Below are 134,645 nucleotides of genomic sequence, written 5' to 3' on the forward strand. Positions count from 1 at the left end.
GGGAGGAAGAGATGAACTCCAGATAGGGGAGAGGAGTGGGAAGGGAAGGTAGGGGGCAGGCGGTTAGAAATGATGGTGGAAGGTGATGGACATCGTTATCCAAAGTACACGTATGAAAACATAAGTTGGTGTGAATATACTTCATCTACAACCAGAGTTGTGAAAAATTGTGCATTCTGCTGTCATATATAAAAAATTTAGTAATTAAAATAAAATAAAATTGATAGAATACAGAGAATAGTGGTTACCAGAGCCCAGGAAGGGCATAGGGGAGGGACCATGGCAAGATGATGGTTAATAGGTATGAGGGGTGCACTTGGATAAGAGAAATGACTTACTTTTAGTATTCCACAGCATGATAGGATCGCTGTGACTGACAACAATATGAAATATCTCAAAATACCTGATTGGGGGTGTATCTCAGTGGTAGAATAATTGCTGAGTATGTACAATGCCCTGGGTGCAATCCTCAGTACTGGAAGGGGGAAACCTGATAGGGTTTTGAATGTTCCCAAAACGAAGGAGTGATACATGTATGAGTGACATATATGCCAATCACCCTGATCTGATCATTACGCTTGGAACACAGGTATTAAGATGCCACACTGAAAACTACCCAATAAGATCAATGAACCCATTCACCCTACGGGGCAAATGGCAAAGTACCCCTTAATGTGTTCTGATGAAAGAGAAACTAAAATAGACTTTGAAAGGAAAGACCTGGGTTCTTGTACAGTAATCCTTTTTTTCTGTTTTTTTTTTTTTTTTTTTTTTTTTTGGTACAGGGAATTGAACACAGGGGCACTCAACCACTAAGTCACATCCCCAGCCATATTTTGTATTTTATATATATATATTTTATTTTGAGACAGGGTCTCACAGAGTTGCTTAGTGCCTCTCTAAGTTGCTGAGGCAGGCTTTGAACTCATGATCCTCCTGTCTCAGCCTCCAGAGCCGCTGGGCTGTCATCCTCTTTTTTATTTTAGTAGTCATTTTACCTACAGAGGCCTCAAGCCCATATTAGCAAACTTAGGTTAATTTTATCTGCTCCCTGTATTTCACAGTAACGTTGGGGAACTCACGATTGTAGGAGTACAGAAACACTGAAGACCATTAGTTATATTTGTCTTTACACTTTTTTTTTTCCTTTTTCAAGTCTTTGCTATGTATACAGCACAATTCTGAGAAAATAGGAAACACAGGGCACGGTCCTGTCCCCTGGAACTTAAGGAATCTGGGTAAAGAAACCATGGAACTACTGGAAGGTAATCCACTGTAAAGGTCCCCCAGAGGCAATAAGCTGGAATACAAAGGGAAGATTTTACTGAAGTTGCAACAGGGGTTCACTGGATGCTTTGTCTACATCCCTTGTGGCTTTGAAACTGACATGTTTGTTTCTCTTTTCCCCCACCTTCTCCTCCCTGATCTTGTTTGCCCTAACCTTCTCCTCCTGGTTTTCTTTCCCCTACCCTTCTCCTCCCTGATCTTCTGTTTTTCTCTTCCCTAAACTTCTCCTCCCTGTTCTCTTCCCCCTCCCTGGTCTCCTCCTCTGGGTTCTTCTTTTCCCTAATCTTTTCCTTCCTGATCTCTCCTCCCTGATCTCACTTTCTCTGAATCACCTCTATAAAAACCCCCTACTCCTGCTGAGGTGAGAACCATCGTTTCTCCTTCGCTGGCCAAGCAATAAACCATCCTTTCTCCTTCTCAAGAACGTTTTTTCTCTCTCGCTGGATTGGCATCAAGGCAAGGACAGCTTTCTACGCCAGGGACAGCTTTCTAGACCAAGAACAGCATTCCACCACAAGGACCGGAGTACAAAATCATGGAGCCAGAGAAGGAGAAGACCGGGAGGCTGAACAGCCAGAGGAGACGGGTCCCCGACTGGCTCATGGGGAAGCCCGAGGCCAGGATACCGCGTTGGGATCTCGTGGACAGGCAGCCCGAGACCAAGAGAGCCCGGTTTTCTGGCATCGTAATGGCCGAAAACTGTGAAATAACCCACGAACAGCTATGTGAGCTGCTCAAGTATGCAGTTCTGGCTGCGCCCGTCATTGAGAGACCCAGGTGGTGCCAGCTTCTGTACGGAAAGCGACTGAGCAGAACAGTGGTTGTCATCCTTCAGGGGATGAGTCAACTCCACTTCTACAGGTTCTATTCGGAGTTTGGATTTCTTCGAAAAGCCTTCAGGCACAAATTCCGCTTGCCTCCTCCATCACCGACTTTTCTAGCTGATGTTATGGGGCTACCAAATCAAAGGGCTGGATATCTACCCAAGACCACGGGAGGATCTGTACCATGTGCCGGTCCAAAACCCAAGGTCGACCTGCAGAAGGACCCGGTCATTCAAAAGTATGGCTCTCAGAAGGTGGGCTTGCTGCGATGCCTTCTGACAGAGGAGGAAATGAGGACCTTTGACTTTCCCTTACAAGGTTCTCCCGACTGTGAGAACTTTGTAACGACCAGATGTGATGGGTCTGTCACAGAGAACAGCCCTCTCTTCGGGCTGGACGGAGAAATGTGCATCACGTCCAAGGGGAGAGAACTAACCCGCATCTCACTGGTGGCCGAAGGAGGCTCGTGTCTCCTGGATGAGTTGGTGAAGCCCGATGAGGAGATTGTGGACTACGCCACCTGCTATTCGGGGATCACGGAGGAGATGCTTAAGCCGGTGACGACGAAACTGAAAGACGTTCAGAGGCGGTTAAAAGCACTGCTTCCTCCTGATGCGGTCTTGGTAGGCCATTCCCTAGACGTGGATCTCCGGGCACTGAACATGATCCACCCACATGTCATCGACACCTCGTTGCTTTATGCCAGAGAGCGGGGCAGAAGATTCAAGCTCAAATTCTTGGCCAAAGCTGTATTGGGGAAGGACATTCAACGTTCGGAGAGGGACGGTCATGACCCCACAGAGGACGCTGCCGCGACCCTTGAACTGGCTCAATATTTTCTCCGGTATGGCCCAAAGAAGATTGCAGAACTCAATCTGGAGGCGCTGTGGAGAGCCCAAGACCCAAGAAATGTCAGAGAAAAGGTCCACTACACCTACAGAGGTGCTTTAGGATCTTTCGATCCGGGGCGTCACAAGCTCCTTTTTGTATCCCAAGAGACAGACGATATTGAACTCCCGTCTCCTGAAGATTGTGAGACTATTAAGTGCCTTTCCAACAGAGAGGTCTTTGAGCAGGCCAGAAGGCAAGTGCGCCTGTACCCCTTCAGCATTATTCGGTTCTCTTTGGAGCCTTTTTCACCTCTCCTCACTGAGGAAGTGAACCAAAGGATGAGGATCAAGTGGACAGAGATGTCCACTGTGTATGCTGGGCCACTGAGCAAAGATTGGAACCTAAGTGCTCTGAAGAGGCTGTTTAGGAGCTTTGGCCCAGTTCGTACAATGACTGCCGTTCTGGAAACGCATCAGCCTCATCTCTCCATAGAGTATGAAGTCCTGGAAGCTGCCCAGCTGGCCATCGAGTGCCTGAATGGCGTTCCCGTGGAAGGTGTATACATAAAGGTACAGAGACCAGTGACAGAACTCACTCTCGATGGTGACACACTGGTTAAGGAGCTGGAAGGAGATCCTGAGAACCGAGAAACCATTTATCTGTCTGGAGTAGGTAAAGATTTCTTAGGACATGTTCAGGAACTACCAAGGCTCTTTGGTGGCCTGGAAGCTGTGATCGTGCCACCAGATGCTCAAAGCAGGAGACAGGAAAAATACTGTTTCCTGAAGTTCAAAACTTTTGGCAATGCCCAGAGGGCCCTCCATGTCCTCACAGGCAAGGACTGGAAGCTGAAAGGCAGGCAGGCCCTAACCCCCAGGCACCTGCACGCGTGGCTTAGGAGCTCACCACCTGAATCAAGAAGGCCCGCAGGTCTGCGAGTGAGACCTCCTCCCTCGGAGCGGGAGACCTTGCAGAATTTACATGCGGAAAAGGCAAAGAGTGCAGCCTGGCGTTGGAGCCGCAAGATTGGAAGGCTCTACCAAAGCCTGAGCCCGGGTACCCTTTGCGTCATCCTCCTGCCAGGAACCACTAGCCCTCATGGATCCCTCTCTGGCCTGGGACTCATGGGAATAAAAGATGAAGAAGAGGAAAGCACCGGCCCAAGCATGGGTTTGTGAGTCGGCTCGCCACTTGCCTTTTCTCATGCTTCCTGGGCGATGGTGGAGAAGACGGTCAGGCTGCAGCTTCTGCAAAGACTGCCGGGCCTCTTGGTTCAGTGGACGGCTTTGTGTGGGACGTTGGTGTGCCGGCTAACGGGTCTAATCCACTTACATGGCATGCGCAAGTTTTCAATAAATGCCTAGAATTCAAGCCTTTCCTCATCTTAAGACAGGGTGGGTGGGGGAGCGGGAATGTAAAATGTAAAAAAAAAAAAATGTAAAATGGAAACAAAATAAATAAGACTTATACAATTAAACCAAAATAAATGTAAACGTGTTTGATATCTTCGGACGTTTAACATCCTATTCGTGCTATGTGACATTATTTTAAAAGTGGGATGGGATCTGAGTGGAGCGAATGAGCCCAGTGGTTATGTGGTTGAGTCTCGGAAACTGGTAAGCCTTGCAGCGTGGCTGACCATCTAGCTGAAGGGCAGATTGCAGAATTCAAAGAAGCTTTCCCACTATTTGACAGGAACGGGGATGGAACTATAGTATACTAACACAAAGGAATTGGGAAGTGTAATGAGATGGTCTCTTGGGTGGAATCCCACAGAAGTCCGAGTTACAGGACAGGATGAAGGGAGTAGCTGATGTGGTAATGGCAAAATTGACTTCCCTGAATTTCTGACAATGATGGCAAGAAAAAGGAAACACAGAGGCAGGGCACGATGTAACACGTGGGGCATGTTGCATCAGAAAGGAGGAAAAACTGAACTTGCTGTCTGCTTCTGGGTGGGTCCTGGGGCCACCTGTGGCTAAGAAAGCGCCTGGGGATCAGCCAGAAGGTGTTGCCTGGGCTGGGAGGAAAAACCAGATGATCTCTAGGATAGGCTCAGAACCCTTCCGCCCTCTGGACAGCTCGGGGTCTCCCATTATGGCCTGTGAGATGGGTGTACACGTGAACTCTCCCCACCCTGCCGACCTTTATCCTGATTGGCTCCTGTGCCTTGTATTAGCTCTGTGTGTTTTCTCAATAAACTGAGATCCTGCTTTGACTGGTCTCCCTGGCTTGTCTGATTGTCCTCCGATGGGGGAGGGCTGGATTAGGGAGGGGGGGGTCAGTTGGCCCTTCCTTTCTTGGTTCCTCATGGTCGGGGCGTGCTCTCCCAATCTCTCCCGCAGGCCAGGAGGGAAGCGGGTTGGGTGGGGTGGGGCTAAAAACCCTGACATCTGGCGCCCAACGTGGGGCATTAAGAAGTCTGTTCACCCAAAGTGAGAGTATCGCCAAGCCAAGCCAAGAGAGTTTCGAGGTAGGGGTCTCCCCGAAACGATGGGGCAATCTCACACTAAGTATGAGACCAGTATTGGGAAGCCATTGGTGAGGAGCAACTTTGGTCATAAGGAGTCAGTCCTCTCACTGCCCAGGAGGAGAAAGGCTTAAAGCCTCACGCTGACAATGGCCTCCTAGACCCTTTTGATGCCTGGCCTGGTCCTCTGGGTCCCGCACCAAGTGCTCCTGTCCTGGAACACTCGGTAGACAAGTCGGGAAGGGGAGCGGCCTATGCCATATTGTCACCCCTCCCCCCCAAGGAAATTCTCCACCTTCTTGTGAGAACCTAGAAAAGCTGGTTCAGCTGCCTTCTTGCAACACCAGTGATGACTCACCCCCATTGTGTATGGCCCTGTCTTGTTAAGACCAGCAATGAGATGACTCATCCCCATTGTGTATAGATTTCTTGGTAAATGCTAACCCTGGGTGCAATAGAGCAGCCGGCCTTATGGTATTCCTGGGAGGCCCAAGATTTGAAAGAACTAAAAAAGGCCATTTCTAAGGATGGACCTAATTTGGCCTAGGCTGAAACCATTCTCTGGGGTCTAGCCCACCAACAGTGTCCCACCCAAGACTGGAAAAACTTAACCAAGAGTGTCCTATTTGGTCCCCTGTACCTAAAATAGTGTGCCTTTTTTAATGAGGAGTGCCATGCTCAGGCTTAGAAGAATCAGGCTTTTTATCCCCTGGTTCCTGTAACTTATGGGATGCTGAAGGTGTTCAGTGATTAATTTTTCACAGGCTTTATGCAGGCTGCTATCCCTGCCTTCTACCTGGAGCAGGTAAGGGCTTTGGGGCTGGCAACATGGAAAAAGTTGGAGGAAGGCCCCTCAGAGTCCCTGGTAGCAGGAATTACTCAGAGGGCTACTGAGGATCTTGCTATCTTTATGGAGAGGGTGGAAAAGTGCCTCCAAAGATCAGATGTCCCACAGGGACATCCCTCAGGCCAGACTAAAGGTCAAACTCCACCTGAGATTCCTTGTGGGTTGAACAGTGGCGGCTTCTCCAATAGGCCTTCCCCAGCCCTTGGAATAGTCCTATATTTGTCATCCAAAAAGCCACTGGGAAAAGGAGAATGTTACTGGACCTAAGTAAGATTAATGAGCAGATGATACCCTCCATCCCTAGGGATTTGACTCTCATTGTGATTGATATCAATGATCGCTTCTTTTCTATTCCCCTTGATCCCCAGGACTGCAAGTTTGCCTTCTCTGTTCCCTGGGTTAACTTCCAGGGGCCAGACCAAAGATATGAGTGTGAGGTGTTTTTTGTCTTAGGCCATGCTGGCCATCTGGGGAATCTTTCCTGCCCCCACCCTGTTCCTCCCAGCGGGCCCCTCCACTCGTCCATCCTCTCCGCCTTGCCCCATCGCTGTCTCCACTCCCTGGAGTTGAGTTTTTTGCATCGTGAGAGATAGGGGCTTAATTTCATTTTGTTGCATATGGGTTTCCAGGTTTGCCAGCATCAATTTTTAAGGAGGCTATCTTTTCTTCAATATATGTTTTTGGCACCTATGTCTAATATAAAATAACTGTAATTATGTGGGGTTTTCTCTGTATTAAAATGTATCATAATTTAACCAGTGTACTACTAACAATTTGATTAGTGCAATCTTTTTTTGCTGCTAAAGTGATGCTAAAATACATTTTAGCTCCAATCAGAGATGATTTTACAATAAAGCTAATGAATCTCAAACATAAGAGTCCCTCACTTGCACTGAATTTCAAAATCAAGTCTGTAATCCAGGTTAATGGAAACCCTAGCTCCTTAGAATTTCATGGCCTTCAATTGATACTCCTGGCAGAATACACATCTTTATGTTTTTAATATTAGTTATTCAGGTGCCTGTCCTGCCTTCCTCCCAGAGTTATAAACACCTTGAAAACAGCATGTGAGGCTGTTCCATATTCTACCCAGTGCCAAGCAAAGAGGCTTTCATATAGCAGACATTCAAATATTTGTTGAATTTATTTTTGATATGATGAATATATAATCAAAATCAGTTATTGCATATATAAATAAACCACTTCTATATCCCCTTAAGTACAACTTAAATTTGGATTCTACCCATAAGATACCATCACTGACAACTTTGCAGGTTTAATGATTGTTCATTAAATCCTGTAAAAATAGTACACTAACTAGCCTAAGTAATAGTATACTATAATAGTAATAGTAAACTAGCCTAAGGTCAAAGTCCTATTTACTCTCTTCCCATCTTCACCAGTTAATATTAAGCCACTGATATTACAATATATATATAACTTTGCAAAGAAACTGAATTCACAAATATTAAACATTTTATTGAAGCCTAAATATATGCTGGCTATGGCTTTCTCATTATCTTTAATAAGAGATCTATTACTCTGTCAAATTTCACTTATCAGACATAGTTGGATCCTTCCAAAAGCAGTATGAGGTACTAGAAAAATCCTCAACTTGTGTGTAGTATTTGCCAGTTAATTCAGAAGAACTCAGGTTAAGATGGCCAGAATGCATAGGTGTTAAATTAAATGAGTACATAATTTTTCATTTAAACAATACAAAGTTTAGCAGTGTTGTCATCAGTAATAAATTAGGCATCATTTTTCCTTGAGGTAAATAAAATCCTGTTAAGAGCTTATGTAGGAGATCCCAGAACTCCTAATAAGTACTCTGAAATGCATCACCTGGTACATCTGTTAAAAATAGTTCCCAAGTCCCATTCTTACAGTGATTTCTCCAGATCGTGCAACTAAAAAGTGATTCCTGTAACATAGCTTTGGCATCACCTGGGAAAATGTCAAACTCAGTTTCTCCTCAGCCCTACTGAATTAGAATATGCATATTGAACAACATCCCTAAGAGAATCATATGCACAATCAAGTTGGAGACTGCACTAAACTATGTCCTTTTTCCTTCCATCTCCTTTCAGTTTGTGTCCTTGATTCTGTGCCTTTGTGTCTACTTTGTCAAATTTCACTTATCAGATTAATTTAATCAATTTTCCTCTAATTACCTCCTTTTGGCTTATATTTTTGCTGTGCACTGTACTTGAAATATACAAAGGCCTGAGTCAAACAAAGTTGCTACCGCCATGGAGTTTATGTTGTCTTCCGAAAAACAAGACAACTAGTAAAATCAACCGATGAAATGAAATAGGTAATGACTGGAATAAGTTAAAAAAGAAAGAAAATAAGAATGAGGCAGATATTATTATTATCCTTATTTCTAAGCATTTCCAGTGAGGGAATCTTGCTGTGTACTAGAGGTACAGAGGTTGAAGTAGACTGGCCAAGGGCCATTGCTTGGAAGCAGGGAAAGATCCCTAATTGTGAGTTTGTTTCTAGATACCACTCTTACCCTATGAAGGAAAAACCACATGTAGGAGATACTGGTGTCCTCAATGGTGCAGCAAGCCTTTATAGGAAATATCCATCTCGTAGCACTCCTGAAGACAAGCATGAAAATTCCCCATTTACAGATGAGGAAACCAAGGTTCAGAAATTATATGCCCAGATCTGCCAGAGGTCAGACTTGAGCTGAAATCTTTCTGACTCTCTGCTTTTTCTCTACAACCTAGAATAACTACTGACTTTTTCTGATACAGAGAGCACACCCTAATATGATAAAACCATTTTTAAAGTTTCATCCTGGCCACAGTTACACAGGAATGTAGAAAGTTCACAGAACAGTGAGAATGTCAATTTATTTCCCTGCCAAAATTTTTAAAGAAGTAAAATAAAAAACAACTAATCCAACACAAAGTCAGCAGTCAGATGTCCAGACTCAGAGGAGCTCAGCAAAGGAGGCCTTGCTGAATTAAGTGTAGCTTTAATGGGTGTTTGGGTTGAATGTCCTTTTGCAACAAACCCATCCACAATTGCTGCCATTAACAAGGAGTTCATTTTCCAATGGAGTGGACAGAATTGGGTGAGGTTGTAAAGTTTGGTTGTTCCATTCTCCATGTTGCTTGCATTGTGTGAAGTTAAGGGGTCAGAAGTAATCTATGTGGACAGACCAAAATATTTCCAGCAACAAAGTCCAGAAATATTTTGGATGGCCAAAGCAAACACAACCTGGGATGAGTTTAAATCATGAGCTGCCTTTCTCTCCAATTTTCTCACCCCAGTATTCAGGCATAAAAGTGCCACCCTTAGCACCAATCACATGTTTTAATTGTGTTTTGACACACACTGAGTGGATTGTGAGCCCATGCAAAATAATAATTTAATGATATACAACAACTCTTCCCTTTGCCCCACATTTCTCAATTTTTTTCTGGATAATGAACTAATAATATTGAAAGTCATGTTTTACTTCAATAATCTATAGCTAAGATCTGTTGAATATTTATTTTACTGGGCTGATCACTTCATATAATTATACTAATTAATTCTCAAATACTCCATTTTTAGAAAGAAAGAATGAAGCATCAAAAAATTAAGTTATTTCATCAAGATTTCATCAGTAAGTAGGAGAGTTAAAATTTTTTTTACATCATTCTTTTTTATTTTTATTTTTTATTGGTTATTCAAAACATTACAAAGATTGCAGAATCACCTCGGTTACACATCCACATTTTTACATAATGCCATAATTGTAACTGTTGTATTCTGCTACCTTTCCTAACCTCTACTATCCCCCCTCCCCTCCCTTCTCATCTTCTCTCTCTACCCCATCTACTGTAATTCATTTCTCTCCTTATTTTTTTTCCCATTCCCCTCACAACCTCTTATATGTAATTTTGTATAACAATGAGGGTCTCCTTCCATTTCCATGCAATTTCCCTTTTCTCTCCCTTTCCCTCCCACCTCATGACTCTATTTAAAGTTAATCTTTTCCTCCTGCTCTTCCTCCCTGCTCTGTTCTTGGTTGCTCTCATTATATAAAAGAAGACATTTGGCATTTGTTTTTTAGGGATTGGCTAGCTTCACTTAGCATAATCTGCTCTAATGCCATCCATTTCCCTGCAAATTCCATGATTTTGTCATTTTTTAGTGCTGTGTAGTACTCCATTGTGTATAAATGCCACATTTTTTTATCCATTCATCTATTGAGGGGCATCTGGGTTGATTCCACAGTCTAGCTATTGTGAATTGTGCTGCCATGAACATCAATGTGGCAGTATCCCTGTAGTATGCTCTTTTAAGGTCTTCAGGGAATAGTCCAAGAAGGGCAATAGCTGGGTCAAATGGTGGTTCCATTCCCAGCTTTCCCAGGAATCTCCAAACTGCTTTCCATATTGGCCGCACCAATTGGCAGTCCCACCAGCAATGTACAAGAGTACCCTTTTCCCCATATTCTCACCAGCACTTGTTGTTTGACTTCATAATGGCTGCCAATCTTACTGGAGTGAGATGGTATCTTAGGGTGGTTTTGATTTGCATTTCTCTGACTGCTAGAGATGGTGAGCATTTTTTCATGTACTTGTTGATTGATTGTATGTCCTCCTCTGAGAAGTGTCTGTTCAGGTCTTTGGCCCATTTGTTGATTGGGTTATTTGTTTTCTTATTGTCTAATTTTTTGAGTTCTTTGTATACTCTGGATATTAGGGCTCTATCTGAAGTGTGAGGAGTAAAAATTTGTTCCCATGATGTAGGCTCCCTGTTTACCTCTCTTATTGTTTCTCTTGCTGAGAAAAAAACTTTTTAGTTTAAGTAAGTCCCATTGTTGATTCTAGTTATTAACTCTTGTGCTATGGGTGTCCTATTAAGGAATTTGGAGCCCGACCCCACAATATGTAGACCGGAGCCAACATTTTCTTCTATCAGACGCATAGTCTCTGATTTCATATCAAGCTCCTTGATCCATTTTGAGTTAACTTTTGTGCATGGTGAGAGAAAGGGATTCAGTTTCATTTTGTTGCATATGGATTTCCAGTTTTCCCAGCACCATTTGTTGAAGATGCTATCCTTCCTCCATTGCATACTTTTAGCCCCTTTATCGAATATAAGATAGTTGTAATTTTGTGGATTGGTCTCTGTGTCCTCTATTCTATACCATTGGTCCACCCGCCTGTTTTGGTACCAGTACCATGCTGTTTTTGTTACTATTGCTCTGTAGTACAGTTTGAAATCTGGTATTTCTACACCTCCTGATTCACACTTCCTGCTTAGAATTGCTTTTGCTATTCTGGGTCTTTTATTTTTCCATATGAATTTCATGATTGCTTTATCTATCTCTACAAGAAATGCCATTGGGATTTTGATTGGCATTGCATTGTACCTATATAGAACTTTTGGTAATATCACCATTTTGATGATGTTAGTTCTGCCTATCCATGAACAGGGTATATTTTTCCATCTTCTAAGATCTTCCTCTATTTCTCTCTTTAGGGTTCTGTAGTTTTCATTGTATAAATCTTTCACCTCTTTTGTTAGGTTGATTACCAAGTATTTTTTTTTTGAGGATATTGTGAATGGGGTGGTTTTCCTCATTTCCAGTTCAGAAGATTTGTCGCTGATATACAGGAATGCCTTTGATTTATGCATGTTGATTTTATATCCTGCCACTTTGCTGAATTTATTTATTAGCTCTAGTAGTTTCTTTGTAGACCCTTTTGGGTCTTCTAGGTATAAAATCATATCATCCGCAAATAGTGATAATTTAAGTTCTTCTTTTCCTATCTTAATGCCTTTAATTTCTTTTGTCTGTCTAATTGCTCTGGCCAGTATTTTGAGAACTATATTGAATAGAAGTGGTGAGAGAAGGCATCCCTGTCTTGTTCCAGATTTTAGAGGGAATGCCTTCAGTTTTTCTCCATTTAGAATGATGCTAGCCTGAGGCTTAGCATAGATAGCTTTTAGAATGTTGAGGTATGTTACTGTTATCCCTAGTTTTTCTAATGTTTTGAACATAAAGGGATGCTGTACTTTGTCCAATGCTTTTTCTGCGTCTATCGAGATGATCATATGGTTCTTATCTTTAAGTCTATCGATGTGGTGAATAACGTTTATTGATTTCCAGGGATGAATCCTACTTGATCATGGTGCACGATCTTTTTGATATGTTTTTGTATACGATTTGCCAGAATTTTATTGAGGATTTTTGCATCTAAATTCATTAGGGATATTGGTCTGTAGTTTTCTTTCTTTGAGGTGTCTTTATCTGGTTTGGGAATCAGGGTGATATTGGCCTCATAGAATGAATTTGGAAGTTCTCCCTCTTTTTCTATCTTCTGAAATAAATTGTGGAGTATTGGTATTAGTTCTTCTTTAAAGTTCTTGTAAAACTCTGCTGTATATCCATCTGGTCCTGGGCTTTCCTTGGTTGGTAGTCTATTGATGGCTTCTTCTATTTCCTCACTTGATATTGGTCTATTTAGGTTGTTTATATCTTCCTGACTCAATCTGGGTAGTTCATATGTCTTAAAGAATTTATCGATGCCTTTACTATCTTCTATTTTATTAGAGTATAGGGTTTCAAAATAATTTCTAATTATCTTCTGTATTTCTGAATTGTCTGTTGTGATGTTGCCTTTTTCATCTCGTAAGCTAGTAATTTGGGTTCTCTCTCTTCTTCTCTTTGTTAGCGTGGCTAGTGGTCTATCAATATTATTCATTTTTTCAAAAAAACAACTTTTAGTTTTGTCATTTTTTCCCATTGTTTCTTTTGTTTCGATTTCATTGATTTCAGCTCTAATTTTAATTATTTCTTGCCTTCTACTGTACTTGCTGCTGATTTGTACTTCTTTTTCTAAGGCTTCAAGGTGTAGTGTGAGGTCATTTATTTGTTGGCTTTTCTTTCTTTTAAGGAATGAACTCCATGAAATGAATTTTCCTCTTAGTACTGCTTTCATAGTGTCCCAGAGATTTCGATATATTGTGTCTGAGTTTTCGTTTACCTCTAAGAATTTTTTAATTTCCTCTTTGATGTCTTCTGTAACCCTTTGTTCATTCAGTAGCATATTGTTTAATCTCCATGTGATGTAGGATTTTTCCTTTCTCATTTTATTATTGATTTCCAATTTCATTCCATTATGATCAGATAAAATGCATGGTAGTATCTCAACTCCTTTGTAATGCTAAGATTTGCCCTGTGACATAATATATGGTCTATTTTTGAGAAGGATCCATGTGCTGCTGAGAAGAAAGTGTATCTGCTTGATGTTGGGTGGTATATTCTGTATATATCAATGAAGTCTAAATTATTAATTGTATTATTGAGCTCTATGGTTTCTTTATTCAACTTTTGTTTGGAAGATCTGTCCATTGGTGAGAGAGGTGTGTTAAAATCTCCCATGATTATTGTATGGTGGTCTATTAGACTCTTGAACTTGAGAAGATTTTGTTTGATGAACGTAGCTGCACCATTGTTTGGGGCATATATATTAATGATCGTCAAGTCTTGTTGGTGTATGGTTCCCTTGAGCAGTATGTAGTGTCCTTGTTTATCCCTTTTGATTAACTTTGGCTTTAAGTCTATTTTATTTGATACAAGTATGGACACCCCTGCTTGCTTCCGGGGTCCATATGAGTGATATGATTTTTCCCAACCTTTCACCTGCAGTCTGTGTATGTCTTTTCCTATCAGATGAGTCTCCTATAGGCAGCATATTGTTGGATCTTTTTTTTTTAATCCATTCTACTAGCCTATGTCTTTTGATTGGTGTATTTAAGCCATTAACATTTAGGGTTACTATTGAGATATGGTTTGTATTTCCAGCCATATTTGGTTATGTATGATACTTAACATGATTTGTTTCTCCTCTATGCTTAGTTTTTCCTTTACTGTACTACCTCTCACTGTTGGTTTTCATTGTTATTTTTCATTTCCTCTTCCTGTAATGTTTTGCCAAGGATGTTTTGAAGAGCTGGCTAATTCTTTTAACTTTTGTTTATCGTGGAAGATTTTTATTTCATCTTCAATCCTGAAGCTTAATTTTGCTGGATACATGATTCTTGGTTGGAACCCTTTTTCTTTCAGTGTTTGAAATATGTTGTTCCAGGATCTTCTAGCTTTCAGAGTCTGTGTTGAAAGATCAGCAGTTATCCTGATCAGTTTACCCCTAAATGTAATCTGCTTCCTCTCTCTTGTGGCTTTTAAGATTCTCTCCTTATTCTGTATGTTGGGCATCTTCATTATTATGTGTCTTGGTGTGGATCTCTTATGATTTTTTACATTCTGTGTCCTGTAGGCTTCTAGTATTTGGATTTCTTTTTCATTCTTTAAGTCTGGGAAGTTTTCTAGTATTATTTCATTGAATAGATTGCTCATTCCCTTGGTTTGGACCTCTGTACCCTCTTGTATCCCAATAACTCTTAGGTTTGGTTTCTTGATGTTATCCCATAATTCTTGGATGTTCTGCTCATGATTTCTTAACATTCTTGCTGAGCTGTCTATGTTCTTTTCACGTTGAAAAACTTTGTCTTCGTTGTCTGAAGTTCTATCTTCTAAGTGTTCTACTGTGCTGGTAATACTTTCATTTGAGTTTTTAATTTAGTTTATTGTTTCCTGCATTTCCAGGATTTCTTTTTGTTTTTTATATCCTCTATCTCCCTATAGAGTTGATCTTTTGCTTCTTGGATTTGTTTATGTAATTCATTGTCAAAGTGATTCATTGTCAAAGTGAATTTGCTGTATGTCTTCCTTGAGACTCCAGATCATCTGAAGCATTCCATCAGCTGCAGATATTACCTCATCTAATGTTGAATTGACCTGTATTGTTTGTAATCCTTTCTTTCCTTGTCTTTTCATACTGTTACGATTCTTTCTAGCTTTGTAAAACTGTTGTGCTAATGTTTTTCCCCTTATATATTTGTATTGTTCTTGTATAGCTCCAAAAGCCCTCTTTTTCAGAGAAAGACAATGTTAACAGATCCCAATATCAACAGTACATTATCTAAGCACAAGTTTTTATTATTAATACATTTATAGTTAGAGTCTAAGACTATAGATATTGGTTTTAATTATTACTTAAGAATATATTCATTAGTTTCATAAAAGGCATACCATATCTGGTGGCATATAGAAAACTTAATTTCAGACAAAGGATGTTATACTTAGAGGGAAAGGAGTGAGGGTTTGAGGTTAAACTAACTTAGCACCTTTGGAGAACTCTAACCACTAGACTGGTAGTTTATGGAAGAATGTATAGACTCAACCTCCTATCTATTTAGATAGTTACCCTATGTATAGATAGCAAAAGTTAGGAGGTTGAAAGTGGGATAGAGAGAATACGAATTTAAAAAAAAAGAAAAAAATAACAAGGAAGAAAAGAGAAATAAGAGAAGGAAAAGGGAAGTAAGATAGAAATAAAGAAAAAAAATGAGGGGAAGGTGGGGTATATGCAATTCCTCTATATTATATTACTTTGGTAATTCGGTTGTTCATGAACAGTTCTTGGTTTCACATATGCTGAAGTTGTGGAAGAGAGAGAAGAAAAGAGAAAGAGAGTGAGAGAGAAAAAGTCTCTCAGAACACTGTTTTCCTTGCTTCCAATAGGTGGTGTTGTCTATTCCTAGCTTGAGCCTCTGTATTCAGGGTGGTGGGTATAGCCAGTATGAACGGAAATGAGCTTCCACCTGTATCTTCCCTACTCTAGTCTCTGAGGTGCCTGTACAGTTGTTGTTTTGCATTGATAGCTACAACCCCCCCAAAGCTTTTGGGAAATATTTTGAGTTATGGCAGCTAAGGGTGGGGGAGTTGGAAACCGGGTACCTGGATCAGCCGCAGAACCGTGCTGGTAGCCTCACCCCCTTTGATGGGTTTTAAGGGTTGATGGGCTTCCTCCGGGCTAGCACGCGGGGTGGGGCCAGACTTCCTCCTCCTGTCTGGCTGGGCACCTGGCGCGTCTTCCTCCTCCCGAGAGTTAAAATTTAAATGAGCAACCTACAAAGAGTGTCTTTTCTACTCACATTAATGAAGATTTTCATATTGAACACTTTGAGCGTCTACTTCAGCACCATCTTTGTTTCCTCTATAAAACTTTATCACACTTATATTGGTCGTTTTCTTTTATTTTTTGTCAGTTTTGTTTATTGGAATGGAAGTTTCCAAAGAGCAGGTTTTATGACTTATGTTTATAATTGCATTCTCAGCAAATATCATACCAATCAGTGTTTCTAGTATGAAAAAAAAAGAATTTAAATGAGTAAGAAGTCAAGCTTGAGAATCCAAGTCTAAGAGTCATTGCAACTTCCTACCAAGTACTGGACATAAGTACCAGCTACATCATCCCAGTGTGACCTAGTGCCAACCTCCCATTTGAAACCTAGAACCCAGCCAGTTCTAAGATTGGAATCCACGTTTTAGGGTTGCTTACCTCATTCCTCCAAACTGAATCTTTGCCAACTCTGCTCAGGTCACTTCTTATGAGAGGGTCGGACTAAAGACTTTCACAAGTCTCACATTCATTCATTCATAGCCTTCTATTCCATACCTCCCAATTATGTAGATAAGCGCTTTTGATTCTCTAGTGATCCACAGGAAACTTGCTCTGAGCTTCCTGCTCACAGAGAATTTTAAGCCTACCAAGTACACTAGCTCTCTAGAAGCTCATATATCACAAAGAACTGGTAGTGCCACCACCCTGGAATGAAAGAACCACAGTGTTTTTCTTTTCTTTTTCTCTTTTTTTTTTTAACCACTGGAAGGGAAGTTAATGGTGAAAGGATACCTATGATCACCCAGGTGGTGATGAGCAACAAGGAAGCAGAGGCCAACAACTCCTGACACCCTTTTTTTGTTTGTTTGTTTGTTTGTTTTTTACTAAAGCCAGAATGAACTTGGCTGTACACCAAGACATTGTCCCAAGCTGTGTTTCTTTCTGTGCTTATTTTAGTGGAACAAAATATAAGGAAGAGATTGATGAACACTATGTAAAGATCAGAAAACTATGGAAAAAGAAGAAAAAGGGAGAGACAAGCACAACCACCACCTCTCCATTGGTAGGAAATGGGGAAGTAAAACATCTTTGTCTACTCCTGCAAACCAGCTTTCCACACTGTAAAAAAATTTTTTCCCCATGCAGCCACTTTTATCCTGTAACTGCTATATACCTAGCCCAGGAATAAATCATGCGCAGTGAGCCCTCCCACCCAGCCTTCTCTTTGCTAGGCTCAACTCTGTTCCAGCTCATCAAATTGAGTTTTATTAAGCAGCTCTTTACCAACAAATTTATTTAGTAATCTCATTATCCATATTAGTATATAGATTTGTTCTGGGATGATTGATATTCCAAGTCATAATTGTTCAAATTCAAATAATATTGAAGTGAATATTTTTAGTTGCCCAAGATATCTTTTTTTTTTTTAATAGGAACCTGATTTATTGTTTTGTTTTGTTTCATTTTGTTTGTGAATGTTGGTTCCTATAACATATCTCTGGGGATAATAATTCTTGGCAAGTTTACCTTTCTAATTTGTGGCTTCTGATTTGTCTTTGCTCAAATGTTATTGATCTTAATTATCGATTCACCTCATAACGCCTCATCTCTTTTTGGTTACAGTCAAGTTTCTAATGTGAGTTCTATGGCAGCCTGCCTCAGGGCAGGGAGGGAGGCAGGGATGGGGTATGAAGAGAAGATGTCTGAGTACCAGTGGAGCTTGGTTCTCTGGATGCTGGGGTTCCTCACCCTCTAGTCATTGCCTACCCAGGCCAAGTCCCCACTTTTCTAGTGCCATATTCCTCTTGGTGAGGCTTTAGAGAGCAGTTGCACAGCTTTGTCACTTAAAATTAATTTCCCACATCCATAAATCAATACCAATGATTTCTAGACCTCCTTTCAGTTTGAATATTCTTTGATTAAAACAACTAAATTACTCAGGGTTCTCCAGAGAAACATAACCAACAGAGGATGTGTTTGTATTTTACACATGTGTATGTAGTGTGTATGTATGTTGTGCGTGTGTGTGTGTGTCTGTGTGTGTAGCTGCCGAAGTCTGGCTTGGCACAAATCAGGAGCCACTTGTCAAAAAAAAACTAACTTTATTTTTAGAACTACAAACGCCAAACAAAACAGCTCCAGGGAAAAACCCTCAGAGCCCAACTGCCACCACCGGCTTCCACAAGCCTCTCTCCCCCACACCAGCCTCTCAACCTCCCACAATCCTCCTGCTCCTGAGGCCGATTGGCTGGGTTGCGTGGGCAGAGCCAAAGAAGTCACCCAATGAGCAGCTCCGTGGAGGAGCCAATCAGCTAGATGTTGCTGGGGCCGCTGTGAGCCAATCATCAGCTGGCAGTCTGAAGGGCAGGGAAACAGCCCAATGAACATCACCGCAGAGGAGCCAATCAGCTAGATGTTGCTGGGGCCACTGTGAGCCAATCATCAGCCGGCAACTGGAAGTTTGCTGGCAGCTGGATCATCAGCCGGCAGCTGGATCATCAGCCGGCAGCTGGAAGTTTGCTGGGGCCCCTTTGGCTGTGGCTCTCAACATGTAGCAGCTCATTGTAATCCTAAAAAATGTTGTCACAGTGTTTATCAATGTCACTTTAAAAATGAGAAAACTGATGTCCCAAGACATCTGTTTAACAGAAATCTTCCAAGGGTTCTCAGTGAGGAAACAGCAAAAGTCTGCACTCTTTTCCTTAACCTTTTCCTAGTGCAAGATTACTTTGTACAAAATATTCAACCTCATTATCTCATCTTCCTCTTCTTTAAAACAGAGGAAATTGCAACTTAACAAGTCCCTAAGTAACTTGGTGAGACCCTGTCTCAAAATAAAATAAAATTGGGCTAGGGGTATGGCTTAGTGGTTAAGCACTCCTGGGTTCAATCCCTGGTAGGAGAGGAAGGAAGGAAGGGAGGGAGGGAGAGGGAGGGAGGGAGAAAGGAAGGCAGGGAGGGAGGGAGGGAGAGAAGTATGTCTTGAGATCACACAGGATTACGGTTTTCATTTCTGTTTGCTGGGATAATGGAAGAAATTCAAGACTCTTTTAAAAACTGGTTAATATAAAATTAACATAGGCAAATGTTTACCACAAATCTGGCATTGGGCTAAGCTCTTCCCATGCCTTCTCTCCTGGAAGTCTCAGATACTTAAAATATAGGAGACACCAAGAGAGAGGTCAAGGTAGGATTTCAGTCCAAGCCACTGGAATGAAAACCTGTGCTTTCCAATATTATCCTTTACCAACTCCTAGGCCTGATATGGTTGTTAGGACCTGATGAAGTTATTATGGAACTTCAAGGCACATATGAAAGGTAAAACTCCATTTTATATAAACCATAATGAACATAAATTAAGAATTAGGTTCCTCAAGCGGTAGCTTTAGTTTTGTTCAAAAGGTTAATAATATTGTCTTCACAAAAGTCTTGCCATTAATTTTAGCTTTCATTTTTTTTCACTTAAAATGTATACGTGCATTTAATTAACATTTTGTTATTCTACCTTTGATATTCCTAAACATCAGGCTATTCTAGTATTTATTAAGAAAATCAGAAAAAAAATACCCTTTTTATTTCATTGACAAATGTTTTTTTACTTGGATACAGAAAGTCTGGATTTAATAAATTATTCTTGGTTTGAATTCAGGCAGTGATGAAGGCCAGATGTAGTTTTCATTGGGAAAAAAAATGAAAGAAGCTGCCTAACTTGCCATATCTAACTTCCCAGAATATTTGTTATCCTGAAGAATCCAAACATCAGATGGAAAAGTGTTGCATTTGTGTGAGGGAGGAGAAAAAGATGATATTTATCTGACAATCTTGTATAATGTTTTATATCATATTTTTACTGTCCTTTGTGTATTTAGATAGGTTTAGATATGTGAGGATTGCCCAGAAATGCATGTGTACATGGTCATGCATCAATTTACAATAGGGATACATTCTGAGAAATGCTTCATTAGGTGATTTCGTTTTTATTTTGCAAATATCTTGACCCAAGCCTCCAAGGTAGAGCCTTCTGCACCCTGGGGCTACATGGCAGGGCCTATCGCCCTAGGCAACAAACCCACGGTGCTGTTATACTAAATTGCAACACAATGGTAAGTATTCTGTATCTAAACACAGAAAAGACACAGTAAAAAATGGTGCACCTGTGGAGATCACTGACCATGAGTGGAGCTTGCAGGACTGGAAGTTTCCCTAGGAGAGCCGTGAAGGCCTGGGACATTACTATGCCACTCCTGCAGACTTTATAAACATGGTCTACACTCAATTTATTTTTTAAATATTTTTCAATATAGGTCTACCTTAACCTACCATAACGTTCTTACTTGATGAACTTTTTAAAACTTTATGACTCCTTGATAACATTTATCTTAAAACACAAACACACTATATGGCAATGTTGCCTTTCTTTAAATCCTTATTTTATGAGCTTTTTTTTTATTTAAATAAAAAGGTTTTTTGCTTTTTTTTCATTTTAGTTAAAAACTAAGACAAATACATACACATCACCCTCGACCTGTTCAGGGTCAGGATTATCAGTACCTTCTACCTGCTCATCTTGTCCCACTAGAAGGTCTTCAGGATGCTAGAGTTTGTAGCTGGAATGTTCCTCAAATGTCCCCCAAAGGTGTTGAAGGCTTGGCCCCCAGCCTATGGTGGCATTAGGAGATGGTAGAACCCATAGAAGGTGGGGCCTAAAGGGAAGTAATTAGGTCATGGTGGGAGGCGGGGCATGACTTCAAAGGAGGTATTGGAACCATGACCCCTTTCTCACTCTTTGCTTCCCAGCCACGGTAAGTGAACAGGCCTTCTCTGCCACCCACTCCTACTGCAATGTACTATTCTTCCTCAGGCCCAAATGACCATGGACTAAAATCACTGAAAGTTGGGGTCCAAATGAACCTGTTTCTTTAGTAAGATGATTATCTCAAGATTTTGTCATGGAGATGGAAAGCTGATTAACGTGAGGGGCGATCAGGTGTATGGGGCTGTCAACTCCGATGATAATGATGCTTTCCTCTGTACTACCTCCTGGAGGACCCATCTGAGACTGTTTTACACTTAACTTTTCTCACTAAGTAGAAGGAGTACACTCTGAAATAATAATAGAATCTATAGTACAGTAAATACATAAGCAAATTACATAGTCATGTATTACCATCATCAAGAATCATGTGCTGTGCATGATTGTATGTGCTATGTTTTTTTTTTATGGCTGGCAGTGAAGTTTATTCACATCGGCATCACCTCAAGCATTTAATACATCACACTACAATGTTACAACAGCTATGACTTCACTAGGCGGCAGGAATTTTTCAGCTCCCTTATGATTTCACAGGATCACTGTCATACATGCAGTTTGTTTTTCACTGACCAAAACGTGGCTCCATGCTGCATGACTATGTATTTCAACTGTCTTTTATCTGGAGTGTCTTGAGAAAAACGTATTTTTTTCTTCAAAATTTAATAAAACTAATACAAATAAATAGGTGATAACATGATTATTAAAAGGAAGAATATGCGATAACTCCTTCTCAATAAATTCTCTAAAAGCTAGTGGAGATTTTCCTGTGGGAATAATTTTCTCTATAAGAAACAGAATAGAACACAGCACAGTTTAAAGTCTCAACAATCTACCTTTTCTAATATTACTAGAGGAAAACATCAAATTTTTGGTAACTATATTTTCTAAAATTGCTTTTACAAAAATCAGTGTTTGCTTTGGGTTTGTTGAGCTAAATAATATTGTTTTTTTTTAAAAAAAAAAAAACAAAACAGGACAAGCAGGGTGTGGTGGTGCATGCCTGTAATCCCAGCAGCTCAGGAGGCTGAGACAAGAGGATCAACAGTTCAAAGCCAGCCTCAGCAACAGGGAGGTGCTAAGCAACTCAGTGAGACCCTATCTGTAAATAAAATGCAAAATAGGGCTGGGGATGTGGCTCAGTGGTTGAATAACCCTCAGTTCAATCCTGGTACCCCCACCCCCCTCCCCCACAAAAACGAAAAAAAACCCAGGACAATATTTAAAATTCAAAATTTGAACATATTCATTAAATATAGGAGTATGAAAAGGAATAAGGATTCAGAGGTGAGAGATTTATAATTCAGATTTAAAGGAAAGGGCAGTGTAATATCTCCCTTGCTGCCATGTCTTTTAGATATAGCCTGGACTTTGCATAAGCTCTCAAATTCTCACTTACTCCTACAATTATATAACATTAAACTGATATTCAATGTGCAAGGAAAAACATGTAATTGGGCGTATGTGGGGGGTGAGGAGTGGGGGTGTGTTTAATCAACTCAACACTAGATGGCTCTAGTTACAAAACCAATGCATTTTTGAAAGCCTAAAACCCTGGACCCTTGTCATTCTGAAAACAGATGGATTCTAACCCACTCATTCAAATTCTGCTATCTTCCAAAGTCTTGCAGGCATTCAGAATAGTATGGAGCATTTATGTTTGTAATGTTATGAATTGCTAAAAGAGCAGGCATAAATCCTAGAAGTCCTTACGGATAAAAACAAGAAATTGTACTGGCATAGCCTTGAAGGATGTATATTTAATTTGCTCTGTAAATATTCCACTTTATACTTGTATAGTACTCTATTATTTTTTAGTTACTTTCACATATATAAATACATTTTATCCTCTCTGTAATCAAGGAGGGAGGTAAGGGAGGTAGATGTTTTCTTCATTCCAGGGCACTGAGACACAGGCAAAGGTAGAGGCTTACTCAAGTTTACACAGTTCCTAAGTGGCAATGTTGGGATTTGAACCCCAAGGTCCTGACTCCTGAGTCAGTGTTATTTTCTACACAACAAGCATGGAAAGGAACTGGGCTTTTGCCCTCCATTGTATTTCTGAAATAACACTTTTCATCCTTTAGCACGCATCCCTCTATTTAATTACATATTTCCACCTACCTAACAAAGTTCAAAAACTAAATGTTGAATTCCTAGAAAAATTAAAACCAATGAAGAAATATTTTATTGAGGTGGGAGAAAAAGAATGACCAACTTCATATCCTTAGTAATCTTTGGTTTGGGAATTATATTTATGGTCTCTGTTTGGCATCCTGTACTTCTCCTTCATAGTATGTATCACACCTATTCTGAGTTCATCATGAAAGTATTTGCTTCATGTACCCTCTATCTGCTCAGTTAACCACTGAATCACTAAAGACTACTGCAGTATTTGGCAAGCTTTTAAAATTGTGATCAATGATAAAAAAATAAAATTACAATATAACAAATATACACAGACAGACAGGTACTTGAAAAAAATCTCATGAACAATCCTTGCCCTTTCTAGGTGCAATTCACTTTGGTATTTTCTATTCTATTTTTAATACATTGGATATAACCTACTTTATTGATTATACAGCTTACCAATAGACTCAACACTCATTTTAAATAATTATCCACCTAACAAAACTCTTTGTAGAGAGTAGTTCTTCAGTAGTTGTTTAGAGAATAAACAAATACCAGGCACTAACTGGGTTTATTTTTACAAAGTTAAAAAAAAAAAAAGACTTGGGCTGAGGATACGGCTCAATGGTAGAAGATTTGCCTGATATGCATGAGGTACTGGGTTCAATTCCCAGTGATGCAAAACAAAAAACAAAACAAAAAATCTTGCCATCCTAAGTACACTGAACTCCCTGTTTCTTGTCCCAGGAACACAGACTTTCACCTGCATAGCCCTGAGTGTCGTCAGCTGGCCAGGCTTGCGAGATGAGCTGGGTTTAAAGGAGCTGGCTGTATCAATAACTAAGAAAACATCGAAGAAACCACGCAGCACACAAACAAGAGTTTCTAACAAACACGGCAGGATGGTTTGGTGCCCACACTGGGCAGTTCTGTAAAGAGCAAGAGAGCAAGCACACCTGAAACCCCCCTATTTATTGGGGAGAATACATTTGATGGAGTATTCCACCCAAAGAAGACAAGGGGTAGGGTTTTGAAGGGTGGAGTCTTGCTTGGTGATGTCTTATGATCAGCAGATTGACATCTTGGCAAGTCACACCCATCTCAAGTGCTGTGTGGGATCACAGGCAGAGAGAGAGGAAAGGCACATTTGTGTCCGCACAGCCCAATCAGAAGACAACGCCAGACCAGTCCCCTCATATGCTCAAATGTGCGTGGTTCGAGACACCTGAGAAAAAGAAAGGCTGGTCTATCATTTTCCACCTTATTTCCAACCACCACATCCCTGTTGCTGTAAAAAAATGCTTTAGAAAATCAATAGCTATAACCTAACAATGCCATCAAATTCATTAGGATCATAGGCTCCTATGAGCAATGCATGAATTGTGTTTTCCACATGACTGTAGTCCTGCCCCATTGACAGTCAGAACTTATAAATAAGGAACTGTTGTTGTGTTTTTGTATCTAGTTTTTATGCCCTAAATTTTTACATCCCCAGTAAAATTCATATTTTGAATCTCTAACCCTCATTGCAAAATGTTAGATGAGTTCATGAATGGGGGACCCTGGTTAGGACTATTCCCATTATTGAGAAATGAGACTCAGGATTTCTTTTCCTGCATGCATTCACCTAGGCAGGCCATATGAGGATACACCCAAGAACGTGGCCCTACTGGTAATTTTGGACTTCTAGCCTCCAGAACTATGAGAAACAGATGCCTGAAGTTGAGTCCACCAGTGTGTGGTATTCATTTATAGCAACCTGAACTGAGACACTAATTAAAACTAATAGCCCTGACTGAAAACGGTTCAAATTAGATTTCTCAGCTTAATGAAGTAAAAATGATACACATTCAGTAGAAACTGTACTTCAAATTTTCAATCTTGATCTTTTCCTGAGCTAATGATTTGCCATAGCATACTCTCTTGTAATGCTGGCAGTGGTAGGTAGTAAGCTACAGCTCCCAGTCAGCCATGCAGTCAGAAGGGGACAGACCACCACTCCACACTGCATCATGTCACTAGTCTATGATGTTTTGTAGGTTAAGTATATTAAATACAAAATGAACTTAAGGTATTTTCAACTGATAGTGGGTTTATTGGGAAGTAATCCAGTGTAAGTCAAGAAGCCTCTGTAGAGCTCACTATTTTACCTGTTACATTTTGCTGTTTCTATCAGAAACCTAAAAGTCCCAACTTTCCTTTTTTTTTTTTCCTCTCCACTTATCACTATCCAGGCAACAACCAAATAAAGCAATTAAGGAAACCCTTCCAGGAATGTCACTCTGACTTATGAATCTGTCAGACCAAACTCAAAATAATTCCCCATTCATTTGGGAATCATTCAAACCTAGGCTGAACTTTCCCTGGAAAAAACAATAAGATTGCTTGGTGAAGGGATCTACTCTGAGGAAGTAGAAGGATATGACTCTCACATAACTGGCTGGATGGGACATGAATGCTTCCCTACCTCTCACTCCAAGAACACAATTATAAGGCAAAACAATTAAAGGGTGCTTTTGTTAGGCCCTGATATGCATTGCATTGGGAAAACATCAGGTAAATCAAAAAAAATCTTTCTCATATTTGAGAACTGAAAAATGTGGGCAGAACTAGCATTCTTTTATCTCTACTTTGTGTAATCATAGATATGCTTAACTAGTACATCTTCCTCTGTCTATATTATAGAAGAATTGCTGGTTCTGTATTTTTCTATAAACAAAATGTTCTCTTAAGAGTTTGCTCCTAGAAAATTAAACTCCAAGTGAGATGATCTTCTAATTCTACTTTTGGAGCCCGTGGTTCACAACTTTTAAACCAATATTTATTCAAAATTAGGAAGGTTTCAGTTTTTCTTATTATTATTTTTTTTCTTTTAAGTGGCCTTTTACCTTTCAAGATTTCCTCTACAGACTGAAGCCTTTACTAGAGAATTTAGTAGGTAGAGTATATCTTTAAAAATTCCATTTCTCTACTCCTTAAGAAACACAGTTACCACTGAGATTTCACCAGTGAACAATAGCATCACCCATAACCCCAGTGTGCAGTTGATTGTTATGCTTTCTCAGAGATGGAGCCCTCTCAAAATCTGAATGAGCAGCTTGCATAAAAGGAAGAACATTTTCCTCAACCCCATCTGGCCTTTACCTGTCCACCTGGTTATGTAAATGCTTTGTGTATTTTCAGTTTGTAAGCCAACATCTATCCACATACTTGACCTAAAACACTGCACTTCACTCATGTAATACAGTGATAGAAAAACCATAAAACAAAGGAATATTCTCCTAAATTGCCTTAGCCTTAATATCACTTTGGCATAGTAAAAAAAAAAAAAAAGGAAACTCAGATGAAGTAAAGCTTAGTTACCCAAATTGCAGTGAGTTCTACTTTTTAAATATTTAAGTCAATAAAATCCCTTCAAAGACTGTTTACCCCAATGTTTTTTAATGCAAAATACATTTCAGTTTTGCAAACAAGAAAGAAGAGTAGTTTTGTAGATTCCGTTTGGGTTGTAGTGACCCAATTATCTGGTCAAAGGGCTGCATGGATGCAAGAGACAGGGCGAGTTAAAGTTTAACTCCCAGGAATTGTAAACCAAACCTAAAGCCACTGAACCTTTGGAGTTTGATATGACGATTAGAACATAACCGGAGTGACACGTTGAATTCGCCATAATCAAGGAAACTTTTCCAGGTGGGGATCTCTGAAATTACTCAGGTATGGTCCACTCGTTTTGTTTTCTCTATTTCAATTTGGAAACTGTGCATTATGGTACTAGTGAGGATGCATGAAAACCTCTTTTGCTCTCTTCTATTCCTAAACCTAATCTATGCTGCTATGTTTTGCTCCTTGATCTAAAACAAAAGTAGCTCAGGACTGTGGGGTCAAGAATGTGAGAATGCTCTGAGAAGTTTATTTAGCTCTAGCCAGACATCATGGAGAGCTGTGGTGGACTTCCTGTCCTGGTCCAAGGACCCTGGAAACAGAAATGTAATTAACAGGAAAAATAATAGTAACATCCCTGGCAGATTCGGAGTTCTCTGAACAGGTCATAATTCCTATCATATTTTAGACTTAATGCATTCAATTATCTCCTTCACTATCACTACTATAAAAAAAAAAAACCTTGTGGTGAATTCTTGCTATTTCCTCTGCCATTACCCTGCTAACCAAAAGAATGCCCTAAACTATTTGCTTTAGATTCTAGCAAAAAAGAAAACAAAAACAGTTATGGAAAATTACTGACATTTGTGTGTTAAAACTCAACCTTGGAGTGGCTAATTATTAGATAGTTGCCACAGTTTGGACAACTATACTGTGGTGGATGTATTTTTATGTTATCATTTTGTTCACCCCCCAAAAAGATGATTCATGTTCTTTCTTCAGAACATAATGTGCTCTGAAGGAAGAAACCCATCAGGGCATTTAACAGGATTATTCCATTCCTACCAGAAATCTCCTCAACTCTTTAATCGGAACACTTTTGTCTTATGATTACCCAAGTTAAGTTCCAAAATAGTTAAATAGACAAGTTTCTTTATTAAAAGAATTTTCAGATGAACATTGTGTATCTTCGAGAATATGAAGAATGCAATATTATATGTATATTATACTTTGCAAAATATACACTCTTAAGTCCTACTCCATTTATAACTTAGGAGCATCAAAAGTGTGTTGCATTGGCCTGAAGCATTCTTTATAATATGATGGAAGCCCAGTGGGAAGATAGATCTGCAAAAAGAAGTGAAATCACTTACTTGTCAAAGTAGTAAGACTTTCTCCAGTTAAATACAGAGCAATAAACAAATGACTTACAGGGGTCATTCTTAAGGATGTTTTCTGGAATAACATTGATACTACCCATTTTAGACATTTTGTACATTTCACTGCTCCAATTTATTATTTATCAAGTGTAAGGGAAGTGAAAGGATAGTTGGCAAGAAAAAGAAATAAGTTGTTACGGGCAGACATTATGACACAATAGATCTAAAAATCACTGACTACTTTGTCATTTCCAGCAGGGCTAATACCAAGTTAGTTTTGCAGTACTTCAAATATCAACATATCCTACACTGTACTGAATGGTTAATAAGTGTAGCACAAAAAAGCAACTCCATAGTCAAATAAGTTGAGGATATGGTGTTAAAGTGTCCTTCTTACTATTTGATATGAGTCTTTTGAGTAATAACATTGATTAAACACCATATTGGTTAAATGCAGTTCCAAGCACTCTCCATACATTTATCTCATGTTATTCTCAGAACAACCAGATGAGGTAGACAATATCATGACAAAACTGAGGTACAATTTACCTAAGGCTCACTGTCACCACTTAGCAAGTGACAGCTCCCCCAGCCAGGTGGTCTTACTCCAGAACACTGATAGGGAGCCATTTACATAAGTGCAGGGGATTTGCTATGTGTGTAAATAGGTCCATTCATTGTGCATAATCAAGAGAGTAGGAAGTGTTTTGTTTCTTAAGTTGAACAACAGAGTATCTTCTTCCAGGAATATTTATTGATGCTTCTCAGAACTGCTATTCCTTGGAACAGAGATTAAGGAAGAATAAATCATTTTTATAGCTCATGCCTGGCATTCATAGCAGCCAGAATCAATTGAATTCATCACTTTTGAAGTTATGGCAGTCAAACATGTCTAAGGTCCTTACATTCTCCGTTTTCCATCAGCTATGCCTAGCTGAGAAGCTTTTCATAAAGAACACTGGACTTTTCTCCAGACAAAGCTGGTCAGAATGCTAGTTCCCAAATTCTCTTAGGCATATAAATTTGTGCATATTATTTGACTTTCTTGAGTCTCGGATTCCTCAAATGTGGAATGGGTATAAAATCTACTCCACAGAATTTTGTGACAATGAAATAAAATGATAAAGCAAAATAGTTAAGCACAGTCCCTGGAGCTTAGGAATTCAGTAAAACTCTCTTCCCTTTCTATTTCCCTATTTGTACCAATCTCCAGAATAACTTCCTAAAACTTATCATAGGTTTTTACTAACGTTTGAACTTACCCAATAGTTCTTTTTTGTCAAAACAATTCTATTAAAATAGAAAACTATGTAAATGATGAAGTTTTAAATGATTACAGATCCTATTCCATTTATTCAGAGAAACAACCTTAATTTTTTTTAATATTAGCACACACAGTGTATATTTTTATTTTAGAGAATGTTGCTCAAAACTCCCAAAGCCCAGCATACTTTTTTGTTCAAACCCACAGGACACTCTGGTAAAAGTGTATACTCATTTCATCACACAGTCAGTTGATGTTAAAATTCTGTCTTAGTAGCTATCTTTTAAAATACTGTCATTTCAGGGCTGGAGTTGTAACTCAGTGGTAGAGCACTTGCCTAGCAAGAGTGAGGCACTGGCTTTGATCCTCAGAACCCCATAAAAATAATAATAAATAAATAAAATAAAGATTTTTTAAAAAATACTGTCATCTCTTAGAAAGCAGGGTAGTACTTTGGGTACTATTGCACAATGGCTTTCATTACCTTATGTGTGTCTAAATGACTCAATAAGTTCAAACAAGACAGTATTGATCGACAGAGGATAAACACCATTTTATCTTATTCATGGAAACAGTAACCAGGCTCCTGTAAAGTGCAGTTCTAACAGTCCAAACTCCCCCAGGAAAAGTGGCTGGAAAAGGAGCCCCATTCTCACTGTGACAGCCTTGTATTAGAAATCTAATTCCATCTGCTACTCGGCCTGAAACTATGAATCTAGGCAGTTATTATTAACAAATATTTACTACCAATTGGATCAGGAAAGTTAGTTTATAATTTTATGCCATCAAACTCATTCCAACCAGTTTATCAGCCTTAAACACAATTTAGAATTTTTACCGTAATAAATTAAAATTTTGCATTGCATGTATTTGGTTAATGCAAATCAAAAATTAAAATATAATGCCCCTCTTAACCCAAGGGATTGATTCCAGGACCCCTGAATGGCACCAAAAATCTTCAGATGCTCCAGTATCTTATATAAAATGGCATAATGTTTGCATAGAGTCTACACATATCCCCCTTGCACTTAAATCATTTCCACTTGTTACACTTAATGCAATGTAGATGCTATTAAATAGTTGTTATATTGTATTGTTTGGGGAATATTGTTCAAGATAGAAGTCTGTATATTTTCAGTACAGGTGCAACTTTTTTTCCAAATATTTTCAACCCACAGGGTAATTTGTAGGTGGGGAAGCTACAGATTTATAGAGACAACTGCATTTTCTTTTGTAAAAAATAGTTTTCTCTAAAATATCCTGATATCTTCAGCTTTTCAGTTGATTTTTAAAGGCATATAAGCTAAGCTTCTCCTTTGTGATTTCCATATATATATATATATATATATGGGTGAAATTTTGTGTCTACATGTATTAGAAATCATTTGGAAAACATCTTCCAGGTTTGCTTGTTTTAACAGGGATCAGTCTCTGGTAAAGTTAGGAGGAAAGTAGTGATGAGGATGGAAGATAACTCCCTCTACTTTGCACAATTGTGTACAGTGTTCTGCTCCAGTAAATGATACGACTAAAGAGAATTATCACATGACAATTTGGCCAGACTGAATGTCTAAGTGAGCAAATTGGCTTGTAATTCTATAAAATTCCCTTTTCAATGATGTAGTAATGTCTGCCCTTCCTCCAACAATTAAAAACTAATCATTGTTTTGGGATGCCCAATTGATTTAAAGAACATTTGATCTAAGTAGTAGAATTAACTACTTGAGTAGCTTATTTCCACAGAATATTCTAGTTTATTAAAGAATTTCATACAGAAGAATCCATATGGACTTTTTAACGTCAAGTTTCTTTCTAAACTTAGTATGCCTTTACTTTAACTTACCTGAGTCCATTTTTTCATCATCCCACGTGCACAAAACTAGTGAACTGGAAGATACCCTTGCCTCCTCTGTGTATGCAGCATAGTGCTGATGATGTGATGGGCCTTCAACTACTCTACTGAACACTAACTCATCTCTGGCTCAATCAAGATGCTAAATGAAACAATGAAGAGAGTACATAGTGTCCATAGTGATGTAAGAGAAAAAAAGAGTCCATGGAGAAAATACCCCTGAAAAGACGAAAGCCAGTCCAGATACTATAATACCCAGCGAAAGAAGTGAAGGAGTGATCATAAACAGGCTGTCAGGGGACTGGTGAAGCATTATGTACACATGTAATTGTGTTTCCTTTCCAGTATCTTTAATGTTCTACTATTTATCTCTTTTATTGGGATTCTGTTTAGTGCTTATCTTTTCTGCTAGAAACTCACCATGAAGTAAAATGGCTTATTAGATATACTTAGATCCTGATGCCTTTCATTATTTGCAGTAGAAGTTAGAAATCAGAATCTGATTCCACGGCAGAGGAGCAGGGGGAAATGTGCTGGCACACAGAGATGTCCATCCCAGACTTAATAGGACCAACCAGCCCTTGGTGATCTGGGCATTTATTCCCAACCAATTAATTAACCTTATAGTACTGATAATGATATTGATAATAACTTGAACATTCTCATCTAGCTTTGGCCAGGTGCCAGGGCACAATAGTGAACTCATTTATTCCTCCTATAAACTAGATTCTACTGTTATGTCATTTTTCCAACCAAGAAGCTAAGGCTTGGGGATATGGTTAACCTTCTCAAACTAACAAGCTAATAAGTAGTGGAGGCAGGAGTGAATCACAGCACCACCCTGCAAACCAAGGACAAATGGTATACTGAAAAGCATTGAGGCTGGGTAACAGAAAGAAACTGTGAGATCTTCTGCCAGAGTGAAGAGCTAAGTGAATTTCCCAAGAATAGAAGACACTTTTGATTAGGATAAGAAATCAAATGCAAAACTTCAACCCTCATGTGGGGCCTAGCCATTACAGCACCTCCCACTACACTTTTTTTGGTACTAGGAATGAACAGAGGGGTGCTTTACCATTGAGCTAAACCCCCCAGACTTTTCAATTTTATTTTATTTTATCTAATTTTTTGTGGGGGGGGAATAGGGTCTTGCTAAGTTGCTTGGTGCTCCACTGAGTTACTAAGTTATTCTAACTTTGGATCCTCCTACCTCAGCCTCTCAAGTTGCTAGGATTACAGGCATACACTACTGCACCCAGCAGCATTTGTAAATCAACCTGATTATCTAAATAAATTATAGGACACAGTATTAGTAGGACCTCCATGATTAAGAGGAAATCTACCTTAAATCCCTCCCTCCTTTCTATACCCACACCACAGACTGACACAGACATTCTATTAAAATATTCTTTTTTTATTTAATTGATTTTATTTTTTAAAATACATGACAGTGGGATGCATTACAATTCTTATTACACATATAGAGCATTAAAAGATTCTATTAATTCTATTGAAGCCCATTTTGTGACTTGGGAGACAGGTTCAAATCACAGAGGAGACATGTGCAGGCAGGGGTGTTGTGGATATAGTATAGGATCTGCCCTGGAGATATTGCTGAACATACAAATAATTGTCTTGAAGGGCTTGGCTTCCTCATCTAAACTCTCTTAGTGTCTAAAGAGGACCTAGCACCTCCCAACTAGAGGACACACCTTCTCCTCAGGGGAAAAATATCTGGGCTGCTAGGTCCAAGTTTGCTAGCAAAGTCCCCTATTAGACTGACCTAATTTGGAGCTTTAAATTAAGACTCAGGTGCTCCCAAAAATCAGTTCTACCAGCCAGAATAATAGGCTGAGGATAATAATAAGTTAATTTCCAGAAGTTTCTTGTTATAAGACAAGATGGTATTTCATTGTTAAAATATAGATTAGGTGGGATGCAGGATGTAGGTGATGGGAACACTTCAGCCTAAAATCACTGAGCAGATGAACCAAGTTGGCAAAGCATTATGGGATTGATGCTCAGAAGTTCAGTTCTAATGACAGGGAAGGGAAAAAGTGGAACACAGGTCACCCAGGGTGACCAGAGAGGGATACAAGGGTCTGGAATGGCAGGTATTTGTTTGACCTTTGAGGCAGAATATACTTATTAAATGATTTTGATTTTGTTATTAAAGTCATTTGAGCACCATACCAGATTCTAATTCCTCTGGGTCGCCTCCTTATTGTAACAGGTACTTAACACGAGTGCACTGGTGAGCTGGAATTACCCATTATATGGCCCCTGAAGATAGTCTAAGGGGAAAAGCTATAACACCTAGAAACTCATTTTATTTGCCTTTTCAGAAACAAGCCATAAAAATCAAATATTTTCTATAATAATAATTCAGTAACCCAGAATTGTAAAGTCTTCTCTAAAGCCCAATGATGGTTAGTGCTGGAATGGCAGACAGAAACAGAATGTATGTTAAAGGAGGAGATTCTAGACCCAAAATGCCTAGGTTCAAATTCTGTCCCCACCGTTTGCTACTGTGTGACCCTAAACAAGTTACTTACCTTGTCTGTGCTTGTTTTCTCTTATGTTAAAGTTGGGAGTGTTTCAAGAAGTAGATCAGATATTATATATGAAGTTCTTAGAATAATACCAAGCAAGTGTGCATAACTCTTAGCTATTGTAGCTATTATTCCCATCACATTTCTGTTTGATAACAAAATGCTGTAATAGAAGAAAATGGTTATTAGAGATGCTGTGAGATGAAACTGTAGAAGATAGTTTTTAGATTGGAATAAGGTGGCTGAGAAATTAATTAGAACCTCACCATTGATATGTGGTGCATGCTTGGAAACCAAGAATGAATGAAAAATGCACTCATTAATACATCAAGTCTCTGTAATGTGCTACATAAATAACTGGTACCAGGATTATCGACAAAACACAGCAAACACCTGCTTCTACATTGGCATTTCATGATTACCACTTCAGCTGTTTATATATTCATTTAAATATTAAATATATGCAAAGAAATCCTACTCTTCTTATTAAGCTATACCATTTTAGAATTCTAAATTCAATGCAGAGTGCCCCTGAGTTCAATTCCTGGTACCCCTCACCCCGAAAAGATTCCTTTTTATACTCACTCCTGTGTTAATGAATATTTTCAAAATTTGAGTTTTAAATGGGAGTTTTTAGGGGTCTTTTTGTGGGGGTACCAGAGATTGAACTCAGCAGCACTCAATCACTGAGCCACATCCCCAGCCCTGTCTTGTGTTTTATTTAGAGAAAGGGTCCCACTGAATTGCTTAGCACCTCGCTTTTGCTAAGACTTACTTTGAACCCGCAATCCTCCTGCCTCAGCCTCCCAAGCAGCAGGGATATTCCCGGCACTTGAATAATTACAAGAAGATAGAAATCGGATTAATCAGTGTTCTCCAGAGAAAGACAAGTAATAGGGTGTTTGTGTGTGTGTGTGTGTGTGTGTGTGTGTGTGTGTGTACACACGTATATTTATTATATCTATAGATTTATTATATGAAATTGGCTCATAAGATTATGGAAGCAGAAACCCCAAGACTTGCATTCAGAAAACAGAGGAAACCTGGGGAGCCAGTGAGGGGGCAGTCCAAGTCCAAGGCCTGAGAGTCAGGGCAGCCAGTGGTATAAGTTCCCATCTTGAAGCTGACAAGCTGGAGACTCAAGAAGTCAAATTTTCATCTTGAGCAACCCACTGGGAGTTTCCTTTAAGTGTTGTTTGTTCTACAGAGGTCCTCAGTTGATCGATGAGGCCACCCACATGAGAATGGCTCATCCCTTAACTCAGTTTACTAATTCAGACTTTAATCTCATCCAGAAACGTTCTTACAGACACTCTAAGAATAACATTTGACCAAATGTCTGGGCCCTCAGAGGCCGAGTCCAACTGACATATATGATTAACCCTCCCCGTGTCATCTTGAGGGGAGTTGCAGCTGCTCATGTTGTCTGCTCAGTGTCTGTCCATTGTGTCCCCGCTACACGCCCCTTTCCCCAATGCATGAACAGTTCCCCTATGCTGTTAAATTTTCCCAAGATCATTTTTGGATTTAAAAAAAAAATAACAACAAAAAACATCATTCACCTCTCAGTCTTCGTGGTTGACAAGTACAAGTCATCTATGAGTATCCCAGTCTCAAAGTTTCTAACCTTCTGGTCTAAGTTCTGTAGCAAACTATTGGTGATACAACTGGTTATACAAGAGATGTACAGAGGGGCTTTATGTGGTATTCTGCTGCCAGGAGTTCATTCACCCCTCTGTATATAGGTGTGATCAGGACCACATGACTGCTAGTGTGTTCATACATGCATACATACAAAACCACACACACACACACACACACACACACACACATATACCCACACCTTATGGAGCAGGGAGAAAGGGCATAGAAAGGGAGAGCACTGAGTAGGAATACATGTGTACAGAAAGTAGGAAAATGAGATCCAGGCTTGCCAAGCCTCCTGCATTGGAGATGGATTCAGATGTAGGAATTCCTAGAACTGGTCAGGTGCTTCACCAACAACCTGACTCAACTTCTTCCTCCATCTGCTCCTCCCTCTGCTACAAACCTTCCTTATCTCTTTCCTCTGCCTTTGCTTTTCCTCCACTCACAGAGCCAAAAGAAATAGTTTTATGCATATGGTGTTAATATAAATATCTTCTTAGCCAGGCATGGTGGCAGCACACCTGTAATCCCAGTGACTCGGGAGGCTGAGATATGAGGATCACAATCCTAGGTACAAAAAAAAAAAAAAGAAAAAGAAAAAGAAAAGAAAGAAAATAAATATATAACATATATATTACACATATATAACACATAAATATGTATGTTATATGTGTGTGTGTATATATGTGTGTGACATATATGTGTGTATGTGTGTGTATATATATAAAGATATATATATGTATATATGTATATAAAGATATGTATATATATTAAAGATATATATCATATATATATATACACACAAAAGATATATAATATAGATATCTTTTTTTTTCTTGGTTGGTCCTCAATGAAACTGAGTTGAAAACAAGTCAGTGGAGCCAGAATATAGTTAAGAATGGGGTTTTTAATTTTTGTGAGGTAGTTCCAGGTCCTTATTTCTAAATGCCAGCAATTTGGTAAACACTTACTTATTAAAAATTATGAAAATGTAGACAAAATGAAATAGAGACAATATGGAATCATTCTTTCTTTTCTCCTGTAGTCCAGTCTCCACCTTTCTTTTATATATATATATATATTTTTTTCCTTCTTTTTAATTAAAAATTTTTGTGTGAGTATCCATTCTATTTGGCAGGTAGGAAAAATTCAATTACTCTGGGTTGTTTTGACGTTTAACACGTATAGATTAGAGCTTTGGTGAGCTGTTCTGAACTCAGCTGCATATTATCATCACCCAGGGAGCTTTAAAATATACCATTTCCTGGGCCTCAGGCCAGATCAGTTGAATCAGAACCCTGCAGAGTGGAGAGGACAGCCTGAGCACCGGTGACTGTGACAGGAAGCCAGGCAGGAGATCTGTTCCTGGGGCATTGCTCCTGCATCTCACTCCTGTTGTCAGCTCGCTCTCATTCTTTGGTGATCATTTTGTGCCAGTACGGAGTATGTGCTAATAGGGGTACAAAGATAGGGCCTTAAAGCAAGTTATTGAAGTCACAGTTAAAGAATTTACTCAAACTGGACGTTGCCTCTGAGCAGATTACAGTGAGCCTTTTGTTGTTTGGTTTTGTTTGTGGGATGGAACCCTGGGGCACTCTACCACAGGACTACATCCTCATCCCTTTTTTAATTTTTAATATTTTATTTTTTAGTTATAGTTGGACACAATACCTTTATTTATTTTTGTGTGGTGCTCAGGATGAAACCCAGGGCCTTTCACATGCTAGGCAAGTGCTCTACTGCTGAGCTACAACCCCAGTACCCCCCATCCCTTTTTACAAATTTTAAAACTGGGTCTCTTTAAGTTGCCCAGCTGAGTCTCAAATTTGCAATCCTCCTGCCTCAGGCTCCCAAGTAGCTGGGATTCAGGTGCATGCTACAGTGCTCAGCTAGTGAAGTTGTTTTTGAGATTATGAAAAAACAAAGGAAGCCTAGAGTTAATGGACTGAATGTGACTTGCTAAAATTGAAAAACACTTGTAGTTAAATCTCAAAATCCTATTTTGACAAAATGTGCAAAAATAATGCCTCCTCTGCTTGTCTTTCCCTGTATGATTTCCAGTTTCAAGCAAAACCACAGGGATTTGAAGGGCTTCTCATTGATATCTAAAGGGCATTTTAAACAAATGAGTAATATAATACCTTTTGAAGCAGATAAAATATACCTCTACCATATACACCTAATGAGAATATGCAGAAGTATTTGTATTGGACCATAAATCACATAATTTTAAGCAGATTTCTAAATGAAAACAAATAGTTCTATTTGAAATTTTTCTTCAAACAAACAAAAAAAGGATTTCTAGATGTCAAAAAAAAAAATTGTTTTTCAAGAAGCTTGATCTGTGGACCAGAAAATTATGCTTAACTTTCCCAAGAGTTCTGGGAACTTTTTTTTTTAATAAATGTGTATCTCACTCCTGATTTTGACATAGTAAAAAAAAAAATAGGGAAACATATCTTCCATCCCATTTGCATGCTTTAATGCCCTGATTTAGGCCCCTGTGTATCCACATATATACTCAAACATATGTGTAAATATACACAGGCAAAATTGCAACACAATAATCATTTGTCTGTTATACATCTGCTTGTTCTTTTTCTCTGATAAAAAAGTTAGTAGCTCCAATGATATCTTTCCCCTGATACAGTTTTATTTTTCTCTATAGATATTCTTACTGCAATACAAGTTCCCCAGTATCTTGGGTTTTGCTATTTTAAGTTACTCTAGTTAGGATTTGGAATGATTCCAAATAGGTAGATATATGGATTGTAAACATCAACAAACAGTAATGGAGTATCACTTGCCCTATACATTTCTGCAAAAAAAAAAATAATTATGTATTTCAAAAGTTGTGTCTATCAGTGCTGCTTTCAACAACAGTTAATATCTTGTCTTAAAAATACAGATATAGAGGGCTGGGATTGTGGCTCAGCGGTAGAGCGCTCGCCTGGCACAGGCAGGACCCAGGTTCTATCCTCAGCACCACATAAAAATAAAGGCATTGTGTTGTGTCCATCTATATCTAAAAAATACATATTTTTTAAAAAATACAGGTATAGGACTGGGTATTGGCTCAGTGGCAGAGTGCTTGCCTAGCATGTGTGAAGTCTGGGTTTGATTCTCAGCACCACATATAAATAAAAAAATAAAATAAAGGTCCATCAATAACGACAACAACAAAAACAAAAATAATGTATCTTCTAAAAAAAATACAGTATACATTTCAGATATAATCAGCCACTTCTTTGCCATGAGTGTCACCAAAGGAACAAAGGGAAAATAAGGAATTAAAGAATGAAAAAGAGTGAGAAGTAGGAGGCGAAAAAGGAATATATGGACATTTGAAGGGGGAGAGTGTAAGACTCCGCTGCCAAAGTAGCTGTGCTGGGCTGTGAGAGGCAATTGTGGTTTTGGCTGGCCATCACCCACCAACCCATCAGATATTTGATCCATAATGGACTTCTTTCTCTGGCTATCATCTATAATCTAGAACTGAAGATCGATAGCAAAAACAAAAAGCAAAACAAACAAACAAACAAAAAACCCCCAATACTTTAATTAAAATAAAAGAATAAAAATAATAGGTCAGATCCTGACAAGTGACCTATTACATGGCAAACCATGTAGAAACTACTCTCTGCAGGGGGTGAGATACATGTAGCTCAGTGCATAGGAGATAGCTGTTCAACAACACATGTCTATTTTTTACTACGTCTGAAAGGGGTCAAATGCCTGGTCCAAGTGAATCATCAGACAAACCATCCCCAACCAATTAGTCAAAGGAGTTATTATAAAAACTCATTTTCAGTTCAGTCAAGAACTAAATTACATAGTGCTTCAAATGGCCAAGACTCTGTGTCCCCATGGAACAGAATGCAGACTCACAGTTCATCCTCATCAACTTCTTTATGGTACCCTGTGTCTTCATAGCAACACTTTAAGGGAAGCAGGAAATATAATCTACTCTCTGATCACATATTTTAAGGTGAAAAAACTAGAAATAAGTAAAATTTAGTAATTAAGAGCACAGATGGGACTGGGGTTGTGGCTCAGTGGCAGAGTGCTTGCCTCATATATGTGAGGCACTGGGTTCAATTCTCAGCATGGCATATAAATATGAACAAAATAAAGGTCCATCAATAACTAAAAAAATATTTTAAAAGAGTATAGATGCTGCCCCCAGAATACCTAGATTCAGATCATTTGCCTGTAACTTGTTACCTGGGTGATCTTGAGCACAATAACTCACCTTTCTCTACCTTGGCTTCTACCTATAGCATGGAAATAATAAGACCCATTTCACTGAGTTCTTATGAGATTAAATGGATTATGTTTTACATTTAAAAAATATTCCATATAGTATGTGTTCAGTAAATATGAACAGTGCTTATTATTATATTTAAAATCTTTTAAAATTTTGCCAAATAAGCAAAACATGATATCTTGTTTTTTTTTCTTTTAATTAGTTCTTTTCTTATCACTAAAGATCACCATAAATAAATCATAAGTTTATAGGTTATTATTATTTCTTTTTTCTGTGGATTGACTCTTCATGCCCTCTGCTCTTTGTCCACTGGTGGGCGAGTCTTTTTGTTATTCCTTGAAAAGCACTCTTTTCAAATTACAGATATCATTCTCCTTTTATTTAAATAGCAATCATTTTCTTGTAGTTTGTGACCTCTTTTTAACTCATCTTGCCCTTACAGAATTTTGTGATTTCAGTGTAGTTAAGTCGATTAGTCTTTTCATAATGACTCTTTACATGCTTAGTTTTTAAAGGTTATTTCTTTAATCCACTTAGAATTTTGTCATAGGTCATATACCAACTTTCTCTCTTTCTCAAATTGTTTATGATTTCCCTATGATTTGAAATAGAATCTGTTGGCAAATTCCAATATAAACAGAACCGTGGGTCTGGGCTTTTTATTCCATTGCACTAATTTGCCTATTGTTATGCTTGCTTTATTTTTTTCTGTTGAGCTGAATAGGCTGGTTCAAAATCATTCTATTCTTTTAATATACCTCCTAGCATTTATTGCACATTTTTTCCTGCCGGATGAAATGTAGAATCAATTGATAATATTGGAAACTAATTGTATTTGGATTTAAATTGGAATTGCATTAAACTAATAATTTTTTAAAAAACCAATAATTTATAAGCCTTTCATTTAACCAGGCCTTTAGATCTTTCAGTAGAATTTTATCATTTTCTTCATAAAGGTTTTGACATTTTTACTTTTATCTTTGATACTGTTTGATCCATTTTTCTTTTCCTAATTCCTTTAGTTGAATGTTTAGTTATCTTCAGTGAAGTTTTCTTTTTGTTTGTTTTCTAATAAATGTTAAATACTTTCCCCAGAATAAAATCTTGACCAGATTTCATAATGAAAAATGTCACATGCTTTCCTTAATATTCATTTATTAATATAATTTTGTTTTTATTTTTTAATTGTAGGAACTATATGTCATAGAAAGCTTAAAATAATTAAATAAGCAAAGATAAAGAAAATAAAAATAATTCATTAAGAACTACTATCTGTGATGAATATCATTGGCATTTTGATAAGGTTTACATTGAATTTGTGTAACACTTCTGGTAGTATGGCCAGTTTGATAATGATAATACCTATCCAAGAACATAGAAGTTCTTTCTATCTTCTACAGTCTTCAATTTCTTCCTTCAGTGTTACATAATTTTCATTATAGAGGTCTTTCACCTCCTTGTTAAAGTTATTCCAAAATTATTGGGTTTAGTTTGCATGGTTTTCTTTTTTTGAAGTTATTGTGAATGGGATGGTTTTTTTTTCTTTTTTCAGCCAATTCATTAATGAAGTATACAGGAAAGTGATTGATTTATATATGTTAACCTTGTATTCTATTACTTTGCTAAAGTTGTTTGTCAGCTCTATAAGTCTTCTGGAGTTTTGTGGACCTTCTAAATATGAGATCATTTCATCAGCAAATAGATAATTTGACTTTGTTTTGTATCCCTTTAATTTCACATAACTTCAAGTTAGGCAAGTTCTTTTTTAAAAATAGGAAACCAGGTTTCAGAAAAATGAAAAATCACTGTGGCAGAACTGAAATTTAATTGCAAGCTTATCTTCTCCAAAAATGTGGACACTGTTACAGAGGAGAGTTGTCAATAATTTCAAGTAAAAGTAATATATTCATTACAAACAACTTCCTTTTCTCTATTTTAAAGCTTGTTCAGGTCCAAACTGACACAGTCCAAATTGATGCATGATTTTTTACTAATGCTTTAATAACATAGAGGAGATTCTGGTCAATTTTCTTCTGAAATCTATTACATTAACAAAAAAGTTGCCGCATAATTGAGATTTTTGTGTGATGTCATTATGATTACATTTTGGAATTCTATGTATGCATATTCTATATTACTTTTGCTATGCTTCATAATGTGTGTCCAAATGAAGAGCTAACACATTCACTTCCAAAATACACCTAAGACCCATTTGTAAACATTTTTCCAAATTGAATATTACAGCTAATTTATATTTCTTTGTATCAAGCAACAGAAAGTTCTATTTACTTAGCATCATCAAGCAAACACATGAACTTTGGTCACAAATCCTTCACAAACTGCTTTGGTACAATCTGGAATGTACTGAAAAATTCCCAGGAGATATTAAAAGGCTAAAATTCATGCTAAACCACTTATACCATATTCGTGTTGCATAAGGGTTATGTCCAACTACAATCATGAAATATTACAGCATAAAACATTAGGGAAAGAGTGGATTTAGAAAAGTCCCAATAGTTAGTAAACCCATCAACAACTTTAAATGCACATGGGGCATAATGTTACCTTCAGCCCTAAGAAACACCCCTTAGTTACAAAAGAACATCACTCCACTATGGACCAAGACAGAAGGAGTCTTTCTTCCCAGTTTCTTTGTCCAATTTCTTCCAAAAAATCAAATCAAAATAAGTAATATAGTAAATACAATAGTAATAATAGAACTCCTTCACTTGCTAATACTAATTTATCTACCGCAGGTATATAGCAAATATTAAATTAAGATTTATTAATATTTTTGTTAAAGTTGAGGGTATTTATTTTATTTTATGTTCAACCAAGATGTCCCCACACTTTAATTCCCCAACTTTATCTCCTTTTTGTTCTCTGCCTTTCACAACTGTCATTTCTGCCTTCGCCTCTGAAGCCTATCCTTCTTTGACTCTTTATGTACTTTCCGGGCATGTATTTCTCTTACTTGTATCTCATATCTTGACCAATTTACCATTTTGAGAGATTTTTTAAAAATAAAACAAAAATTGTCCCCCACTTTCTCTGTTTCCCTAGTTGCCCATGAATGTTCCACTGAGGTAAAACATTCTTTCATTGCCATAACTTATGAGAAGTCTAGGTAACAAACCTCATTTAAAATTCTCTCCTGGTTTTCCTTCATAACTTGTTCTCCATGTGGCACCAATTTTTAAGTACAAGATAAATGTATTTCCTCTTTCTAGACAAGGGTTATAATTATGGAACAAAATATAATATCCATCTTAAAGATGTGAATTTAGAAAATTTAGAATTTTCTACCCCACACCTAGTCCTCTCTTCTAACTTCCTTCTCCTCTCTGCCTCCCTGACACTTTCCTGAACCAGATCCCATTGGCACCTAAGGCCATCAGGGTCAGGAACAGCAGCTCTGACCTTGCCCAACATTGAACTCTGGAAATTTCTATTGAGCAATTTAGTAAAGTGATGAAGTGAGCTGTTCATTGTAATCCTCCCCTAACTTTCAAAAAAGCAGAAATCTTAGACTCTAACTTCTCAGTCTTTCTTTTCTTAATCAAATGGGCACTGACATTACACAAATAGAATCAGAACGTCTAAAGAAGAAAAGTGTATCCAAATACCAACTTGAATTTCAATCACCTTGCACTTGAAAATGCTTACTTTTCCTTTTTTTTCTCTCATAAATACAGTGATAGAAGAATAAATGCAGAGAAACCATGAAAACCAATTTCTCACATAAATCAAGTTTGTTCCAGGATGAAACTTTCAGGAATAGACTGGTAAAAAGAGAAACAATAAGTCTTAGGACATTAGATTCAAGTTAATTTTATTTCTGAGTGAACACAAGTCACTGTAATTTATAAAGTTACTGATTCAAAGTCTTTCATGTGTCCTGCAAGTGTCTGTGGAGTACTTAGTGGAACATCCATCTTAACCTTTTGGGTAAACAACAATGAGTACAAGATAGATACCACATTTAGCAAGTTCACAGTTCAGTGAGAAAGATAGACATGGAAGCAAATAATTATAGCACTGTGTGCAACCAGAGAGGGCTGTACAGGCTTTCTTGAGAGCATTGAGGAACTGACAATGTTATCCACAGAGGCTGTCAGAGACAGCATCACAGAGCAAACATCAAATTTAAAAGGATGAATAAGGCCAAGCAGTGAAATTGGGAGACTTGGGAAGCAAAGAGTATTTCAAACAGAGAGGCTGAAGGTACAAGAAGGAACGGAACACTGAATGAGGGGCATGTGAATGACTGGAAGGGGACTCTAGAATCTAATGCTGGAGGGACAGTGTTCATGATAAGAACTTGGGTTTTTATCCTCCCCATAAATGAATAGATAGTGTTATAGTGTTATCATAAAGGTAAATAATTATGATAACAGCATGACACAATAGCTAACATCAGTTATTAAATGCTAAAACCATTGTTATTTTATGTGTAAATATTTAGTCTTCAAAAGAGCTATAAAGTAGGAACTATAGTTATCTTAGTTTTATATATAACGAGATTGAGGCTCAGAGAGCTTTACCTGGGATGGAAGCAGAAGAATAAAAGAGATCGTGTTCATCTCGTAGGTTTGGTGATGAGCATACTCTGAAACCAAGAATTCAATCTCTAAGAAAAGAGGAATGGGAAGATCCTGACCACAGATGACCAAAAGTTGGCAGTAACAGAGGGGACCTCTGGCTTTTCACATGACTGGTTCCTCCTTTGCCCCATTTTTAGAATGAAAATAACAATGGAGAAGGGAAAAGGAAGGAAATGATGCCAGGAAATGATGATCTCTCCAGGAGGCCCCTTCTAGACTCAGCTCCATTCTGCCTCTGTCCTCCAAAATGAGTTAGTAGCAGGAAGTCACATGGCCATGAGTTATGCAGTCCTGCTGGAGGACTTGCTGTATGCTAGACCTAAACTGAATGCTTCACAGGTGTTTTCTCCTTTGTCTCCACGGCAGTATCATCCACAGCTTGTTATCCCATTTCACAGATGAAGATGCTGATGCCCAGGGAGGATGTATGAATGTAAGATTCTTTCCTGGAATGCTGACTAAAACTCTCCTCCATCCAACTTCCATTTTTCTGGATGTTTGTTCTCTTCTCATCTAGATAACAGTGCTCTTCCTCAAATCCACACAACTTCTTATTGCAGAGTCTCTGGATTTAGAGTTGAGGTGCTCCTTGTATAGTTGGGGACTAGATTGCCTCTCTCTTTCTCCTCTTTCTGGTGTCATATGTTTTTGCCTAACACTAATCAGTCATGTCCCATCTGCCAGGGGCGCTTACAAAACCCCTTCAATTCATTACTCATGTAATATCCAAAGAAACCCTGAGAGAGGTACTATGATTACCTCAGTTGAGGATACTGAGACAGAGAGGTTAAGAAATCTGCCTGGAGAATTCAGTAAGGAACACAATAAGGATGCAAACCCTGAAAATCTAGTTCCTGGGTCTGGATTCCTATTCAGACCTTTTCTCCTTGACTTAGTAGAACTTGTGCAGCTGGCCAATCACTTGTTCTCAAAATTACTTGGCTTTCAGACCATCTCACTCAATTGGTTCTTATCCTATCTTTTTTTTTTTTTTGCCATTTCACTCAATTGTCTTTGATAGTTCCTTATTACATGCCAACTTCTACAAATTGGACTCCAGAGATCAGTCTTTCATCTATTCTCTACACTCAGTCCTTAGATGATCTCATCTAGTTTTACAGCTTAAATATCACCTCTACATGGATAACCTCACAGTCAGCCTCACCTTCCTGGGACTCTCCCAGAAATGCAGACTCATATCCACCTGCCATCAACTTATCCACATGTACCTCTCCAAGGAACTAAAATGAGCACGCCCAAACTGGAGCCCCTGCTTTTCTTCCTTCCAAACTGAATGTCATTCTGGATTCTCATTTCCTCCCACACAACACATCCAATCAGTCCGTAAAATATATCCAAAATGTGTCCACTTTTCACAGTCACCACTCTCTCCACACCAGTGCAAGCCCTTCTCATCTTTTTCCTAGATGTAGCAATGGCTTCTGGTATATCTCTTGCTTCTCTCTCCCATCTCCACCAGCTAGAGTGAGGTAAGTGAGGCAAATAAGATGTTTATCTCCAGAATGAAATTTAAAGGAACACCCAAAAACTCAGTAATATAGACAAATGATATATTAAGGCAATACTTTTCAATTAAACCAATGCAAAAGCAATTCATAATGAATGAAACAGTGAAATTTTAAATAAAATCAGGACTAGACTCTGTATTTGCATTACTTGCCTCTCTGTAATATAGAACTGTTCCCAGCCCAGTTCTACTCCCTTCCATGTATTCACAACAGTCACAGTGATCCTTGTCTAAGAGCCAAAGCCAAAGTCCTTATTGGGACTGATAGGATCTACCATGAGCTGGTCTGATTTTCTCTCTAACCTATACTCCTACTTCTCTCCCTTTTACTGAGCCTCATCCTCTATCACACTGGCCTCTGTTATTCCATCAACATGTTCCCACCCCTGTCCTTACTCTGACTAGGCTCTTTCTCTGCCTAGAATGTTCTATCCAATAAGTCTCTTTCTTCACCCAGATCTCTTCCCAAATTCACTTTATTAGGACAAACTTTCTAAATGTTCCCCACCTACAAACACATTGTAAATATTCCTTTTCTACACTTTATTTTGTTTCTCCTCAGAAAATATCATACCACCACTCTATTTTACTTATTGATCTTATCACTTATTGTTTCTCCCACCTGTTATAAAACTCCCAGAGAAGTTTGGGGGAGGGATCCGTTTCATTCTCTGCTACATCTTCAGTGTCTCCAAAATTCCTGGAAGATGGTAGGCACTTAGCAATTTTTTGATTAATAAGTAATAGATACACGTTAATGCTCTCTTCTAGCTCCAGTGCCTCATATGGATAGGTTTTGTTTGGATGCTGTTACCTCAATAAATTACATTGGGAACTACTATTTCAAAATAGTCTCAGATCTTAAAAATTTACAGCTAGCACTGAATTAGAAAATGTATTGCAAAACCTTCATTTCAAATTGACCAAGATTTTTCACAAAAGTTTGACTTGCTTAAAAAAATATTTATCTGTGATTCAAGTTTACCCCTTAGATTTGGTCAACATTGGGAGAGGGAGTTATTTTGGAGGAATACAAACTGAATATCCAGTGTTTTCTTGTTTTATTTTGTGGTTGTTGTTACAGTGCTGGGGAGTGAATCCAAGGCCTCATTCATGCTAGGCAAGCACTCTACCACTGAGCTACACCCCTAGCCCTTCAAGTGCCTCTTTAGCAGATTCTGAACTTTATTTCCATGTCCTGATTTCCAATGACTTGAGACAAAATTCAAATGTTACACAATTTGTCTCAATAACTTCAGAGTGAACTCATATGTAATCAAAAGACCTTTCTGATATCAAAATAACTTTAATCACCTTTAGTAATTATTAACAAAAACGAAAGGTAGGTTTTGCAAAAGCAAATTTGTTGTGTCACCATGAACTGTTATCTTTTGATGGAAAAGATGAAGTTCAGCAAAGTGTAAATCTGTAACCTGGCATAAGACTGTAGACTTTGCCTTCAAAGGGCTGTAAGACATACACTCATCCACCACCTCCTTCTCTTGCAAGTTAAATCAGCACAGCCGGAGAGTTTGAGAATGTCCAATGAAAAAACAATTTAGTAATATTTGGAAACAGTGTAAGAATTAGAATTTGTCTTAAAGGTAGTTTTATTTATAAATGTTCAAAAAATTTTCATAGTTTTATTTATCTGTTTTAAGGTTTATATTGTCTCCTAGAAATCCTTATGCCTGTATTCACCAGCATTTTAGGATTATAAACTGAATGCAGGTCTCAATTTACACTATATTTTAGAATCCATAGAAAAAGTACTTATACTCTAAATGTATCAATAAAGGTACTTTTCCCAACCCAAGTTGTTACATTTATATCAAATCACTACTATTACAAAGAAATTCTAATCTGTCCTTTGCAAGATTCAAAACCGATATGATTCTGCAATCTGTATACGGGGTAAAAATGGGAGTTCATAATCCACTTGAATCAAATGTATGAAATATGACATGTCAAGAGCTATGTAATGTTTTGAACAACTAATAAAAATTTTTTAAAAAAGAAAAAAAAAACTTGCAAAGTGTAGACACTGAACCTGGTATGTTAACTTATTGAGTTAACAGGCTGCCCATGAAACACAATGCCCTAAAGCTGGGTAGGGAGTGGAGCCAGCATACAGACAGAACTAACTAAATACTTCTTAAAAGAATGGGTGAGTTGACCTGGGGCAAGAGTAAGCAACAGTATCACAAAGGTCACAGGCAAGAAATGGTCATACTCATCTGCAGAGGATGACATTGTTCTGTCCCTATAAAGATAATGAGTATTCTTCCTCTGGAATTTTGTATGTTTCCCTTTGGTTTCCTAAAGTATGTTGAAAATATTATGTTCTAAATAATTCCTGTGAATTAGTTTGTAGGCTTTTTTGTTCAGTCACCTTAGTAATAGAATATCTATTGCTATTATTATTAGCAATAGCATTATTGCTACTATTGATAATCTTAATACTAGTGATATTACTATTCTATTACTTAAGTGATAATAATTTTAGTAACAATTCCTTGAAGCTTCACTTTTTTCTTCTGTCACTCAAATTTTGACCCAGTTTCCTATATTATTAATGGTTTATATATTGTTTTATAAATGATGATAATATAGGAAATCTCAGTGTGTTTGATAAAAATTTTTCAAAAGAACCTATAGTCAAATACATTAGGGTTCCATTTGGTTCAAATAATTGTAAAACACATCTCCTCTATGCTGGGCCGTAGAGCACATTAAGCAGAGTAAAAGCCCAGCATAAAACCTTCATTGAGCTGCTACACTCTAGCCCACCTTATGTACATAGGAACCTCTAGAGCCTCACTCCATTACAGCTTGAAACCTTCAGAATAGCCATTATTCTTGTCCTGGAAACCTGTGAATTTGAGTAACAACTATGAAGTTTGGAATAGGGTTCAAAACGGACTATAGAAAACAAAATCTGAAATTGCACACAGACATGACCTATATAAACTTTCATCATTTCCTAGATTATACAAAGGGTTGAGTTGTGTATGTTGTAATGATCCAGGTGTTGGTACACTCTTCCAACACACCCTCCAAAAAATCCATTATTCTTGTTTTGTTAAAATCTATTCCACATTTTCATTCTGTGGCATGTACCATATGTGGCTTCTGTACATCTATCTGTCACCAGCACACTTTCCTCTAAAAGTTTACCTTTGGAAAATAAGTAGACAAGTGTCTTAGGAAACATGTGCAATAGATAAATGAAGCTCAATCTCAGAATTTTGATGTCCTGTCTTTGCTGATTTGATGTAGACACAATGCCCTCTTCCCCCCATCTATAAGAACCAAACTTCATATTCTTCTTTTTCTCCTTTTTTTTTTTTTTTTTTGGTACTGAGGATTGAACCCAGGGTCACTTTACCACTGAGCCATATCCCCAGCCTTCTTTATTTCTGTCTTTGAGATAAGGTCTTGCAAAGTTGCTGAGGCTGGCCTCAAAGTTTCCATCCTCCTGTCTTAGCCATCTAAGTTGCTGGGATTACAATATACAACACCATGCCCAGATTTTCATATTCTTCTAATTGATGTGAACTCATTTGTATTTGACCATTTGGTGACATCCTAAGGTAACTGGATTGAGAATTAGTGACCTGCATACTAACAGGAGAAGGGGTACCACACATTTTCACCTTCTAAGTTTCAACTATACTGAACCTTTTAAAGCACCCTATTCTTTTATTTAATATTTATTTATTTTTAGTTGTAAGTTGGACACAATACATTTATTTTATTTATTTCTTTTTATGTGGTGCTGAGGATGGAACCCAGGGCCTTGCATGTGCTAGGCAAACGCGCTGAGCTACTACCCCAGCCCCTAAAGCACTCTATTCTTAATGAGTCCAATTTAGTCACCTACTTTGTTTGTGTATGGCTGTTAGTTGCTTTGACTTCAATGACTTATTTGTAGAGAATGTTTCCTAAAGATGTTCTTCATCAGAAGGACAAGTTTGGACTTGGCAACAGTAATTTACTTAATTTATCTTAAATTTGATTTCAGTGAGCTACCCTAATTAACCTGATTTTTTGCTGATAATCACTCTCAATGGAATCAAATCACAAATCCGGGGATGGATTGAGCGGCACCCAGAAGGAAGCAGCCCTCCGCGCCCTGGTCCAGCGCACAGGATATAGCTTGGTCCAGGTAGGAACTTCTTTTGACATCTGCTGAGACTCGCCACTGAATTTGCACAGTGGTGGGAACATTAGAAGTCCTCAGATGCAAACTGTAAACTCATGTGACTCTTCACATGGGTGTCCTTTACTGAAAGCCAAGAAAAGTGCATCCTTTCAGTTCTGTGGTGACTGGTAGGTGACAGGCCTTCTATTCTGGGTTATCCACTCAACCTTATCTTGTCACTGAAACACAGAGTCAGTATCCACAGTCAAACAGACTATCACAGTTTTGAAAAAAAAAAACAATTTAGAATATGAAAAGGCCAGGGGAATTTCCCATTCTTGGCAAAGTAGAACTAAACTAGTATTTCAGGAATCAGCAAAAGAGAACTTCATGGGAACTAGCCTTAGTTTCCAGAGAGATCCCTGAAGATATAGGAGGACTTCTGGATATGGGTTCAAGAAATGAACTTTTGGCAGCCTACCTATTCCAGTTTTTTTTTTCTCAGAATACCTCCCCATCCAGCCTAGAATATATAACACTAAATTTTGCCTGTGCCCTGACCAAACTATCCTAGGTACATAAGGAATATGCCACAGTGAATTTCACCTTAATGAATACCTATAATGCAATAATTTAAAAAATATAAATAAATAGAAGGACTAGCAGAGTAGAGGAAAGCAACCAGAGGAGGGATAAGAGAAGAGAAAGTGGAAAGTCCTAGGGACTGAATTGGAGAAAATTATATTCTATTGCATGCATCATTGTGTCCAAATGAAGCCCAATATTAGATACAACTATAATGCACTAATAACAATTTTTAACTAAAATAAAAAATGTCAATCTTAAGACAGTATTTATAGACATTGGTTATGAAGAATTGTCTGTATATTATCATTGCTATTATAAATTCCTCTAGAGAACTTATGCTGCACTGAAAAGCAAACCTGTTAGATACATATATTATTTAGTTGAATAAATAATGTTCTTTTTAAAGTAAGACAAAGTATTTTAAGTCAGCTTTTGTCTTTCATCCACACACTTTTCCTACTTAACAAATCTAGGTACTATCATGAATATAAATATCATCCATGCCTAACCATAAAATATGCAACAGTATCCTTTTATTAGATGTTCTTTCCTCAGATAGTTGCAAAATATACAATTTGTTTTGACCAATTCTATAAATCATGACATGCTTCATTATATGTATTACAATGCTCAAAGTTATTTACATTCTTCATCTGAATGATCTTAACACCATTTCTCTTTCCCACATATATCAGGATGGAGGGTGATTTTTCCATTTTCCTGCTTTATGCTTTACGCTCCCAATGCCAATTTGCTGAGTTTTCTGGCTTGGAGTTGAACAGAAGGGAGAGAGAAAAGCAACAGGAGAAGAAAGGAGAGACCCTGAAAGATATTGAAAGTTGTGGGCTGCTTTGTAGGATTGTCAGAGATGCCCTCCATCCCACAGTCACAGTCTTTCACCTGGCCATACTTTTCCCAGGTCAGCCTCTTTGTGTTGAACTCCTTTTGACGCCAGGCAGTACTCTTGGAGAGGAACAACAGAGGGGTTCCACAGGTAGTCATACTCCACTTCCCTAAAAACATTCACTCATTTTTGACCCAGGAAACTGCAAACTAAAGCAGCCAGCTCCCCTGGCCAATGTCAGGGCACTAGGCCACCTGACAGCTCACCTTTAGATATCTCAGGAGTGTGTGTGTTCCCACACAACCTGGTGTGTTCCCCAGATGCAAAGGCAAATATCCAGTGCTTTTCTTAACACTTTTTCCCTAGTATAGGCAAAGGGAGGGACACCCTTCCCCACCAACCTCTACTGTGCAGGGAAAGTGAGACTCAACATTAACAGCAGTTGCTTCCAAACATCTTTGTGTAGACTCAAAAAAATCCTGTTTGTACAAGGCAGAAGCAACCCTCTTTTCAACTAATTATACCTGAGCAGAGGTTTTTAAAAGTTAAAAAAAAAAAAAAGTTATAGACTATAAAAATCTACAGAGCTTCCCCTATCACTTATAAAGTTTCCTTTTAGGAAAGCTGAATAAATATTTTAATCATTCATTATATGGAAGCACATTAACTTTAGAAATAAAAATATTTAAAGTTTACCAATGATTTAAAAATAACATGACTTTTATGGTTTGGGAACAAGAAACATCAGCTTCTCCTTTGACTTAAATAAAGTCAGCCATGGAAAAAAAATTTTTTTAATCTTTTTAACAAATCCTAAGTAACACTCCTTAACTTTGTAGCGTGATTTACTTTTAGGTAATATTCGTTAACAGAATGACTATTGGATCAGAAGTTCTCCAGTAACATGAAAGCCTAAAATTCTAAATCCTCATTATTTAGACTTACAACCTCTAATCAAAATGTAAATACAAATGCAATTAGTTTCAAGTGAATTGAAAAATACCTCCTGATATTAGCTGCAAAATGTGGAAAATCACTCAAATTTTCAAATCAGAAGGCCTATAATCTAATGTGTTCCCTACTGTATACAAGTTGTATGACCTTGAGCAAGGGATTTAACTACTTTAGGCCTTAATTTCCCCAAAGTCCTCCACACCTCCACTGGGCATAAATCTGTGGTTCTAATATCTTCTGAATCTGGTTATTAGTCAGCAGAGTCAGCAGACTGAACTATTTGGTTGAAGAAGTGAACCAGACATGTGTAAAGACATAGCCTTAAACTGGGTGACTTAGGAAAAATCTTTTAGTGTTCTTCCTACTCTGGATTATGGCAAAGACTATTATGATTATCAAATAAAGACAGCAACAGCAACATCAGGTTTTCCTTTTTTTTTTTTTTTTTTTTGAGAACCAGATTTACTTTTTAAAACAATTCCATACAAAAATGAAGAAATATCTTAATACAATTCAAGGAGCATACCCCGAAGGTAATGGTTTTAGAATTTTGTGGTATTTGCTAAGTGACGGCATGGTAGATTTACTTGGGCTGTATCTTCACAGTCTCTGATACTAAATGTTAGATTCTTCCAACACAAGAATTCAAAAACAGGGTGACAACGTTGTCTTCTCATCACTAGCAGGACAAATATAGCTATCAAAAATAGATTTTTCAAGTTACTTAATAATATGAGATAACCCTTTACATGGCAACTGATATAATAATATGTGCTTTTGAGGATTTAAAAGCATGTTTTGTGATTTTTTAAATAATTGAATATCTTTGAATATTGATAGCTGAGAATTTTTATCAAAGTAATTTATAAAATAAAAGAAACTTAAAACAGAACCCTGTATATAGTAGGCATTGATGATAAATAGTATTGATAAAAATCATATAAAATTGACAAGTGCAAGTGTAAACTTTATAGTTGCAGTATGCCATATAGAAATACTTGGGTATTGCGCTATACAACATTAACACATAAACAGCTTTTGTCTCTGGGTATGGATTATTTGTATGGGTTTATTTTTTTCCTAATTTTTAACTCCCAATTACACTTTCTAGTCTTTCTAAAGCTAGTATATGTTTCTTTGAGAATCAAAGAAAAAAATCACATTATGATGGTCCTTGTCACAAGAATGAATTAATGGAGTGGGTCATAAACTCAGGTATGTGATGCTTCCTCTGCCTGAGATTTTCTCCTTAGACCCAAGAAAGTACATACTCACCAATGAGCACATTCAGAAAACTTTGGACCCAATGTGGGGTCAGTTTACATTAATTTTAGTTCTACTACTAGTAAATTCATGTCTAATAAATATCACCCTCAAGTAGTTTGAGTACTTTTTAAAAGTAGACTCAGGATTATCATCATATATAATTTACATGATTTAAAATACAGTGTATATTAGCATTACTTGTTCAAGTATGCTATTTTATAATCTATTTTCTAAAAATTATTGTAACCCAGTCAATGTTTATGAACTATGAGAATTGCATTCTTCTATTTATTTATTTTTGTTCTGGGGATTAAACCCAGGGGCACTTTACCACTGATCTACAACCCCAGCCCTTTTTATTTTGAGACAGAGTCTCTCTAAGTTGCTTAGGGTCTTGTTGCTGAGTTGCTGAGGCTGTCCTTAAACTTCTGATCTTCCAGCCTCAGCCTCTCAAATCACTGGGCTTACAGGTATGTATGTGCCATGACATCCTGCTCCTATTGCATTATTGCACCAAGGGTTGCCCTAAATGAACATCAAGGGTTGTTTTTTTTTTAACTTTGTTTTTCTGCTTGTTTCCTTATTCTATATTATTGAAACCAATGTGTTAGTGCTAGTTCTTGGGAGTACAGAAGTATAAAACACATCGCCTGGCCCAAAGGGGACAGAGTCGATGAGATGAAAATTAACTTATCTAAAATTTAAAATGGCAACATAAGTCAGCCTCAAATGAGCAATGTAGAAAAGTAACACAAAATATGAGTATACTTTTCTGTATAAGGCTCTATAAAAGTTTTTAAGCTTCCTTCAAAGAAGTAAGTGTATCCCTCCTGTCCTATACATCCACACCAACTAGTGAACCAGCCCTCAATCATTCATTTATTAACTCATTTATTGACTCTCCAAAGAAAAACATGGTTTCTGCCTTCGTGGAGATTATTCTCATATGGAAGACAGAAAGTAAACAAATAAATAAAATAATTGTAGGTAATAAATACTGGAACATCATCAACCAGGTTGTGTGACAGCACATGTCAGGTGACCTTCTTCAGAAAAGATGGCATTGAAGCTGAGATTTACAGAACAAAAGCAAACCTTGCAGTCAAGAAGATAGTATGCATCAGAGGGGACCACTCCTTCACCAAAGTATTTGTAAAATGCTTGATCTTGGTGAAGTAAAGATTTTTATGAATCTTAATTTCAAAGACCTAGAGAGATTACAACAGATAAAGAAGAGACTTTAAGTGGGCTTCGTCTACTCTTGGGATCAGTCCCCTCAAGCTAAGAACAAAATACATTCTTTAATTTCCATCCCTCAAACTTTGCTTCAGAGGCACTCTCTCTTATACAGAGTTTCAGTGCAACTGTGTTTTGATTCTAATTTGTTCAACTCTTTAACAAATACCTACAAGCCATAAGGTACAGAGGATAGCCTTACATCAACATAGGTCTGGTTAGAATACCAATCCCCTTCTGATGGTAAAGGTAATCCCACCTAAATTAACTACCCTTCTCTAGTCTGGTATAATATACACTAGTAATTTTAATTGGGCCTATCAAACTGTCAAAGGTCAAAGACAAAGAGAGGTTCCTGGAAAGTAGCTACAGGAAAAAAAGCAAATAAAATATAAGGGAGTTTCAGTATGCCTCGCTGCAGACTTCACAGCAGACACCTTACAAACCAGGAGGGAATGAGATAATATATTCAAAATTCTGAAGGAAAAAAAACAACCCACCTATAATGAATACGATATCCAGCAAAACTATCCTTCAGAAATGAAAAGGAAAAAGCAAAACTTGGGGAATTCTTCGCCACCTTGTTAAAGGGAATTCTGAAAAGACAAAAGAAAAGAACACTAATGAGTAAAGGGATAAAACTTCACTGGTAAAATAAGGATCCAGACAAATTCAGAATACTCTAATACTATAATCATGATATGTAAACCACTAATATCTTTAGTATGAAGAGTAAAAGACAAAACTATTAAAATAATAACAAATATAATAATTTGTGACATTGAAAATTCAAAATGGGGGTAAGGGTTAAAGAATAGAAGTTTCAACTGGGCCTGGTGGAGCACATCTGTAATTCCAGTCACTTGGGAAACTAAGGCAAAAGGGTCATAAATTCAAGTTCAGCAATAAGCCTGAGAACAGGACGGGACCAGTAGATCATCAACTAAGTGAGATGCCATAGCATAAAATTTAAAAGGCTGGGGGCATGGTCCAGGGTATAGCCCTTTCCTAGCATGTGCCAGACTCTGGGCTCAATCCCCAGTATCTTTCACACAAACAAAAAAAAGTAGTTTTTTTTCTTTCTTCTTTCTCCCTTTCTCCCTTTTTACATAATCAGAGTTAACTTCTTATCAGTTTAAAATAACCTGTCATAACTACAAGATGTTGTTTGTAAGCCTCATGGTAACCATGAAGCAAAAAACTGTAATATCCTTTTTTAAAGCAAAGAAATCAAAACATACTGTGAGAGAAAATAACGTAACCAAAAAGGAGACAGTGAAAGAGGAAAAAGGGAATAATGGATCTACAAAATAACCAGAAAAAAAACCCTGACAAAATGGCAGTAGTATATCTTTACCCATCCATAATGGCCTTCGAGGTAGATGAATTAGGTTCTCCAATTAAAAGATACAGCATGGATGAGTGGATAAGAGAAAACATAACCCAGCCATATGCTGCCTACAACAGACTCTCTTCATGTGTAAGGATACACGTGAACTCAAAGTGAAGGGATGGCAAAAGATATTCCATGCAAATACACAGGGAGTAGCTATACATTTATCAGACAAAATACACTTTAAATTAAAAAAAAAAACTATAAAAAAGACAATATCATTAAATAGTCATAAATAAATCAATTCAACAAGAGTCCATAACTAATACAATGAAACCAATAAGTAACTTTAGGACCCCGAGTTTACTAACTGGTTTCATCTGAACTCATCCAGAGAAAAGCTGATGGAAAAACACTGTGACACTGACAGTTTTTTCTAACCACTGCACACACACAAAAAATTTAGGAACAGAAATAGGAATTTGACTTCATGGCAAAATATAGCTTCTGGGTCCTTTTTCTTCTACGGCTTGTTCTCACCACATGATCACATCCCTGCTATCCAAAGACTTAGGTCATTCACCAAGTACATGGATACCAGTTCTTTAAATAGGTGGCAATAAGCCTGAGAACAGGATGGGACCAGTACATCATCACAGACTCATGCTTCCCTAAGCTTATCACTCTGGCTACCCGTAGGCCAACTTTATTTTAAAGCTCAGAAGAAACCTAGCTTTTTTTCTAGCCAGAGTGTAGTGTAGAAGACCCCCAATGAAGGATGCCATTAAGGAGAATGTCTGTGCCTAATATTTTTGTGTATTTCATCATCCCTAGAAGTATGTATTAGAAGCTATTTTCAAATAGACAGCCTAATAGAGCGTTGGTATATAAAATCTTCAGTGTACAATTCAAAATCTTTGCAAACTGTCCCTTAAACTTCTAGCATAAAGATTTCCCATTTATCAGATCAGAAACTAATATAAACCTCATGACCCAAATATGAAGAAGCATGGACAGGAGGTTCAGACTGTACTCTCAGGCAACTTCAAGATGTTTCTAAGTGATATCTATTTGTTATTTCTGATCAGCAACCAAAAATAAGTGACTTCATCTTTGGAACCATGATAAGATGCAAAGACAGCTTTCAAACATAGCTAGACAGAAATTATTGAGATCATGAGCTGTGTCATCCTGTTTATAGGACTTCAGTGTCTGTAATCCTTTATAACATTATTTCAGATGTGCTGCACAGAGAACTGAGATGATGTTAAGTGGTATACTGTCAAGCATTAAGCCACCCTGAAGCATATATTAAGGAATTATTCCACTCTAAATCCTCCTTCAGGCTTTCTGATGAGAAAAGTTAGCTGATGGAGTCATGTCTTGAACACTCCCCCAACCTCTGCTGATCTTTTTAAACAAACAGTGTAGGACAAGGACTCAGATCTTTTAGTAGATGACAGTGCCTAGCTAGAAGCTGATCATGATTTTCCTCTTTCATAACTGTATCTGTAAGAAAATAATGGAATCTTCAGCTGCTTTAATAGAATTAGTTAATCCAAACAAGCAAACTGTATCAGTAAGTAAATAAAAAGTTAGATGGGCCTATTTGATAAATAATAATTACCTTTTAAATAAAAATTACCTTTCATTTGTGATAAATGATAATGATATAGATATTCTCTATCTATATAATGTATATATATCCTATAATATGTATTAATCCTATAGTGTACTCACATATGTCATTATATACGTATACATACACATATATACATATATAAAATGTAGTATAAGTTTCTTCAATAGTGAATCAATGCAAAGGAAGTTGTTAAGTAATTAATAGAATAGATGTCAAGTACTTATGTATTTTCAACCAGAGATATACTAATTTTTTAAATTCCAATACATTACCTTTAAGGCTTCCATGGATTAACTCATAAAACATCCTATGAACATTTTTCTGCATTTAAATATGGCATCAAAGTCAGCCTCAATTTCATGAGCATCCTAGCACCCCACAGAACTCTTGCAACTGCCTAGTAAACACCACTTTTATTTATAGATGAAGAAATGAAAGAAAGGATTGAGTGCCTTGCCAAGTCCCTCAGCTTGTGAAAAATTAAAATTCACGGGTGTATGATAAAGAGAATAATGACTATATGAAATTCCTTGCATGCCCAAATCCAAGTGCAGTGGATGAGCTTACCCTTGGCAGATGTTGAAGTGGGAAAAGACAGGACAGCAATCATCTAAACCAGATGTTCCTTCTTATGTCTTTATCCACATGTGGACACTTTTACATAACCTAGTGGGATCTTCAGCTGCTTTAATAGTATTAGTTAATCCAAAAAGACAAGCTGTATCTGTAAGTAAATAAAAAGTTAGATGGGCCTATTTGATAAATAATACATTTCCAAACCCCCAAAGAATGAACACATCACTAAAGCTATCACTGAGTGATTTCTTAAGTGCACATTAGAGGCTCCTGTACACAGAACACTGTGTCAAAACACATGTGCAGAGCCAGAGGTGAGCATGAGCACAGCAACTCCTGGCCTCTGGAAGAAAATGTGTTCCATGGTCCATCATCATGCAAACCTCACTGCAAAACATAAGTAGGGAGTCATATATATATTTAATTGTAAATGAACACAATACCTTATTTTATTGATTTATTTTTATGTGATGCTGAGGATCAAATCCAGTGCCTCACATGTACTAGAAAAGTGCTCTACTACTGAGCTACAGCCCCAGCCCCAGAAGAGAGTCTTAGTAGTGAGCTGGTATTTTATTTTCCCTCCATTTAACCAATAAAATTTAAAAAAAAAGAAAGAAATTCATTCATGAGGCTCAAAAAAAAAAACTAATATACATGTCATTGTTTTCTGACTTCAATTTCATGTATTCTTGAATTTAATATCCCATATGAATGGCAAAAACTTACATTATAAAAAGCTTCATAAAACACAAGTCATTTTAAAAAGCCTGCTTGTTTGTGAATGCTTCAAATATTGATGTACAGAATCTCTAAGGGGTGGTTTGTAATACATAATCTTTAAAGGTACAACAAAATCATTAAAATATGCTATTATTAAATGTGTCAATTTGACCAAAAAAAAAAAAAACCTGATTTTTCACTTTCATGAAACAACTAAAAGGATGAAATTAGGACTGTTTACCTAGGCAACAGAACTTAAATTGTCTATTCTTAGGATAATATCTGGCATTCATATTGCGTATGCCTTGTAAGGATTATAGAAAATAGCTATTAAGAGTAACACCAACTTCCTGAACATATAAAAATGTAAGTCACATAAATTATGCCCACTAAAAGTTCCCAGTCTAAAAATAGATTTTGCCACCATGATGTCACCATTCTTAACGAGATATGAAAATGAACAAATGGCACAAAACAGAGAATTATCCTTTATATAGAATCAATGAAATGAATATTCCCTTTGGCACTGTCTGTTCTTTCCAGGCAACAAAAACTCCATAAGACTCAATGTAAAAATCACATCTAGAGGGTCTTTTCAGTAGATTTTATGTAAGGCCCATTAGACTTGTTTTAGACCCCATCATATCATGAGGGATCTGGATATAAATGGAATGTAATTGAAATCATGTCTTATAAAAGTTTTAGTCAATCTCACAAATTAACAAGTGGAAACCCCTAGTATAAACTCAGGAACCACAATAGACACAATCTGGACAGATGTTCTTAATGTATTGGTCTCAACTCTGAGAACTACCCATAGCAATTTTACACAAAACCACTGTCTTGAGGATGACAAGCAGAGAAATCTAGAAATGCCACCCAGTGTGGATAAATTGGCCAGGAACAGCAGCAAATACAAACCCAGTCAATTGGAAAATGGATAGAAGAACATCTGAAAGCAGTTTAGTTAGGAAAAATATGCAAATACTTCCCTCTTGGAGAGAAAGAAAAATATAAAGAACCAAAGAGAACCACTAAGATGATTACAGATTTATAATATCAAATCTGCAAAGATCCATTAAAAGAATCAAAATTATTAGTCAGAAAACAGATTGAATGAGGGTTCATCAATTAATAGCCTTCCAGTTTGTGAATGAAATCATGTATGAGGAAGCTACTCTCTGGTCTCCATAACTGGTGAAGCCGGCAATAACACACAGCATGTAGAATCATGAGGCTGGAAAGCCTAAGAAGAAAAGTCTTCACAACTTTTGAATACTAAATACACTATGAAGTTCACCCGAGAATCATGGAACCCTTATTCTAGTGTTTTCTGCAATAAATTAAACCACTTTGTCTTTGGACAATTCATGTAATGTCTCTGAGTTTCCTCATCTATAAAATGAGTATATGGGCTTAATCGAGAACCGAAAAGCAGAAATATCTTGATGACAAACATGGTCCTAGGATTCAGATTTTGTCTCTGCTGCTTACTGCTTGTATTAATTTGGATGAATTCTATGCCTTCAGTTCCTTATCCTCCTGGGTTTGTTGAGAAAATTATTTAAGTTAATATATATAGAACACTTAGCACAGTGCCTGATTAACCAGGTTTAGCTGTTGTTTTGCTGCTGTTAATTTTAAGTGCAAATAACAAAATATAGTCTTGGCTAAGTAAGGAGAAACAGTTTATTAAAAGGATATTGGATTATAGCAATTTTGAACTTAGAAAACAAGATTCATGAGTGAGCTTTTAGGAATGAAACCTCCAAACACATCACAAATTTTTATAAGAAAATGTATCCACCATTGCAGAATGCTCAACACTGAAGTTTCCACCACTGTGATTTCGGAACCAGAATTTAATTTAATTTTACTGTAAATCCAGGGTCATCCCAGTTTTTTCAAGAGAAGTTGGAAAAGCAAGTATCTGTCAATTCAAAATTCTGCAGGAGAAAGAGGTTTTGCACAGATTCCCCAAATATATATATATATATATATATAAATTCACATGATTGGTGGCCAAATGAATTCAGCATTTTCAATTTTCATTCTAAGGCTTATTGCCCAGAATGATCTATTGAAGAAGGCTGTCTGCTTTTACTGAAGGTCAAGAAGATGGTAGCCATAATATCTTTAAGACTCCATGACTCTGTTAAGAAGGATTTGAAATATCTGTGACAGGAAGGATTTCCAAATACTCTTGACATGCAAACTGAGTTACCGGGTAGTCTCAACACCCAATGTTTAAAATAAAGCCACTGGATTTATAGTTAGAATTGGGTCCTCAATTTTTAATTTACACAGTTGAATTATGTATATGTGATTAACGAGAAAAACAAATTTCTAAGTCTTTGATTGGAAAAGTAAAAGTTCCCAGAGTTTAATAAACATCTTTTCATTTAAAAAAAATTCTATATTTTCCTTTGAACTATTAATACATTCAGGCTGCTTGGGAGATCACATCCCATAAGAATGATATCAGCCGGGAGGGAAAAGAGCAGTTATAATTGGGCTTTATCTATTTTAAACTCTTCAACTATAAAAATAGGGCCTGCAATACCAGCAAACCAGAACCCGAACTGTCCTTTCTGAGTAACGGACAGCTATTCTAACCCCATGACTAAATCCCAAGGCCTGTCTTAAATAGTTCTGAACTTCTAACTACTGGCGCATTCCAACCCACTGGTTGGCTCAGCAAGCACATCTCCTCCACTTCATGAACTTAGAGCATCTCTGGGACAGTCAGACTGTTTGCAATACCAAAGACTATTCTTGGAGAATTTTTTTCAAGTGTGTGTAGAAACCACAGAAACACAATTAATAAACTTTCTTAACCATCTTAGCTCATAAACAAATGAATCCTCTTACATCCATAATATGTACAAAATAGGGCTAGGGATATAGTTCAGTTGGTATAGTGCTTGCATGCACTAAGCCCTGGGTTCAATCTCAAGCCCCCCCACCAAAAAAAATATATATATATACACATACATACAAAATACTATATATATATATATATATATATATATATATGTGTATGTGTGTATGTATGTATACACACACACATACACATACAGAGAGAGAAAATAGCTTGGTGACAATTTTAGCAATTATAACAAGAAAGTTGAAGGCAAAATTAGAAATGTCTATCTGTTGGTTGCCTGTTTTCAAACTATCAGATAAAGCGTATCAAATCAGAAATTCTGAAAGAGCCACTCTACTCTCATGGGACGAGGGGTTGATTTCTTCAACTTAACAGGTAGAAATACTGCCAAATTTATATTAAATTTATTACAATGATCTCTTGAATGTTATAGACATCTAAGATATACAGAAATGAACACAAAAGGCATTATCATTAGTCAAGTGGAAAGACATGGCCCAGGCAGAACTGTGATTGGCAATAAACAGGCCTCTCTGGAAGATGTTCTCCCCAAAATTTGGTGTTTTAAGATGATTGAAAATTGGAAAGGATTTTAAATGCAGCAGAGAGTTTGCTATTTAATAACATGACAAACTTTTTCATAAATAAGGATTACTTTAATGTATGCATGTGTGGTAAGGCTCAGGCTTCCCTATGTCAAGGCAGCAACATTAAGTTAATAAACCCAGGCTTACTTCCCAGGTCCAAATCCTGGCTTTTCTACCTCATAACCATGTTAGCTCAGCAAGTTGCTCTATGGAATTCATGCTTTCTGTAAATTAGGGTGAAAAAACATCACTAACCCATGACATTGTTCTGAGAATTAGATCACCATCTAGCATATAATATGTACTATGTAGGTATTTGTTAGAGAATAAGAAAATCAATGACTAAAACCTTCAATATCTCTACCAATGTCATATTTCTATTGAGAGCACTAAATGCTTAAGTGCATGAAATACTAAAAGCATGAAATACTTCTTAAATTCTTAGATTTGTCAGTGACACCACAGTTTCACTTTCTTACAAGGAGTACTGGGTACTCCTGTAAGAATATAGGGTCAGGAAAAAATTACAAGAATTCTATAGTCAAATTTTTAAGTATTCAGTAAAATGAAAAGTATCCAATTGCCTGAAACAAGAAATATCAAGGCAAGATGGAACATTCATCTATCAACCTTTCATATTATTTAAAGCAAGATGGTTATATTATCAAGAATCTAAAAAGGGTCTTGACCACAGACATCATGTAAATTCTGTGATCCAAACAGCCTTTGTGCAAACTTTACAAAATAATTAAGAAAGCCAGGTGTGGTGGCTCAGCCTGTAATGCCAGTGTCTAGAGAGGTCGAGGCAGGAGGATTGCTAATTCAAAGTCAGCCTGAGCAACTTAGTGAAGCCCTAAGCAATTTAGAGACCCTGTCTCAAAATTTAAAAAAAAAAATTTTTTTTAAAGGGTTGGGATGTGGCTCAGTGTTTAAGTTTCCCTGGGTTCAATTCCTAGTACTTATTAATAATTAAGAAAGAGTCAAGTTGGTGTAAATGTTTAACAGAGATACTAAAATCTGTTTTATACTAATTTTTTTAATTCAATAGATATTTATTCAGTGAATAAGATCATAATTCAGGGGTCTTGTCACAATTAATAGTTTATCTAATAGGTACTTACAGTAGATTGTTATGTTTAATCCCTACAGCAACCCTCTGAAAAATCCCTTTTCCAAATTTCTTAAGGTTTGATATATTTGGAATTTCAGAAATTTTTTTGTGTTTTTAGAAAGGCAATGTGTTGCAATCTCAGAGTGACTTGGGGACACAACAGCTATCACAAAAAACAATGTCTTTAAAAAACTAACATAATTTAAAATTATAGATAGAAAAATATTTGGAAGAGCAGACTGAAGTTTTTAATAGTAACTATTTCTCATGAGGAATAAAATGATACATTGGGGCATTTTTCTTTTTCTTTTATACATTACTATTTTTTCTCTAACAACATGTATCATCTTATAGTATAAAACATCCTAAAATATTAATTGTGAAGTTCGTAGAATGTTGACATTTGGTCCCTTATATTTTCCTTTTTCCAAAAATCACAATAAAATGTAATGACCTGAGCTCTAACTGTGCCAAAGTGCAAAGTAATTTGTTTATCTTTCCCCAGCAAATGAACTATTACAGATCAATAGCAGTGGATTAGGCCCATACTTTCCTTTGGTCTTTAACCTCTAGAAAAACAAAGATAGCACTGCAGAAAAACACCACATTACTCCTCCCCAAAATAATTTTTAAAAGAAGAAGTAGTAGTAGTTAATTCAGTTTGAGCTGAGAATATCATTATTCACCACATAAAGAGCCAACATTAGTAAAAACTTCTTAGAATGTTATCAGCTTTGAAAGCAGATTCAAATCCCTCACTAGCTACCCTCCAAATTAGTCAATGCACCTCTCCAAATGTAAATCTTAAGTTAGGAAGCGACCCAAATCCAAGAAGGCAAAAAAGAATTAATAACTGTTAAGCACATATCACAGTCATATCATGCATATTGATGAATTGTCTCCTCCAACCAAAAGCTGATATTACCTCCATCTTACCTGTAAGAAAACTGAGGTCTAGAGGAGTTAAGTCATTTGTGAAGGTACCACACCCAGTGAGCAGTGGAGCCAAGAAGTAATTCCAGGACCTTTGCTACCACCCTACATAGCCATTAACGTTAAATCAGAGTCCTGAATATAGTCAGCTCATTTGGTAATCAGATTTTTGGTGAGTACATAACAATAGGAAAAATAATAATTCCTTAAGTTGTTAAGATATCAATGCTAGATATTCTTGCCATAATAATTTTTTAAAATATATTTTTCCAGCACTTTACAACTTTTAACAATGCTTATCTCAAGCAAATCTCTGAAGCACAAACCATGGTATTATAATTCACATAATTCACTTCAGGGGCTAGGTTTGTGGCTCAGCAGTAGAGTGCTGGCCTCGCATGCACGGGACCCTGGGTTCAATTCTCAGCACCACATAAAAATAAATAAATGAAATAGAAGTAAAGTGTCCAACTGCAACTAAAAAAAATTAAATATTTTTTTAGAAAAGAGAGAAACTTTACCTTTGGCCCTCCAACTAGTCAAATATTATTACCTGAGAATGATAAATATGTTCCTTATTGTGAATGATTTTTTTAAATGAAATTAAGGAAATGAAACTAAAGATTTTATTGTTTTCTTCTCTCCTTCATATACATCCCCCTGAATTTGCAGGAAAATGGACAAAGAAAATATGGTGGCCCTCCACCTGGTTGGGATGCTGCACCCCCAGAAAGAGGCTGTGAAATCTTTATTGGAAAACTTCCCCGAGACCTTTTTGAGGATGAACTTATCCCATTATGTGAAAAAGTGAGTCCAAATATAATATTTACCTCTTCTTATCTTTCAAAGGGAAAATACTACTTACTTTGCATTGCTTTTGCTCATATCCTTCCTGGTCAGTGAAGGCTTCTTTTATTTTTTTGTACTGGGATTGAACTCACGGATACCCACCACTGAGCCACATCCCCAGCCTTATTTTGCATTTTATTTAGAGACAGGGTCTCACTGAGCTGCATAGCACCTTAGTTTTGCTGAGGCTGGCTTTGAACTTATGATCCTCCTGTCTCAGCCTCCCAAGCTGCTGGGATTACAAGTGTGCACTACCACACCCAGCTTGGTTTCTCCTCTAATTGCCATTCTTTGACAAAGTTAAAGCCTTTCTAGCCATTAGTGACTATCCCTCCTTGACTCAGCTCTTTGTCCTGTTACTTATAGAAACTATCATTGCTGATGGCTCTCAGATTTTTATCTTGTCCCCAATCCATCCACGATATGACTATCTGACATCAATGTGTCTATCAAACCAGAAAACTACTACAACAGTCTATCTAAAATGTTATTGCTCCAACTTGACATTTTAATATATTTTATAAGTGTAGCATTTTCACATAACAACATTGTATATGTTTTTCATAGCTCAAACATACCTGTACATATTAACTCAGAATAAAAGTTTCTTTCTAAAAGTCTGAATTTCTTATTAATGAAATGAATATCAATAAGATAAAAATAGGGTTTCTCCATGTCATTATGTAACTACTAAGACATAAATTTTTCTCAGTTTTGATTCCAAATTATATTTTGTTGGTAAACTCAAGATTAAAGGGAAAATACAAAATTAAAATTTATTTTAATAATTTACCAAGCAGCTTTTAGCAGCAACTATATTTCAGGAAAATTTAGTAAATATGAGAATTTAATTTTTCCTATGAATGCCAAAATCAATTGTGTGTGTGTGTACAACATACATGTATGTGTAATTCAACCTCAGATTCAAAATCACACTTAATTTTATGTATACAATCCCAGTTGGCATATAGACAAATTATGAGCACCTAACCCTGTAAGAATTTTATATTCTTAAACTGAAAATGAGCATCTCAAAAGATCTGAAACACAGATGAAACATGCTCATGTTTTTCTCTAGAAAGAACAGAAGGAAAAAATATATGTTCATCACTGAGTACTTTAGTGGGGCAGCGTGAGACTAAGCAGAGGAGCCACCAACCACTAATGTGATGGTCTGTGCTCTTCATAACACTTCTCTACACACATGCCCACATCTATTTGGATCACCCTTGTTAGAGCAGCCCATGAGAATGAACTTCTGAGTCTGGGTGGCTAGAGAACACTTGGGGTGCAGGAAGGAGTAGAACATGGGCAAGCAGAAGAGCTGTAGCCAGGGGCAGAGTGAATACTCTTCTGGTATGGAGGTACTAGTCTGATGTCAGCTATATTGAGATTAGCATTTGCTTTCAGCCCACACACTGAGAAAATCACAGCACTGGCCAGACCATCCTCTGAAACTCACCTGTGTTTATACTGATGTCATGGCAGGAGGAAATACTGTAGCCATATAGTTTAGCAAGATCCCAAATGAGTGTTCCTAGTCTTTGTTTTAAATATCAATGATAGAGTATGATCAAATAAAGGTCAAACTATGAAGACCTCAGGAGCTAAATTAGAAGCCATGTACAAATCTTTTAAGAAATTGTACTTCTGATGACAAATGAGATTTTAGATTCCTAAAACATTGCATAAATCTCCAGATAATAGTGTGATCTAAGGTCATTTGCTCTGTCAAAACATATTTGGTTAACTCAGGCTGAAATGCCACTTGTATATATTTTCTTTATTTAACTTGACTTTTCCCATGAGTCACATAATTAATCTCAACAAAGCATAAAAATATGTAAACCATTCCACATGAGATGCAAATACCAAACACTGGCAGGAGGCGGAATTCAGAAAATATTAAGTGGGTGTGTATGCGCGCGTGCACACATGTGCACATGTTTATTTAGAAGTACAAGTATATCAATGTGAATTTTCTGTTTCTATCACTTATAGATTGGTAAAATTTATGAAATGAGAATGATGATGGATTTTAATGGCAACAATAGAGGATATGCATTTGTAACATTCTCAAATAAATTGGAAGCCAAGAATGCAATCAAGCAACTTAATAATTATGAAATTAGGTAAGACTGACATCTTCTAAATTAAAATTGCATCAGACAATGCATTTGTATCTATTTTTCTATCAACTTTGTCCAATAGGGCATATGCACAATATAGTCAAGGCAGAAATTAAATGTTAGATCTGTTCTTTGGTGAAAATAAATCTGGTTAAATATTTATTTAACATTAATGCTTCATGATAGGCCCAACCAAGTTCTGTGATATGTTCAAAGAAATGAAATGTACTAATTTATCAATTCCATAAGTATGTACTGGGCACTGTTCCAAATACTGGAAATACATAAAGGTACAATTCCTTGTCTTTATAGTAAATAAATATATAAGATTATGTAAAATAGTATGAAAAAAATCAACCAGGGATGTGATATGGTTATGTATGTAGTTGGTTAATTTCATTTGGTGCATTTAAGAAAATATTATCTAGGAAAGCAAATTTTGATCTGAGATTTTCATGAAAAGCTGCAGCCCTGACAGTCAGGCCCAGAAGCAGATTATTACAGAAAAGAACAGCAAGTGCAACCTTCCCAAAATGAGAAACTTGATATGTTTGAAGGACAGGAAGAAAGTCCACGCCTCCAGAAAAGAGAGAAAGGACGTTGTGAGCAACACAGTTGGAGAACCTTGTTCTCTGTTGACGAAGATTTGAATAATATCTAAATAGGAAGCAGAAGTCATAGGAGGATTTTAATGAGATGGATGGTTTTAAAATATTACTCGGGCTGTTGGTTGAAGAACAGATTACAGCAAAGTGAAAACTAAAAGAGAGAAGCGATGCAGAAGGCTCCTATGTAGCCTAGATCTAGACAAGAGATGACCATGAGTGGACAAGGGGTCATTGGTGGAAGTGACCAAAGAGGGTCACATCTGGAATACACTGTGGAGGCTGAGGAGACAGGCCTGCTAGATATTTGATTTAAAGGGAGAGAGCATTCAGAACTCAGTGGAGTCAGGAGAGAGGTAATAGTTGGAGTGTAAATTGGGAATCAGCCAAATATAGATAGGAACTACAGGAGAGTTCCAGGATATAATTGATCCTGTGCAACCAGTCACCTGTTTTTTTAATAAAATGGAAGCAGCTAACTTTATATAATTGAATAAGTTCTAAAAACTTTACTTGAAGGAAAAACTGTCATAAATTCCTTCTTAAAAAAGGCCTCCACCCTGGGAGGCAGATTAGTATAGCAGTGAAACAGCAACAGCTTTGGGGTCATGCAGGCTTCACTGGACAGTGCCAACAAGTAACTTTATCTCTCTGTGCCTCAACTTCCTCACCTATAAAATGGGGATAATATGTGATTCATAGGTTTTATTGTGAGTATATTATACATGTTTTGCAATGTCTAATCCAGTATTTGGGACTCAGTAATAAGTCAACAAATGATAAAAAAATTAGCACAGGTCATCAACTGTTAAGTGCAATTTTTCATATCTATTTCCTTTTTGAAATTCAGATGCACATTAAGATTGATAGACTATTAACTCTGATGAAGGCAGAAAGATTTCCCACGTGTATTTTTCTCCCACTTTCAACAAACCAAAATAAGTCATACATTATCTTTATAATTCTCTAAGTCAATCAACTACTCAGTCATTTTTCTTAAACTCTTTAGCCACAGGAAAAGCAGAAGGATTTGACACTACTATTGTCGTAGCTATTTCAATCTCAAGGTTGGATCTTGGAGCAGAGTTGTTTTCTCTGTTGGAGAAAACAGAAAGGGGGCTTTCTTCCCACACATGCCTTCTTGAACTCAGAAGAGCTTAGTGCAATGTGTAAGGGATTGTTTGAAATAAGAATCAGAAGACCTTAGGTCTAGCTAAGGTTCCTTTGGACAAGTCCTTTGATTTCTTTGAATATCACTTCTATCATTAACATCTGATCTTGCAACACAGAGAATAGTACACACTAAAGTGCTTTGGAAAGAGCTACACAAAATATATTAAGATATACCCTAATATTATATAGTGATGCATATGTATATTATACATACATACAGTATAATACTACATAGCAATTGCAAATTTTGACAGTTAGACCCAGAAGATTATTGCAGAAAAGAAAAGCAAGTGCTTTGCTATGTAGTTAGTATTAGAGTTTATGTATAGTTTATTTATAGTATTATAATACTACATAGTATTATAATACTACATAACCATTGCTATGTAGTATTATATTTTTGTGTAGCTCTTTCCAAAGCACTTTAGTGTATGCTATTCTCTGTGTTGCAAGATCAGGTGTTAATGATAGAAGTGATGTTCAAAGAAATCAAAGGACTTGTCCAAAGGAACTTTAGCTAGAATAAGTACATATAGCATACATATGTATTGCCATATAGTATTATAGTCTACGTATGTATAATATACATACGCATTGCTAAATAGTTATTATATAGTATATATAGTATTATAAACATATGTATACTATATATATATATCAATATGGTATTATAGTATATTTTTATATAGTATATAACTTAATACTAGAGTTATGTGATGTCAGAGATTAAAGATTCCCCACATCCTTGTTTTTTCATGAAACCTGGACTTACTAATAGTAAGACTTATTCCCAAAAGGGCTTTTGAGTTGAGATACAAGTGTATTTGGCCAGGTAGGGAATCAATAGAATTTGTTGTATCTACTTAAAACACTGTTACTCACTGGGGCATGTCAATACTTTTGAAAATAGGATACAAAAATGAATATGATCACTCGACCATGGTCACCATTAATTAGCAGTATCCTCTGAATTTCAGTGTCTTGCTTGTGAAACGAAGATAAAAATATACCTACCTCATGGAGTATTATGAAAAATAGATGAGATAATACACATAAATCTCAGCACCTGCCACACTTTGGCTGCTCTATAAAAGTCTGCTGATAATTATGATGGTGATGAGAGAGGAAGAGGGAGAAAAAGGGGAAATGTGACAAAGAATTTGGAAAGACAATTAGTACCCAATGTTGCAGTCAAAATTTCAGGTGGATGCCAGAAGCAAGGCAAAGGCACAGAAATACTTTACAAATTTGGGAATGAGATCAATAGAATATAAAATAGCTGAAGAGATCGCAGAGCCACCCTCACGACTCCCACTCTGCCTTGGATCTGTCCTGCTAGAAAGAGGACCTTGTATAGCTCTTACCCACATTGTCATACCATCTTCCTCCTCATAAAATATTGACTGAACAGCATCTAGATGCCAGGCTTTTGGAGACATTAAAGTCGTGCCCTCAGCTTTTGAAAGAGGACTCTGTCTCCAAGCAATTCTGGGAAGGTTCCTAATAAACCACATACATTTAAAATTAGGAAACAGAAACTCTAGGCTCCCCCTGCTGGTAACTGATAGCCAGTTTAGCCCTCCAAGTATTAAAAACATTTTTATTTCTAATTAAATGTCTTAGAAGAGAAGGGGGTTTTATCTTTTTTTAAAGTTCATTTTTTTAAAAAAATTAACAATTGGAAGATTACTTTATCAACCTTCCCTCCACCAAGACACCATATTCCTTGGACAAAGCTCAACTTTCTGAGATGAATTTGTCATGGATCTGATATGTGGTCCCTGGTTTTTCAGCAAAGCATGGGAAGCAACTAGGACTGTGGCCCAAACCTGGTCAGAATCCCTGCCACACACCTTAGAGCCACTAGTTCACAGAAAATTAGACCGATCTCCCACTTACCTGGTTGAGAGCTTTTATTCATGGCTAATGAATAGTTTCTGTTAAGGATACTATATCCATTTTTAATAACTTAAAAATTATGTGGCCCAATACACAACACATGTAAACATTAAAAAGTACAAAGTTAAAATAATTCTTCCATAACAGAAGTGCTTAATATAACCCCTATGTTGACACAATATTGCCTTTCCGGATTTTTAATCAAAATGGACTTCTCATGAACTTATCTTACAGACTTTTTTTAACTGAGAAGAATATAGTAAACTGACTATTTTAAATCAATAAATGTTCTTCTATGTTACTACTTTCGATGATTGCAGAGCATTTTTGGTAAAAAATGTCCATCTCTTTTTTACTGGTGATTCCCAGCCAGGAGAGGTGCTGTCACCCTCATGACATTTACAAAGGGGGAAGGCATTTTTGTATGACCTGATGGTTGGCTACTGGCATTTTGTGGGCAAGAACCAGGAATGATAAACTACCACAATATACAAAGAAGAAATATCTAGTCACCAAGTCAATGATATCTCAATCAAAATGCATTAAATCAGTTTCTTACTATAAAGTGTTGCTTACTTCCAATATGGTGGCTACTCTAAATGACAATGAATACCTATGTATAAAAGCTTAGTGTTCCTCTCTATTTACTAAGGGCACACTCCCAGAAGGGGCATTATTTGGTCTAATAATATACACACTTAAGACTTTCAAACCATTTTCCCAAATGTGCTCTGGAATAGTTGAACCCATCTCTCCTCTGATCATAAATGTAATCTTCACTTTGCTAACAAACAATTTTTCACAGCAAAAGAAACAGGATCTGAGGGCCTAGAGGCCAGTTTCATTCTTTCAAATCTATAATAGCTTCATCAAATCACTTAATTTCTTGGAGTCTCAAGTTCTTCATCTGTGAAATAGAAATAACACCTACTCTGCCCTTTTCATAGGCTCCTTTTTATGAGCCAAATAAGCTAATATGCAAAAGATGTTACAGCCAAGGGACCAATTTTTATAGCTATTGTGTTGGAATAGTTTCTCCCTTTGACTGGAAAAGAAATGGAACATGAAGAGTTGCACCCCCAAACACCTGCAGGACAAGCAGGGGACATGAGGAATGTGGGCAGGTGTAGCAGCCTCAGCCTTAAGGGCCAATCAGAGAATGTCATGGATACCACTCATCGATCCACTTCTGGACTAAGAAGAACAGATGCTACTCAGTTTCACATCATTTTTAAAAATTACTGACACATCTCCTGATCTCCCAAAAGAAGCCAAAAACTTCATAAATGGTTTAAACACTATGAAGACCAAATACCTCTCTGGCCCAGGGCCATACATTTACAACCTCCACAGTAAACCTTAACCATCATGTTAAAACAGTGACCTTTGTCAATCACAATGCCTGTTCTTTTGCAGAAATGGTCGTCTCTTAGGGGTCTGTGCCAGTGTGGACAACTGCCGATTGTTTGTTGGGGGAATCCCGAAAACCAAAAAAAGAGAAGAAATCTTATCGGAGATGAAAAAAGTCACCGAGGGAGTCATTGATGTCATCGTCTACCCAAGTGCTGCCGATAAAACCAAAAACCGGGGCTTTGCCTTTGTGGAATATGAAAGTCATCGGGCAGCTGCCATGGCCAGGAGGAAACTGTTACCAGGTTAGCAAACCCCTCCTCAAACACAGGCTTCTCCTCTCCAACTGGCGGGCCTCAGGCTGCTGCCCTGCCCTCTGAGCAAAGAAAGCAGTGATTGCTCTTTCTTGTTTTCTTTTACATCCTTATGTTGTATCTTCAACTTTTCATCTTTCTTATTTATTGCATACTTGACTCAGTTCCCTGAAGTTTGCACAGATGGAGTTTGAAAACATTCATTCTGTGCCTTAGGTCTAATTTGCATGCACTGGAGAAATCTAAAACTTTAAGCTATAGCAATCCTATTAATGAATCTTTAAAGTGAAGAATCTTCTAAAAATTAAATATAACAATCAGTTATTTTTGCATATAAATTATGTTTCAGGCTTATTAAAAATAGAATATATTATCCATTATAAAGTAGACATAATAAAACTGCAAGTAATCTCAATGACAATTAAGTGATGTACTTTTATTAGGACTCCCTGATGTCTAATAATTTCCGTCTAAATGAGAAAAAAGAAGCCCTTCTTAAAAGGGCACCTTTGTTGGGTATTCCAGTCACAGGGCAGGTCCCCTTCTGGCAAAAACAACAAGTTCCTGAATTTAAGACTCCACCAAGACCCTATTTTAGTCAGATCAACTTAGGGAAAAGTGTTTTAAGATCCTGAGCTCTTCCCACTATTATGTATAATTATAATGCACCAATAAAAAAATGAACCTCAGCTTATTTGAAAATGGAGGGGGATTGGAGTGGGTAATAATATGGGTAAATTAAAATATGTTATATGCATGCATGAAAATATCACAAAGAAGGTCCTCATTTTATACAATATACACAATTAAAAATTATCAAAATCGAATTAAATTTTAAAATAAAATGTTCACTAAAAATCATTACACTGTCAAGTATTAAAGAGAATTTCAAGAGTGACAGAATGGACATGTAAGAATCAACTTTTCTTATGAAAATTATGGGAGAGGATAAAAAACATAACAACAAAAGCATGTAGATTTATACTGCCCTGGTACACATTCTCAAAAACAGAACACACCAATTGATTGTAGGATTAGCCTTATAGAAATTTTCAAAATTGGAAGAAAGCTTCTGAGCTAAGAAAAGATGTTTTAATAATATTTTCACAAAGACAAAGTAAACAAAAAATTAACTCCCAAAACTGCTGAATCTGATGGCAAGGTGGACATCTTTAGTGTTGAGGTTTTTCTTCACCACTTCATTTCTCATTACTTAAACATCAAGTCATTGGATCAAGGGTCCATAGCTGTGGGATCCAAGTGTCTTAGTGACCTGGGCTTATAATTTTGCTATCCTCTTCAGTTTTTCTCTTTTCAACACTGACCTTCCTATTATTCAAAAGTCCCTTGTATTCATCCTGTTATCAGGCCACCAATGTAGTCTAAATACATACATTCCCCACCTTAGATTATTTTTTCAAAGCCTCCCAATTCTTTTCTCTCTTTGACACAACCACGCTCTGCCTACTCCATTCTGAATATTACCACTAGACTAGCGCTATCCTATCATTGTTTAAACAAGTTCTTGCAAAAAGTGAAAATTTAGTCTCTATGAAGAAGCTGACTGAATGGTGTCACTAACCTGCCAGTTCATGAATGTTCCCCAACGAGTTGCTGCATATGAGAGAAGGAGTAAATTCTGGCCCTGGTATTCAAGGCCCTTCATTCATGTCACCAGTTCTTTACCATCATATTTTTATTTTCCAAAAAAACCTCTCCTTTCTATGAGGACTGATTTTTTCCAACACCACTATGTTCATTTCTGCCTCCTTCAACTCAGCCAACATCCTGATGAACACACTGTCACTTTTCCTGCCCATGTTAATCAATTTCACATTCGGGCAGCCATTCATTATCGGTAAAGTCAGATATGCAGAATGAGTTTGGGAGCTTAGGGTCCTCAGTGGGTGAAAGACAGTTTTCAAGGTCCAGACAACCAATGCTCCTGGAAAGTCTGAGCCTCCAGAGAACTTCCATGTCTCTTCAAAGAAAACAGCACATTGACCCCAAAAGCAGCTTCTATATACATAAGGGAGGGAAACAAGACTGAGTAGCTGGGCTTCAAAATTCTCAAGCACCTGGTTAAGGCTTCCAGCCAAGACCTTGCCTTTCCCTTATGGATTCCCTACCCAGAATCCAACAGTAGAGAGGCTATCTTCTTCTCCCCCTCTACTTCTTATATTAATCACAACAGAAGGTGACCCCCTGAACTACAGCCCTTTGAGATGACCTCAGTTTGGCTTCACTCCACTGGATTTCAGTTGGGCTGCCTTACCAGCAAACCAACAAGATGAGGCCCATTAGGGTATAAGCCAGCCAGAGCAAACAGTTTTACTTCTAGGAAGACCTAAGAACAAAATTGTTACCCAATTCAGAGCCCTCTCCCTGTTACTCCACTGTAGATTCTTCAGCAACAAAAGAATTTGGTAATTAGCAACCGTATGGGAAGTCTACTGTTAAACAAAAGAGAGGTATTTAAGAAAAAATTCTGAGCACAGATCACATGAATTTTTTTCTTTCTTAATTGTGCAGTCAAATTTATGATCCACTGATAAATTTACCAGCTAATGACATTGGGCACTCACCATCATGGGATGTAAATAGGAACACTCAACCCACAAATGTCTATTAAGCATCCACAGCACAGAATGCTCTCTTCTAAATGATATGGGAGATTCTGATAATAAAACAAAACATATAACTGTTGTACTCAAAGACTAGATATACTGAGAAAATTATACCTATAAGAAAAATAGGGGAAAAAAAAGAATTTTAAAGGACTATATATTGTTGAATTATTTAAAAGTGATAAACTGAGTCCTTTACCTGCATCATTTTCTCTTGTCTTCACAATAGTAGTTACCTTTGCTATACAGATGATGAAAATTATGCTTAGAAAGTAGGTTTTCTAGCCGAGATCATTGCTCCAATTTTGAACTTACCTGACTTCAAAGCCCGTGTTCTCAAATCACTCTGGCACCCTGCCTTCCACCACAGCCCTTCATGGATGTTTGTTGAAATCATTGCTTCCTGTGTCTGCTCTCATTTCTGTTCCCTTCAGCTTTATGCAGCTCTGTAAGCCCAGGCATGGTTTACATTGGTCTCAGGCTCGGAAGGTGAAAGCAAGAGCAGTGGTACTCAACCTTGGCTGCATGTTAATTAATTGAGGACTGTTTTAAAATCCCGAGGCCCAGACCATGTACAGTAACCTCCTGGGACATCCGAGGGTCATCCAGGGACATCCAGGAGTCAGTAATGAGCTGGTATATCTTGAATAGCTACTCTCAGGAGAAAAACAAGAGCCCTGATTGGTAGCATTTTCCTATTTTCATGCTGTGAACACTCCGATTGTGGCTAATTTCAAGCTACCAGTATGATGTCAACTGACTCACAAAATTCTAAAATTTTCCTTATCCATTTATCCATCAATAGACACTTAGGTTGATTCCATATCTTGGCTACCGAGAATGATTCTGCAATGAACGTGGGAGTGCATAAGTCTCTTTGACATACTGATTTCATTTCCTTTGGATATCTATCCTGTAGTAGGATTGCAGGATCACATGGATCACATGAAGTTTCTATTTTATTTTTTCCAGGAACTGCCATACTTTTTTCTATAACTGCTGTACCAGTTTACACTCACACCAACATTGTACAAGGATTCTCCTTTTTTCCTATAGCCTTGCCAACATTATCTTTTTTTTTTTTTTGAAGAATAATTCTTATCTTTATTCTATTGGACATTGAGGTCTATTGCAGAACTATAATAAATAAGACTATGTTAGAGAAATAGATCAATGAAATATAAGCTTTCCTACAATTAATAATGTGCTTCTAATATGTACACATTCTAATTCCTCTAAGTGATACTATATATAACAAAAAAGAACTGTGCCAATAAGATTAGGGCAAAACATCAAATGACAAACATTTTCTTTTTTTATTTTTTCTTTATTGTTGGTTGTTCAAAACATTACATAGTTTTTGATATATCATATTTCACACTTTGATTCAAGTGGGTTATAAACTCCTATTTTTACCCCGTATACGGATTGCAGAATCACATCAGTTTACCGTCCATTGATTTACATATATTGCCATACTAGTGTCTGTTGTATTCTGCTGCCTTTCCTATTATCTTTTGTTTTTGATAATTGCCATTCTACCCAAAGTGAAGTGATATTTCATTGTTTTAGTTTGCATTTTCCTGATGACTAGTGATATTGAGCATATCATATGACTAGTGATATTAAGCCTGTTGCCATTTGTGTTTCTTCTTTTCAGAATGTCTATTTAAGTCTTCTGTCCATTGTTAATTGGGTCATTTGTTTTCTTGCAATTGAGTTATCCCTTAAATATTTTGGATACTAACCCCTTATCAAATGTATTGTTTACAAATATTTTCCCTTTCTTTGCATTATCTGTTGATTATTTTCTTGCTGTGCAGAGCTTTCTAGTTAGATGCAATTCTATTTGTCTCTTTTTGCTTTGTTGACTGTACTTTTGTGGGTCATGTTAAAAAAAATTATTGTACAGACCAGTGTCAAGAAACTTTTCACCCACTGTTTTCTTCTAATAGTGTCATAGTTTCAGGTCTTACATTTGAGCCTTTTATTTGTTTTATTTGTTTGAGTCAATTCTTTTATATGGTCTGAGATGAGGGTTAACTCCATTGTTCTGCATGTGGATATTCAGGTTTCCCAGTAGCATTTATTGAAGAGACTGCCTTTTCAGTACTCACTGTGAATTCTTGGAATCTTTGTCAAAGATCACAAGTGCTTTCCAAGGAATAAAACAATGAATCTGGGTTGAAAATACTTGCCTCCTATGCATCATATTTAAATAAATAAATAAATCCTTACTATTACTAAGGACTCCTGACTTTCTTCTCTCTAACTTTGTATTATTCACAGGATGGAGCTTATTCCCAAAGAATGAATAAAAACAAAGTAGGTAATTTGCCCCAGGCTCCAGAAGCATCCATTCCTTCCAGGGGAGCAGTGAGCACCTGCTTTGAGGGCTAACTCTGGGGTTGCTGTATTTTGAGGGTGATAAAACAGAATAAACTTTAAAAAGCGAAAGAAAGAACGAACAAATGAACGAACTAAGTTTAGCATCAAATTCAGAACTGAGTCTCACCTTCTTACCATTGTGACAAGAATCTGAAACTCACAGACGTAAAAGAAATGAACCACAAAAACCAAAGGAGAGAGGTGGTGAGGGGAAATAGGTTTGGGCAGGTTACCAACCCTAAAGCTCCTTTCCTTTTCTGTAAAACTGGGATTCATCCTCTTCCCCACAAGGCTATGGTAAGAAAGAACTGAGAAAGCACATAGAGAAAAATACTTAATAAATGATTACTATAGAAATAAAAAAATATATGTAATCCTGGACAGCAACTACACTTTAAGGAGAGTCAGATTTCTTGTCGTAACTGAGCTGACCCTCAGTGAAATTATGACTTAATCCCACTCTAAGCTAGAGATGTACCTCAGTGGTAGAACAGTTGTCCAACATGTACATGACTTGCGGCTAAATCCCTAGTAACTGTATTTTTTTAAGAGCAATTTTCTAACACAGTTTTTGATTTTTTGCTAGAATAAATATCTTTGTGAATCTGAATTACAGATAGCAATTATACTGAATACCTGTAGTTCTTTCCATTTTTGTGAATCCTGAGATGCTGACAGATGGGAAGTTATTGGAAAGTTTATTCAGACTGAGTAATGAAAGAGCTTTGTCTCTATAGTTAACAAAAACTTTGGTAACTCTGAAAACCATTCACTGAATTATAGCTTTCAAAACTATTGATACTCTGGGTTAGTATTCAGTCAGAATTTTTAGTGTTTTAGAATTATTTCCTTGAATTTTCAGGAACAGATCTTAACAGTTTTATGGTGCTGATGCTTAGCTATCTCACATCACTAAATTGTAAAAGTGAGTTAACACAATATATGTGAATTTTTGCTGTAATGCAAATACTTAAGTTTTAAATTTATAAAATTATACTGTGAAAACTATTTTAAAATAATCTATTAGTTTAATGTTTTTTAACATAATTCTTATCATACACTTTTTCATTGATTGCTCTTCATCTCTCTTCTTAATTAGGATTTTTTAAAAAATTATTTTTCTCCAGATTCCCAAGTTACCCATGTTCTAAAAGAAAATTGGCAGGAAACACAGTAGCTTGGAGCCTTGACCAAGTATAAGGAGTAGAGAACAAACTAGGGGTGAGTGGGTCCCTGGGTCCCACCCACTCTTGCCCAAGTACCATTTGTTAGACATCTCAAATGGTGCCTGGGCCAGATAACAACACAGATTCCAATAGCAGCAGACACATATTCTATTGACCTTTTTAATGTTTCAGGAAGCCAAATTCTGTGTCTGAGTTCTCAATCCACTCTTGGCCTTTCTCTCCTTTTTCTTTGTTCCTTTAAACAGCTACCTTTACCCTGTAAGATCTATCTTAAGACCCAAACATGTCTACTGTTTCTATTTCAAACCACAACCTATTTCCTTTTATACGCAATCATTATAATAAACCACTAGTCACACAGAACTCACTTCTAACCAACTTTTACATTTTTTGAATGTCTTAAAATCAACAATAACCTCTTTAAATGGTCTTGCTCATTCAAGACCTCAAGGGTCAGTTCAATTTAAAAGAACATCAGCATGAACTGTGAGATAATGTTGCCCTTATATCTAAATAATGTACCGTACATCTGATCATTTTCCACAGGAAGAATTCAGTTATGGGGACATCCTATTGCAGTAGACTGGGCAGAGCCGGAAGTAGAAGTTGATGAAGACACCATGTCTTCTGTGAAAATCCTATATGTAAGAAATCTTATGCTGTCCACCTCTGAAGAGATGATTGAAAAGGAATTCAACAATATTAGACCAGGTGGGACGTACATGTAAGGTTACTTTTTCAAAACATACTTTACAAGCTTATGCTTCAGGTGGCTTCCGATAACTTTAAAGAGAATAGCTTTTATTGAGGTCATTCTCATAACTGAATGTACATTACTCAAGCTATATTCCCATTTTTGGATTAGAAAGTGATATCTATGGTTCTACAACATTTAACAATATTATAATCATGTATTTATCTGTGTGAGTAATGAATCCACATTTACTTCACTAAACTAGCAATTCCATGAATATAAGTTCTTTTTCCTTTTGTTATGTCCTCAATCCTGAGACACTCAGTCTGTAGGCCAGCAATATAATAAGTGTTCGATAAATATTGGCTGTGTTATTGAGTTCATGGCCATAACTCTAGGTTTAATGCAGGGTTTCTCAACTTTAGCACTAAGGGAATTTTGGAATAGATGATTCTTGATAATGGGGATCTGTCCAGAAGATGGTAGGATATATTCAGCAGCAGCCCAGGCTCCTCCTAGTAGACACCAATAGTGACCTCCATAACAACCAAAAGTATTTCCAGACATTGCCTAATATACTCCAGGAGTGTGCAAAACCACCCCCAGTTGAGAACCACTATTGTAATGGAATACACTTTTGACTTCAGGTGCAAAAGTAAGGCAGTGACAATCTTTGGAAACTGGGTGAAGAGGGAGGAAAAGGAATCAAGGAAAGGTTCCAACAAAAAGGAATAACTAGTTGCTAATTATCTTGTCAATATTTTTCAATGTCGATTATAAACTACAAGATTGACTCTCCATCTCTTTCTTCTCAATATGGAAGCTATAACACTTAGACTGGTAAAGCATTTCAAGAAACAGTGTAGAAATGAATATTTGCATAAACTAATACAGAACATCACATCTACAAAATGTTAGTAGATGTTTCTGATAAAAGGGTCCCCTGGTCAAATAAGTTTGTAAACACCAGTTTCTGCAAAATTAAGCAGATTTCTTTATTATGGGACTTAGAGTCATTAGCCTTCTAACATGCTTGAAAGTCCTCAAGAAGAGATGTGGGATACCTCATTTCCCAAACTTTTGGAGCATGGATCCTCTTTTGTGGCAGGCTATCTTGGAGGTTTAGTGTATCTTGGGACATCTTCTTGGCAATATTGGCCTGTTTTAGCACAGTAATAACATTTTTCCATGACAGAATGTCTAAGTCTCCAGAAAAATACTCTAGGATGTTGATAAGCCTGGGCCACAATGCTACCATGTTAAACTGCCTGAGAATATTCACTGCATATATTCATATTGTCTGTTTCAGATTCTGGGTGCTATTTTGGGCATAATAAAATAATAAGCTGATGATTCACGCTGAAGTTAATTAGCAAGGATGTCATTTTTTCTTTTTAAAGATTCCCCAAAGATTTGTCTTTCTTCAGCCTCAGGAACTCAGTCTTCCCTGATACTTTAATATTATGGTGTGAGCGCATACTAACACCTACAAATTCATGGCTAATATAGAAAACTGCTAACAGCTGGCTGGTCACTATCTGCCAGGCATTACAGTGGGCACTTTTACATCATGTGTAACTTATTCATCACAGTGACCCAATAATGTATGTTAATGTATTAGTTCCTCTATTTTCTAGATAAGAAAACCAGAACCCAGAGTAAAGTAGCTTACCTAGGGTCCTACAACCAGTAGGTAGGAGATCCTCAATTTAACAACTCTACGATCCCATACCTCATCCTTATTCAATTCATTCATGCAACTGTCATTCTTTCAGTATTTTGTAACTTTTAAAAATGAACAGTGGGAACTAGGGTTGTGGCTCAGCAGTAGAGCACTCACCTAGCATGTGTAAGGCCCTGGGTTCAATCCTCAGTACCACATGAAAATAAATAAATGAAGGTATTGTGTCCAACTACAACTAAAAAATAAATATAGTAAATAAATAAATAAATAAACAGTGGGTCTCAATATTCCATTTAAGTACCCACAGGTCCATTCTGTTCCCTTTGAAGACTCTGATATTGGTATAAATGTACCAGATTTAGTCACTCCATAAAAAATGTATATTAAGCTATTTTGTTTTTGCTGTTTCAGGAGTGGTATAATTGATTTACTCATGCATAATCTTAATGCAAATTTTATTTCTATATGAAACATTCCTCAAAATAGAACTAATAGATACCTACTTGATTTCCAACCTTTAGATATCATCATTATAGCATGGGAGGAATCTCAGATGTTCTTCAGAAGCAATTTTATTATTATTTTTTTAATTTAAAGAGTATTGGATAAGATATAAAAGATCTAGTTCTAGATCCTGACTATGTGGAAGATAAACATCACCTATCTTGTCAGAATCATAGTTTCCTAACATATAAGTAAAAATAAGTATAGTAAAAGTAATAAAAAATTAAAATCATTACTAAAGTTTCACTTAGCTCTAAAATTCTATTATATAGTCAAAAGAAATAAGATATTTCAGAGGGATAGCATAAAACTTCAAAAAGGTAATCAACTAAATATGTAAGATAACCAATAGTTGAGTTCAACTCAATTCAATGGCATTTTACCATTGCATATAATATCATCATTTATATAAAATGCAAAGTAAGCTGCCATTTCTGCCCTTAAAAATCTTAGGAAGTAGAAAACACGAATCCACAGATAATTATAACAAGTCACACTGCAAGTGTTGTTTTAAACTTACAAACAAAATCTTTGAAATTTGCAGAACTTTAAGCCTGGACACACAAGATTCCTGATAAGATCCTTATGTGCACTCTCAGAAGCTAACTGCATCATTTCAATGCTGTCTCAAGTTTGCTAATTGGGCTACTTTCACTCTCTTCTCAGGTGCGGTGGAGAGGGTAAAAAAAATCCGAGACTATGCCTTTGTGCACTTCAGTAACCGAGAAGATGCAGTTGAGGCTATGAAAGCTTTAAACGGGAAGGTAATGTAGGAGAAAGGATAAAATATGCACAGATTCCTGTTCAATAGAGCAATGAGTCCACTGCACTGCATCTTTCCCCATGTCCTACATAGCTTCTGCAGTCCCCTTAAGATGCACAGAAGAAAAATGATAAACATACAGTGGAGAATGGAGATGGAGCTAATATGTCCAGTTCTGCATCTAATTATTTTTCTGATTTGAACAAATGACTGGCCCACAATTTTCTTAGAAAGAGGGAATTAGACTTAATTACTTTAAGGTGTCTCCCCCCACCCAATTCCAAATTTCTCTCATTATTGTACTTTCTAGTACAGTATTTTAAGAGCCAACGGTCCCTTTTATAAAATGTCAAGATAGCTGTCATTCTACCTTCAGAGTTTGATCTGCCAACTCTGGATGGCTTAGAATCTCCCACCTTGCCAAGAGTAATATCTGAAGGAAAACAAACATCTATATCCTTACTACTGATTTGTCTGTAGAAACCAATTTAGTATTGACATCAGTCCAATAAACACTAAAACACACTATCTACTAATATCATCTGGGACACAAAGAGAATCAAACCCAAAATACTTATCAAAGAGCCAGAATTCTCCTGGAGGAATAAGAGACACACACAAACACCTATGCAAAGCACAGTTAGGTAGAGTATCGTAAAAAGAGATAGAAAAGCAGTAAAAAAGTTCAAATGAAGAAGTGGGTCATCAAGAACCAGAAAATCTTCATGGACATGAGAAGACAATACAAAGGAGAAGCCTTAGAAATTGGATCTAATTTCAAAAGACAAAATATGAAAAGGAGACTCAGTCTTAGAAGCCAGAATTCGGCATAGCAAGGCAAAATTGGAGAACAATAAGCAATGTAGTTAAAACATAATGCACTTGGGGCTGTTTTACATTTGAGTCTTGCATCTGTCAGAATACCAAAAGAAAACCATTGTCAAAGGAATTAATTACAGATGTGTGAGTGGGGAGTAGGGAAATTAAAAGAGATAGTATCTGTACCTGAGGCTCACAGTACTCCTGAAGTCAAAGGCACAAGGGACTGGGGCATTAATAGAAATCCTAAAAGAAAAAAGAAGTGGGTACAGTTGGTCTTTTCAAAAGGCATAGTGACTTAGGGCCATACCATCTTGAACGGGCTCAGTCTTGTCTGAAAGGTGTAATGTCCTTTGGTTAAAGGATACAACCAGTCCAAGGTAGCCTCTGAGAGAGGGATCCAGGAGAATACATGCCCGCAAATCACTGTTGTTTTTCTCTCTACCTGCCTGTCAATGTTCCTCAGTGGCCAAGTCCAGTGATTATACAGAAGGTCACAAGCCCTAGAGAGGAGCCATATAGAGAAGCCTCCCAGAGCATAGGGCAGGGTGGAGATTGGTGGGGAGTTGATCTGGAGGGGAAAATGGGAGACTTTCCAGCCCAAGTATCTTCAGACAGCCTGAAGCCTTCAAAAATGTTTAAGAGAGCGTGCACTGAAAAGCAAAAGGTAATGCATATTTAAATACATACCTACATGCCTATGAAACAAACCATTATTTCAAAGTAATAACATGAATACATCATATATGTTGACATATTCATTCATAGGATATATTCAATGTGTGTAACATGTTTATGTTATTACATTGAAAACAATTTGTAAGTTAGCTTTTCTCTATTAAGAAATATTTCTGAGTATACATGATTGCTGAGAAGCCGAAGCCAAAGCCAATTGTAAATTAAAGGCTAAGTAATTATATTGGAATAATTATGGCAGAAAAGTATTCAAATTATTGTCAATTTTGCAGCTAGATATTTTCACAGTAGTGTTCACATATAGAGTTAATTATATTTAATATTATTAGCAAATATAGATCAAATATTATATTTAAGTATAATGTAGCAAGAAAAAAATCAAAAATAAGTTTTCCCAGGACATATGTAGGCCTAATATTTCAACTCTGGGTATTTACATTTCATTTATTAAAGAAGATGAGACTTTGAAGTTTCTTTGTGAGGTAGAATAATGATCATATATAATTTGGAGAAATTAACCTAGTAAGAGTTGACTTTTTGAGTGGCAAGAAAGAGATGATGGAATCTAGTTATAAAGCTATTACAATCATCAAAATAAGGGCTTGAACTAAGATGAAAATGGAATATAATAGAGACCTCTATGCAGAACTCCGGGGGAGTTAATTCAAAGTGTAGTAACTGACTAGAGATGATGAAAAAGGAGAAGTCATTATAAGTTTTCCATAATGACAGACTAGGGGGGTCAGGAAGAAAAGCCTATTTTGGAGAAAAATGTGATGAATTTAGCTTTGAACATGATTACTCACTTATTCTATAAATACTTATGTGTATCTCTGAGGTGATAAAAATTGGGGAGGGGGGCTTGGGGTCTACTGATCAATAAGACATTGTTCCAACTATTCAAATATCTAAACTCAACAACTAAAATACTATACTGTGTATAATATGCTGTTGAAGAGGGCAGAGAAATGCAGAGAAAAATCTATACAGTAAGAAATATGACTTGCCAGTGACTATTTCATTCAAAACATTTTCTGATATGGAAGTGCTTATAATCAGAGACCTATATGAGTACCTCATTTTCTTCAAGACAGAGCGAAAGATATAAAGAGTCTTATACCTAAGTCCTTCCCCTTCCTTCAGCATTCCAAGTCTCTTCCATCTACAGAAATATATGATTGTTGAGTATCAACTGGGTTTTGTCCATTCTGTCTATATTTGACACTGGATCAATCTTAGCAATAAATACAAGCTCTGTATTTAGACTTATTGTTGGGTTCAACTTAGAAGCAAGGAGACACATCCACGTTACTGTGGAGACAAACATATTACTGTTTTACAATTTTTCAGTAGAACTGAATTGAGCATTTGAAAATTAAGGTAGATACATGAAACAAGGGAAAGTTGCTGCAGAAGCTAATGAAAATATCAGGATGACTGTGAGGCACAAGCTTTGTCCAGCATACTTCAGTAAGCCAGAAACCACTGAGTCACTCATGAAATTGAAGGATAAGGATGTACACTCAGCTGCTGTGAACAGAAATTTTTGCAGGAACACTTTCTGTTATTTACATTCTTTGTGTAAAATAGAGACTGGTTGTTTTCTTATTGAAAAGAAGCCATGAGTGTTTTCTGACAACACTTTGTCCTTTAAACAAGAAAATACATCAATCTATCAAGTATTTGCTGAGAGACATCTTTGTTTCATGGGTAGACAAACTGTATATAGGAGTAAGTTACACAGAAGACCTACACAGCCATTATCTTCAATATCTGGAGTTGTATGCAATTTCAGAAACTTGCATCAGAGAAAGGCTACTCCAATAACTCTAGAGGGCATGTTTTAAGCATCTCATGACTGGAGAATTCTCAGTACTGCTCCCATCTCCCAATCACAATCCCTGTCAACCCTGTTTATTAGTTCCCAATTGCTCAGTGGATCAAATTTCTTTTTCACAAGGAAGTATCTGTGGGAGAAAATGCATAGCCTCATAGGTTTCTATTCCTTGAGTTGGGACCCGCCTGAGCCTCTGTTCTTCCCCAGTGAAAATGACCTATTGTGTAGTAGCTCTAATGAGCAAGACATTTGGCTCCCTGATAGCTGACAAGGCCTAGCTAAAGAACCCACAGTAGCTCAGTGTTAACAAGTGATAAGAACTCTTTGTTGTCTTCCTTCACCTTTATTTTATTATGTCATGTAGTAAAAATTATATTTCACCCATAATGAACCTAAAATTTCTGGTAACTATATGACTATATAAATATGTGCTTTAAAATATATATCTCACATAATAGAGATACTACATAATTTTCCATCTCATAATTTTTCTATCTCTAGATTTTAAATTCATAACCAATATATCAATGAACAGTAGTCAGTATGCCACTGTCAAACCTGTTGGCACCTTATGCAATTTACCAACAAAACCACTCAGAGAAAATCAAGTGGCATACAAATAAGAATCTATAAAGACACAAGATATGAACAATTGAATCAGTCAGTAAATATACAGAAAATACTCTAGCACTCAGAAGGAGATATGTTTTTAGGGCTCAGCCACACTTGATTGTCTTAATATCTTCTTAATGTTGCTTTCTCCTTGCTCTCTACAACAGGTGCTGGATGGTTCCCCCATTGAAGTGACCTTAGCCAAACCAGTGGACAAGGACAGTTATGTTAGGTATACCCGAGGCACAGGTGGAAGGGGCACCATGCTTCAAGGAGAGTACACCTACTCTTTGGGCCATGTTTATGATCCCACCACAACCTACCTTGGAGCTCCTGTCTTCTACGCCCCCCAGGCCTATGCAGCAATTCCCAGTCTTCATTTCCCAGCCACAAAAGGTCACCTCAACAACAGGGCCATTATCCGAGCCCCTTCTGTTAGAGGTAACACCAATCATTTCCTGTATTAGAGTAACTCCAGGATTTCAAATGATTTGTAGTGCAATAGCCTTAGACCAATTGGATGTGACCACTGGAAGAAAAGGACTGGAAAATGTATATTAAAAATCAAATATATCAATAGCTCTCACTTCATAGGAATCTTTTTTTTTTTACATTACAACTGGTAATTAAAAAACCTTGATCAGAACTTTGTGTAAATGAAACTAGTGTTCAAATTTGATCTTTGCACAGACCCATAAAATTTGCATGAACTAAAACTAGCTCCACCATCTTTGGAAATTACAAAATTTCCAAAGGCAGGACATGGTCTGAGACAGGAGGATTACAAGTTCAAGGCCAGTGTTAGCAGTTTAGGGAGACCCTATCTTAAAATAAAAAAATAAAAAGATCTGGGCGTGGTGGCACATGCCTGTAATCCCAGCAGCTCTGAAGGCTGAGGCAGGAGAATCATGAGTTCAAAACCAGCCTCAGCAAAATCAAGGGACTAAGCAACCGTCTCTAAATAAAAATACAAAATAGGGCTGGGCATGTAGCTCAGTGGTCAAGTGCCCCTAATTCAATCCCCAGTACCAAATAAATAAATAAAAAGGGCTGAGGATGTTACTGTGTAGCAAAGTTCCCCTGGGTTCAATCCACAGTAAAACAACAATAACAACAACAAACTTCTAAGGCAAAGTAGTATTGTCCAAAATGGAAATTGATTACCTGAAATAACAAAAAACATTTTAAGGCTTTATGTACTTGATGGTGACTGAGTAGCATCATCTTTATCATAAATTACAAATCACCATAAATATAGTCTAATAGATAGATGGGATACTGTCATCTGACCTCTCCTAATGAATATACACTATGCCTTCAAAAAGCCAATCACTAAGGAAATCAACTGGTTTCTTTAGTGTATGCGAAACTATTAAACTCCAAATAGAAAAACAAACTCAGCCCAACTTCCAGACCATAACAATTTCATGTTTGAATCCTATAAGAATTCCCAAGCAGTTTTCTGAGCTCAGTCTGTTCAAGTAATATAGATGAGAACAACATTCTTCATTTCCAAGCAATTGGTTTGTCTCTTCCTATAGGATAGATACGTGTGGTTGTGCTAGAATGTGGCTAATGCCAGCAGAATCCCAGTCCAGTTTTCCAAATGTGACATCAATCTTAGCAATAACTACAAACTCTGTATTTAGATCTGTTCTTGGGTTCAAATTAGAAGTAAGGAGACACACCCATGTTACTGTGGAGACAAACATATTACTGTTCTACAATTTTTCAGTAGAACTGAATTGAGCATTTTAGGACCTCTATCCTTCAACAGGCTTAAAAGTTCTGCATTCATAATCATCCCTGCCAAAATTGTAATACAAAAGAAATCATCAGGTCTTCCTACAGAAGAACTTCTATGTTATATGATAATAAATTATGTCATTGAAACGTCATAGATATATAATCTAAAATATATCATTAAGCAAGCCATATATTAATATAAGTTATCAACCAGTTGTGATGTAGAAAAAAGACTCTAAGAGAAATATATATGATTTATAAAAAGAAAGGAATCAATGAATAATATTCATGGATGAAGGGTAATCAATTTAGTTTTTTTTTAATCTCTTTATGCCACCAAGAGGAAATCAAAGTAACAACATGGCAAAAAAAAAAAAACTCAAAAGGAATCTATGTGTGAAACTCAATGGAAATTTAAGACTCACATTGACAGAATATCAGAAAGAGAATGATGATCTTAAAAACACGTTTTCTGTATATATTGGTTTCCCATTAAGCCATTAGGGGTAGGATAATTGGGGAAGCTAGAATTCATTTCTGATTTTCTGATCAGTGACAGTCTATATGCAAGACTGGTTTCAATACAAGTGGTCATATTATGTTGAAATGTTCAATACACACATTTCCAAACTTTAGTCTTCAGAAAAACATTAAGAATTGCAAAGTTTCTCTTTATACCAAAGTTGTTAAATTGCTCATGTGCTTATCAGAAGCCCTGATGGTATTACTTTCAGGTAGTTTATAAAACAGAGATGCCTACGGTGAGCCTTAATTTAGGCTGAGTTTCATCACATTAGACTCCTAGAGTTTTCTACCTATCTTTGAGGTTGTAATCAATGTGAGTTGGGCTAACTTTTCCATTACAGTAAGATTCAGGGTGATTTTCTGGTGGTTTGATTCAGTTTAATGCCTTCTTACATTCCTAGAAATTTACATGAATGTACCTGTAGGGGCTGCGGGAGTGAGAGGACTGGGCGGCCGTGGCTATTTGGCATACACAGGCCTGGGCCGTGGATACCAAGTCAAAGGAGACAAGAGAGAAGACAAACTCTATGATATTTTACCTGGGATGGAGCTCACCCCCATGAATCCTGTGACTTTAAAACCCCAAGGAATTAAACTTGCTCCCCAGGTAGGTAAATTAATTGCAGATATAGCTTCTTTAAGTTGGGCCAATGATCATCATACATCTATCATCAAATGATTGGGTTTGATCCTTACTTGGGCTATGTTATGTTTTACTAGATAAAGTGGCTAGCCAACATCATGTAATTTGAGGGGATATGGGGCATTGAGTGTCATTTTCCATTATAGGCCCTTTCATTATTTTTTAATCTTAAATCATCTTCCTCTGAAATGCAAAGAATCTAAGAGCTATTAAGAATTGTCAACCAATATATTAAATTGAAATAAAACAAGACAAACATCCTGGCTTAGAATAAATGTCTGTGTGTGTGAACCAGTTCAGTTGGCAAATGAAGAGTATAAAGGCAGGGAACTCTAAATAGACCAATCAGGACATCTTTTCTTAGAAATACTGTGTTTAAGAGAAAGCTATTCCATGATAGCTAGGTGAATCTTTAACTATAACATGCCATCAGTCATATCAAATCGAGTCTTCTACAATGATCATATATGTGTAGTGGCACTATGGTGAAGTTTTTTTGCAATCATCTAACAGTTCTAACTTTCCATGTTTCTGAAGGAGGCTGTGGTCTTTCTTAAATGAAAATTGAAAGTTATAAAGTTTGTTTCAGTGTGAAAACTGAATTCCAGAGTTGAAAATAAGACAAAATAGAATCTATGCTAACCCTAGACTGTTCCCTATGGGTGTGCATTATATGCTGATCTCTCTACACTGTACTTTGGCTGAATAACCACAGCTTAAGTTCATCTAAAGTTTCTGCTAACTCTATTTAGGCAATTTGGGTTTTTTTGGGGGAGGGAGGCATATCAGGAATTGAACTCAGGGGCATTTGATCACTGAGCCATATCACCAGCCCCATTTTGTATTTTATTTAGAGACAGAGTCTCACTGAGTTGCTTAGCACCTCACTTTTGCTGAACCTGGCTTTGAACTCACGATCCTCCTGCCTCAGCCTCCCCAGCTGTTGGGATTACATGCATGCACAACTGCACCCAGCAGGCAATTTGTTTTTAAAAGAATGCCTATCAGAGTGACAATCAGCTATTTTTTTTAATTGGGCTTCTCTTATGAACAGTGTATTGTTTTAAGTGCTAGAGAAAAAAATTATTATAACCATCAAATTTCATATGGCAATCAAATGGGATGATACCAACACATAATTATAGAGAAATTGGGTAGGTGACATGATAAAGATTTCTGAGAAAATATCTCTCTTGAGTCAAAACCCAAGAGAGTTTATTAAAAACTCCACGTTCTGGTATTCATGGAAATCATTTAAGAACATCTTAAAAGGCAATAATAATAAATTCTGTATAGTATTTCTGAGAGCTGCTGTAGCATGAGCAAAGATCTCTGCTTTTTACATTAAAACTCAGGTTAGAAGTTGGCCATGCTTTATATTAATCTGTGAATAACTGTGTGTATCACCTAAAGAAAGGTCTTTAATTAATTTATCTCTGAATGTTAGCAGCTATGGTTGAGAAGTTAAAGACCATGTAACATTCATACCCTGTAGTAGCATTTAGAACCCCTAAGCAGAAGAGCAGAGGCTCCTGTCCTGCATGGTCAGTAGTTAGAGTGGTCACTCTGACTGCATGTTGCTCACCTGCATAAACAGGCAGACTGACTATCCTCCAGCAAGAGCTAATTTATTATTGCATGGGAACCTCGGAGAATGCTTTGCAGATGACAAGAACTGCTGCAAGAATGTTTTGAAAAAGAGTTAACAGAGAAAATAAGAGCAATCTACAAATTAATAAGCTGGAAAATGTCATGCCACACAGCTAGATTAGTGTTAGAACAAATGAGATAAGAAGTGCCAAGAGACACATCCTGGGGCACCGTTCTGTCTCAGAGTTATTTTCTCAGACTGGTGCCTGTTTTGCACAGTATACTGATTCTGCTGATCAGAACTTCTCTGGAATGACTTCTGGATGAAGAAAGTAAAAAGATTCAGTTTGGTGTAATTACACAAGAAAAAATGAAAACATGCAAAGGATGAAAAACAAAACAAAACAAAACAGGTCATCATAAAGATATCCAAAAGCAAAGTGTTGCCAAACGTTGCAACTATCAACACTAATCTATCAATGCTCATCAATAAGTACCAACCCATAAAACTTTTCACCAACTTTTTTTTAAAAAAATATGCCTTATGACAAAAGACATTAAATAAGAATATATTCTTCATTTATCTTCTCTAAACCACTATAAACAGAGGACTTGAGGGTAATAATAAGTAAATGTATCCACACATTGGTGCAAAGCAGGGTTTTTTTTAAGATAGATGAAATAAATATATCAAACAAGTCATGAAATTAAGCTCTTAGTAAAAAGTTACAGCTAATGGACTAAACTAAAAGCTTATTAGAGTAAATGGTGCAAAAATTATTCTATGAACTAATAGATATAACATTTTAAATGGAGTTCAAATTGAGTTCAACTTAAATTTTATGAGTCATTAAATCATGCAGCATTTTCTATCTTCTCATATTGGTTTAAACTCTGGAGATCAGAGTTTAAAACCTGGAAACTAGAAAAATAATGCAAATGTGACATTTGAGGGAGAAATCATCTTTTTGTTTCTTTTTTTTTTTTAACTCTTACAGATATTAGAAGAAATTTGTCAGAAAAATAACTGGGGCCAGCCAGTGTACCAGCTGCATTCTGCCATTGGACAAGACCAAAGACAATTATTTTTATTCAAAGTAACTATTCCTGCTCTGGCCAGTCAGAATCCTGCAATGTATGTAAATTTCTCCAAATTGTTAGAATAAGATCCACTTGTAAATTTAATATATTTATTTAATCATTATCTAAACAGTATAAATTCTCAAGTCTATTACCTACTAATTTGTCATTAAATGCAAACATTGAGATATATAGTTGGGATGTAGGTGCCAGTTATGAAGCCTGCATCAAAAAGCCTCAAATTTCCTATAGACAACAAAAACTGTGTAATATAATCAACCAATGGAGACCAGTAGGTCATGAGAAAGAAATGAAAAACTATAGCCAGTTCTTTTATCTGTATTTAGTTTGAACCATATGAAATTGCCATTTTTATGTATAATGTTTGCTCTATCACTTAACTTTTTATTTTTATTTTGTTTATTTATTCATTTGTTTGTTTATTGGTGCTGGGGATCTAACCCAGGGGCACTTTATACCAAGCTAGAGCTATATCTCCAGCCCTTTTTTATTTTTCATTTTGAGACGGGATCTCATTAGTTGCTTAGGGTCTCTCTAAGTTACTTCTGCTTCGACCTCCTGCATCACTGGTATTACAGGCATATGCCACCACATCCAGGTTCATCATTTAAAATTTTGGACCGAAGACATGACCTCTCTGTTAGTGGATACCACCTTCTAGATTTTATCTCAAGTTTGCATTTATGGATATTTTAGGAACCACTGTGTTTCACATGTGCTGTAGTAAATTATAAAGTATGCCCCAAGAATGTCACGGACCACTGGCAATTGGGTCAATTCACGTATATCCCTACATGCACATATATTTAGAAGATTTTAATAGCAAAGATTATTAAAAAAAAATAACCATACAAAATGCATCATCTAACCATCTTAAAGTTCTAATGGGGTCAGCAGATAGCCAATCAGAAAAAAAATATAATAATAACTAAGAGTACCTTAGGTTTTCACCTGACCCCAGTACACAAGGTTAAAAATTCCTACTCTGGCTGTGCTTTCCAGCCACCCTTTCACACCTCCGAAGCTAAGTGCCTATGTGGATGAAGCGAAGACATACGCAGCAGAGTACACCCTGCAGACCCTGGGCATCCCCACCGATGGAGGTGACGTGGGGACAACGCCTGCTGCTGCTGCGTCTGCTGCTGTTTTCCCAGGTAAGGAAAAATCATGCCAGAGAGTGTTTGGGAAACCCTTCTTGCTATCAAGTGCTCATAGAATAGTTTGTGAACTCCACCTCCATAGAGCTTACTTGCACCATGTGTGAAACAAAAAGGGTTTGCCATCTGAGTGAACCATTCAAGCATGAGGCAAGGAAATTGAGCAAGGCAGCAGAGTTGGTTCTCAACTCAGCTCAAATTAAAGCAGCTGCAAAATCTTGAATGAGTCAGTCTCTCTGAGTCTGGAATGACATTTTGTTTTCCCTTTTAGTAAGAGACTTCGGGACAATCTATTAATAGGGGGTGTTACTGAATGAGACACTCTAATGCTCACAAGCTTTACAATATGACACCACTGGTTTAGGTTAAATCATGATGTCCATTTTACAGATAAAAGAACCCAGGTACTAGATGAAGTAATTGGGCCAATGTCAATTAGATTTTTAGCAATGCTTGAGCTCCCTCTCCAATTTTAGTCTTCTATCTAATTTTATTACTTTACTTTCTGGAAAAAGATGCATGTATCACATTTTAAAAAATCATTTTTAGTAAAAAATTAAATGTGTGTGTATGAAAGACAAAGACTCTTCAATGTGTGAACCATGAGGCCTCAATTTATCATTCTCTAATTTTGGTCTAGGGCATATGCTGATTGCTTAACATGAATTCTATCAACATGTCCTCGGGAATCATATTTAAAGGACTTCCCACTTTATTATATACTCACGACAAAGGGTAATCATTAAAAATGAAACCTCTAGAAATCAGAAAGGACCAAGCAAGGAATTTTTTTCATAGCAGCTAGTTTAACCCTTCTACTTTTTAGTAAAAATTTCTATTTCTCTTGAAGAAATTATTGTTCTGTCCTGTCATTGTTTCAGCATGTCCCCCTCCATATGCTCAAATTTGAGAGTTTTTGCTAGAGCTAGAATTATATCATTGATTCACTCACATTATAGGTCACGTGTAGGTGGGAGAATTTTATATTCCTCATATCCAGAACACCTACGGTTCTCTCTTCCTCTCTTTTATTCCTCAAAGACTGTGAATGTCTTCCATTCTGTTACATGTGGCTAAAGATAATCATGTTTTACACACAAATGTGACCTCGATTCCAGCTTTGTTTCTCTGTAAGAACATGGAGAGGCTCTGTGGTGAGACCCTGTAAGGTTACCAAGGCAACAGCTGCCACTGCAAAGAGCAAGGTCCTCCCTGAGCAGCACTGTCATCAGCCTCTGTGCTGACAGAGTGTTTACCTTTCCTTCTACTCAGGGTTTATGCTAAGGCTTCTCAGGTCTTGGAGAATCGAGCAGAAAGCTGTACCCATAGACAACCAATATACTATACAGAAAGCTGCACCCATAGACAACCAATATACTATAAGAATAAATAAGCCATGTCAAACGGGAATTTTAAAGTTTTCTCAAAGGATTTGCTTTCACCCAAGATTTTTTTTTTTTAATTTTATCCTCCCTTTTATTTGTTCCAGCAAGAAGTTAAAAATATTTAGGGCATGAGAGTTGCTTTAGGAATGAATACCTAAGAATTTGGTAGCCTGTTATAACTTTACTATGGAGTCAGGCAAAGAATAATAGACTCCAAGGACAGAATCTAAAACACTAATGCCCTGGCAGTTAAGAAATTAGCCAATTGGAAATTAGAAAAAAGAAAATCCAACATTTCTAAAGGAAAAATCAGTGCTAAACAAACACACTCATACATTTATATGCCTTGTAACTTTAGAAGCACCATTTGCAAAATAATGAAAGTAATATTGATATTTTTCTCATAACTTTGGGAAATATACCAAACTTTACATGTGCATTAGCCAGCATTACTAACCAAAGTGTACAACCGAGGTATGAATTTGATCTTTAAAAACATAGTCCAGCTAGCTTCCTGCCACCACTTCCTGAGAAGCCACTAGGAAAAATCAATGTGTCTGGGCTAGGGTAGACTTCCACTGCACATAAACCAGCAGAACTTTTAAAATTCTAAACCAGAACTCAACTTATTCCTTAAGTTCCTCTCTCCGTTTTTACAATTTGGGGGTCATCTCTGAAACACCCAGGCTTTGCTCTAAAACACTAACAAAGAAATATAGCTCTAGACAGTGGCTACTGGGTTTTCTTCTTCAAAAACAAATGTACATCAGCCAGACATAATATAAACTGAGAGCATGAATGCTTTCTTTATTACTCAAACTCTTTGGTTCCCTGAGAGTGAGGACCAGTATCAAGGCTCTGAATACATTAAGGACAGGCTTGGTGGATGGGACCCAAGATAGGGCTTCTGCTGTTTATGGTTAGGTCCAAACGTGGATAGGGTACACATCTGCTTTTATGGTATTAAGAAGACACTCAATAAAACTTTACAGTATTTCCACTACTGATCTAGCCAGTGCCTACACATCCTTCTTGGGAGAAGGCAATGGTTTTTCATGTTTAATTTGGCAGGTGTATGGGGTGCAGCAGAACCGCCACCATGCCCTGCTGACCCCTCAATGGCCTCTCTCTTTAAAATTTCCGAGACACTCTGGAAAAGCTCCACAATGCAGACTTTCATTAACCCAGCATCCTCCTACATTTCTGCTTCCTGGATCTTCTCTCCAGTGTTTCTAATTCTCCAGGTATGGAGTGCTTCTGACCCAGGTGACACAGGCAGTTCTTGCTTTGATGATCACTGTTTTAGGGCTTTCCAAATGCCATTTAAAACTCAGTGTGCCCATCTACTGTGTCCCATGAGAGCACCTTTTAAAACATATATACTTACTTTTAACTTTTTTCCTCTTAAATTTAACTTAAAGCCATATGTTAAAATTTTTCAAATTCCTAAAGGAGGACAACATGCCCAAAGAGAGCAAATCTGAATGCCTTTCATGAAGTTTTCTCTGCCTCCTTTTTTAGGATACGCTGTCCCCAGCGCAACAGCACCTGTGTCTGCAGCCCAGCTCAAGCAAGCAGTGACCCTTGGACAAGACCTAGCAGCATACACAACCTATGAGGTCTACCCCACCTTTGCAGTGACTGCCCGAGGGGATGGATACGGAACCTTCTGAAGATACCTTTCTTTTAACTTAAGAATAAGAAACACAAACCTCTATATAGGAGAAATAAACTTCTCACTCAGTACCCTAATGATCATAAGCCATGCCTTTCCTAAAGTAGTTCCTTTCCTAAGACAGTATAACTGGCACTCGTTCATAGAATCATGAAATGTGAATGCCATTCCTAAATGAAATCAAATGTCCAGGAGCCTTTTGTTTAACAGGAAGCTGCAGAGCCATTGACCCCAAATTTATTCTTCCAAGGTTCCTGAGTGTCCTGGAAGTATGTTTACAAATACTGACAGAGTGGGAGAGATCTCTCAGTAGGCAGGTGTGAGGGCTGAGCAAACCTGGGTTGTCAGTAACAACAAGGGGAAGCTGATTAACTTCCAGGTTCTCAATCCCTGGCTCACAGCTGCTTTTGTGATACAAAGAGTCACAAAGAGGCAAAAGGAAGATAGAAGGTTACTTTGCAAAACACCTTCACCATTGCCCATATCCCAGATCTGAAACCAAGACACTTGTCCAAGATTTTATGGATTCAGCATCACTTCAGTCTGAAAATTCCACCCAATCAAATTTTGTCATAAATCAGAATACTTTTGGCCCCTTCCGTCTCTGGGGACATTCTAAAAACTGATATAACATGTTGCACATATGGTTGAAACAATTCCATGTCCCTTATTTATTCAACTCTTTAGCCTAAACTATTTTTCTCTAGAACTCCTGCCCTGCCCAGGATGCCATAGTACAAAAACCATACCAATATGAAGTTACTTTCTCATTTTAAAAACTTTTCCTTATCCATACAGAAATTTTTTCATCTTGGATGCAGGGTGTTCATCTCTAATGCAGTAAAAACACTTTACAGATCTACAAGATACCACCTACGATATTTTTTCCTACTCAGCAAAATAGGCTGCAAGGTCATGTCAAAGATAAAAGTGAAGTTTTTTTGGTCTGTTGTTTTGTTTTGGTGGGTCACTGTCATTTTGTGTTGCTTTGCTCTGCAGTACTGGGGATCAAATGCAGGGCCTCCTGCATGCCAGGTAGGCACTCCACACTAACCTGCACCACCAGTCCTGTTTTCAATTCTTTGATTTTTTTTTTTTTTTTTTTTGCAGCACCCAGACCATCATCTAGTATTCAGAGACAGTTACATAAACTGGGAGAGCCTTGAATTATCTCACAGAATCCTTTCCTTTTATTTTCAATTAAGAGAGGCAGTTTTATCAGACCTGAGTTCTTTTGTCTTGAAACCATTCCAAGATGATTTTATATCCACCACTACTGAATAGACACTGTTTCTTCAGAAGAAACACTCAGCAAGAGTGTTATTTGCTCAAATTCCCTAGAGTCTCAGGACTCTTCTCCAGGAATATCTGATGGTAGGGAGGTGATGCCAACCAAGAATGAGGGTACAAAAGAGGCACTTATTTCCTGACATACTTGTAAATGATCACTTTATTCAAAACATAAGTAATCAAAGTCCAGCACCAAATATCGATTACTATTATGCTAGTCTTATCAGAGGTTTAAGACATAGCATGAGGATTTTCATTTTAAAAAAATCTTTTGGCCCTCGCAAAATTATAGGGCACTCCAAGGAAAACAGAAACACGAAGGTGTCAACGATTTTGTGAGCTCCTTAGGAATTCTGTGGTCCAAAAATCAGGCCAGATTCCACTTGAAGTCAGGTAAATTTCAATCACCATTAAAAGTACTTGTAACATTTCAATTTATGAATTCCAATCAGACATCAAAGTCTTCAAAACAACAGCTGAAATTCTGAAAGGTTTTTGTGCTTTCTGTTTCACATCTAGCTTCTCCTATTCCCAAGGATAATATTTTCTAAACTTGGCTGCAACTGGAAACACCTGGAGAGCTTTTAAATATGCTAATGCCAAGATCACACCTCAAACCAATTACATCAAAATGTCTTAGAGTGGAGGCCTGGCATCTGTATTTTTTAAGAATTCCACAGTGATTTCAGTGTGCAGCTGAGTTTGGGAACTGCTATATTCTTTGAATTTCCACCCCATCTCTCAATTTTTTTTAAATCACTTTTATTAAATAGAAAAATGCAGGAAAACTGAGTTAAAACAAATAGCCAAAGCATATTTTTACATATGTTCACCTTGTAAACAGTATGAGTTTAAATACAATTCATTTGACTTCAAACTAAGTCTTGAGTCAAACTCTAAAAATGAGAAAGTAAAAATATTCCTCCTAAAGCAATTCTTATATTCAAATTTATACTGCCCCAGAGATCTGCTTTTATTCTCAAAGACAACCATTACAATTACAAGTGTTCTTTGGGGCAAGGCAAATTTCCACTCAGCCTAAAAAAGCATTCCAAATTCCAAGAGCAAAAGTTTTGATTTTCCTTAGAATCTTTGAAAATAAATAGCAAAGGGCATTCTGCAAAGTTCAGTCAATGTAAAATAGAAAAACTAATTCAGAGAAATTTTAAATGTATTCCAAATGAAAAGATGATTAGTTACTACAGGAATCTCCTTATAAGAAAAGTCATTATTCTGAATGAGGTTGTCAATGATGTTTTAAAAGATGAAGAGTAAAGATATAAACATTAAAAAAATACTAAAGTGTCAAGAAAATTACCTGTGGAACACCATATCATTACGTTTGAGGAGAAACACAGGTATACATAACATTTGCCTTCTAAGGACTGATTTTTAGACAAGTGAATAGATATGTTTTTGAGACTTTGAATCCCCTTATACTACATTCATGTGTCTGTGCTTGATTTTATTTTCCCCAAGTTAAGAAATATAGAGCAAATTCTGCTATGATGAGTTTGAAACTCTGAGGAGGAAAATTAGTTTTTTCTAAAAAAACAAGTATAGAACTGAAATTTAATTTTGCATAATGTTCATATTTTTAGATTTAAGAAATTAGCACCTATTTAACACCTCCATACCTTACCCATCATTATTCATTTTTCTACTCTTCCTTGACTGCTTTCTAATTCTCCATAGAAAAACATAAAATTAGTTAGCAAATCAAGTGATAATAATAAAATACCTAAACCAACAATTTAGATACCTAGTATTGAGCTTCTAAATTTTGTCAATGAATATTTTATTGATGGTTGAAATCAGTCTAGTGTTACTTAGGAGGAAATGGAACAGCACTGAGATTGGATGTTTGTTTCCTTACCTATAAAAATGTTTCCTCTTCTCAAATTGGTATATATCTCTCTCCCTCCCCCACTTAATATATCAAGAAAATCACCTTTGACTGACTACAATAAAACATAATTCTCCTAGATAACTAGGGTACCCTTCAACCCCAGTATCATGCCGAACTACACTGTGTTTGGGTATCAACACCCAAAATGCTGCTAGAAAACTACCTCATATTATGAAAACCTTGACTTCAAAAAATATCTAACAAAAGAGGACCTATTTCCAAACCACAGTTCCTCAACTTTTTAAAGCGGGGTGGAAGTTCAACTATAGCTATGTATTGTTAATAGCCATGGATTGATCATAGCTATGCAGAAAATTAGTTTTTGTTTGGTTTGGTTTTTTAAAAATTTCTTCAAGTCTTCTATAAGACTTCTATAAGATTACTAAAATGCTATATCAATCTAATTTTTAATTTATATTAATTTTCAGGATACTATTTAGTATATTTTCATAGGTTTCAGAGAATTTTCAATAAATGTATTTTCAGTAAGGGGAGTCCTAGTCTCCCCTTACTCTGCTGGGACACAAAACCTGAATTCCACCTTGATTTGGCAGAGCTGGGCCAGATTGTCAGGGGACAAGATGAAAGATGGCCCTTGGGAATGCTTGCCCAACCTGTCAAGATCCACAGGGTTTCAGAACATTTGCCAGTTCCTTTTTTCCTTAAATCAAGTTACTTACATCCCAAATCAGAGAGAACTTCCTATGTAAATCTATACCTTAAAAATCTTTTTGCCTTTCCCCCCTTTTTCCATTTCACAAATTTGTTTAAACACTAATTTCCTTGCAGTAATTTCACTAATACGGCTGCTTAACAAATATTTTTCACCAAAAAAAAAAACTTTACATAATCCCACACACAGTTTCTATGATTTTTAATCTAAAATAACACTGACAGGTTAGTTTCCTCTTTTATAGAATTTTTACTCTTCCTTTATTCTCATTACTAAAATTGGGAATTATTAATAAAGAATAGCTAAATTGCTATCAACCCACCAACTTACTCTTCATAGGTTGTGTGATCAGTCTGTGCTTACTGTGTACCTACTCTTATCCCAGAAACTGTGAAAACCAATACATACATTTCTCATTTCTCAGTGGGGCACACAGTCCAGTGGTCCATTCTGCATTTTTTCAAAGCTGAATACAAATACATCAGCTGGTAGATTTTACCACTTGGTCAGAATCCCAAAAATAAATCAGCTCTATTCTAAAACTGAAGTTTCCACTATTATCGCCAAACACTGAGTTAGTTGGTAGAGTCTTTTTGAAAGATGAATTTAATGTTTGACCTATTATTGTTTAAGCAAAATAAATTTTAAAATATTTTCTGTGAAAAAAATAAAGAATTATGCCAAAGCAGAAGAAGATTAGAGATTCAGAAGACACTTTAAAACTTGAAATTAAAAAATTCATATATTGACTTAAGTAAATGAGAAACATGGTAATCATTTATTAACATAACACTTGGGTCATTAACTATTTCTGTTTTCTAGATGTGCTTGTGTTTACAAAATTCAAAACTCTATTTAACAAGCATAGCCCGACCTATATTTTTGTCAATGAATGATTTGCAATGAATATACAAACTTTTTTTTTTAACAAATGTATAATACTACTTTTAAACTTGGCATTTTCCACTATAATTCCTAGCACATCTTTGGGCTCCCAGACTGCAAATGTATCTATTTAAATCAATCATCACTTTCACTGATATGAATAGTTCATGTGATCATTGGCATTTTTGTTTTCCTAATCCTTCATGGAACTGTTGTTTCCTCATTTTTCTGACTGCACTATAGCCCAATATTGTTATCCCTTATCTCTTGATGAAAAGCAAGCTCTCACTGAAATGCATTTCTAATTTCCACATGTTAAACAATCTCTTGCTTCTCTTCCTTTTTGTTATTGTTTTTGTTTATGTGAAGTTAACTAAGGTACCAAAAGAAAGATAGAAACAGTATTAAAGAGTGTGCATAAAGCACTTGTATTTGTACTTTGAGTACAATGTTTTATAGAAAACTATTATCTATCTACCTAAATTAAATAAAATTATACAAGTTGCTTATTGGGAAAATAATTGTTGGTTTGAAAGATATGAACATATTGTGCACCTTAGAATTATAAATCATATGAAATGAGAAACAATGCAATAGTGTGTAATTCTGGGAGAGTGAAGTGGTTTTTAATTGAATTTTACAGTACCATTATAAACTTTAAAAAATTATCAACATAACTTGCTGTCTGATTTCTTCTTTTCTGAGAACTCAAGTTTTACTTTTTCTTTTGAGTAAATATCTTACTGTTAATAATCTGTAGTTGTGATGTGTTTCTGATGATTTTTTTTTACATTCCCATTTTTATAAAAATTCTGATGCATCTTCTGAGAGTAAATGTGACTTTTAGGAATTAAGCGCATTGTTTTCTAATCAATAAATAAAACCAGAGAAACGTTCAGAAGAGAAAACAGGACTCCAAAAAGGTACAGGTGCTCTGAAGTTGACATTTTCCTGAGGGCATCTGCTAAACCCTACTGGATAGGAATGGGATCAGCCAAAATGTTCCTCCAGGACTATCCAGTTGTATTGACCTTTGAGCTAAAAATGGCTGTTGTGTTTGTAAAGGATTTAGCTAAGAATATTTTTTACATTTTTAAAAGGTTATTTTAAAGGGGGGTAACGATTCAGGGCTGCATAACCATATATGGTCTGCAAAGCCAAACATATTTATTATCTGGCTTCTTTCAGCAAAGTTTGCCAACCCTACACTAAACAAATGGTGTATATTTAATACCTCACTTCCAGGTATTAAATTCTGAGTTATCTAGGGTTAGGTTTGGCTGGCAATGACAGTATCCCCAAATAGCAGTAGTTTAATTATAAAGAGACCACTTATTGTTTCTTGCCCCAACAATAAGCCCCAAAAGGCAGTCAGATGCTGATATTGTGCTCACAGTGTTTAGACCTAGGCTCCTTCTTGTTACTTAATTTACAAGATTCTAACTTATGGTCTAAGATCTACCTTTCAAGGAGAAGGTTGGAAGAGGGATAAAGAAAAGGAAGGGACACCCACTAACTTTCCCTTTAAGAAAATTACCAGAAGCTGCCACACAATACTGTGGTTTATATTCACACAATACTGTGGTTTATATCCCATTGGCCAGAATTTAGGAACATCACCACGCCTAGCTGCAAAAAAAGGATGGGGAATGTAGTCTCTTATCTAAACAACCCTAAAAAGTATTGTACTATGAAAAGAATGAAAGAATGAATATTGAGGGAAAACTAGCAGAGTCTGCCACAAACAATTACATCACAGGTAGGATGTAAAGATTAAGTAAGGGACATGAAACCATTCGGCCCTGGACTTGGCACAGGGCAGGCACTTCCTCTCATCATGGCTTCACCAACTAAAAGGAAACTGCTTATTTTCATTAATATCCTGAATATTGATACCTATTGAGAGCACAACTGTGGGGACGTCCTGGGATTAATAATGTTGCATAATCTCCTCCCCTTGAGTTCAGGCTCAATCTAGTACTTGATTTTAATGAAGGGAATATGGAAAAAATTACAGAATATCACTTCCCAAGTTAGGTTATAAAAGAGATTGATTTCCATTCTGCTGGCCCTTCCTCACTATGAGAAAACAGGCTGCCATGTTGTGAGCTCTGCTGTGGAAAGGATCTCAGAGGCAAGGAATTAAAAGCAGCCCACAGCCAAGATCTTGGCGAAGTGAATCCTGCCAACAACATGTGATTTAGTTTAGAAGCTGATCCCTGCTCAGTTGAGTCTTGAGAGGATGGGCAGGCCAGGCTGTGTTGTGTGCAACTGATGAGAGACTCAGAAGCAGACCCAGAGCTAGCTGTCCGGGTTCCTGCCTCATAGAAACTGTGAGGTCATATATGTTATTGTGAGTTGCTAAGTTTCAGAAAAATCTATTATGAAACAACAGACAACTGATAGAACAGTAAAAAGTCATAAAATTACAATGCATTCCAAATGTTTTTATAATCTGAGAGTCACAGAAGTAGAGAACTAATACAAGAATAAAACTTGTAAATTTACAGTGATTCAAATGTGCTAATCATCTGAGAGTCACTGAGCTGTTAGGCAAAATCACAGGAAACAACTCAATTTTGAGGTTATGATTAACTATTGCTAACATCAACTGTGGGAGCACATGCCCAGGCCCAGAGAGGGCGAAAGCTAAGAAAATTGTACATGCCTGATGCACAATAGGTGCTGGAAAGTGCGGTGAGTGAGAGAAAGAAAGGGAGGGAGGGAATGGTGGCAGGGGAAAATGCAGAGGGAGGAAGGAGAAGTACAGAAAGAGTAGAAAGGAAGTGAGGAAGATTGGAGGGCAGAAGAGAGGATAATCTGGGCTTGTGAGAACCTGGATGATACTAAGTACCTGCGAGAGGGTAAGGCCTTATTGCTCCTATATCTCAAGCAACATCAGTGTTATGATAGGAACCATCTTAGATCCAGAAATTTTTCACTAGGGAAAAAAAATCCAAATCTGAAATTTTACAAGACCAGGATTCCTACTCCAGTTCTGCCACTCGCTGGCTGTTCTTAATATCTGACTAAGACTCTCAGATGTTAATAATAGAAAATAGCAATTAAAACGCATGCTGACAAGGCAGACAGGTCAATATTGTTCAAGTGGCAGAGACTCAACATGTTATTACCACAATGCCTACTTCCTTGCCTCTTCTCAAATTTTCTGTTCCCTTTGTATGCTCCTAACAAGAAGCAATATGATGAAACACACCAGGGAAAGGAAATATCTGACCCACAGGCAGCCTCTCCCCTTCTCCCACCCTTGGCAGACATTGATATGTGACTCCATTAGTCTTCTACTGATCTTCCTTGTGGTTTCAAAATCCCATCGAATCCAGGGCTCCAGATGGACACCACTAATCGATGTGCATATCTATGAAGGACAGCACCATAAATCTCTGGCTTCCTTATTGCAGCACATCCAGAAAACGGAAGTGATTATTAGCAAAACCACTTAGAGACAGCTTATTTTAGAAAGTAAAACCTTTCCACAGCTAATAATCAATGTATTTGTATACTGTATCAACTACCGATGTCTTACCTCGTTTTGGCTAGAAAAATATTTTAGGTATTTACTCATTTCTATTCTCACTGTATTTACCCCCTTTCTCAGCAGGACCATCTGTCTATTATCGCTTTGATTAAAGGTACTTAGCCAAATTTAAGATTTTTCTGAAAGCTTTTCTAGCTGTGATTTTCCAAAAACTTTAGTAGTTCAAAGAATTTATAGGTTTTTTGGGGTTTTGTGGGGTTTTTTTTTTTTTTTGAGGAATCAAGAGTGGGAGAAAGCAATTCCCAGTACAGGCAAAGTATTGTGGAGAGGGAAGGGGAGCAATGTGTGTCCTTATCCCCAAAATAGAATGGGGATAGGAAGAGAGAGAACAAAGAGCCTGAAAAACTAGGAGCCTGGGGAATGTAGATCCTGATTCCAAGCAGCACCAACCAAAGGCGACAAGATCTCAAAGAACAGCATTAGTGGGAGTTCCCACAGCTTTGACTTCATGTCCATGACCAGAACACAGTAGGGACTGCTAAGGGGGTATAAAGAGGGTTATCAGGACAGAGACATTGGCCTTCTCAGAGATATCTCCATGACCTAACAATAAGGATCAGATTTTCCATTTCCACTCCTGTGTCTTGGCACTGGGAAGGATACCAGAGTTTGTAGCACAATGCCACAGTCTGGCTAGGCACAAAATCACGAGCCACTCAAGCAGGAACAAACTTTATTTATTGAAACTACCGCCAATGCCCCGTATGCCCCCCCCCCAAGAATCCCGATTAGCGGCTTCTCCCGGAACCCCAGAGGAGGTTCCTCCCCCAGAATTCCCTCCTACTGTACTTCCCCAACCAATGGGAACTCTACAGGGGTCCCTAGCAGGCTGAGGTGAACAGCAGGAGTCCAATATCCATGTGAATGCAAATCTTAACATAATCATATCTTCTCAATGGCTAGCTGGCATCACCTTTCAACCAAAAATGCCATGCATCATATTACTTGGCTGTGGCTCTTAGCAGCACAACTTCAGAGATGAGAACCTGAATCTTAGAAATGAATCTTAGAAATGTTTATTTTTATCCTTCCCATAGGTGGGATCGAATACTATAGTGAAACAGCCATATCAATATTTATAGCAAAACAATTCACAATAGCTAAGCTCTGGAACCAATCTAGATGTCTATGTTCAAGAGATGAATGAATAAAGAAATTGTGGTATAGATACACATTACTCAGCCATAAAGAAAATGAATTTATGACATTTGCAGGTTTATGGATGGATTTGGAGACTCTTATCCTAAGTGCATAAACCAGTCCCTCCCCCACACACACACACACCAAAAAAAGAAAAAGGTCGAGTGTTATCTCTGATATTTGGATGCTAACACACAAGCGTGGTAGTGGGGGAGAATAGAAATTCAGTGGATTAGACAAAAGGGGAATGAAGCGAAGGGAGGACGGATAGGGACAGGAATGACAGTGGAATGAATCTGACATAACTTTCCAATGTACATATATGAATACACCACAGTGAATTTCAATGTCCTGTACATCCACAAGACTGGGATCCTAATTAGAATAAGATATATTTCATGCTTGTATAAATATATCATAATAAATTCTACTGTCATGTACAACTAAAAAAACAAAAGAAAAGAAAAAAATCAGGTTGATCAATAGAAAAACAGTGATTTTTTTCCTTTCATGCTTGTGTTTGGGAACTGAGACCAGCTTTTCTAGCATTCCAAGTGCACCTCCACAGCCTCCCGCTGGCCTTTTCAATCCCCTGCTGCCTTCCAGAGCAGCACAAGCACTAGCTCTTGAGCCAATCAAAACTGAGTTTGATCTGCCAGTTACTATTTGATCTTAGGAAAATTACTTAAAGTCCCAGTTCTGTTTCCCGATCTTTTTAAAGGGAAATTACAATGTGTCCCCCACAGGGTTACTATGTACATTAAAATACTCATCCTGATGCCTGGCATGGTATATGTCAAATAAATAAAAATAATTACTATTACACAAATCTACAAATGAAATCTAGTAGTGACCTGATAGAAATTTTCAGATTCCTTCTTCTACGGAACAAGTAAAAATCAGACTCCCTTCCAGTGCTGTCTAAACAGAGGTAAACTAACCGTAGCTTATCTTTCCCACTGATTACAACAAACCACTCTAGCAGGCAGATCAGGGTGGAAAGTCAAAGCATGATTTATCCACAACTGAAGTGAGTTTCCTGGGGATTTTCCTCCTTTATCTCCTTGGAATTTAACCGGAGGGTGACCTAAGTCATGGAACTGTGCAGCAGATACAAACACTAGAACTCTAAGAGAAAGTCCTCCTTCTAGCTTTCCCAAGGAGCTCCTGAGAACCAGATACTATAAAGGAGAAGGAATCCATGGTGGGAGAAACCAAACATAAATAGCACATACAGGATTATTCCATTTTATAAATTTCTGGAAAATGCAAACCAACTATCCAGTAGTGACAGAAAGCAGATCAGTAGCTGCCTGGGGTTGTGAAAGACAGCAAGATTATAAAAGAATACCCAGGGATACTTCTGGGTGACCAATATCTTCACTCTCTTGGATGTGGTGACATTTTCATAGGTATATGCATATGTCAAAACCTATCAAGTTATATAATGTAAATATGGCATGTATCATATAGCAATGGCATCTCCAAAACTGTTTTATTCAGGTGAAACATTCCTGTTATATAATCTAACCATTCCATTCCTAGATATTGACTCAAGAGAAACAAAAGCATATATTCATAACAAGACCTGCATATGAAGGTTTATAGAAGCTTTATTTGTCATATCCAATAACCAAAAGAAGCCCAAGCATCCATCAGCAGATGAATGAGTAAAAAAACAAACTGTGACACATTCATATGATGGGATACTGCTCAAGAATAAAAAGAGTGAACTATTGACACATGGTTATATCTCAAAATAATTATGTTCAGCTAAATAAATCAGACAAAAATGAGTACATACTGTATTACTCCATTTTATAACATTTTAGAATATGCAAATTCATCTAATGTGAAAGGCAGCAGATTGGTGGTTGTCTGGAGGGGAGGTGCAAGAAGAAGCTATCACCAAACAGCACAAGGAAGCTTCCAAGGGATATGGGACGGGTTCATCATCTTGTTGTGATGATGGTTTTGTGAGAATAAACATTTGTCAAAACTTTTCAAATTGTACAATTTTATTATGTACATTTTATTGTTTGTTGATAATGTCTCAATTTTTTTTTTAACAAAGGGAATGATATAGGAAATGCAGCAGGGTAATTAAAGAAATCAAGGAAGAGGGATTCCAGTGTTCTGGGTACAAGAACATGTTGGCTCAGCTAAATTGCTGGATAGCCATCAGCATGTCCTCTGTTGCCTCCGGGTCCCCATTTTGGTACTGTGACCTGAAGCAGTAGCACTTAACACTCTCTAATATTTGTACCACATCTAAGTACCACAAGCTAGGCTACTATTTTTAATCAATGATATCAGGTTCTTCAAAATAGATTTTAATGAAAAGACTGCTGGTGAGCCTCCTCAGGAAACTTCAGAATTCATATTGAAGAGATAGGCCTGGCTTGCCCACAACAGGAAAGGGATCACACTAAATTACACAGGATTTCAAAACAAGAGCCCCAGTTAAAAAAAAAAAAAACCCAAATCATTCTTATCTTAGTTGCTCTATATGTCTGCAAATATGCCACCATAATCCTCCAAATAAACTTTTACTATTTTAATGAGTATCAACTAGGGACAACTGAATTTGAGAGACAATTACTCTCTCTCTCTCTCTCTCTCTCTCTCTCTCTCTCTCTCTCTCTCTCTCTCTCTCTCTCACTTGGTCTTTTCAAAGGTAGTAGGTAGAGTATAAGCAATATCCTCCATCTGGAAGTTATGAAAATTTAAACTTCTGTGTGTGTGTGTGCATGCACACATGTGTGCACATATGGTTGCTTTATAACTTATTAGTACTCAGAGTAAGCTCTCTTGGCTTGCCTTTTCTGATAAGAGCTGGGGTAAATCATGACCCCTGGCTTGTCTTACTGATTTCCTGTTAGAGGTTGTGGACTTTATGGTTAGCCTAATGTGTCTCTACTAAGTGCCTTGGGAATTAGACTGCAATGTCCAACCACAGTCTCATCCTCTAACCACATTAATGCAGTAAAATATTCATGAGATTAAACACCCAATCTAGTGCTAGTGCAAAAGGCCAAAATATTCAGTAGTTTATGCTTAGACAGAGTTTAGGTAAAAGCCAGAGCTAGATAATGATTCTTCTCATTATCTGGTAGATATTTCCTAAAGGTGCATAATTGTGATATGTATCTTTACAGGGACTCCATGTCTGGAACCAGGATGGGAGTCCGTAAACTGAGTTTTAATTCTGGATTTACTACCAACTTAACCTGGGTCCAACCATTGATCAGGGTCTTTCTCTTTACAATGAGATTAGAGACTCCTATACTCCATTGCCTCAAGGAACCAGGTGGCTAACTCAAATGAGTGGGCACCCCAGGAGGACTCCCTAAGTAGGACCCAGCTGTCCCAGCTCTAATCAAACTGAAGAGTGTGTTTAAACTGATAAAAATAAAACATGGAAAAACAAAATCTTTCTACAGCCTACAGTTTTCAAACTCTGGATTTAAATATCCCTAAGGTCCACTCAAACTCTAAAAGTTAATGACTGTCCAAACTAAAGCACCCTGGACAAGAACGCAGTAGCTTAGATCAAGCATGACATCCAGTGGCCTATTTAGCTAATGACACTTAGAGACTTCCAAATAGCCTGGGGAATTCTAACCTCTTTGGCATTTAGTCTTACTGAAAAGATTTCAACTGGAGAAAAGCAACTGGAACTAACAAGTATTTTCCACTGGATAACAGGTACTGCAAGAAGAATGCTTCCCATTTATTCTGCCCATCTTGAACAGTAACAGTGAGACCACTCTTATTATCCACCAAAGTGAATAAAGAAATAGAAGGAGGCATAGAGGTTAACTGAATTACCCAACCGTCTTAGTAAGCCTGCAAATGAGAAATTTTAAACATAGTCTTGATAGTCTGACTCCTGACACCACACTTAACATGCGTCATTTTGAGACTTTGGAGAACATGTTGCCACATTTCTATTTTATAAATTTGGAAGTTAGAAATATTCTTTACCTCCAGACCGCTAAGAGACACACTGTAAACAAAAACATCCTATGCTTTACTTCAAAGAAGAGGGAGAATTACCATTAAGCCCACTAACTGCTTCAAGAACTGGCATCAGAAAGAAGACAGAAGAATAATTTATAAAATTTTTAAATATATCTTGACTGTGTAGGCAGTGCCATTAGCACAGGGGCAAAAAGTCTGACATACTTTAAGTTCCAGAGCTTCACCCTCCACAACCTGGTATAATAATTAATATCCAAAATGAAGACCCAAGGTCATTAAGAGAAATTAAATTATTCTAGAGTCCTATTTGTAATCAAGTAAGGGAGTATATAATCTAATCTAAAAAAAATTTAAAAGTCAAGATAATGAGAGCAAATTTTCTCTGTGTAGTTAAAGGGCTTTTCTTGCAGACTTGGGTTTGGATTTCAACATTCTGAACCCTTGAGCATATGTGTAGGAGCAGTCAGAAGTCATCTCCTATCTAGCCAGAAATGTTTCCACCATTAGTCATTGGTTTAGCCACAAATAAGGGGCACTGTTCCCAGAGAAGAACTATTTTCAATACCTACTGCCTGTTTTGCCCTGATAAAACCTAGCCCCTTTCAGTTCAGTCTCAGAGCAGAGGTACATCCAAGAAGCTGTTCAGTTTTTCACTTACATTTTCCAAAACTTGGCAGGTATGTTAGTCAGCTTGGCATCACTCTGACAAAATATCTGGGACAAACAACTAAAACAGAGGAAAGGATTATTTTGGTCCACAATTTCAGAGGGATCAGTCCACAGTCAGCTGGTTCCATTGCCTTTAGACTTGTGATGAGGCAGAACATCATGGTGGAAACCACATGGTAGAGCAAAGCTGCCTTACCCCATGGCAGTCAGAAAGGTTGGGATAGAGGAGGGTCCAGGTTCCCAATAAATCCTTCAAGAGCATGCCCCAATGACCTATGTCCTCCAACTGGGCCCTACCTACTAAAATTTCCATTACCTCCCAATATTAACAAAGACTGCAACACATGAGATTTTAGAGGACATTTAAGGTCTAAATCATAACAAAAGGAAATTCAACCGTTGTTAAAGATATCATCTCTCTTCTCTGTGTACTTCCCTCACATACTCATCTTCTCTGGGACCTACCACTCTAAAACCCCAGGAAATGTTTGTTTTCTCTGCTTTCTGTCAAACATATCTTTTCTTCTACCTAGAATTTCTCCCTGATTTCTACCTTTTTTTTTGTCCCCTTTATCTTCTTAGCCTTCTCCCCTTGTAGAAGTTAACTCCTGCTTTAGTATTCAACTCAAAAACAATAAAATATGCCTTTCAAAGAACCTGAATCTGTCTTTAAGAATGAGTATTTATCCTAATGCATTATAATTACATTTTTAGCTCACATCCAAGAATGATAAGTAGACTCAGAGATGAGAACAGATTCTAGAGCCATTCGTCCTGTTTTGTTCACTTGTAAGCCACCATGTTTAGGCTCTTTCTGCATGGAAAGCCATGTTCTATCCATTTTACATGTATTAACTCAAGTCTCCCAGTTTGCCTATGAGATAGTTACTCTGATCTTCATGATTTACAATGAGATAACTAAGGCTTAGAGAAATTAAGTACCTTGGCAATGATCACATAGATAATAAATGGCAAAATCAAGTTTCAAATCCAGGAACTCTGACTCCAGAACTGAGAACATTAACCACCATGGTGGCTGTGGAGGGGAGCCCCCTCAGACCTTCTTTAAGAGAAATTGTTATAGTGAGCACCATTAGATCTACCATATCATTTGTGCCAAGGCCACACATTCCCCACATTGCCCTCAGACAATGACTAAGCATATCGGAAATACTAAAACTGGGCCATTCTTGCCCAACACAGGACCTCTTTTCAAGCATCCTTTGTTGAGGGACTCCTCATGTTATTGACCAAGGCTTTCTCAAGACTAGACTGTGGTCTGAGCTTCTTCCAATCCAATCACCATTTCTCCATCTCTCCTTGCCCAATTGGCAGTCTGCACTGCAGTCTGAAAGTTCTCTAAACTTTTGATTCATCCTCCATCTTTATCATGAAAAAGTTGTTTTCCTCAGGGAGTTCTTTTCTTTTGCATGTCTACTCCCATCTTGGAATCTGCTTCTTGAAAGACATAAGTGGCACCAGAAGTGGTCCAAGAAAAATAGGCAATATTGTGGGTTTTCAGAACTGGCTCACTCACCACCTGTCTGGCAAGGAAGATTCCATCCCAAATAGAATATATAGCACAGGTGTCTCTGGCACCAGCAGCAACCAAACTATTAAAGTTTTCATTTATATTGACCTGGAAAGATGCCCTGGTAGAGGAGAGAATGTCCTGGACAGTTCAATGATTCAAATATTTGAAGATGTTTTGGGAAAATTTCTATAAGGGCAATGCAGCTGAGCAGTAGTTAATAAGCTGTGTTAGTGCCCCACAGAGGCATGCCTCACATGAAAGTGAGGGTGGTAAATGTTTTAGTCAGCTTTTTCACCACTGTGACTAAAAGACCCAATCAGCACAATTGTAGAGAAGGAAAAGTTTATTTCAGGGCACACAGTTTCAGAGGTCTCACAGAAGGGTGGTTCCATTCCTCGGGGCTCAAGGTGAGGCAGAACCTCATGATGGAAGACTGTGGTGGAGGGAAGCAGCTCACATCATGATCAGAAAGCAGAGAGAGACTCCACTTGCCAGATTCATATACACCAAAGCCACACTCCCAATTCCCACCTCCTCCAGCCACACCCTACCTGTTAGGGTCGGTAAACAAGTCAAGATGGCGCCTGGCATTTTGCCAGAGGGAGTGGTTTCTGAGTAACGCCAGTGAGCCATTAAGATGATAGAGATTCCTTAATGACTGACCGCTGTGTCTAGATTATGTCAATTAAGTTAAGCTGTGTGTAATTATTAAGATGATGAGGATTCCTTAATGATCAAATGATTTAAATTGAAACAAGTTGTGTATAACCAGTTAATTGTATATATACCTCTACTGTCCAACAATAAAGCGGCTCCCGCTGTATCAACCTTCACAAGTTGCTCGTCACTCTTCCCGCCCCCCCCCCCCCCCCCCCCCCGCCTATTTTGCCTAGCCAGCTGGGCTGCAGCACCTACCTGCTTCACTGATTGGGTTAAGACTCCCATAACCCAATTATTTCTCCTCCAAACTTTCATGCATTGTCTCGTGCGTGAGCTTTAGGGGGACACTTCATGTCTAGACTATAAAGTGGACAAGCACCTAACAGGCTAAGGGAGAAAACTTCTGTAGCTTACCTCTTGAGGTAGGAGATGGGGTGAGGTGGGAATATAAAATATAATCTACAGCATGTGTCAAGACACTCAGGTTCCCTCCACCAGGTTTATATGTCTTATCAGCTGCTTTCATAAGTGATTGTCTTTGTGGGACTTGATAATCACACAGCAGTTTGGAATAAGAGAGTGAGCTATTTAACAGTTGAGTTGGTACTCAACTTAGCCCAGAGAAGAAGATACACTCATTTCCTGATGACACTTGGGAAAAGTGAAGCTCTGAGTCACAAAGAGTGAGGGACAGAGTAAGATCCAAAAAGCCCATCTTGCCCTGTCTCCTATCCAGACATCTCATGCTCAACCAAATTTTATATGTAAAGTGCACAATGTAGTCTACCTGAAATGGCTCTGGACAAGTGAGCTTCTGGAATTATCTGTTCTTTTATATGTGATTCTTACTGGCGAGGTAAAATATATATATATATATATCTATGATCTCTTCAAGAGAGTGAGTTTGAAAATGGAATCTCAGAGAATTGATCTGTAAATTGTGCTTTAATGGCAAAGAAATGTAGAGCCTCAAAGTCTGACACGCAGTAAGAATTCTCTAGAGGGCTGTGAATGTAGCTCAGTGGTAGCATGCACGAGGCCCTGGGTTAGATCTCTAGCACTTGCATGAAAAAAAAAAATCCCCCGAGACATCCTTTTTCTCTCTAGTCATCCTTTGAAAGAGATCCAGCTTTGGGAGTAGGTGGGTGGTCTGTGTTTTTGAGGAATGACACACAAGGCCACCTGTCACAAGCGGAGCACAGTCTCCAACATCCACAAGGAGCCAACCACTTTCTTCTCCAACAAGAGCCTTGAAAGCATCTCTATCCCAAGGAAAGGCCAACTAAAAAACGGAGGGACAAAGAGCTTGTCACTAGAATGACTGTTGAGAGGCTGTAGAGTCCACTGGCCACAGCATGGGATCAGAAATCAGACAAGACCTGGGTTTTAATTCTAGCATTGACACCTCCTGGCTATATGTTTTGTTCAAGTTTAGCTTCAACTCTCTCAATTCCAACTCCTTCTCTTTAAAATGGAGATAAAAATCACCAGGCTGTAATAAAGGGTCAGTTGACATAGGAAACACTCAGCACCATGTCTGGCGTGTGACAGACCAAAATTGGAAATTCCGTAAAATAAATGGACCTTGTTCAACCATGTTGAAGAAATACTGAATTAGACAAAGTTCAGTGGATTTCTTGCCAGAGTTTCCGAAACCTGCATTATCCTCATGTGCACTGTGAATCTGTGACAAATAGACTTATACAGTAATTTCCAAAATTATTAAATCAAAAACATTTTTCATGACAGTAATGTCAACAATGCAGGAAATACCAATTTGGACTGGAATCTAACAAGTCATTAACAAAACACTACTTACCTCTCTCTTCCACTTAGACTTTTTTTAAAAAAAAAAATTGTAACTTCCTAAAATTAACATACAAATAAGAGTCCTGTGATTACAAAGACATCAGAAGTGTACTTTGGGTATTGAGTTTTTAACCCTTAAGTCTTTCATTGAAAACACTAATTTTTAAAAAGGAAACACATGAAAATGTGTATTGACAACATATACAACTGCAATTTGCATTGGATTGAAAATGGCTGTGAGAACTTCTCAAAGGTGTTCAATCAAAACATAACCCTCCAGTGAAGCTAAATTATGAGATTAAAATATGTGTTCTTAAACAAAAAGCAAAAAGCATTCCTAATGTTGTCATTTGGCCCACTTTCATAGTCTTTGTATTGTTTCCTTTTTGATTCAGTAGATGGCACTGCAGACTCAAAGTACAGAAAAATCCATGGAGTGAATGTACATTTATCCTAGGGTGAATATCCTGCTTTTTTTTTCACCCTTGCTAGTAGAATCTAGAGTTGTCTACCTAGAGAGGAACCAGTGTGTACTGCTAGAGCAAGACATGGGATCAAATAGTATAAGAAATAATTTTATGCTCCTCCTAAAAATTCTACTTGTCTATCTTCTCTCCTTGAAAAGGGGGCATTTATAAAATTCCATAGATCAAGAAGGACAAATGTGGGCCATCACTTGGCCACTAAAAGACTCTGTCAGTACTTCATACTCACAGCCACTTTCCCACTGGACCCCAACACCATCTCCCATCCCTTTTAATACATTTGTCCCAGCAGCTACTATAAATCAATTAACAAGGCACCAAAAATGAAATATATTTATATTACCTTCCATAGAGTTCAGAGATTGTCAAGATCAAATCCTAGAGTTGTTCAGAAACATCCCCAAGGCTTACCAAATGGTTTATGAAAACCAGAGATAAGAATCCAGGACTCCTGACTCTCACTGAAGAGTTGTATCCCCCCTCACTTGATTCCCGCCTGCTAAGTATACCAAGGGCCAAGTTCATACGACCAAACACAAGCCGTTCATTCCTCATTTGGAGATGGGGATGGGGAGAACCGGCAGAAATTAAATCAAAAGCAGTTGGTGGTGCCCTGTGCCATGTGGGTAGGACAGTTTTGTCTTGACCCAAAATAGTACTGCTCTGTGAACCCAGATGGAATGGCCTTCCAGGACCTCCTCCTTCCCCATGGTTTGTGATCTTCAAATGCCAAGACTTTTTTTTTTTTACCTCTCTCGGTTTTTAAGGCAATAAGTTATCAATTTTGTGGCAAATGGTAGGTCCTGTCCATTAATATTGCTTTTTTCAGGAAACTTCTATAATTTTTTTTTTCAACTTCCGATTCTGTTGTCCAAATCTCTTTAGAGAAAAGCTGAGGGGAAAGCCCTTGAATCTGAACAGAAATAGCCCTCATCCCAAACTACTGATGATGTCAGAATGAACCTCAGTGGGCTCCAGAGGATGTCTACATGAAGTTCCACCAGAATTCTAACTATCATTAAAAAAAGAAAAAGAAATGGGGAGTGAGCATAATTGTAAGAGAAAAATAGATACTATCACCCTCTGGCTCATTTCTGATTTTCATCTAGCAATTGCAGTTCTAAAAGTTACCACTCTGCTCTCACCTAGATTTGAAATCTGTCATTTTCGGCTTCTCATTGGTTCTCACCAGCAATACTAATTTTTGTCTATTCTGCTTGCATTCTTTTTAAAACTGTGAATGAATGTTTCAGGTATATGGAAAAGGTCAAAAGGTGAGCATAACACATCCCCAGGTACCCACTGTTAAGCCTATCCAAATATTTGCATTTTGCCATAATTCATGTTTTATTAAATAAAAGTATTATAAAACCACTCCATTACTGCTTCAAGAACTAGCATAGTGTAGTGATCAGCAACTTAATGAGGCCCTAAACAACATGTAATGAGACTCTGTCTTAAATTTAAAAACAAACAAACAACAACAACAACAAAAAAGACTGAGGATGTGGATCAGTGGTTAAGTACCCCTGGGTTCAATCCCCAGTATCCAAAAAAATATTAAAATTCCATCTTTTGTAATAGGGCGCAATTTTATCTTTGTACTATTTAAATTTGTTCTGAGGGTTAGGAGAGGAAGTCTGGAGCTCCTTTTCAAAGCTAGAGTTGTTCACTAATAAACTTCCAGTCAACCCTAGAAGAATATCATTTACAAGCCAAAGGTTGAATGTTGTCTCTGATATGTGGAATCTAACCCACAATAAGTGGGGGGAGGGTGGGAGAATAAAAGTTCAGCAGATTAAACAAAGGGGAATGGAGGGAAGGGAGTGGGATATGAAAAGGAAAGATAACTGAATGAATCTGATATAATTTTTCTGTGTACATATATGAAAACACCACAATGAATCCCACCATCAAGAAGAGGGTCCTAACTAGAATAAGATATATTCCATGCTCGTATAATTATATCAAAATGGATCCTAATGTCATGTATAACTAAAAAGAACCAATAATTTAAAAAAGAAAAAGAAGTGGGGAGTGAGCATAATTGTAAGAGAAAGTAAGAGAGAGAGAGAGAAACAAAGAGAGAGAAACAAAGAGAGACAGAGAGAAAATATATCAGCTGAAAAAGAAGGCCTGGGCCCAGGGTGGGAGTAGGAAAGGAGTCACAGGCTCTCGGGGCCACCTGCGTAACCCCCTGTGTTGTTCCTAGAAGCACTAGGGAAGTAGTATTATTTTATCACAGGTTACTGGAAAAAATGTGAGATGGATTTACATGTAATTGATATTTTGTGCCACGAAAAGGCCAGCAAATGCCACAATATCCTCTCAAATGTAAACTTTGCAATAGAACACAGGAGTGATGATTAGAAGAGTCATCACAACACTACAGCATGAACAAGAAGACTCCAAAAAATCAAACAAGAGCAGTCAGCACCATAATCAAATAACAAGTGGCGATTTAATTTTAGCAATATGGTCTCATGCATCCCATTTAATAATTGTAATTATTTGATTCTTTCTGGTTTGTGGTTTTTCAGTAAATTTAATATTTTTAAATGTATTTAGTTTGTATTTAATTTTGTTTCTATATATTTAATATGTAAAAAGAAGAATTTATGGGGGAGTATAGTATCCATGAGGATTTTTTTTCCCTTTTAATTCCTGTTCATGTATCACTCAACTTTGAGAAACACTGATGTAGACATAAAGAGATGCTCCAGATGTCCCCTGTTCACACAGCATTCTGGCTTAGTCCCTAGGTTTTAGGGCCCAACACCCCATGTTCCCTGGACCAGTCCTGTGCCCTCTTCTTGGATATATTATACATATTAAACAGGTAACCAAAATTCATGATTCCTAGGGTTCTGACTGTTTTTTTTCCCATTTTCTTACCTCCAGCGACACCCTAACTGGTCCATATTTCTAGCTCACCATCACAGATGACCAGACTTTGAAATGAACATCCTTGTGTTTGAAAAGCAGAACTTCAACTTCAAAGATACCATCAAGGACTGGGCAGAAGATTTTTGTTTGGGGTTTTGTTTTGTTTTTGTTTTTGTTTTGTGGTATTGGAGATTGAACTCTACCACTGAGCTATATCCCCAGCCCTTCTTTAAAGTTGTGAAACAGGATCTTACTATGTTTCCCAAGCTAGCCTTGAACTTGTCACCCTGTCTCAGCTTTCTTTCCAGAGAAGCTGGGATTTCAGGCATGTGCCACCACAACCTTGGTGGGCAGAAGAGTTACCTCTATCTACATTGGCAGACTAAGGAATCATGTAACTCCTCCCTTCTCCTGAAGCCTGCCATCTGGTGTTAGATACAAAGAAGATTTATTTATTTATTTATTTCAGAAAGTTGTTAATTACGCCATGGTGAGATGACAGACAATTCCATAGGTCAATTTCATAAGGAGATAATTGCTGGGGAAAAGATCAGAGGGACCAGAGACAAAAGTGGGGGGTAGTACATCAGAGTGGGTGGTCAAGAAGGTACCTCTGAACAGAGGACACATAGCTAAATGATAATGAGACAGTAGTGCAAATATTGGAAATAACATACAACCTAGAGAAAAAACAAATGCAAAAATATGTTATTGACAAACCAATGAAAATTTTAAAATATCGTAAAATACTGTTTTGCACAAATCTAAATAGAATAGCAACCTAGTAATAACAACCTAGAAAGAAAAGGGATAATTTTAACTCCTGTAGCATAATAATTAAAAACAAGAATCAATAAATAAGATGGATTCAAACTAAAAAGCTTCTTCTCAGCGAAAGAAACAATCAATGAGATGAATAGAGAGCCTACAAAATGGGAGCAAATCTTTATCACAAGGTCATCAGATAGAGCACTAATATCTAAGGATATATAAAGAACTCAAAAAACTTAATGCCAAAAAAACAAATAACCCAATCAATAAATAGGCCAAGGAACTGAACAGACACTTCTCAGAAGAGGATATATAATCAATCAACAAATATATGAATAAATGTTCAACATCTCTAGCAATTAGAGAAATGCAAATCAAAACTACTCTAAGATTTCATCTCACTCCAGTCAGAATGGCAGCTATTGTGAAGAGAAACAACAATGAGTGTTGGTGAGGATGTGGGGGAAAGGGTACATTGATACACTGCTGGAGGGACTGCAAATTGGTGTGGCCAATCTGGAAAGCAATATGGAGATTCCTTGGAAAACTGGAAATAGAACCACCATTTGACCCAGCAATCTGTCTCCTTGGTCTATACCCAAAGGACTTAAAAACAGCATACTACAGGGACACAGCCACATCAATGTTTATAACAGCACAGTTCACAATAGCTAAATTATGGAACCAACCTAGATGCCCTTCAGTAGATGAATAGATAGGGAAACTTTGGTATATATACACAGTGAATATTACTCAGCATTAAAAGAGAATAAAATCATGGCAGTTGCAGGTAAGTGGAAGAAGTTGGAGAATATAATAATAAGTGAAGCAAGCCTATCCCAAAAAACCAAAGGTTAAATATTTTCTTTGATATGAGGATGCAGATGCATTATGGCCATTTGGCGGGGGGGGGGGGGGACTGGAGCATGGGAGGAATGGAGGAACTTTGGATGGGGCAGCAGGAAGGGAGGGGAAAGGAGGAGGCAAAGGGGTAGGAATGATGTTGGAATGAGTTAGACATCATTACCCTAAGTACATGTATAAGACACGAATGATGTGGAAATACTTTGCGTACAATCAGTGTTTTGAAAAATTGTGCTCTATATGTGTAATATGAAATGAGTAGCATTCTGCCATCATGTATAACAAATCAGAATAAATTAAAAACAGAAATCAATAGATATAGGAAGTCTATATCAATAGATATAGGAAGACTAACATCCATAGGAAAAAAACCAGAAGTTTCACTTAACAAACTTCCCCTTATATAAAAAACAAAATAAAAATTAAAATCACTATATCCAGATAGTTCCACAAGGGGAATTCTATGAAATCTTTAGTTCAGCTAATTTTGCAGACACTTAGAATACTAAATTCAGAAAAACTAAGAAAGTCTTCAAATATTAATATAGTATTTGTACTAGATTATACTAATTTATGCTATATTTAATATAATATTGATACTAGTACCTGACAAATATTATAAACACACGTCAAACAAACATGACAATATTGTTTATGAATATTGTAGAAATCTAAAATTTCTAAAATTTTGGAGGGCAGAATTCAACATTATATTGAAGAGTGAGATTTATTTCAGCAAGGATAGTTTAATATTTAAAGATCTGTTATGTAAAATGTCATGTGGATAAACATAAAGAGGAAAATTGTAAAATCACCTCATAGATATCAAAAAGATATTTAACACAAAACAATATCCAGTCATGTTAAGCATTCTCAATAAAGAAAAAATTGGGATAGTCTCTTACATGGTAAATACATATACCTCAGCGAAGTTAGGATGGGGGAACACTAGAACAAGACCACAATGCTCTGTACCACCCACAAATCTTTTTTTAATTGATTTCATTTTTTAAATACATGACAGCAAAATGCATTATAATTCATATTACACATACAGAGCACAATTTTTCATATCTCGTTTGTTTATAAAGTATGTTCACAGCAATTCATGTTCTTATATGTGTACTTTGGATAATGATGTCCATCACATTCCACCATCATTGCTAACCCCCTGCCCCCTCTTTTACCCTCTCACCCCTCTGCCCTATCTAGAGTTTGTCTAATCCTCCCATGCTCTCCCTCCCTACCCTACTATGAGTCAGTCATCTTATATCAGAGAAAACATTTGGCATTTGTTTTCTTTGAATTGGCTAACTTCACTTAGCATTATCTCCTCCAACTTCATCCATTTGCCTGCAAACGCCATGATTTTATTCTCTTTTATTGCTGAGTAATATTCCATCGTGTATATATGCACATTTTTTATCCATTCATCTACTGAAGGGCATCTAGGTTGGTTCCACAGTTTATCTATTGTAAATTGTACTGCTATAAACATTGATAGGCTGTGACCCTGGAGTATGCTGTTTTTAAGTCCTTTGGATATAGACTGAGGAGAGGGATAGCTGGGTCAAATGGTGGTTCCATTATGAGTTTTCCAAGGAATCTTCATACTGCTTTCCATAATGACTGCACCAATTAGCAGTCCCACCAGCAATTTATGAGTTGTACCACCCACAATTCTTCAATACTGTCTTGGAGATCTTGCAAAATACAATAAACAAGATACAGCAATTAAAGCACAAAAGATGAATCAGAAAGGGAGAGAAACACCTATCTCTATTCTCAGACAATACTGTTATATTTAGAGATCCTAAAATAACTAGTGGAGAGTGCTATCAAACTATATGAATACTAAATAAGGTCAGAGGATATAAAATTATCATATAATAATAGTAGTTTTCACATATACCAACAATAACCTGCTGGAAGATATAATGAAAAAGAAGAAAAATAATAACTACTACAAAAGCAAGACATAAACTTAACAAGAAATGGGCAAAACTCATATGTAGAAAAAACTACTGTAGACACACAAATGGACTTATGCAAATAAAAAATTCTTACCATGTTCTTGGATAGAAGGACTCAACATCATGTAGATGTTGATTCTCCCTGAGTCCATTCACAAAATTAATGAAGACCAATAAAATACTTTCAATTTTATTCAGAAGTCTAAATAAGTGATTATATAGTTTATGTAGAAAAATAAGCCTGAATATCCAGGAATAACTAAAAAAGAGCAATGAAGCAGAGAGAGAACTCCAGCAGATCGTAAAACATATTGTGGATTTCTATATTTAAAATTGTGGTATTATAACATTAAAAAGACTGACAAGTAGAACATAATATCTAGAACAGATACTCAGGATAGAACAGAATATCTAGAAACAGACCCAAATGCATTAAAATGTAGTATTTAATAAAGACAGAATCTCAAAATAGGGAGGAAAATGTCAACTGCTTAAGTTACCTTTAGAACAAGTGGAGAGTTACTTAGAAAAATACGGAATGGGGTCGGATTCCACACACCAAGAGAAATTCTGAATGAAGTAGATTTCTAAATGTAAATAACAAAAACATATAAACACTAGAATAAAATATGGGTCAATTCCTTTCTAACTTAAAAAAGCAGACAAAATGTTCTTTACTTTTATTTTAAATCCAATAAAATACAATAAAATAAAAAGTAATTCATGTCTAATAAAAATTTGAATTTTTGCATAGAAAAAAATATGCTATAATCAAATTCAAAAGACAAATGTCAAACTGAAAAAAATCAGTAATTAAATTCCTAAAAAAGTGTCAATATATCAAAAGCATAGAAAGCATCTAGAAATTAAGAAAAATAAAACCCTATTTTCTGTTGGAAAATGGGGAAAAACATAAATAAAAAGGAAAAAATGCATTTTTTTTAGTCATAGCTATTGTAACATCTCAACACAACCCCTTTCTTGTGTGTTGGTGGTGATGCTGGTGTGAACAAACCTACTGTGCCAGTTGTGTAACAGCATAGCATGTACAATTATATCAAGTATATAATAGCTGATGATGATAATAAATGACTATTACTGATCTATTCATGTACTGTATTTTTCATCATTAGAGTGTACACCTACTCATTAAAAAATGCTTACTGCAAACAGTGATACATTACCTGCAGCAGTCCCACGCATCTCATGTTCATCCTATCTCAAAATTGCATCATTTTCTCTTGTGCTTGATTTAATCTTGTGTTGTTTTATTCATCCTGGCTCTGAGAGTAATAGGAATAGGCATGTAGCAGGACATACCATACAGGTTTGTTTAAGCACACTCTATGATGTTTGTACAATGACAATTTAGCATTTCTCAGAACATATCCCTGTCATTAAATGATGAATGACTTACTAAAATAGAAAAAACTCTAGATATATTTTTAAGTAAGATAAAGAAAGTGCAAAGGGATATGTATAATATGAATCCTTATGAAAAAGAAATGAAATAATTATTACTTGTATTTTTAAAAAGAAACAATGAAAGACTTTACCATAAACTAAATGGAAAATAGCTTCCTATAAACCAAGAGAGGAGTGAAGATGGAGGAAACAGGAGTAGAAACTATAATTCTAAGTGTATTTTTAAAAATTTTTAAACTATATATACATATATGTTTAACACAACTAAATCAAATGAAGAAAAATGTAATCCTTAAAAACTGAAAACTGAAACAAATGAAACTAAACATATATCACATGAGAAGAATTATTTCACATGCCTTCAAACATAGTATTTTTTTAACACATAATAATAAATGACTCACTAGAGAGATTAATCCCAAGAAAAAAAACAGGCACAAACATTTTTTAAGCCACATCAAGTAGTCATAATACTATCAGTAATATTGATACTTACATTTTAAAAAAGATTTATTTATGTATATCCCATGTATTATAAAATAAGTAAATATGTTAGTGTTGTGAGAAACCAAGATTTCTAGTGTAAAATAAAATTGACAAGTTTAAGATTTTTTAAAAAATATTTGTTTATTTTCTTAGTTGTAGTTGCACACAATACTTTTATTTATATGTGGTGCTGAGGATTGAACCCAGGGCCTCGCACATGCTAGGCGAGCGTTCTACCATTGAGCCACAACCCCAGCCCCAAGATTTTTTTAATTAAGAAAAATCCTGCAATCTTAGCTGAATTTGAAATGGATGTGTTCTACTTTTCTTCTTTCTTAAAAATGTGTTTCCCAGTTTTCTTCATTTAAAAAGTCACAAAGCAATGATAACTAAGTAGTACTAAGCACCTCCTATGTGAAAATAGTGGTCTCTACATACCATTCCCCACTGTGGAGACCCCAGTGATGGTACAGGAAATGAACAAAAGGAGCCTGGAAATGCACCATTTTATCAGGCAGCGTGATATAGGGTCTTATCAGAGCCTACTAAAGGTCCTGTGAAAAAAGACATGTGAGCAAACTCACCAGTCTAAGAGCATTAAAAATTGATGAAAATGAACAGAGACATCAAATAAAACAAGAACTTATGAGATATTAAAGATGAAAGAAAACCATTGCTCACATTTTGAAACTGCTGGGAAATCAACTAATTTTTCTGAAAAACAACAGATAAAGGCAAGAGAGGAGAGAATTCTATACTGCATTTATGTACAAAGTGTATTTCATGTTGAACCAATACCAGTAGTTCATGAGAAAAAGGTTTTGTTTATAGAAGAAACCCAACTATAAATACAAAAGAAATGATAGAATTAGAAAGTTACTATTTTGTAATCGCTACCATTATTCTACACTGCTAAAACCAAGGATGAAAAGTTCACAAGGATATTTAAAATACATCAACCAAAGGGCAACTCCTGAATGTCATGTGAATCTAATCAGAAACAGGACAATCAGACAATGTGAAACGCCGGTTTTACAAAATAAAACAAAAAATGCATTACCAACAAAACATTCTTGACAAAAGAAAAAAAAACAAAATTAACCTGAATTTAATCCAAAAAGTTGAATATAGCTAATATTTGCTGGAAACAATAAAGATGGAGGAAGAAGTTAAAATGAGCAAGCAATTGATGAAAACATGGGAAAATCTGCTGGACAGACAACACAGTTTCCCTAACAAATAAATGTACAAAACAGAGTAGCATGAAAACTATGTCATATTAGGTCACTAGATGAGTTTTTACCCAGTGTAAAAAAGACATTTATTTTTAGACAATCAGAGAATCTTGACCATAGACCATGTATTAGATTAAATTAAGAAATTGTCTTATAATTTATAAAATATGAAAGTGACTTTTTAATTAAGTAAAAGAAAAAAACATTCTTTATTTATTAAAAGAATAAAAGTTTTTCAAAATAAGAGGGATTTTCCCAAAAAATATTCTAAGCCTGAAATCATAGTGGCATTCTCATGATGGTGAAGGTACAAGAAGATCACCACCAATGAGAGAAGATCATTAGTTCCTGTGGTGAACTTCATACCCCCCATCCAGGAAGAAAAATAGTGTTTCCTATGCAAGCCACTAAATTATGTGCTAAAATATGATTATTGAGGTATCTCTTGCTTAATCTAAAAAAAAATATGCCCTCATAGATTGGAAGATGCCTCTTTAAAAGACTCTATAAAATCACTCTTTCATAAAAGCATTTCCTGTAGAAAATACTCACCTATTTAAATGCAAAATGAATCACCCAGAGAGAGGAAAAAATTTAGTTCTACAGTTCTACTTTTTTTTTCCTCTCTAAACATGAAAACAATAATCTTCTGCCTTAATTTAAAACTAGACCGAACAAATTTTTTTTCAGTTCATCATGTTTCTTTTCTGGCTTTGCTTCTAGGTAGAACAGAAAGATGAACTGTACACTGTCATTTCCCCTATTTATTGCAGAGCTTATAATACTTGTATGATAGAGTTGAGAAGAAAAAGACCAACTCAGTTCAACTGCAACCAAAAACAAACATGCACACTGTATTTGTCCTGATTCTGTCATCTTATAAATATATATAGTAGGTATCTATAGTCTTACCCAGAATCTATAAAAGATCAATTCCCAAAATTGAATGTTTATTCTCTATAAAATTTTAGTTATAGCTGCATCCCAACTGATATATTTGGCTCTTTGTTATATGTAAATTAGCTTCAGGATTTACTATGGTCTTTAACAGAGATGGAGAACACTCACAGGTAACCAATGATAGGTAAGATCAGTTGCCACTCTGGAAAGCAGTATGAAGATTCCTCAGAAAACTTGAAATGGAACCACCATTTGAGCCAGTTATCTCACTCCTTAGTATATACCCAAAGGACTTAAAATCGGCATACTATAGTGATGCAACCACATCAATGCTTATGGCAACTCAATTCACAATAGCCAAACTATGGAACTAGCCTAGGTGCTTTTCAACAGATGAATGAATAAAGAAAATGTGGTATATATACACAGTGGAATATTACTCAGCCACAAAGAGAAATGAAAATTATAGCATTCTCCTGTAAATGGATGGAACTGGAGAATACCATGATAAGTGAAATAAATCAATCCCCAAAAAACCAAAGGCCCAAATGTTTTCTCTGATACGCAGATGCTAACTCATAATAAAGGAGGGGTAGAGAAGAATGGAAGTACTTTGGATTAGACAACAGGGAATAAAGGAAATCGGGGTGGGAATAGGAAAGATAGTTGAATGAATCAGAGATTGCTTTCCTGTGTTCCTATATGAATACACCACCAATATAATTCTACATTATGTACAACCAGAAAAATGGGAAGTTGTACTCCATGTATGTATAAGATATCAAAATACATTCTACTGTCATGAATAACTAAAAAGAATAAATAAAAAATACATTGAATATATTTATTGAAATTATAAAGTTTGAATATCTGGTTAATAGAGCTATATTTAATATTTTAATAAAATTGATATTCATTAATATTGCAAAAAAAGATAAAATTGGTTGTCATAAGCTGACCATATTATCCAGGAAAGTAAAGATAAGACATAATTATTAGATCCTCTAAACTGGAAGGCACCCACGAATTTTGTATGGGCTTATTCCTAAAAGGAGGAAATTAATCCACTGACCAGCTTAGTAGTGTGCTCTTGCTGACATAGCAGAGTACAACAGAAATATATTATCCCACAGTTCTGGAGGAGAGAAGACTCAGATCACATGTCAGCAGAGACGGTGTTCTGTGAGCTGTGAGGGAGAACCAGTTCCAGCTCTGTCCCATTTCTGGCCATTTGCTGACAATCTTTGGCATTCCTTTGCTTATAGAGACATCATTCCAATCTCTGCCTTCATCATCACATTTTATTCTTCCTGAGTCTCTCTCTTTCAAGGACTTCTTTTTTGTAAAGATGGCTTAAAACTTCAACTTACTTTTTGGTGGGGGGAACACAGTTCAACCCAAAAGAGTAAAAAAATCAAAAACAGATCAACATACTGTTTCCCACAGGTCAACAAGATCTGCTTCCAGATTTTGTATAAATATGTTCATATTTGTTCTAGCCACAGAAGAAAGTGTTTTCATTTGATAACCTTCAGGGGATTGTATCTGGAATACTAGTCAGAATGTAGCTTCCAGCTACTCTAACAATGAAATGTTATTATAAAAAAGGAGATGGAGGTTTATTTTCCCTTTAATTAATCATCTAAGATGAAGCCGTCTAGGGATGATTTGAAAACTCCAAATTGTTAGGGGCCCGAGCCCCTACTATTGTACTATTGTCATCTTTAATAGGGAGCTTTCATCTCTAGGCTCAAATGGCTTCTCTAGCTCTTGCTTTCATGTTTTTTTATACATCTATTAGGAAGGAAATTCAAGGGAATGTGTGCCTAGGACTCTTTAGAGCACGAGTGAGGAGTAAAACACACCACTTCTCTCATCCCACTGAAAAAGCTGAGCCAGATCACTAGATCTCGCTGCCAAATGCAGGCCTGAGATACACCCAGGCTGGGCAATGTAGTCCTTCCCCATGACCAACTAAAACCATCACTTTGGAAAAACAGGAGAGAAGAAAGAGGGGCCAGTAACAGTCTCTCCCACATCCAGTCAACCTCGTATATTTACTCATTCATGCTTCGCAAACTCCTTCCACTCATAAAATTGCTTACATTCAAGTTTCAAGAGCTTAATCTAGTCCTTATCCCTTGAATTTTCTCTATAACATGTGATGTAATTAACATTCTTGGGATTCTTCCTTCCCAACTCTTAAATCTAATTTCTTCTTCTTCTTAATAGTAGTATTTTTTTTCTCCTTCCTCTTTCTAAAAGTAAATATGTCCCAAAGTCCTGTCATTCCAATCTTTCTTCTCCCCCCCTCTCTACTCTTCTTCTAGCAAAATCACCAATTTATTTGATTTCAATCAATCAAGTTGATGTTTCCCCTCTCTCTTATCTTTTGCTCTATTTTTTCCTCCAATGCCCCCACCTCACATTTCCCAATGTGTGCTGGAATTTGCTACCTGGACATTTTGTCAAAGTCTCAGATGTCCACAACCAGATTTACCATCTCCCTGAAGTCTCTTTTACTCTGGATTTTTAGTTCACAGTCACTATCTTTCAAACAACGTTTCGGGGTTTTCATTGTTTTTGGACTGCCTTCCTCCTCTCACTCCCCACCTAGTCTAAGCAGTAAGTTGTGTCCACTTCCGTTCTTAAGTTTTATGCACCTGCACCCCTCTCACCGTTCCTGAAGCCATTCTTCTGGTTCTCATTCTGGCTTCCATTCCCTCTCAGTCTAGGCCACTCTAACAACCTCTGTCGGTTTTAATTCTTCCTACACTAATCTCAGAGATGTCAAAGCACATCTTTAAAAATAATTAAAGAAAGAATAGTGTCTTTAGGGTCAATCATGATTCAGTTTCTAGTGGAAGAATTTTTTTTTAGTTCCTACTATTTTCCAAATACTTATATGTATTATCTTATTATTGGCTAACTAAATTAACAACTAAGTAGTATGGAACCCACCTAGGTATTCACCAATGAATGAATGAATGGATAAAAAAACATAATATATATACACATTGGAGTTTCTTAATGCAACCATAAAGAAAAATGAAATTATGACATTTTTAGGAAAATATATGGAACTTGAGAACATCATGTTAAGTGAAATAAGCCAAACTCAGAAGGTCAAGGGTCATATGTTTCTCTCATATGTGGAAACTAGAGAGGAAAAATAAAAAGAAAGCAGGAGGGGGGAATATCCTATAAAAATTAAAGGAAAATTAGTAGAATGGAGAAAGGGGACCAAAAGGAGGAAGAGAGGGAGAGAAAGGGCAAATACTGGGGAATGACATTGGTCAAGTTATATTGTTATATTGCATGCAATATTGAGTATGTAGCAACAAAGTTCACCGTTATGTACAACTCTAATGCATCAATAAAAAATGGAAAAAAATAAGAACGAAGTAAGTTATTTCTATATATATACCCCACACTGTGCCAACAGCTTTACCTTATTTTAATCTCACAATCTAGAAAGGTAAATACAAGTGGTGTAAGAAACTGAAATGAAGAAACTGAGGCTTTTCAAAGTTAATTTGTTCAAGCTCTGACTCTGATTAAGTGGAGGGACTGATATTTGAGCCAGTTAGTTTCCTGAATATTCTCTTCTAATAATTAACTTATTAAAACCACTTCATGAACCAAGAAAGTAGAATGACTTTCTCAAGACCACAGCCATAATTCAAGTTGACCAAACTCCAAAGCTCATGTTTTTTTTTTCTTCCATTTTATACACCTTCCCATTTACAATCTATGGTTATAAGCTACCCCTCAGTCCATGAGAGATTCTTTTGCATTTGTGAAGAGTTGAGGTTAAGAGAAACAGATAAAAGCCCACAAGTCAGCAGAACACCATCGCTGTTTTGAAAGAACATTTGAGTATACATTCTCCTCATGATGGTGGCATCAACTTTATCAATCCACACCTGCTAGTTTTCTGAGTACCATTTAAGGACATCTTCCTCTACACTACCATCGCAGTCATTGGCTATTTAGATAATGTGATGTATCCCGACTGGACTTGGTTCCAAGCTTGCGATTACCAGAATATTAAATTCTTGGGTCTGTTTAGTTTATCCCAGTTTAGAGAAAAAAAAGTGAATCTTTCATATTAAACAGAAAACCTTTAATAAAATAGAAAAAATACTCAAGTCAATGTTTCCAGATTCCTGCATACAGACAATAGGATTTTCAATTTCCTATTTTCTTTTAGCTAGTGTTGAGCCAATACATTGTGGTTTCTAACTTGTTTATTATTCAAAAACATATCTAAAAACTAAAAACAAAATCAACAGAAAGAGAATTTCTGATAACTCAGCATTATGTAGGGTAAGCTACTTTGAAGTTTATGTGTGTAGCTTAGTTCTTAAGATATATAAGAAATTACGGTATACAGGCTAGAACTCTGGACCCCATCATTGGGGTTCCCACCTTAATAGATATAACAATGCAAAAAGAAATTAGATATTTGGAAACATGAGATAAAAGAAAAATAAGTCTCAGTAAATTCAATTCAAAGAAATGGGGTCATAATCCACAGAGACAGAGGATGACAACAGTTTAACTGGAAACTGGGTACAAAAATCAACAGGCTTGGTTACAAAGGGTGTGTTTTATTATTAGAGCAAAGGGCAAATACAGTCTAGTACATTTATGTTTTAAGTGATTAGTTTTAAGGGAGAAGATTCTAACTCAAATATAAAACCAAATTGCTATTTATGAAGGCAAAGTTCAGTAGTATATCTCTGACCAATCTTCCTTTGTTCTCTAACTAGAGTCTTGATAAACTGTTTGACATTCCCTCTCTCTGGAATAGTCCACTTGTCCTGCACGTGCATGATATCTCTCTCTCTCTCTCTCTCTCTCTCTCTCTCTCTCTCTCTCTCTCTCACACACACACACACACACACACACACTCACTCTCACACACACACACACACACACACTCTCTCTCTCACACACACACACACACACACACACACACCATTATCCTTCTAGCTAATTTCCACATATATTTTAGGTCTTAATTTAGATGTCATTTCTTTTGAGAAACCTAGTGCAATATTGCCCAGACTCTATGAGTGCTGTCTCCAATGCTCTGAACTACTGTAGCCATATGGGTCACTCTGTACAGTGATTGCCTGTTTACTTGTCTACTTTGTCCATTAAACTCTAAGTTCCTTGATGGGAAAAAAAAACTAGCTGTGCTTTCATCCTTGTTTTATCCTTAAGGCTTAGCACAATGCCAGTCACAAAGTACACAAGTGCTTAACATTTGCTAAAGGAATGCATACAGTCTGTAATATAAATCGTAATTCCTTTCCATCATCTTTTCTTTCTGAAAATATTTTTCCTAGGGTAAATCAAGCTCCAGTTATTTTGAAGAGAAATTAAGTTTGGTATGTTGAGATGAAGAAACTGAGGCTTGAGCACTTGTATATGAGCACTTGTATATTATGGTAACCTGCAGGGCTGGTAATAAAAAGAAAAGTCATGTGGCAGCTTCAATAGTTGATGTGTGATTTCTATGTTCACTACCCCCAATCACAGAAACACAGATCCACTTCCCCTAATGATAGAAATCTGTTTTAAGTGTGACCTTCTATCAGGCTGTGTTCCTGAGATGTAGAACAGATTCTCCAGATGACCACAATGGACATTTCATAAATCAAGAAATAAATCTCTAATGTTGCTACATATCTAATCTGTCCTGATTAACATGCTTGGTAATATCTGCTTTCTCCACATCTTTATTTTTGCTATTCTTGCTTTATTCTTGCTATTAATATTACTAGCCTCCTCTCTAGAAATAGAAAATACCAAATATTCTCTTTCCAATCCTCCCTAGCAGCTAAGAGTAGCCATGCAGCACAGATCTGGACAAGGAAATTGAAGGGAAATTCTACTTGTGCTCCACTAAATATTTTCAATCTTCCAAAAAGAGATTCTGAAAAGAACTTTCCTCTCCCCTTTTCCTTCTGTATGCAATTGTATAAAAACGTTTTTTGACTGAGAATATAAACCAAAGAATTAAGGCCAACATGTTTTTTAAAAATGTTTCAATGACATAATTGAGTGGCTATCCAAAACCTGAATTTGCCACCTCAAGACTGATTACAGTGTGAGATCATACGTATTGTTAGTGGTCTTTAATGGTTGGACTACTGTTTATTAGGAATATTTTGTTACTTCCCATTGAATACACCCTACCTAATTGTGTGATGTTTTAGTCAGCTTTTTTCACCACTGTGACTAAAAGGACAATTGTAGCGAAGAAAAAGTTTATTTGGAGGCTTACGTTTCAGAGGTCTCTGTCTACAGACAGCCATGTCCATTCCTCGGGGCTCACGGTGAGGCTGAACATCATGGTGGAAGAGAATGGCAGAGGGAAGTAGCTCACATGGTGATTAGAAAGCAGAGAGAGAGCCTCTACTCTCCAGATACAAAATATATACCCCATAGCCACGCCCCCAAAGAACTGTTTCCCCCAGCCACATCCCACCTGCCTCCAATTACGACTCAGTTAATCCCATCAGGGATTAATTAACTGATTAGGTAAAGCTATAACCCAATCATTTGTCCTCCAAACCTTCTTGCATAGTCTCACATGTGAGCTTTTGGGGGGCACCTCATACCCAAACCTTAACATACGGGAATATGTGAGCGTCTATCTCTAGCATTTTATGTTATCTTTTTTTTTAAATTTATTTATTTTTCTTATCTTTTTTTTCTTATCTTATCTTAATGTCAAGAGCCAGTATAAAGCAGAAAGTTACACTGGATACCCAGGAACCAAAAATACTATTTGTAATCACTGAAAACATGAGGTGACCATCTAGTGATGAGATTATTTGCCTGAAGCTTCAACCCTTGTGCTGATTCAGAAAAGTACAGTGATCTTGCTTACACTGTAAAACAAGCATAAGAGAGTAGATTGGAAAAAGATATTCACAAATAAATTTGTTATTGGTATCTTTGTTCAGAATTAGCTCATAAAACAATTTTATAATTAGCTACCTGCCTAGGAAACTCTAAGTTGACCAAGTAAGTAAACAGAATGCCAACCACATGTGTTTTACCAGTAGTTGATCTTCAGAGGTTGGGAAGGAGCTGATGAAGAAGTAACTCTATTTTGTTTGAATGGTTCTTTACAGAAGTTGTTTCCCTCTCCAATCTGATTTACATGTAATCTATTACCTTCATATCTCTCTTAAAAAAAAAACAAGTGTTAATTTGTCTACATTATTTTTCACTAGAAAATACCAAGTGTAATTCTTAATTTATTATTAAATAGTCTATTGAATATTAACAGTTTTACAGAATACTCATCGAAAAAATACAGACCTGGAAGAAGAATCAATCATTCATTGCTTTTTGCAGAAGTCACAGTATCATTTAAATCAGAATAGGCAGAGTACAACTAATAAAACACAGACATTTTGACATGAGAAACAAAATCTTCTCCAAAACAGTTCTCCCTCCAACCCAACCCACCATTTTCCACACTGCCTGCCATTTTTAGGAGTTTCCTTCACATGGTTATGCTCCAATGAGCCATTCCCAGCAGCAGTCACAGACACAGACTGAGTCCGCTTTTAGATTATTAGATCAGATTAGATACTTAGTGGGATTCTTTCATGCTCCGGTGAATTATTATGGTTCATGCTCAGGTGTATCTATAATGCAGAAATTCTGTTTTACTTTTATGCACCACAAAAAATACAGCTACATGGGGTGGAAGAAGTGATAGCTAGTGAGGTAATAAGTGTCTGTCTATCTGGGAGCAAAAGCACTCAACAGAGGGGCAGAAGGATCACAGGTGACAAAAGACCACCTTATACAGTTGCCCATGAACAAGAAGGAATCAAACTTTTTGAGAACATATGCAATAGGAGGAATGGAGATGTTGGAAAATAATTGATAAATTCTTCTGAGTAGTGATTAATACTTTAAAAACCCATATCATAAGTTCTAATGTAATTATTATTTTGGTTGGGGTTGATTACTTTCAGAATCACCTGTTCTTTTGGCTCCTAAACTTTTATGTTTAAATATGGTATTAAGAAAAATGATAACAAGCCTTGGAAATTCTCATTAGCTAATCCTTTAGCAGTGGACTTTCATAGAAAACCCTCTGGAGTACTGATTCATCAAAAAGTGTTCCAGGTTCATTCTAATTCAATTTATCATGTTTGAGTTGCTCAGCTATATATAAATGAATGTTAGTATTATCATTATTATTATTAAATCTTAAAGTTTGTTTTTGAAATAAAAATTGATTTTGTCCTAAAGTGTTAAAGCTTTTTCACACATACAAAAATCTGTGACTTGGAGTTTGGAAATTTACTTTGCAGTCTGGGAGCTCCTAGATAACTTAGATAATTTTAAATGCAATTAGTACTTTCAGGCAATTGATGTTAGACTATCATTTTTCATTCTTTGGAACATCCAACTGGGTATTTCACAATGCCCCCCAAATAACTTTAAAAATGTTATTTACAAAATTGTCTGCAGCCTCTATTCTCCCCAATTAGAATGTCTAATACAGAAGTCACACAACATGCAATTTTATGACTTCTGATTTTTAAATGTCTCTCCAGAACTTATGTATCAAATTCAAAATTTTCTCCCTCAAAATAGTTATCTTTTAACACATATTTTGTCTCAAATACGATCTCACTAATTGTCAAGGTCCAAATACTAGGACAATGCTGGACATGTAAATTTAGTAAATATTCTACACCTGAACAGGTCCATAAGTGAGTATGTGAATGAGCAAGTGAGCAACTGATAAAAGAATTGATAAGAGACTTTAGAACCTACCTTTGAGGACTTCCTTCCAGCCAGTAAAACTCCCACTGAAAACTCTATCCTAATGACAAAGCTTTGAGTTTGGGGTGAATTTGATTGGAAAAGAGTCAAAAATCATTTAGATTAAGTTTTGAGAATAAGAGACACAATCCAGCAGGATAAGGACACTTAAGGCAATAAAAGGCATGATCAAAATATTGCAAGTCTGACTTTCTCACAGTTGGGCTCTGAAGGAAATTCAGAAATGATGTGAGCATCATCAATG

General features: G+C 36.8%; 1 protein-coding gene and 1 pseudogene across 4 annotated transcripts; both read left to right on the forward strand.

Annotated features, from left to right (window-relative positions):
* Nucleotides 1-1,822: 1,822 nt before the first annotated feature.
* LOC144366283 (RNA exonuclease 5 pseudogene) lies at nucleotides 1,823-4,120 on the forward strand (annotated as a pseudogene).
* A 22,664-nt stretch (nucleotides 4,121-26,784) lies between these two features.
* A1cf (APOBEC1 complementation factor) lies at nucleotides 26,785-101,866 on the forward strand. 4 transcript variants are annotated; one of them, XM_078042038.1, is made up of 12 exons: nucleotides 26,785-26,896; nucleotides 49,681-49,824; nucleotides 65,153-65,287; nucleotides 67,331-67,461; nucleotides 72,552-72,790; nucleotides 79,548-79,712; nucleotides 82,550-82,647; nucleotides 86,778-87,051; nucleotides 89,283-89,488; nucleotides 92,113-92,249; nucleotides 93,218-93,369; nucleotides 96,279-101,866. In XM_078042038.1, exons 2-12 carry the CDS (start codon nucleotides 49,726-49,728, stop codon nucleotides 96,428-96,430), a joined length of 1,788 nt encoding a protein of 595 aa, XP_077898164.1. In that variant the 5' UTR covers nucleotides 26,785-26,896; nucleotides 49,681-49,725; the 3' UTR covers nucleotides 96,431-101,866. The 4 variants fall into 4 exon arrangements, with proteins under 4 accessions (XP_077898164.1, XP_021591545.2, XP_077898174.1 ...); XM_021735870.3 differs by having other exon boundaries at nucleotides 89,307-89,488; XM_078042040.1 differs by having other exon boundaries at nucleotides 26,795-26,872.
* Nucleotides 101,867-134,645: the final 32,779 nt, after the last annotated feature.

The sequence above is a fragment of the Ictidomys tridecemlineatus genome, chromosome 1 (assembly GCF_052094955.1).
Source record: "Ictidomys tridecemlineatus isolate mIctTri1 chromosome 1, mIctTri1.hap1, whole genome shotgun sequence".
Lineage (NCBI taxonomy): Eukaryota > Metazoa > Chordata > Mammalia > Rodentia > Sciuridae > Ictidomys > Ictidomys tridecemlineatus.

What these genes read in the sequence shown, in the direction of transcription:
- A1cf (XM_078042038.1), top strand. Translation starts at nt 49,726, where the DNA reads ATGGAATCAAATCACAAATCCGGGGATGGATTGAGCGGCACCCAGAAG. An exon ending in TTATCCCATTATGTGAAAAA is followed by an intron (nt 65,288 to 67,330) that starts GTGAGTCCAAAT and finishes TATCACTTATAG; the next exon opens with ATTGGTAAAATTTATGAAAT. An exon ending in GCCAGTCAGAATCCTGCAAT is followed by an intron (nt 92,250 to 93,217) that starts GTATGTAAATTT and finishes TGTGCTTTCCAG; the next exon opens with CCACCCTTTCACACCTCCGA.